This window comes from Pituophis catenifer, unplaced genomic scaffold, assembly GCF_029215685.1.
Source record: "Pituophis catenifer annectens isolate HBS135680 unplaced genomic scaffold, rPitCat1.0.hap2 SCAF_2, whole genome shotgun sequence".
Lineage (NCBI taxonomy): Eukaryota > Metazoa > Chordata > Lepidosauria > Squamata > Colubridae > Pituophis > Pituophis catenifer.
Window position 1 is genome coordinate 72,242,731 of NW_027256882.1, and position 144,179 is coordinate 72,386,909.

Genomic DNA, 144,179 nt, shown 5'->3' on the forward strand with positions numbered 1-144,179 from the left:
AGGGAGAGTAAGGGGATGGCATGCCTCTAAATAAGTAGCACTTCTGTTTTTCTCTTGCTACCTGAAGGTTCAAATAAAAGTCTAAATCCACAATGCTGATGCATTTAGGCTAGCCAGACGGTAGCATTGTAGTGGAATGTAGCCATTCATAATGCACTCACAACACCCTGCAACACAGAAACGCTCTTGAATGAGACAAGAACGAGAAAATGTTTTTCTCCATGGACTACATTTATTTGATTCTATGAAAATACAAGTCCCTTTCAACATTCACAAGGAATTTGATTCTATGAAAATACAAGTCCCTTTCAACATTCACAAGGGAGATATATATACATACAGCCTATATATAGATATATATATAGGCTGTTAGTTTATTTTGGATGGCACATGTACGATTCTCTACTTGAAAGACAGAAAATGGCAGAAGCTCCCTAGATGGACATTGTTGTCAAATAGATGCCCTGTCCTAAGAAACTGTTGCAAATTTATTTCTGCATCCATTAGATTTATAGAGGTTATCCAAATGTTTCCAGTTTAAATTCAGGCTACTGTTACAGCAACGGTTGCAAAGCTCTTATTTACCCACTACGAAGAGCTGTGGCAGCATGCATGTTTATTGAGATATTACAGCCCCAGTCCATCAAAGGCTCTCAATGGGAAAGGGAGCAAATAATCCACTTTGCAGCAGATCTGGAGGAATTAGATAAAAAGGACTTCTCCCAACTTGTGCATATTAAGGAGCAGCAGTAGCAGACATCAGGCTCAGGTAGCTTTTCGAACATAAAACAAGGTAAAGCTAGGCAGAACCAATCACTACTAAGCTCAAGGCAAAAAACACCCGCAGGCTGATCGCGCACTGTGCGTTGCCACTTACACAGTGCTCATATGTGCAGTGTCAGAGGCAAAAATAGTAGCATATACCAGGAAAGAAGCAGTGTTTTTCAAAGAGGGTATGCCTTAACGGGGAGTCTAAGTAGCAGGCTGTTTGAAGGATCTCTTGCTGCAGTGCCTGGACAATCAGTCTTCTTGTCCTTGTTTGGCGTGCCAGTAATTCAAACGTAAGCACAACTGCATTAAGCATTTAAGACGAGCGGGTGCTTGCTCGGATTGGGGTCATGAATGGAGCTTGGCATGTTGAACCCACATAGGTACACATGGATCAGAAAACTCACTGGGCATGTTAGGAGAAGCAAGTAATTTCCCCCTCACTAGCACTGTAGCAACTTTGCACTAGATGTTGTGGACACAAAACTACAGAAGCATGTTGTTCAGATCATTGGCCTGCTGCATTTTGTAGCTAGCTGCAGGACAACAAATGTGAGGAGAGACAAGTAATTATGACGGAGACTTCTTGCTTTGCGATCCTAAGGACAGCATATAGTTATTTAGATCACCCTTGGCCTTTTTTTTTAGTGCAAAGATCACTGGGGAGATAATAATAATAATAATAATAGTATTCTCCTGCTTTCAGTCAAATCATGCCGATGGCGCTAAAAAGCCAAATCTCCCTCTAATCTGTGAGGTCTCCCCCAACCCCAGTCACAGAGCTAGAAAGGCCATTTTTAATGCACTTCACACTGGTGGGCATCTATGTGGAAACTTCCTTTGTTGGGCCTTTTAATACTCCCTTGAAACTCCAGGGCTCACCTGCAGGTCTAATAAGGCAGGAGCTCTAGTGGAAAGGGTGAGAAAGACATAGCCACAAGAGGTATTTTTTATTCCACACTATTTCTTTCCTTCGATCAATTAGCTGGCTCCGGGAGCTATCTCTGGAAACTCTTTATAAATCTCTTGGATTATCATTTTGTCCATTTGGCACTGCTGACTGTCCTCTGCTTCCACCATGATGCGTTGCAAGGTCCCCTGCAGGTCAGTTAAACGGTGCTTATGCTGTAGGTATGGGGTAGTCCGCATGATGGCGTGCATCAGAGACAGGTACTCCATCCGCAGCTGTAAGAGCAGAAGACAGTGAGGAAAAAATTGAGAAAGAAGAGAAACCGAGGTGGAGGGGGGGCAGCCTTTTGGAAAGAAAAATACTTTGGAAAGAGTCAATCCTTGTGAAGTGCAGGAACTCCCTCAGAAGCCATTAGAATAGACTTGAAAGAGTTGTTGAGCTGTTCTTGTTTTCGTGTTCTTCTAGATAAGTGGTTTTTTTCCCTCAAAGTTCTGTATTTTTTGGACTATAAGACACATCGGAATATAAGACGCACCAAGATTTTGAAGAGGTAAACAAAAAAATAAAGTTTTTGCCCTCCCTGGCCCCCAGAAGCATTCTGCAGGCCTCCCAAACCCTCTGCGCATCCTGTTTTTGTGAAAAACGGGCCCATTTTTTGCAAAAATGGGATATGCAGAGGATTTGGGAGGCCTGCAGAGTGCTCCTGGGGACTGGGAAGGGCAAAAACGCGATGCATGCGGGGGGGTGGGTTGGGAGGCCAAAAATGCCTGTATTCAGTGTATAAGACACACCAACATCTCCACCTTCTTTTGGGGGGGGGAGTGGATCTTATACTCTGAAAAGTACGGTAGTTTATCCAGCTGTTTGGCTGGATAGTTTTTCATAATACTTACTTAAGCTGTATGTAAAAAAGGAATCTAAAAGTTATATTAAGATTTCCCTTTCAAGTCGTTCTCTCTCTTTGAAGGAAAATGTACATTCTTCAAACACATTTTTTTTAAAAAAAATTCCAAATAATTTTATGTATGATGCACTCTCTACCATGGAGAGACTGTACACCAAACACATCTGTACTTGTTCAAGATTTGTTTTGCATGTGCTATGAAAATTTTGGGTGATTTCAAATGCAGCATTCTGAGCCTTAATCCATCTTTAAATCCATCATGACTTCATATTTCAGTGGTGACATCTTGAATTGGCTTTTGGAGGCAATGCAGAATTTATTGTATTAACATAATGTGCTTTTACATGCCATTTCTACCAGAAAAGGTATTTCTGATACCCAGAAAATGGAACCTTAGAGTAAAATTGTTTGTAGGCAGCAATTTCAAGATATAAATAAAAAAATGTTACTGGTTATTTCATGTAAGTTAAACATGGCATTGCAATCGTCCTTGATTTTTACTCTGAAGTAAGAACGGAGTACAGCAGTGTTCAGAGGTATTTCACGAGAAGAGTACTCCACTCTACTACTCACAATAGATTTCCCTATGCTACCAGGCTTAAAATTTTGGGCTTGGACAATCTGGAATTGCCCCCCTGTGGTCCGATTTAAGCATAGTACACAAAATTGTCTGCTACAATGTCTTGCCTGTCAACGATTTCTTCAGTTACAACCACAATAGTACACGGGCAAACAATCGATACAAACTCAAGGTAAACCGCTTCAAACTCGATTGCAGGAAATACGATTTCAGCAAGAGTGGTCGATGCCTGAATGCAATGACTCCATTGTTACAGCTTCAAATCCTCACAGCTTCAATCTCAAACTGTTTACCATGGACCTCACACCCTTCTTAAGAGGTCCGTAAAGGGGGCGTGCATAAGCGCATCAGCATGCCTACCGTCCCTGTCTTACTGTCTCCATTTATTTGTATTTACTTCCTTTGTTTATGTTTATGTTATGTTTATGTTCATACCTATACTTGTTATCTTGTACATGTTTGACAAACAAACAAACAAACAAACAAACAAACAAACAAATAAACAATATATAAGCATTGGCTAAATGCCCTTAAAGTTGCTTTACTATATAAATTTGCATTTTCTTTAAATAATGTTTTGAAAAGGGAAGAAAAAAAAGAAAGAACAATTTCCTTATAAGTATGACTTGTATCCCAACAATGCCTTCATTGAGAAAAGAAAAATCTTCTACTGGCAATGAAGGAAGTCTCCCCTCCTTGTTCTTTTTAATTCCTCTATCTTGGCCGCGTGGGAAAAGTTCAAGAACGGGAGCAAGCAATTTAAACTTCCTCTCCATGTGCAAAGTGGTCTTAATTTGAATCAAAATCCTGTGCATGTCACTTTAGGTAATTAGGTACATAATTAATGCAATTTGTAGCTTGACTATTACCTACCATAGACATCTAATTTAATTTAAATCTAAATGAGATCTTATTAATCTACTCAACTCTGTAAATATGAGACTATTGTACATGCTTTAGAAGAGCCTCTGGCTCTCCAGATGTTCTTAAACCACAATCCCCCCCCCCTTTTCTTCATCACTGATTGTGTTGACAAGGGGACCTGGAGTTGTCGTTTAGTGATATGGGAGACCATTGATTCCTTTCCTCGTTCTATAGCAATAAGACCAGAGAAGAGAGAGAAGCTTCTTCTACCGTTCTAGTTCATATATGCCTCAAATATTCATCTCGTAATGTTTCCCCTCTTGAGGAGTAAAATCTAGAACTATCTTTCCTCCTGTAGCTTTTACCTTTTCTCCAGGGGAGAGATCCGAAATCTGTCGCACAATTATGTCGATCATTACCATCATGTCTGTGTGGTAGAAGATGCTCGCAGTGTCCTTGCAAGCAAAGATGTCTTGAAGAAATTTCAACACAGAATGTGGAGGCTGGGGCTGATGTTTAAAGATGCACACAGGATCATCTGGTTAAAAAAAAACAAGATAGAAAGGGGGATATTTTGTCATGCACTGCCATTTCTCATTTAGGTAAAAGGCAGTCATTTACTCCATATAACACGGTACAGGCATTACGGTAGCGTTTGTTCAGACCAAACCAGCAAGGATTTTGGAAGGAAGTGTGTGCATGAATGAGCAATGCAGGCAGATCAAATACTTCCAAGCCACAGCTTACGTTCCTTTATTAAAGAAAATTATTCCAGAGAGGAAACATTAGATAGAGTGAACTGACTCCAGCTACAATGACAGCAGATGTATCAATAAAGCATAAAATTTTGCGTGCTTTTTAATTATCCAGGTTAATTGTCTGAAAGAGAATATTTCGGCTCATGAAACTCTTCTGATATTAAAATATTCTGGTGGAAGAAGCTACGTTTACTCAAGTTTCTTCTTGTGCAACATCTCCTTTTCCCATCAGAATCTCCTTGAGATCTTTGACAATTTCTGGGGTCTTTACTGATAGCCAGATGGTGGGCTGAAAAGGGAGGGTTTTGTTGTTTGTAGGGCTAAGTTTTGGAGCAACTAAAGAAAATGTATTTGGTGCTCTCTTTGCTACTTGTATTAAGCTGTAATATGAACAATAAATAAATTTAATACATATTTAAAGTAAAGTAAATAAACTATCGTTTGGTGTGGTTGGAGAGTAAAATTTTGGGCTATGAAACCTGCCTTTGCTTCCCATAGATCAGGGGCAATATACAAGTGCAGTGAGAATATGAGTTACAGGCAAGTCCAGGTTTTCATTTTTCCTGGTTTTGTTTTCATAGGCAGACATGGAAATCCTTTTATAATTTGTATTTTCTTTTTCTTCAAAATTAAACCATAATCCAATTAATTCAAGATTATCTCTAAAGGATCTACCGGTTTTGTGTCACTACCAAAGCCTTTCTTGATTTCAAAATTATTTGGCTTTCTTCTCTTATTTCTTTATATAGGTCTTTGGTAACATGACTTGGTGAGATGTGGAGAAGGTACAGAACAGCACGAATGCTTTGTATACACTTAGGTGAAGAATTGAAGAGCCAGTTTAGGTGTAGTGCTTAAGCCATCAGGCTAGAAAACTGGGAGACTGTGAATTCTAGACCCACAATAGGCATGAAGTCAGCTGTGTGACCTTGGGCCAGTCACTCTCTCTCAGCCCTAAGAAGGTGGCAATGGCAAATCATCTTTGAAATCTTGCCAAGGCCTTGTCCAGGGAGTCACCAGGAATCAACCCTGATTCTAAAGTATACACACTTGAAATAATTTCTTTTAAATAATTTTAAATAGGTCATGGGTTCCCTTAATTCAAATTTATAGTAATACGACATATTTATAGGCTGTCAATCCTTGCCTTCCCTGTCACTAAAACTATATTCATTAACCTCTCTCTCTGATACATAATTTTCTACAGCCAGGGCCCTGAGCTTCCCCTCAAACCTGTCCTTTAATTCACACTTCTGAAACACTTTTCTCCTCGGTTTCCTTTTCCATTTGAAGTATAAACTGGAGATGCCCTGAGTTTTCAATGTCAGTTCTAGAGTATGATAATCATGTAGGGTGCTTGGGTGTTTCAAAGAACCTGCTTTAGAACTACGGTATCTTTCTTTTTCCTACCTAAAATGATGGAAATCCACAGTACTGGTTTGGTGTAATTTTGGCCACTGAAATCTAATGTCAAAATTTCATTGAACATTTTTTTTTTAATTTTTTAAAATTTAATTTATATGCCGCCCTTCTCCGGAGACTCAGGGTGGCTTACAATATGTTAAGCAATAGCCTTCATACTTTTGTATATTTTTATACAAAGTCAGCTTATTGCCCCCACAATCTGGGTCCTCATTTTACCTACCTTAGAAGGGATGGAAGGCTGAGTCAACCTTGAGCCTGGTGAGATTTGAACTTGCATATTGGTGCAAGTGGACTACTAAGATGTGTAAATGGGCAAAAACTGGCTACCTGGCCCTTGACTGCAGTAAACCAGTGTATGTTTTAATATATGAACAGCTGTAACATTTTATTTGACTAGGAATTGTTTTTCAAAAATAGTTTTTTTGCTTTCTATATGAAGAAATACAGTATGAAACCAATGTATATATTCCATGATGTTAAAAAACACGAATTCTTTTCTACTGGGGAAGCAGCACATATCTCTAAAGAGGCTTCTATAGAAAATTTTAATTTGCTACTCAATATTCAGTGGATTCTTCAAAGAATGGACATTTTGGCAATGGAATAAGTTAAAACTCTATTGAGTCATATAAAACTAAAACCAGCTCCTGGCTGGCAATATGAAAAGAACACAATTTTAATATGGGGGGAAAAAAACTTAAACCAGAAATAAAAGAACCTATTAATCTTCAAACAAAATAATTTAATTTTTCTTTTGTTTCAAAACGAATACACACTTATCTCTTCGCACACAAACAAATATAACCTTTCTGCTCCTAAAGGCATTAAACTGCACAAAGCTTTGTGAGGAACGCATGGATACAATGGTATTAGGCTGTCTAGAAATAAGGCTTTCCAGATTTTAAACAAAGTGCTTTTCTATAGGCTCTGTAGATTCAGGAGATTTAACACAGGGGCTCACTGCTGGAAAAAGTAATCCATGGTTAAACTAATTGAAAGATGGAAGAGGAAGATTTTTTGGGGTGGGGGGACTGTAGCCTTCTTGTGGCATACGAAGCAGATATAGGGAAATAAATTAAGCTATCCTGCTGTTCATATCCTGGACTGGGAAATTTCACTGGGTGTGGAGCATTATCTTCATTGGAAGTCAATGACCAAACTTGTCTGATAAAACTTATGAAGGAAGAAAGCAGAATATGGCTGATTTTCACAACTATTAGGGATGGGTGTTCATGAAGACAAGATGGTCCTCTTTTTGGTTATATTAGGAACCATGATCCCAGTGTTGCTGGGTTGAACTCTACACGGACAAACGATTTAGGAAGCCGTTTAATAGCAGGCCATTTGAATGGAAACCAAGCCAGCATTTCAGCAGGTCAATGTCTCGAATGCAGATGCTGGACACGTTTTCTTAACCCAGACCTTTTAAAAAGCAGAAACCTCCTGGAATTGAGAGGCTGTTTACCAATCTTTCTCTGCCTCTGGTTTCCTAGATCAACTCTCCCATTAGTTCTGTCTCAAATTGGATAAATAATAAAACAGCAAGAGACCTCACCTCCACGATTCAGAAGCAGTAGCAGCTTCTCTGTAAATATTTTGATGTTAGAGTGCTTCTTCACAGTAACCATGATCACATTATGCTCTGGAACTAAGAAACAAGAAGAGAGTTTATTAGAGATATCTACCTGTCCGTCTTCATTACTTCAGATCCCATCTGTTGACTGAAGCACATCCTGGGCTGAGTTTGAGCCTGAGGTTGTTATTCTGAAGGAAGTGGACAGGTTTCTTGGGTCATCTCAATATCAGATCCTTATCACTCCAGGATAGCCAAGGTGGCCTGGTGCCTGATAAGACCTGTGATTTGGTTTAGTTGGCGGTCTTTGAGATCTACCAACTAATCTTTGAGAAGGATCAGTTTTGCTATCCCTTAAGGAGTCAGCAGTCTGCTCTGTCCTCAAGAGGCCATTCCTAGAGTCAACCATTTTGGACAATTTGCACCCTGTTTATAACCATTCCTTTTTAGAAAAGGTGATTGATTGCCTTGTAGCTTCAGAAGGCTCTGTTTCAAATTACCCGGACTCTTTCCAGTAAGGTAGACCTGAAAGTGCATTATTTGTACATGTAGATGACATCTGAAGGGAGCAGAATGGGAGTAATGGCCTTGGTCAGGTCAGCTTCAGTGTTGACACATTCATTCTTGCTCTCTTTGATCTCCTATCATGATTTCCCATCATGAACCATGGTATAATTGTGGACTGACTCAGGATAGGTGGGGGTAGGATTTGGGAACACGGAATTATGCTAGTTCTCCTCTTTCCTCCAAGATCTGCCCCATAAATCATCTTGTGTGCGATGCTTCATGGCTTGATGTTCTCCTCATTCTTTTTTTTTTTATTGAAAAAGTTTTTCAAATACAGATTTTCCCCCCTTTTTTTCCCCTCCTCCTCCCTAACCCCCCCTCACCCTCCCCACCCCCCATGGCTTCTCCAAAAATAAAATCCAGATTGATATCAAATTATATAATACTTTACCATCCTTTTACACCCCCCCCCATGCTAACCATTTCTTTCTAGCATTGTTATTATATCCCCCCTATACTATACATTTCAAAGCAACCTTCAGCTATAAAACTATATAATAAATCCTAATTTAACATTTATTCAACTCATAATCTACCCATTTCCTCCCCCATGCATATATCTCCTAATTCAAATCTTTTACGTATAATTATATCTAAACATAACATCCCTTTTCCTAAACTAAACAATCAGTAACCTAACCCATCTCCACCCATTTTCCTACAGGTCTACCATACATAATATTTTTAATATCTTTGTTCTTCTGCCCACACCACACAACTAAAAAATATTTCCATATATGAATAAAATCCTCAAATGACTTTAAATTTATAATCCATATAGTGTCTTCTGTAACGTCTTTCAACTAGATTATTAATTCCATCGCCCATGTTAGGGTAACATCAGATTCACCTTCCAACAGTATATTCAGTATCTTCCATTACCATCTGCCCCCATCAATAATAAATATCTTCGTATATAAAAAAACCACCCGAGTGACTTTATATTTATATTCCATATGGTATCTTCTGTAGTGTCTTTTATCTAGATTGTTAATTCCAACCACCACATTGGGGTAACAACCAGATCTTCTGCATGCCCCAATCCCATAGTTCTCTTGCCTTATAACTCAGCATATACGTAATCCATTTTTTTTCAAAGAGTCCAAAATAGAAAGTTCCAATTCACTCAATCAGAGGCCATCTTCCACATCCCAAGATGTTCTCCTCATTCTTATTTAATGTCTACATGAAGTCACTAGGTGAAGTCATTCAACAACATAGAGTGAAATATCACCAATAGGCCAATGATACTCAGCTATGTATGTCCATCCCTGGCCAGCCAAGAGATGCTGCTGAGTGTCTGTTTCAGAGCTTGGAAGTTGTGAATGAGAAGAACAGGCTTCATTTCAACCCTAACAGGAAGGTGAAGAAGTATTTTGGGGGTTAGGGTCTCCTGGATCAATGATTTTCCATCTTTAGTTCTGGATGGAGTTGCATTATTCCAAACAGAACTGTTACACATTTTGGAGTTCCTTCTTGACTCCTGTTTGAAGAGCAGATGGCAGCCATGGCCAGGGGTCCTTTATAGTACTTTGTGTTGTATACCAATTGCACTCTTTCTTGGATCAGTTGGTTGTTCATGCTTTGGTCACCTCCCAAGTGGATATGTACTATATATGTATGTACTATATATGGTTCTTTAAAAAACAACCAACATAATTATGACTATGTTTGCAGATATCTCTTTATGGAACTTCCTCCTGAATCTTTTATCAGCCTGGAACACATAACTGCACCTACTCTTTATTTGTACAGCACTACTTTATTTGTATCAGCACTACTTTTAAAATGTGCATTTTTGCCATTATTGATTCCATACTGATTTTGTTTATTGATACATAGAACCTGAGCATTATTCATTCTCAAAAAAACAGAAGTAGGTAAAGTTGGAAATGAGATGAAATATAATATTATAAAATAAATTTTATAATAAATAAATAAAAAATAAACCCTAACTCTCATTTTAAGAGTCATAGAACAAAGCACAGAAATCTAAACTACAGAAGCTTTGATAAATTAATGCAAAGTACTTGGGTTTCATTACTGTTTTAATTTCAGAACAGGCTGGTTGTACAATGTTGATCAGGACTTACTCCACACTTGTCCAATCTGAATATGCTACAGTCTATTTAGAAATTATGGGAATTTTGCACTAATATATCCTTTAAAAATGCTGTTTTGGCAAAGATTGGCTTATGCTATGGAATTGTACTCGAAGACTTAATGTATATTATGACAAACAAGCTGAACTTTCTCGAACTTTCCAATCAGCAAATGGCATCTAATTAACGAAAGAGTCAAAGTTATTCCTACAAATATTTAAAAAAAACTAAGCTCACCTACTCTTTTTTATTGAAGCTGGTAAGAAGTAGTATCTAGTAAGAGCTCAACCAATGCCCCACAGTGGTGACCAACTGCTATTGCTTCTCCCTCTGGAATATATGTTATTATGTTATACATCTTGGTTTTCCACTGTATCCCAAAGAGAAAAGAATATTTCCCAAAGCTGGGTAGTCCTGCAGATGTGATTGGCTAATTTCTAATTAAGCCACATAATGAAGGAAGGCAAAGAAAGTGGACTTGATCAGGTCACATGATTAATTCTGTGTCTCAGGAAAAAAAAAAACCTACATCACTATCCAGATACTAATGAATGTTTTTCCTTATCTATATGACAAGCTGCTGATTATAATAAGTGTTCTTTTTTATTCCTTCCTCCATCAAAATGATGCAATGTGGGATGGCAACATTTATAAATGCATTAAGCAATTAAGACATGACAGCTACCATGTGACAGTATAAGAACTTGCCAAATTGCTTGGGATTAAGAGGCAAGACGACATCACAGCGTATTGTGTGTCTTGCTTTATTTTATTTTTTTTAAAGCTTGCAATCACTACCAGCCAGGATAAGTTAAGCTGCCTCCCAAAAGATTTTCAGCCTGGCCAGAATATGAAAGAGCAGGCATTCCAGTAGAAAGTACTATCCAATAAAGTATCTTTGTAAAAGAGACTCCAATGCTTCTACAGTTAATGAGATTCACAGGGCACAGCAAGGGATAAGCAGAAAATCTGCCACTCGCTAAAAGGAGGAAGATGCCTGGTTAACTGCAGAATTACACTGACAAGAGTCCTGTGAAGTGCTCTCTCCTTTAAAGCAGAGGGTTACTGAAGTTTTAACCCATGCAACCCAGGCTTTTTACACACCAGCAGGACTGTGAAGTGGTATTATAAAATGGAAGGCGGTCCCGTTATAAGCAAAGCTGAAATCTTATCTCGCTATTACAACTCTTGAATTTCTAGCTGCAAAATGAATGATTATGGGACCTACACTCTTCCATGCGTGCTTTAGTCACAGGGGAAAGCAGCAGAAGCAAGGAGACATCTGATTCAAGATGAATCATTCCTACGGGTTGAGAATGAAATGAATGCACTGTAATACATTAATGAGGTTACAGTAATACACGATAGCCTGTCAAAAGGCTAATTAAGAGGTGACATGAGGCTTATAAATAATCATGTGTGCAATTAAAATAGAAAATGCTTCTTCACCCTGCCCTCAAAATATTAGAATATAAATTTATTTCATGAGTGTTGGAGAGATTCAGACTAAAGATATGGTTCTTAATTTACAATATAGTTAACTGTAGGATGCGGTGGCTGCCATAGACTTTTAACAGATGCAGGAGAAGTCATGAGGAATGCAGCTCCCTAGTTATGAGAGTTATGTAATCAAATGCCAGGATTAAAGGCAGTGTGCTTCTTGGGCTCCTTTTACTCCATAAATTTTGTTTTATTTCTGAAGCCTGAGGTAACCTATATATGTACATCCTTTGCATGAGGAGAAAGTTTTAATGAGAAATTCCCTTAAGAAACAATTTTATGTCTCTGGATAAAAATATTTACCTTTGGTAGAAAAGAGATATTTAGGAATAGGAGAGGATGGCAACAATACACTGTCTGGACTTTGTTTGGGTCTGAGTTGGGGGAAGGAACAGACTCGGGCTCAATCCTGTCAAGACTGAGTGCTGTGGCTGTTTGGACCCCTTGGATCTGGGATTTTTTCACTTTTTGTCTTGGGGATTCCCCCAGGAGTGGGATTCAGCCGGTTCAGGCGTACCAGTGGCTCCGACGATCAGCTGAGAGAGAACCAGTTTTTTCCGACAGAAGCAGAGCCCGCCCATCCGCCCCTGTGCTATAACCTTCCTATATTTCTTTTGTTTTAAGCCCAGCTGATAGGCGCGGCAGAGCAGATTACCATGCTTCATGTGTTTTACTCACTCTGGATTCAGTAGAAGGTAATTTTTTATTGTATTGAGCATGTGCGGAAGCGTGCGCACACAGCAAACCAATTGTTACAACCGGTGAATCCCACCACTGGATTCCCCCTTCAAGTCTAGCATGCAACTTGAGGATCTTCCTGAAGTCACAGCTATTGTTTCAATAGCGTTACAGAGGTGCAGTTTTACCTTTGTAGAAATAGGATTACATGGGAGAGGGTCTTTTAGGAAACAATCACAACCTTGCTCAACATTGGAACAATTTATCAGATGTTCTTGGGGCACTGTGCTGCCATACCAAAGTTAGCTGTTGAAGGATTGGCTGGTAAATTCAGGAGAAAATATTAGCCTTCCTTAAGAATATTTGCCCTGTTACTTTCAGAATTCTGAAGCATAGAATATACTTTATTCTACAACATGTGCAAATTGAGGCTGTTTTCAAGTTAGCATATGAAAATGAAAAGTTCTACATTAATTGAAACCCCAATATAATCTCAGTTGGGAAAAACTTCCAGCACTGACCTGGAATATGAAGATTAAAAGCCAGAAGAACATTAATGAACAGATCAGGCAGCTGGTCTGTACTATCTGAGGGCAATCCATCTTCAATCACATGTATTAGGAACTGAATAAATTGGGAATTGAGATGCTCTGTGGAAAAAAAATAAAGGACAGAGACATTGCATTTTTACATGGAAAGAATTAACTCTAACATGACATGGGTTACTGGTTAAAACCAGCCAAACTTGAAGCTAGTTGGCACTTGATTAAGGTGGTGAGATATGTAGGAGAGAAATTCCACTTTATTTGTAGACCTATACCATGAACTCAGGAAGATTTCTAAAGTAACGGGTGGGGAGAGCATAGTTTGGAGTGGAGAATGATATGCTCTAGAGCAGGGGTCCTCAATCTGTGGGCCGGGGTCCACTACAGGTCATGGTCTATTTGCAACCAGGCCGAGTGAGTGATGGCCTGGCTTGTGTGCGCAACCTCACTTGTACAAGCAGTAGACCGCCATGCGCGCGCAACCCCAGTCATGCAAGTGGCAGGCACCAGCACTCGCAGCCCCACTTGCACAAGCAGCAAGTGTGCATACCCATCACTGACACAAATGAAGCTGTGCGTGTGCCTGCCCCTCACACAAAACCATCCTCTCTCCCTCCCCCCTCACCAGGCCGCCATCCCGGAAAGGTTGGGGAATGCTGCTCTAGAGAGAAGACTAAACAGATACCACTATTGCTTTTCTTGTATCCCCCATGCACAGTTGCAATTCCCAGTATCTGTTTTTCAGTTTGAGAGGAAAAGGATTTGGGGAGATTGAAGGCTAAGTGAGTTTTCCCACTGGTCTGCCTGAAGGCCATATTCTAATCTTGTTACTGAAGATTCAGCTAAGACCCCCACTCCAAAAACAAACCCTTCACCACCAAGGAACAGACTTCTTGAAAGCTATCTCTATGCCAGGGATAACTCCCTTTACCTACGACATCACAAACACATTTGGACTTATTTACCTGTCCCACAATAGTTTGTCTAGTTACAATTAAGCCTAAACATTAGCGACCCATCTTTGTTTGCTATATCTATTATGAAAGCTCTATAGTTTATGGGAATAAGCTGATCTTTACAAAAACAATTGTAGGATCACACCAAGATGATGCAGCAAAGTCAATAAAATCAGAGGTCTTTGTTTGCTCTCTTATATTGTCCAGCTTGGCACATGTTGCTCCCAAAATTCCAAGGCAACTGAGATCTTCTTTAATACTTTCCTGTTGCCCTAAAGCTGCTATCTATTCTCCTAGACAAACAATAGTTTGAAGAAACAGGGTTATCTGAATCAGTGCTTGGAAGATAAATTGGTGATTTATTGCTTTTTACTTGTTGGATGAAAAAACAAAAAGAAATGCAATCCAGATACTGCATCAGTTTCTAGTTTGGCCTTTAAAAAAAACCAAAACCCTCTTATTACTTTTAGCAAGTTGCCCTACTACACTATAAGCTACCCTTTGCTCTTTCTAAAATATCCCTCAAATCTACCAGGGTCTTTTTATATCTATTCAATACAGTAAAAAAAAAAAAACCTTTTAGTTCTAATACAACATTAGACATTTATTTTGTTTAAAGTTCTTCTGCGCTGCTTGATAGCCTAGATTCTCTTGATGTTATAAATCAATATGTTTATTATGTTGATAGATTAAAAATAGCATATATTTGACATCCAATGCAAAAAGTTTGAAGAACATTGGGATCTAGTCTATGGCTGAATCCCTGAAGCCTACCAGTTAACTAATTGCTATCACAAATTTGCATGGTTTCTGTTAAGGACAGATTCTGTTAATTTTATCATACTTTGGGTACTTTCCCAATTAGTTAAAAGATCTGGAAATACAAGAGAATTAAGAGTAAGAGAGATCTAGAAGTACATGAATTCAGTCCTGGTAAGTGGCTGCTTGCCATCCAGTTCTCCCTATGTTCAAAATCATTCTCACCATAGTGATGGTATGGTAGAGGTTCTCCCATACAAAATATCATCGTCAGCACCAGTGCAGAGTAACACATCTTCTGATGGTCTAGGGGGGAAAAATCATTAGCTCTAACAATATTGCCATGGCAGAGTATCATGCATTTTTAGTCTCAGAATTCACCATATTTTTCTGTACAGAATTATCTTCTCTGCTGGACATCTGTACAGCCACAACTGAAAAGTATATGTAACAAACCCATTAAAAAACCAAACCACATATGGACGTTTTAGATTAGTACATATCTTAGTATGAGGAGATAGTGTATACTAGCCCTCAACAACCACAAAGAAGCCTTGAGTGTAAATGTTCTACAACAAGTATCATTTTAAAGTTAGTGTACATCATCATCTTTTCCTAATTTGGTTGAAGCTTCAAAGACATTTACTCTGCTTGTTGAACCACAAGTGTAGCTCACTTCTGATATATTAGGAAACACTACTCATTCTAGAAACTAGCAACGTCTCTGAGGGCCTGACACTAGCTTATGCTATAATAAAACCAATTATTGTGTGTCTTTTTCTGACACTCATTCCTTAAGCATTCAGATGGCATATTTCTGTTTTCAGAAAATCTGAAATCAAAAAACTGACAAGGTTGGTTAATCTGTAAGATAAGTAGACAGATTTATGACATGGCTAAGCAACTAGGTCATATTCTGCAAATACAGAATAATTAACTTCTTAGCTACTTGTTGGCTGGGCAGAAATTGTGGCCAGTTAGATGGTTGCCTGTTTCCAGATATATCTTAAAGCTTAAACCCTTATGAATTGATGCACAATCCCATTATAAAATAAGATAAGATAGGTGGGGGAAGTTAATGCTCTAGACTGCACTCCTGGGGAGAGTATGTTTTATGGCACCAGGTGAAGACCTGGCCCTTTAAGAGGTGATTCTGAGCATAGGTTATGGGGTTTTATTTCACTCCTTCTGACAACCCCCCCCCATGTTAGTGCCCACTAACATGGACTGTTGTTGTAGGACATTGACTGTTGTTGCCTATTTTCAAACTTAACTTCCAACAGGAAGAAAAGCACAATATTTAAAAATAAATAAAAGTTTAAAATAGATCTCCATATAAAGTACATTTAATATAATACAAACGTATCCTCTAGCTGTAACTTAAATGCCTTCCCTAAAACAAGGGAAAGATTTTCTCTAGGAAAGATCAGTCTTAGCAAATGTGAGTGGAAGCCTTCTGAGATTCAGTAACATTCCAGGTGTGCAGTTTTGCTTCCCTTCCAAAGCACATACGGATCTCATGCATCAACCTGTCCCAGAGTCTCCTACTGCAGCATAATTTTCACTTGCAGCATCTATACATGAATGCTCCACAGAATCCCAGCCGCTGCCTTTCCTGAATCTTAATTAGTTGGCATGTTCCAACAGGGGTTTATGTGAGAAATGCTGCATAAGAGGCACATGGCCAGCACGAAACACATTTTGTCCTATTTATAATAGATCATCAAGCCATGCAGAAATGTACAAAGTTGTGGTATTATATGCAATAATGAATAATCCAATGGAAGTCATTTAAAAGAGGACTGATGCTTAGGTTATCCATCCTGCAAGACGACTAGCATAAATTTATTTGGTACTAGAATAAATTTGTTCTTTTCCTATCCACTGTGTCATTTTATTTCACTCTGAGATGGCATGACTATCACTCTCCATCATTTGGCACTACCAGTCACACAAGCATATATTAATTGGAAATTAATTGGACTTTGGGAAAAATGCAAAGAAGAACAACTGAGATAATTAAAGGACACAAAAACGTATCAAGAACGGCTGCATGAATTGGTCTAGACAAAGGAAGGACTAGGGGTGACATGATAGCAGCATTCCAGTATTTGAGGGGCTGCCACAAAGAAGAAGGAGTCAACTTATTTTCCAAAACACCAGACAAGGCAAGACAAGGAACAATGGATGGAAATAAATCAAGGAGAGAAGCAACCGGAAATTAAGGAGAAACTTCCTAACAGTGAGAACAATTAACCAGTGGAACAGCTGTTGTCAGAAGTTATAGGTGTTTCTTCATTGGAAGTTTTAAAGAAAAGACTGGACAGTCACCTGTCTGAAATGGTATAGGGCAGTGATGACGAACTTTTCGGCACAAAGTGCCCAAACCGGAACACACGTGCATGCCTGTGCATGGGTGCACGCTGGAGTACCAGAAACCCAAAGACCAGCTGGCTGGCACGTGCATGCCTGTTTTTTGGCTGTTTTGGGCCGTTTTTTGGACCGTTTTCAGGCCATTTTTGGCCAGAAAAATGCCCCCCAAAATGGCCTGAAAATGGTTCAAAAAACAGTCCGGAAAACAGCCTGGAAAATGGTTTTTTGGGCATTTTGGGGGCATTTTCAGGCCGTTTTCCAGCACTCTGGTGCCCGCGAAGATTAAGAGCAGGTGGCAATGGCACACATGCCCACAGAGAGGGCTCTGCGTGCCACCTCTGGCTCATGTGCCATAGGTTTGCCATCACGGGTATAGGGTCTCCTGCTTGAGCAGGAGGTTCTAGCAGGTTGGACTAGAAGACCTCCAAGCTCCATTCCAGCTTGATTCTGATTGATTGAATCAGGATTTGCAGGATTGACCTATGTTTCTTGAAAATGTGAAAAGAGGGCAAAGAGGTCCATGCTTTGGATGCGTTCCCTGTGCTTTTATATAAAGCAGAATAAGGAAACATGCTCTATAGCAGCATTTTTCAAGCTGGACAATTTTATGTGTGGACCAATTCCCAGAACACCCCAGCCAGCATGTTGCCTTGGGAACTCTGGATGTTGAAGTCCACACATTTTGAAGTTGTCAAGCTTGAAAATCACTGCATATCATTCACCCACTCAGCACAGGGTATGCAAACCATTTTTTAATTGTGACTCACAGGCTGAGAGAAGGATTGGCCCAAAGTCACCCCGCCTGCTTTTAAGCCTAAAGTTGGACTAGAACTCACTGCCTCCTGGTTTCTAGCCTGGTGCCTTAACCACTAGATGAAACTGGCAACCAACTTTCTGGAAGACTGCATCATTCTTCCCCCCCCCCCCCGCCCCTCCGTTTGTGCTGAATTTGTTTTCCAGCTTTAGACCTACAAACTGGTATCACTGTAGCAGCTGTAACTGTTTTTCAAAGAGAATGGATGACAACTGGCAGCTGACAGACCACATCTGGTTCTTCCTGACATCTTCTTTGAGTCCTTCACCTTATGTTCATCTCTACAGGCAAATTACTTGTAGAGATGAAAAACCAGGAGTAACTTTGAATTCTACTCAATTACTCTCCTGGCAGAGGAATGAATGTAGGAGCCTTTGGGCAGTTAACAAAACACTGCCAGGATTTTTAACCTATGGAGTTCATGCTTTGTTTGGAACAAGCCAGGCCTCTATGAACAAATATCCCATGCTAGAAAAAGGCTAATCGTCTCCAATGTAGAGCTTCAAGCTTACTGCTTCCAGTGTAAGGCAATTCAAGTATAAAATATATCATTATATTTTGCTACTATTTTACAAAGGCCAGTAGCTGTTACTTGCTGAAGAGGGAAAGACCAGGAATAATTAAAGATCTGCAAGAATTACAGCAAATCACTAGAACTTCAAAAGATAAAGACAGCAGATAAATCAAGCAGATATGAAATTACAAGATTTGTTTTAGTTACTTCAATTAAAGGAAATAGAGTGTCCCAAGCAAACCATTCTACAAAAAAGGCCATTGTTGAACCACAGGTGTATTAAAAAAAAAAAAGAGTGGGTTACAAACATTTTTATGGAGAAAACAACAATCAACTGTATTCCCCTCTGAAGTTATAATATTGCAAATCACCATGGGACTCTGCATCCAATGGCAACACACACATAGTAAGCCAGTTTTCAGAAGTGTCTGAAAAAATGCTTTCCCTACAGTTTTGGGTCAACATCAACATTTTCTGAACTTGACATTAAGGTACATCTTATTTTACTTTAAATACTGCAAAAGAAAGCCGCAAGGAGGGGGAAAGGTGATGTTCAACAAAGCAAGATTAACATTAAAGCTCTGTGTGTAACTTGGGCCTGTTGATGTAGAGACCAGATTACAACTGTTCTAGTTAACTGGGCCTTGCTGTATCTTATAGAAAGCTTTCCAGAAGGATACTTAAAGCACTACAGCCAGATGTGTGATGGCAAAGAAACACTGTGGGACAAATTAACTCACAAAGAAAAACCGGGCAGCAGCCATAATGCCAGTGTCAGCGGTGGTGTTGTATTATTTCATCAAACTTATTTAGAATCTAGTGTTTTAGCATCCTATGTTTCTCTTTAAAATTGGGAAGCTAAAATTGGGATGCTATGGAATAGCTACTGCAGACTTGGCACCAATCTGAGTTGCTTGAGAGTCAGCAAGGATTACTCTGATCTCTGCCAGCCACAAAAAAGGATTAGATACTCTGCAATCTATCAGAAGATGGATCAGCCTCAATTCCCAAGTTGCTGCCCCAAAATAAGCTTCCATCACTATACCATGCAAAGTCATTTTTCATGAGAAATCCTGTTTACAGTTCTTTGACAGCAACAGGGAAAAAATATCATCCAAGCGCTGAGTTACAAAATAGTGCTCAGAAAGGAATGAAAGCAGTGCAAAGTGCACACCATCTTTTGCTGCTTATTCATTACTTTAGTGTCCTCCTTTGCCAATTGTTATTTTAAATAAACTGCCATTTGAACATCAATGAAAAAGGCATGATAGTTTGGCCAACAAAGAGTACATGTCAATCAATGAAGAGTCTCTAACACATTAGCAGTGACATGCATGCAAGATAGATGTAACTCTTAGCCATGAAAAAGACAAGCTTTGGTTAGAAAACATGGCAAGGAGCAAGCAGATAAGACACATTTTTCTGAAATTGATACCTCATTAGCTGGACATGTACACGGTTCCTATTCTAACCTCAAGTGCCCCTCTGGTGATAGACTTGACTTGTTGGATATTGAAAAGTGGAATTAAGTGTAAGAGTAGTAGCAATAGTAAGAAGGTGGAGGTGCTTACATTGCTGCTCTAAGTTCATGCCATTTAGGAAAGAAATACCAACCACAAAGCCAGAGTCTGACACCAAATAGATGGAAAGTCCTACCTACAAGGAAGTATCAAGAGACAACACAAAAAACAACACGACATGCATATTTTTGTGAGAATTTAACTGGATATGCAGGTGGACTTGGAAAGAGCGGTAAAGGGCGAAGATAAAGACACAATGAGAGTCCCTACTCACCTGGCTGGCAACAAATACAATGATAAAAGAATATGAACACTGAATGAATGACAGCAGGAATTTCTTAGAGGAAATTACTGAATATAGCAGAATGTAACAGACTGACATTAGTGAGGAAGGGAACTGAATCCTGCTGTTTAGATGGCGGCAAGCCAGCACCCCTCTTATAGCAGAGGCAAACATCCTGCTAACATGAAGTGTCAGCATCATTTTTAATCTCCACTACCAGGCTGCAGAGAGAAATAGCCTCCCAAAAGTTCTACAAACAAATGTAGAAATATTTGGTCTTCTGACATGGCAGGCAATCAATAAACTCCTGTGATAAAAAGAAAGCTAGCGAGTGAGTATGTGTACACAGCCAAATCTCAAAAGAACAGGCATAAAAAGTTTCATATCCAGTACTTGGATCAGAATGTATCCTAGAGCAATTGCATAGTTATGTGTAAAGGTGGTTATTACAGCTGCATAGGATTTCGTACTCAAAGGATGCATCACATTTGGCTGAGAATTCTTCAACCAAACAAATCTTCCCACAGAGAAAGGTATGGCTATTTCAAACAATTGTAGGAAGGTCCTACATTCGTATCTATACCCCAAAAGCACCTGTAGGTCTTTGAGCAGGATGCACTGCATATCCCTACTAATGACTTTGACACTTATTCAGGATTTCCCTTTTCATTTTGTTAAGGTTGCTGGGAAGAACAGTTTTGATGGTCAGATTCAGACCTAGATAGACTGACTGACAGCAGGGCTTTGATCAAATGTAAAATGTTCTTTAGCTCAGCCTCTGTTTCTATCGTATTTTTTCTGATTGCAATGGAGAAAGACCATTTTAGTGTCTTATGAACTCTCTCTGATATTTAGGGCAAATGCACTCTAACTTATTCTCTTAGAAATTTTTCATCTTAAAGCTTTTTCTTAAAAGGAAAATATACTAAAGCAGTTGATCATGTTTGTTGATCTATTTAAATCCTAGATAGAAGTATTGTTCCTAGTAAATCAGATTTTTTTTAGTGATATGTCATTTAAAATAAAGGTAACATACTGTATTTAATTATAAGATTGAGTGCTATTTTTTTTGTCCTGACAGTAAGACAATGTTGGCAACTCCATGCATAAAGTTTTCTTGGCAATGCTATGAAGTGGCTTGTCCCTGTCTTCTTCCAACCTCGTCATGTATCCACCAACACTTGAGTTCCAAGGGCTTTCCTATTTAAGTGCCAATGATGGTTCTTGCTTTCAAAGCTGAAGTCCAACATAAAACTTATTCAAGAGTATCAGAATCCAAACTTAAAACAACTCTTATGGCAGACTTCCCGGGGGGGGGGGGGGGAAGGGAGGGAGGGAGGGAGGGGGAGAGGGAGAGAGGGAGAAGGGGGGAGAGGGAGAGGGAGAGGGAGAGAGAATTGTGTTCTCGCCACATCCATGCCTTCATCTTCATTTCTCCATAATAGTACATAATTGTCATATACCACAAGGAAAATAGAGATTCCCTTTGAAAATTATTGCTAAAACTGATTACTACCAAAAAATTCATAGAACCATAGACTTGGAAAGGGTCATTTAAGGGATCAAGTCAAATCTGCTGTCCAGTTTTGGAATCCAAACCAAAGCATTTCCAACATGTCTCTTGAACAAATTCAGCGACTCTGGGTCATTGGTTTCATTGTCAAGTTGCTCTTAATATTAAGGTTTTTTTTCCCTAACATTCTACCAGAATCTATATTCTTTTAATGTAACTTAATTCAGTCTCCTGCACCCTCAAATGTTAGATAATAGATCTTGACCTTCTATGAGATATATTTCAAGATATTTGGACAGTGGTTTCATTTCCTTCCTCTCTCTCTCTCTCTTTTTTAAAATATTAAACATATCACCAATAGATCTGCTCTTTGATGGAGATAGGCAGTTTAGAAATATGAAATATAAATAAATAGTCTTAGTTTGTAGTTGCGTGTTATCCTCATTGCTTTTTTCCAAATCTATGCAAGTTTTTCTGTATCATGGTATCCAAAATGAGACATGGTCTTCAAGGTAGGATCGGACCAAAGCAGAATAAAGTGGAAACATTACTTCTTATAATTGTACTTCTGTTGGTGCAGCCAAAATTAGCATTTTCTTTTTTGCAGCCATATTAAACTAGTGGCTGATATTCAGGTTGTTACTCCAATAACTTTTGCCATGTAATAGTACCCACTTAGGTATTCCCAATCTTATATCTACACATTTGGTTTTTATTTCTTAAGTGAACTCTGCATTTGTCTTCATTAAATTTTGTTGTTACTTTCTGTTCATTTCTCTAACTCATCAATATTGTTCTGATTTTTATTTCTGTCTTCTAGGATACTAGCCCGTTTGCTCAAATTTATATAATCCACGAATCTGATATATATTCCACCCACTTCTTTACCAATTCATTAACGGAACCTTGAAGGATAGAAGACCCAGAACTGAACCTTAGGATACCCCAGTCAATACCTCATCTCCTCATCATCAGTCTCCAAACTGATGAAAAATCATTGAGTAAATAGCCTTGTCTTTGGGAATTGTAGTCTTTAATGTAATTTTTCCCCTTGCTACCTGTATCAGGGATTCTCAATGAAAAGGAAGAGGTTATGATCTTTATTACTTTAATACTACATTACTTTAATACTACATTACTTTATTACTACATATTAGTTAAATCTATATCCAGATTTTCCACAACATCATGTTCAACACAGATCATCACTTCAATTACTGCAATACAGCTTTGGAATATATTCCTTAAGAGCCTCAAGGTAGTGACATATCATCAGGAGAAGAAAAATTTGTATTCAGTCTGAGCTATAGGAAGATTTACTGTATAAAATATGCCTCACCTTGGGTATGAGTTTGCATATCTCGGGCTAGCTCCATTGGCAGAACAGAATTAACCAGAGCAGAAATAATAGCAGCATCCAAATTGCACATGGCTCCAAAACATTTCAGAAGCAGCAGGCGTAATGGAACTCTGTGCTCCTTAAGAAGAAAATTGTTTTTAATTAACAAAATACCCAACTATAAATAATGCATGCTTCTTTTACTTGCTATTCAGAAAGTGAAGTATTCCAGGTACACCTCAGAAAATAATTATTCTACGCTGACCGCAATAATTTCAGTAAGCAAATTATTTTATTTATTTAAAACATTTATACTGTATGGCCGCTCATTTTATACCAGATTCCAATCAACAATTAAGACAACATAAAAATCATATCAAACGATTAAAACTGCAAACATTAAAACAATAGCTGACATTAAGTCAGGCTCCTAAGAGTCTCCTGATGCTATCCCAGTGCTTTGGGGATAAAGTCAGATCTTTGGTACTTTTCAGAAGGCTAGAATGAGAGAGGCCTATCAACTTCAGGGGGAATAATGTTCTGTAGGACTGTGGCTGCCACCAGAAAAGGCCTGCTTCCTAGCTCTGGTTAAGGGAAGGGATTAGGGGCGTGCCCACCCTATCTAACCTGGTAGGATAGGGAGATGTCCTTAGGGCACGGGTGTCAAACTTACCGTGTCACATTGCTGTCATGTGACATATTGCGACATTTTTTCCCTTCGTGAAGCTGGGGTGGGCATGGCCTGCGAGTGACGCATCTGGCCCGCGGGACGCCAGTTTGACGTCCCTGCCTTAGGGAAATGCACTCCTGCAAATAACCTACCAATATAGGGCTTTAAAAGTGATAACACTTTGAACTGGACTCTGAAGTAAATCGTAAGCCAGTGCATCTCACACAATAGAGGTATTACATGGGTAAACCTAGGGACACTCATCACTATGCATGCTGCCTCATTCTGGACCGGATGAAGATTCTGGATGGTCTTCAAAGGCAGCCCCACGTAGAACCCTCTGCAGTAATCTAAATGGGAGATGATCAAGCCATGAGTGACCTTGAGTCAAGTTTCCCAGTCCAGGAAAGGGTGCAATTGGCACGCTAGACAAATCTGTGCAAATCCATATGGGGTGGCTATTCAGAACATCAGAAATTGTAAAGATGCCATCATTTTATCACTGCATGTTTTGTCCTATTTTTTGTGCTCCCTAGATAAAGATTCTAAGCTTCTAAGAATCATGTCACAGTTAACCTGCCTTACACTGGTTTTCATGAGTATTCTAGTATTACTCTAATATTCCTTCTAGTATTACTCTAGTATTCCTTCTAGTATTACTCTAGTATTCCTTACAGTTACAGCTTAGCCTATATTCCAGTCTGTTACCCAAAACAGCCCAAGTCACAATTGTCAATCATTCCTAAATGTTCTTTCTTATGCAAACTCAGTGGAGAAGCCAGCAGGGAAGATTGCAAGCAGAGGGGATGGAGGATTTGATGGGCTTGGTGGGCTTCAGGAACGAACCTCAAACCTTCTAGATTTCTGAAGGCAAGGAAGATTTTCTAGGCTAGGAAGGCTGGAGAATGGCATCATTCTCACGATCGCTTGGAAGGGCTCTTCTCCAAATTGTGTGATTTTTGAGAAGGACCCTTCCAGTGATTATGAGAATAGGCCAGTTTGCAGAAGGATGTGAAGTGGCCTTGATAGAAAGCTGCAGAAAAAGGGCAAAGATAAGTGGACCTAGGTGTGATGGAGTGAGGAGACAGAGCCCTTTCTCCAGTGCTCTGCTAAATGACCTGCACAATCACTTAACTACCCCAACTGGTTTATGATTGATGAGCAAAGCAGTCATATCACCATCTCACTTAATGATGGCTTCCCTCAATGACCAAGATTCCAGTCCCAATTGTAGTTGCAAGCTGAGGACTACCTGTAGCCTAATTTCCAACTCAATACACAGATGTATCTCAATTAACCAAGAAATGGTTAATTGAGATACATGTTTCAAGGCACCCGTGGAAATCCTTCCAATGACAGTAAGGCTGCTACTTCTCTTTCTTAATGCTGCCTTTTAAAAGTAGGAAAAGGAAAGCTACATTTGGCTTTCAAATTGCTAGGAAGGACTCTGGTAGTCATTATTTCTACTTTTTTGGGGAAAACAAAGCAGTCAAGCATAGGAAAATCAGGAGGTCCAGGCAGTTTAAAATGAATATAAAGGCTTATTGCAAACTCATGCTCTCTACAAAAATCTGAACTGCTAAAAGTCAAAGCAAATTGGAAGAATTCAAGGTGGGCTGGACTTGGATCTCTTGTGGGCATGAAGCGACGTAAGTCCGATGATGTGTTTGACCCCTCCCTCGGGCTCAGCCTGGTCATCTCCTACAAAAATGAATATTACCCCAAATGTTATTGTTATTTCCATCCACTTTTTTCCCAATGTACAGAATCCAAAGCAAACTTTGAGAATATTCTATTGTTTTAGTGTGCTGACATCAGATTTCCTAATTCAGCCACTGCTCTTATACTTGGCCCACTGGTTGATAGTTTAGGGTAGGGCTGCCTTGCCTGCTATTTTTACTAATCAGTCTGATTGGAGATATACCTAAAATAAGGGAACCTAGAGATTGAGGGTGGAGGTGGAAGAAGAGCATCATTATAGCAATGCTGAGTTACTGCTATGTTCAAATTTATTAATATACAAGGAAGAATTAAATTATTCAAGAGTTATGCCCTAAATGCAATGTCATACCATCTGATAATATGTCACAAGAGATAATACTGATTCAAACTCATTCCTCCTGCACATTTTCTTGCATACTTCTGGATCTGCATCTGTCTGTAAAATGAATGGGAAAAAAAAATCAACGTTCAGAATAGAGCAACAAAGGCATAGTCTATGGCAAAATCTAGTCTATTTTCAATGTTGGTAGTACTAAAACTGTATGTACATTAAAACAGACTTTGCCCACAAGAATGTTTCTTTCCCTCCCTCCGTCTGTCTCTTGGGTAACACTGCTATTTTATATACATTCTTACAGGAAGAAATACCTAAGAGCCTTTGCAATAAACTCATAAACAACTTACTTGAAAAAGAGCCAAACCCAGATGAAAGATGAATGTTATTATTCACTTGGAGAGGATTAAAAATTGTCTAATGAGCTCGACAATTACTGGAACATTTACTCTGACTACACCTGAGATGAGTTAGCCCAAGAGGCAAACACATAATATATAAGATCTCATCTAACTTGACTATAGCATTAGGAATGTTATTATTATCTTAGCTAGAAGGTAACATTTATTGTTACATTTGAGAATTTTAATCACTTGGTCGGCACCAAAAATTTGAGCTTCTCTTGATTCCAAGGGCCTCTATTTTCTGAACCGCCCATCCAGGCATTAAGCTATCTTATCACTCACTTTCCATTTATAATAATCAAAGTGCTGAGCAAATAAACTTTATAAAGAGCCTGTCTCTGCCAAAGCAACGGATTACCAAAATCTGAAGCAGTTCTTCCAAATAACAACAAATGACATTTTCATCTTCATAGAGGGCCCAACTGCGCTGTTGGGCATCATCTTTGTGCCGAGCCAGATCTGTAAATATCACCTTCAGTCTCTCTTCATCGTGGCAAATCTGTCCAGAAGGCAAACCTGAACAGAGATCCTGCAAGAAAAAGAAATAATGCACCATCTTAACAGGAAGTACTACTGGAGATGCTCCAGTTTTCAAATACTTTTCAAATAGTTGTTAATATCTGACGTATGATCTATCTATACTATCTAGCAATAAGGTACATCATTTTTTTTCTTTATGGAACAAATTTCTTTCAAGTAATATGTAGATTTCTACACTTACAGATTTTCTGAAATACTTAGGTGAATAACTTTATATGGAAACCCTAAATTTGCCTCTTTGAAATAAGGCCCATTTCTACAGTTGCTAGGAGAAACAACAGTTTATGAATTTCTATCCCTGCAACACAGGTAGTCTTCGTGTTATGACCATTTGTTCAGTGATTGTTTAAAGTTACAATGGTACTGAATGGACTTACGACTGGTCCTTGAAGTTCTGGCATTTACAGCACCTCCCACCTTCCCCCCTTTGCTCACTCTCAGCCAAAAGCATCCTCCTTCCCTGGGGCCTCTGTGTGATCATATGCACGCACCCGAACCTTCTTTTCTTGGCCACACCATGCCCTCTTTCCCAGCCCCATTCTCTTTCCCTGGCCTCCCCAATCTTGCATTCGTGCACCCCGCATTCTTTCCCCAGCCTTCCTGTTCACATGCTTCTAAAACAATTATCTATGATATTTGTTAGGGTATAGGACAATCTATGAGAATTGTGAGAATAGACTGCTGGATCTGAAGGGCCAGGGGTTCAATGCAGCAGGGCACTGCTTTTTTTCTTATGGCCTTAATCACCAGGAGAGATTAATGTATCTTTCAACAGAAGTTTGCTAGCTCCTTAAGCAAAGGAAGATATTTTTAAAACATAATCAGAATCATCTGATTTATTATTCTGTAGAAATTCAGCAAAGCAATAATAATTATACAATTATGAATTCAACAGATCGCAAATTCCTTCTGAACTGCATGTGATTTCTAGAACTAGAGAAGAAAAAAAGGCAATTCTCTACCACAGAGCACATTTGGTAGCATCAATTGTGCCACTGAGAAGCTTTTGCCATAGTCATTACCTCTGACAGAAAAAGACAGAGGCAGGCTTTTAGAGAAGAACCTAACAGATACATAGCAAGATTTATGAATAAACGTGTAGGGAATTAAAGATTTTGTACTTTTAATTTTCAGGTGCAATTATAATCTCTATCTTGATTTGTCTTGCCAGTAATTTACCAGCGAGGGAAATTACTGAGGGAAACCTGTGACTTTTCCATCTTTGGCAACTCTTAGGTTTTATCAGTCTCAAAAATAGGGAAAGCCAAGAAAAATGATCCTAACAATTAACTTTAATTTTAAATTTGTTTTAAAATAATAGGGGTGTTTTAATTTGTTTGGGCCAAATTATTTAATATGTTTTTATATTGTTTTTAAAGTTTGTATTATGTGTATTTTATCTTTTGGCTGTTCACCGCCCTGAGTCCTTCGGGAGTAGGGTGGTATATAAATCCAATTATAAAATAAAATAAAATAAAAAATAAACTAAGCCTTCCTTGGTATTAACTATAGTTTTTTTCATTTGCATGACATCACTGAAATTAATTTAGAAGATCTTGCAAAATAGTCTTCAAGCAGTTTGTTTGCGCAGAAGCTCATTTAGTGACTGCTTCACTTAGCAACCATTCACAGTTATGAGTGATGAAAAAGTAACTTTATGTCCAATTCTCACGTTCATGACCTTCACAGGTTTGTAAAACAAAGGAAACCTGAAGCAAGATTATATGGAAAGTCACAGTTTCACGTAGTGACTGCTTTGTTGAACAACTGAGTTGTCAGTCACAATTGTGGTTGCTAAAATGTCACGTGTAAAAGATCAAGTCCACACATGAAGATTCAATTAAATTGATTTATTGCTAAAGCCTATAGACAGGAATTCTCCTCATCTAATGCAGAGGTGGGTTGCCCCCGGTTCTATAGAACCGGTAGTAAAAACGGCGGGAGGCTCCGCCCACCGACCCCGATATCACCAAAGCGCACGTGCGGCCCCACTGTGAACCGGTAGTAAAGGTAAGTATCTAATGATCTAATCTGATCTAATGATAAGCACCTGGTTAGAGTTACCATAGATAAGGGACAACGGCACTTAAGAGGGGTTGGACTTAATTCGTTTGTGGCTACGCAAGGATTCTAGGCTGATCCCTCTTTTCACTCCATCCTCAGGTTCTGCCATTCTTTCTCCTACATAAACAAATATTATCTCTACTGTAATCAGTGTTCTGCTTTGGAGTTTCTTCATATGAAAGTTATTACTGTATTAGAGAAGCAATAACCTTATATTGTGATTTGGCATTATATTTTTCACAGCAGCTATTATCTTTTTCTCTTTATGTTTGGTTTTCAATAAGTTTAATATTTGGAGGTGCGGGGGGGGGATAATGTTTTGCATTCCAATTAATTCACCTTGCGAAAATATTTTGCATTTGCCTTCTGAGCATGCTTATGATCAACTAAATCTTTTCTGGAATTACCTGTAGTTGGTATGATATTTCAGGCAGAATCAACTCAAATGAAAAAAATAAATTTCTGCTTCACAAAACCTGCTTTACAAACATACCCCCCTCTCCCTCTCCCTCCTAGCCACCCCTTTCCTATTTTTTTTCTTATTTGTATCCGACATTTATTATTTTTACAACTAGGTGGCAAACATATCCAACCATCTTTCTCCTACTATTTTTTTTTTTTACAAAGATTTCAAATAGTTTCTTTAAATATATATATATATCTGCAAATATGCTAATTTAGAACACAGGAGATCAGAACTGCATCTTGAGCTGTAAAAAGCTGTGCCAAATCCACTTGGATTACTGTATGATGATGATGATTACTATTACCACCGTATGTACCTTGCCTTTCTGCACAATATAACTATCAAAGTAGTTGATCTTTTTTCTCATCGCTCACAGTTATCACTGGAGGCTGAATGAGGTTAATATCACTTACATAAATACAACAAGAAATATCATTTACGTATCCTGAAAACAAAAATGCCTATTCTATTCAGATTCCTGGAAACAAAAAGCAAATAGGTTTAACAATTAGTTATTACAGGGGTGTCAAACTCAAGGCCTGGGGGCCGGATTCGGCATGCAGGGTGCTTAGATCTGGCCCGCGGGGCTGCCTTGGAAACAGTGAAGGACCAGCCCGCGATGCCTTTGCCAGCAAAAATGGAGCTTGTGAAGACTGCCCACAGCCCTCCTGAGCTCCATTTTCGCTGGCAGAGGGTTGCAGGAGGCCGTCACAGCCAAAAACGGAGCTTGGGAGCCCGTTTTCACTGGCAGAGCTCTCGGGCCACCACAGGCGCCCCCAACACGAGTGAGGTCAAACTGGCCACACCTACCCTGGCCACACAGACCCCAGCCTCCCAAGGTCAAACACAACCCTGGTGTGGCCCTCAATAAAATAGAGTTTGACACCCCTGAGTTATTAAATACAAAAGCACTTTCCTTGAAAATCTGTACACCCAAAGTAGTGAAAATATCAGCATAAAATACCTTTTGGCACAGTAATTCCTGTATGAAAGATGGCAATTCAAAAACCTTAAAACTGATAGGGTTTTGCACTTACAGCTATATTTATAACATGATTGATTGAATGAATTCACAATTACAGAAGAATTGTGAACCCATTGTTAAATTCTTGTGATTAGGTCACCCTGGAATCTCTTTTTCCCAAGTTTGGATACTTCCTGTTTTCCCATAAAGCTTTAAACACCATACTGATTTTTCTCAGCTTACACAATGTGATAACAAAGTGCCTGAAAATCTAACTAGAAAAAGGTGCAAACATTTTGCTAGTTTTTTTTTTTTTAAGGTTTAAAGATAATAAGAACCCTTTCCTCCCATTACTCCAGTTATTTTAATATGCAAAGTAAACAAGACACTGTTATCTCTATATTTTCTTCCTACCTCCTCCATTTGTTAGGAAAGAGACATTATACTTGAGATGCTGAACTGGAACAGCACTGACATTACTTAAGAGAAGATAATAGTTTTGCTTCTTGATGACAAATAATGCCTCCTATTTGGGGTGTGTGGGTGAGGGGGAAGGAAGTGTTATGTGTGCCACCTTGAGTTCCTTATAGAAATCTGGGATAAAAACAGATAAATAGCTATCTACTATGCATAAAAATATGATCTTTTAGCAGAAAGAGCAACACATTCTTGCTGTTTTCCATAAATGTCTTGGAAACCATCACCTGAGAATGAACCCTGTACTCTAATAAGGAACAAGTCATCGGTTATGGTTCTTAATGGCTCTGTTTACGATGGGCAGAAGGAACCGTATTTTTCGGAGTATAAAATGCACCTTAGTTTTTGGGGAGGAAAATAAGGAAAAAGCTGATTGGCGGGTGGATCGGCCTCCCGGAATACCCACAATCAGTTGTTCCCAGAGATGAATTTTAGCAACAGGTTTCTTGGTTGTGAGCTCTGCTTTGCTTTTTTTTTTCAGCCTCTGAAAGCTTCCGAAACAGAGCTTCAGAGCTTTTTTTTCTGAAGCTGTTTCAGAGGCTTTTTTACTGAAGCTTTCTTTCAGAGGCTTTTTTTTTTCCCCCTGAAGCTCTGTTTGGCGGCTTTTTTTCTGAAGCTTCATTTCTGAGGCTTTTTTCAGCCTCTGAAACCTCCATTTGAATATAAGATGTACCCAGATTTTCACCCTCTTTTTTGGGGGGGAAAGGTGCATCTTATACTCTGAAAAATATGGTATATCTCTGATGACTTGTAGTCAATCCTGCTAGCCTTTTTGGCTCTCTTTTTTGAGAATCAGAATAATAAAGGTGAGTTTGACTTCTGGTGATTTCATGGAAGCATCCTGGTAACTTTCTTGAAAATAACATGGAGGTTGTCACCTTCTGAGGTGTTTCCCAATCTCACACACAGATCTGGGATTTGCTGTTGTTCTGCGATTTGCTGTTAGTTCTGCCATCCTATTAAGTCCAAGCCTGGTTAGTTTTTACGCATCTGTTAACATTACAGTATTCTGATAGCAGCAATGGAAGGAGTCAGCCCATTATCCTAAACTATACTGCTGAAATGAGAAAAAAAATTGTATTCAATATAACCAATTTAGGGATGTTTTTGCACAGAAAGGCAGTGAGTTCCATTTAATTCCAATCCTCAAATATTGCTGGCTTAATAATTATTTTCTAAAAATCAGAATTTTCTGCCAATTGTCGCACTATACTTTGAATAATGGATTCCAAAACACAAGATATTCTGCAACCTTGAAATCAGCCTACTTTTGATTTACTAGGAAAAAACCCTGCTGCTTTCAGTCTTTATAATAATATTGGCTTATTTCCTTTAACATTCCCTTCCTCATTTGCTATTATTCCAAGTATTAAATTAAGCCTAATTTATAAATAAAAATATATGCCAAGTACTTGGACTTTGTCAAAACCTTGATTTTTATAATCAACCTTCATGGCTTGCTGAAAGAGACTGAAATAGAATTTTACAACATGAAGATTCAATCTGATAGCATTTAAAGTATCCATATTCATTTTTTAACCTAGGATGATGTTTTATTTATACATTCATCTATATAAAACACTTACATATAGCTGAGGAGTGATGGCCAGATGTTAGTTTTACAAACTGCCATGTAGCAATTTTTCAGCCAAAGCAATTTACCATACTTTTAAATAACAGTCGATCACTGACATATTTGCTACAGGAATTGAATTTATTTCTCCAGCTCCATCAATTTATATGCATTAGGAAAAATGAATGATAAGCTAACTGCAGGATTCATTGTGAAGGACTGCTAGATGAGTCTGCTTCTCCATTTCTTCAAATGTTTGCTCCAAAAAGAATGATTATTTGGGCACTACCACCAAATAATAATAATGTGCCAATTTGTTTATAACCTCATTAACACTATCACAAAAAGTTTTGATTTCATGTAAGGGAAGTTTTGTGGAAGAGAGTGCTCAGGATTATCTTCATGGCCAATTTCTGATGATTTGCTGTGACAGGTTTTCAAAATAATTATGTGCCACATAAAATACATTTGATTCAATCCCAACTCATCGTCCCAGAGTTGTTTTGGGATTTTTTAAAAAAAAGATTTTCAGGAGCTCTCTTAATAGAAGAATTTTATATATTACCAGAGAGATTCTTTCGCTTTTAACCTTATATATTAATAGCTTCCCAGAAGATCTGGAGGGCTCTTCCCTCAGGCATTGGGTCAGGATGAGAATTGAGACATGCCCACCTATATTTGGAGTAGTAGTCTTAAAGCGCCTTGCACAGGGGTGGGTTCTTCTTACCTTTACTACCGGTTCGCAACGGGATTGTGCACGCGTGCTCACTTTGCTTTCACGCGCAGATCGCCAATGATGTCATCTGGGGCAGTGGGCGGGGCCTCCTGCTGGTTTTACTACCAGTTCTTGCGAAGCAGTTCGTACCAGGGGCAACCCACCACTGGCCTTGCAATAGGTTTTTTTTTTTTTTGCATTTTTGCCTATTGGTATTATGAGTTTATGCTAAGGTTATGTTATATAATGGGTCAGCCATACAAATCTTTAATTTAACTGCTATCCTGCTACAATATAAGCAGATTCCCAGTGATCTATATCATGTGATAAAATAGCAACAATCAAAAGTACAGAAATTTCCAATCAAACACAAAACCTGATATCCCAGGTAGCATTTAGCATCAGATCCCAAATGTCCTCCAGAAAAGCTCCATTTTCATCTCCTTCTGTAAGGAGACTAAAACTGGACCCCAAAATCATTCCCACAGGGGGCAATTGCAGAGTCTGCCTGACCACAGAGAAACAATACTTGCGAGTTTCAGCCCCTGGACCTCCCCCAAATGGGCCACGACCATCATTCTTCACATACTTTTTAGCTTTTCAAGACATCCTGTGGTATTTAATATAAGAACCTTGTGTTGTGTTTGCAGATATTCCTCCCACTTTAAATTAAGCAAATATCTACCACTTTTAAACCCTAATCATAAAAATGAAAGAGTCAGTTGTGGACTCACATAGTAGATTATGTAATTGGAATGTTTTAAATTCTAACTATCAGTTAGCTTCAGGGGTGAAATCCAAATTTTTTCCCTACTGGTTCTGTGGGCGTGGCTTGGTGGGCGTGGCAGGGGAAGGATATTGCAAAATCTCCATTCCCACCCCACACCAGGGGAAGGATACTGCAAAATCTCCATTTCCTCCTCTCCTGGGGAAGGATATTGCAAAATCTCAATTCCCACCCCATTCTGGGGCCAGCCAGAGGCGGTATTTGCCGGTTCTGCGAACTACTCAAAATTTCCGCTACCGGTTCTCCAGAACCTGTTAGAACCTGCTGTATTTCATCCCTGGTTAGCTTCCTTTGATGAAATTTCTAGGGGGAAAAAATTATAGTATCTTTCTGTGCCACTTCTACATTGCTGGAATTCTTGGGGAACAGAATGCATATGTCAGAACAGGAAAAACATAAAATATGGTTTAAAGATGCACTGAAAATGCTTCGTTTCTATATTGAAGCCCAAGAGATTATAAAAACCAATATTCTCCAGGAGTATGGCAGAAAGTACAATCTTACACATCCCTGCAAGTAATTTTAGGAATCTAAGAAAGGATATTTGAAAACTGTCTGCCAGCAGCAATAGTTAAAAAGTAGGAAAACTAGGATATTTTAAAAGAAACATGTTGGGCTTTTAAAATCAACCTTAAATCTTTTATTAATATGTATGAACCTTAAGTGGTCATCAAACATTCAGCATCAAAATTAGTTAGCATACAGTTCTGATGATGATTATTTAGAGGGAATTAAAGATGAATTTGAATGTAATAACTGCATTTATAATTAATTAATTAATTAATTAATTAATTTGTTAGTTTTGGGATGACCATTCTCATTCAAATCTATTTTCTTGTTATCCCTCATCCACCAGTTTTCTAAAACAAACTCGCCCAGAAACAGTCTTAAACAATATCATTCTATTGGCATGCTTTCTTTTCTGTCTAACTGCTGGCATATTATGCCTTAGAGCAGTGGTTCTCAATCTGTGGTCTGTGGACCCCTGGGGGGGACACGATGTCATCACAGAGGGTCCGTAAAGGCTTGAAAAAAGAAGAAGGTACTTGGCTGATACCTAGGACACTGGCAGCAACTTGTATCAACCATTAGCACCAATCAATGGTATTTGTGATGCATTTTTGAATATTCAGTTGACTGAGTTTCATGTTTAATGAATGAAGTAAATACTAATAACAACAACAGTAACAACAACAACAACAACTTGAATGTAGCATAGATTGATTACAGGAAGGCATTTTACTGTCTCCCATATGATTGGATAATCACGTGCCTAGAAGAAACAGGAGTAAGTAGATATGGAGTCAGAACTCAGAATCAACACCTGGGCAATTCCAGTCATTCAATACACAGCTGGAATAGTAGGCTGGATTCAAGCTGAACTGAAGGCCATGGATAGGAAGACCAGAAAAATAATGACAATGAATCATGCCCTTCATCCACATAGCAAGGTTGACAGACTCTACTTACCCAGGAAAATGGGTGCATGTGGAATGTTGCAAGTATATCAGATGGTTGAAGAAGAAAAAAGGGTATTGGAAAAATATCTGAAGGATAGTGAAGAAGATGTACTGAAACTAGTATACTAGGAAAGCCTCCTGAGTATTGGAGAGACCACACTGGCCTACAACAAAGACCAAATGAAGAACAGAAAGAAAGCATGGGAAGACAAAGCATTATATGGCTAATATATTAAAAAAAAAAATAGCAGGAGAAGCAAATGATAACAAGACTAAGTAATGGCTAATAGCAGGAAAGTTGAAGAAAGAGACAGCAGGGCTAATTCTGGCTGCACAAGACCAAGCCATAAGAACAAATGCATACAAAGCCAGAATTGAGAAGTCAGCAACAGATGGCAACTGCTGCCTACACCAAGATTGCACAGACTTACCTACAAACAACTGCAGGACAAAGTAGCAACAATGGTGCATTGGAAGATCTGCAAGAATCACCATTTGCATGCAAGCAAGAACTGATGGGACCATACAATAGATAAAGTAATAGAAAAGGAAAAGCTAAATTGCTCTGGGACTTTAGACTTCAAACAAACACACACCTGCCACACAAGACTTAACAACTGTCTATAAGAATGACCAAAAAAAAGTCTGGATAGAGGACTGGAGAAGATAACAAAATACAACAACGTGCAAACAGAAATAGAACAACCGTGGCAAAAGAAAGCAATAGGTAGATTGCCTTGGGTGCAATCCCAAAACAACTTGAACACCACTGGCATTGACAAATTCACCATCAATCAATTACAAAAGGTAGCTTTACTGGAAACAGTTTACATTCTGTGATGATACCTCTAACGCCATCAAACATTCACATCTGCCTGTCCCATGTGCTTGGGAAGGACTCAATAGGTGGACAAAAATGCCAAATCCAGTGTGAACATCTGGCTGACTGTGTGACAAACATAATAACAGGTAAAACCAAGATCTGTCTTCAGCAATTTTGGCTATGACATTTTTCATTTGGAAGGGAACACAATATGCTGGAAACAATCCATCTTATTTCCCCCGCCCTGAAAACATGATTATTTAGGGAACATTCTCTCTTTTCATTTTCAGTACTAACAGATGGAATGCTTCTTCCATTGTGCCAAGTTGGCTGTATTCCTGCAGAAGTTTTTCTACATGGTTTTCTCGATCTTCTTCCTCATTACTCCAGAAGGCAAAGGACCATTTTAAACACAAGCATCCTTTTACAACTCTTTAGGAAGGTATGTACAACAACTGGAGTCACTTCCAACCAGAGGAATTAAGAATGGGCAGCATATGATTTCCTTCTTTCTCCCTCTCTGCTGACACCCACATCACCAATGTGTATGATTAAAGTAAGAAAAAGTGTCTTCATCTCATTCCAACCTCAAGCCTGTAGCACAGTTTAACAGTGCCAAGACAGACACTGAATTCAATTTACTGAGCTTCTCTCTAAGGTCATTTCTTTGAAAATTTTATGCAAACAGGATGGAGTAATTACAGGATGTTTTTCTCTTCTACTCTGGAATTATAACTATTACTGAGTATCAGACATGCTATACAGAACAATGCCGCAAATGCTTGCAGAAAACAGCAGAATTTGAAAAGAATGAGACCCTCCTTGCCTGCCACTATTTTGCTACCTTACTATGCTTTCTTGATTTTCAAGCATTTCTACCATCTTTGGGGATAGCAATCAAACTTTTCCCCAGGTTTATTGGGCAATAATCACTCTTGGTTTATTGCAATCCTATATCAATGACTTACAAATACATGCAGTTTTTTTCCTTTCCTTGAATGACAAAGTATCTGCAGGTAAGAGAAGTTCAATTGGGTATTAATGATTACTAAACCCAAATGTTTATTGCTTCTGTTTCAAATGTGGCAGCCCTGACAACCATCCTTATTTAGAGTGGCAACCTGTAACAGGTACTTCTTAACATGTTACTTGTTCAGTTCCAGGTCTGTTTGTTTTCCTTCCATGCAAGCAGTGATGCTCAAAAGCATTCTAGCAGGAATATTTCATATGCACAGAATAGTGCATGAGCTATAATAAGGAAGGTCTGCTTACACTGTATTATTATGACTTTCCATTCAGCTCCACACAGAACTCATAAATCTAAATATTGCATAGAAATAGAACATTAAAGACTTTCTCAAAAGAAAGTTTTGATGCAACTTCTGCATAATTTATTCCCCAACTGAGATCATAGCAAGTGAATTCCAAATTTTAAAGGAAAGCAAAGTCTACTGGGTTTAAGACAAATCTTGGCTCTGCCTTCCATGTCAGTCTGGATAGAAACCAATTTTTCTGAGATGAAGAAGGCAACAGACATTGCAAGCAAAGGGACTGTTGGAATTATACAGAGGAACAATGACCAAACTTAGAAAATAGGAAAGAGGAGGCAAAAGGATTAACATGAAATTGGAGAGGTAAACATTTCAAACTCCATTCAAACATTCAATAAATACTAGTTTCTGTAGATATATTTCCATCCTACTTCCATATATATATATATTAGATACAGTATACACCAAATGCTAAGCATTGCATGCAGCTGTAAAAGGGATTAATTAAAAGTGTATTGATTAAATGAGGGATGGATGCACGCCTGGCATGTTTAGCTATTGGTTAATGGGAGATGCCTGCTTACCTATCTGCCACATTTCTATGTTAATATGAAATGTTAACATGTTTATGTTAACATGCACACAATGAAACCTGTTCCATGGCTTTACGATCCCAAGAATTTATTCCACGTTTATTAGGGCTTTAGCTCCTGGTCATAATATGGAGTACTATTCTCCTTACATCGGCCACTTGAACTAAAATGTTACAGTAAAAATCAATGAAGGAGATAAATAGAAGCCCAAAACACTGGGGAAAGCTGGTGTGCTGGAATTTTGTTCCTATATTCTTGCCGTACATTAAGAATGATCCCGAACTATCTTGGCTAGTTCATTTCCATCCCTGCTGCATTTAAGGCGATGTATGTAAATTAGAGAAGGAGAAGTAATAATTTCACTACAGAATGTATGTTAGGGTACTCTAGCAGGCTACACACAGCATTAGAGATTGGAATGTATTTTGTCCCCTTTTATCTTTCTAATGCATGCACAGAACCTTACCAGGCAAATCTCAAGCAATTCATCCTTCAAAAGAGCACACTGGGAATTAAGTCTGTAGTAATGGATTTTAAAATTGATTTCGTAAAGCAGTGCTTTGACTTTTAATTTAAAGTAGGAGGACAGAATAAAGGGATACAAGTAATTAAAGAATATAATATGATTCTCCAACATAAGGTGAGAGATTTAGTTTAAGGCAGAGAAAAGCTTTAATCAATGATGATCTCTTATTTCACTTGGAAAAAAAAGAGATTAGATACATTTTGGCTTCCATTCTGCCCAGGGGCAGATTTAACTTACCTGTAAGGAAAAAGTATTCCAGGATGACTATCCACACGTTGCATGAATTTGTAAAAAAAATATATTAAAAAATCCTCTGGCCAATCTCAGAAATTTGCTTCATTCAAATTTGCTATTTAAAAATCGGAGGATCTTCATGACAACTGGCACCACTGTAGCCTTTGTGATCATACAACACTGCTAAGCCCTGATCAATGATGCAATTCTGAGAGATATCTCATAGTATGGTAACTACTGTGCTTCTATAGGTAACCTAGGAACAGCACCATATACCATATTCGCCACTATTACAAACCATGTACATAATCCAGGATTGAGCCTGAATTAAATGTAAAATAGAGCAACATTTTTCTCCCAAATGAAAACCATAACAACTAAAGGCATGAAGGCCCTGCCGTTATTATTGAGTTGATCAGATCGGAGGCAGAGTGTTGGCTAAAGAAAGGAGTGTCTCCATTTTTGATACAGACTTGACATATAAAGCTTCACAGAGATTATAGGCACTATATAATGTCTTACACTGAATTAACAGCCTCCACAATCCCCTTAAGCACTGAAGAGTTTATTCTATTATCACTTCCTTTTCCTCTTCCTGCAAAACAAAAACCAGAGCACCCCAAACCATTAAGTGACAATCTTTTTCAGCTCATTTCATATCAGCTGAGGAAAGCAAAATAAAACAGAAACTTTCTCCAGACTATGAAGTGGAATTACATATTAAGGTCACCCAAATATTCCTTATGCTAGGAAAAATGTCTCTTTTCTTTCTTTAGGATAATAGCGAGCATACAAAAAAAGCAGAAAACAACATATCAGGAGCCATATTTTCTAGGTCAACGATATCATATATTCCAGTTTTTTTCCTAAGCAACACATTTGTTTCTCTTTCCAAGTTGCAGAGCAATTCCTAAACCATCCAAAATGGTACTGCTTTATTTATTTATACATTTATACATTCATTCATTCATTCATTCATTCATTCATTCATTCATTCATTCATTCATTTTCTATAGCCACCCATTTTAGTACTGACTTGGCTTACAATTCAAAATTGTAATTGGGCCGTGGAAGCGGCAGGCGAGCACACGCACATGCACAGCTCCATTTGTGTGAGTGGTATGTATGTGTGTGCATGTGCACACACTCACCCGCTGCTCACTTGGAACCATCTCCTCTATCCCCCTGGAAAGGTTGGGGAACATTGCTTTAACATATATTCTATGGAGGCAAAAAGAAGCATGTCCCCTACCTTGCTTTCCACCAGTGAGATGAGAATCTGCTCCATGATGCTATTAAGGGCTGGAACAGAAGTCTGGATATGCCCAATTACTACTCCTATGGCAACTCTGGAGAGCTCATAGCTGAGATTTGTGTTCCTGCGGATCAACTCAATCAACTCAGCTCCTATCGTTGTTGGCACGGTGGTTACTAGGCCAGATGATTCTTGCTCCACCTCCTTTGTATTGGCTGCCTTCTCATCTTCCAGGCAAAGAGAATCAAAGTTTTCTATCCCTGTAGATGTGGCTGGTGCGGTCTTCTTTGCTTCTAAGATCTTTTCACCACCTGCATCTGAAACCTCCATTTGGGCAGGAGGTTGTGGAGCAGCCCGTTTGGTCTGGGGGGATCTGCTGGCACTCCCATGCTTTCTTTGCACTACAGGACTAATCTCTAAACTGGAGGATGCCATGGTGAGGGCACCTCTGCTAGGAACAGGGGGAGGAGTGTTGTTTGGGCTGGGTGTAGCAGTAGGGAGACCTGACTCTGTTGAACCTGTGTACAAGGTATCCAGTGAAGTTGTGCTTTCAGTAGAAGCACTAGAAACTGACCCAGAAGTGAGTCCAACTGCATCTGAAAGGAAAAAATTGACATATCTTAGCAACAAAAACAAAGGAAACGAGAGTGGTAAAAAAAAAAAAAACTGCAAGAGAAGAGTTCAGTAAGAATCTTATTGCAGAAGCTTTCAGAGTAGTTAAACTATTTTTCTTGGTTCATTTATCTCAAAGCAAAATTGCATTAACTGTCTCTTGAGTATTCCTGATCGCCAATCTTTTTGTAGCAAGGGAGAAGTCTGTTCTACCGAAAGGTGTTTTCGTGTTTTTATAGAAAAGTATCCATGCAGGAATGGAGTTTTTTAGGCAATACTTTTTATTCTATGCATACAGATGTTATTTTTGAATAATGCATCATTTATTTGACACCAAAAGAGAAAAAAGAAGCCTATTGCTAAAAAAAAAAAAAAAAAACCTTGATTTTTTATGCAACTGCTTTTATGGAGCACAGAAGAAAATAGTATGCAGCTTGCCTAAAAGCAGAGGTTCACATCTGGCTGAAAACAATTGGCTCCTCTTCCTCACTCACATGGCCTTAAGACTTGAAATCCATGTATTCCCTGACAACTATGGCTCAGATGTTGATGGCCCATTTATTCCCAGGAGAGAGAAATAGTAACTCCAAATTCTTCAGCATTAGGGGATCAAGTACAGATGAGATGTCTTGTGAATATAACTGAAATATAAACTCATGTTGACTTGCTGCATTGTTTTAATTACATAGTCCAGTTAGCCAACCAATGCATTTTCAACAAGTTCTGCAGAAAAGTGAACTTTGGCTACAGCAATGATTGCTGCAAAGACTAACCACAGAATACATCTGGGAAGAGCTTCGTTGAAATCTGGTTGTCCAGATGAGGTAGACCAGACAGGAAACACAGCCGGACAAGCTAACTCTACTGTATCATAAAATTACATTATCAGAATCTTGCAAGTGTGACCTTCCCTTGGCTGGGAAGACGAGTCAGTCTCCTAAGGCCATTTCTCCTCACCATTAAATAGGAGGGAATGATATTTTCTAGGCTTCCCAGATTCTTCTCCATTATTACTGAGCCACAACTGCCAATACAACACCGAATCCATTCTTTTCTTTCCTTGAGCTCTAAATGTTTACATTTACATGGCCAGCATTGTTAAGGAATGGAAATAACCAGTGAGGACTTTTGCAGTGCATGGACAGTGTGCCTAATAAATCAAATTTATTTAGTTTAATGAATTAAACTTGTACAATCTAATTCTCTCAGCCAACCTGAAGAATATAGTTTTCTTATTTAATTTTGTAATAATAAATTGCCATACTTGCCAAACTCTAAGTAAGCAATGCTTATTTGTGAAAACAATCTAAATGCTGAACTGCCTTATATAAGATTCTGTGTGTGTTTCTTGTGTTTTATTCCTTATCTTCCCATCCCACCAAATACTCAGTTCGTCTCAGCCAGTCTTTCATAGTTATGACAAGGGAGATTATTTGAGGCAGCAAAAAAGATAGTTTGTTTATCTGCAGGGGAAAAAAACCCCTCTGCATTCAAATGTCAACAATACTGATTCTAACCCTGGATTCATTCTCATGTCCTCCTGCCTGCAACATAAATGTGCCCCTGTACAATAACTGTTTATATGACATATCCTGAAGATTGAATCTCATCCTAAACCAAAGGCTGCTTATATTAAACTGATCCAACATTAGTTTTCTCTATCTTCCCCCAATTCAGTTTTTATTGTGAATGTGATGCAGGATAGCTTGTCGATAAGGTGGATGATGTGGACAAGAACTCCTCAGTTTCTATTGTCTACTTTTGGCAGATGCAGGAATATCCCCTGCTTGTCAGATGTAGGCACTATATTCTATTCTATGGCCTTTGTAGCCGGGCTATAGGAGAGACCTAACATCTGGCTTCTGCAGAAGAATCTGTTCAAAAACAAATTTACTAGTCTGTTCTGAAGCACATGCCAGATCTTACAGTTATCTAATATACATGGATTTAGCAAGCTTTTGAAAAAGCACTCAATGTGTTTTTTTAAAAAAAGGAATAGAACTCTGAGCATGTATTATTCCTGAGCTTCACAGATCAATTTAAGCTGAAAACAGAGAAGGATTCTCCCACCAATGAGTGTATTCCAAGTGTTCCATTGCTTCTGTCAAAAATGGGTTTCACGTGACAATCTACTATTTTGCCAACTGTGTCATTGAGAGAGAACAGGACTTGGTAATCAGGGCAGCATAACTTATATACCAGCATCCTTTTCTGCCAGTTCATGGACCAAAGGGAAGCATTTTAACATATGCAGTGAGGCCTTTAGGGCACAAATGAATAGCAATCCCTGGAGATTTTCCTTGTCTTTTTCCTGGGCTCCCTGTCCACATAATTTTTATTTTTAATAAGAAGGAAAAATTAAATGGGAAATTGGCTTCTGCAAATCAAAATATCAGCCCCTAGCATCATCTTTATTTGTTCAAATTACCCCAGGATCTTAATAGTCCAAAATAAACCCCCTCACCACTAGTCCAAAAATTAGCTGGATATAGATTATGAGGAAAGAAAGATCTTACAGGGAAAGAGATGGCTGGAAGCATTTTACCTATTGGTAAAAGGATGTTTCATTTTCCCATCTATTTTAAAGAGAGAGCTGGAAATCTCTACCTGTAATCTGGGTTTCTGCATGGAAGGACTAAAGAAATAAATAGTATCATGGAACCTTCTTTTCCTACTTTGTTCAGCCCCAAAATACAGTAGTTAAACATAGGCAATTTTGAATGCTCTCTACTCAGAACAAAATACTGTATTTTTCGGACTATAAGATGCACTGGTGTATAAGACACACTAAGATTTCGAAGAGATAAGTAAGAAAAAAAAAGTTTTTGCTCTCCCTGGCCCTCAGGAGCACTCTGCAGGCCTCCCAAAGCCTCTGTTCACTGTTTTTTGCAAAAACGGGAGCGTTTTTGCCCTCCCCCAACCCCCAGGAGCACTCTGCAGGCCTCCCAGACTCTCTGTGTGCCCCGTTTTTTGCAAAAACGGGTGAAAAATGGGCCATTTTTTGCCCATTTTTGTGAAAAACGAGGCATGTAGAGGGTTTGGGAGGCCTGCAGAGTGCTCCTGGGGGCTGGGGGAGGGCAAAAACGCCCCCATTTTTGCAAATAAATGGGCAAAAAACGAGCCTGTTTTTCACAAAAATGGAACGAGTGGGGAGGGGCTACAGCCAAAAATGGCTGTATTCGGTGTATAAGATGCACCAATATTTCCATGCTCTTCGGGATGGGGGGGAGAAGGTGCGTCTTATACTCCAAAAAATACGGTAGATGTGGTTTTTCCAGACATGGACCAAACCATGTATATTTGGCAGAGATGTCCTATGGTCGGAGATAGTAAGAGTGGAACATAAGGGAAGATTAGCAGAAAGAATGCCCAGGGAAAACTGGGTGGGTAGGGGGATTTGGGTATACAAGTAGTCCTCGACTTATGACCACAATTGGTCGGTTGCTTAGCAAGACAGTTGTTAAGTTAATTTTGCCCCGTTTTATGACTTTTCTTGCCATAGTTGTTAAGTGAATCACAGCAGTTAAGTTAGTAACATGATTGTTAAGTAAATCTGGCTTCCCCATTGACTTTCTTGTCAGAAGGTGACAAAAAGTGATCACATGACCCCTGGATACCTCAACTGTTATAAATATGAGTCAGTTACTAAGTGTTCGAATTTTGATCACATAACAGCGGTCATAAGTGTGAAAAACGATCATAAGTCGCTTTTTTCAGTGAAGCTGCAACTTTGAACAGTCACTAAATGAGTGGTTGCAAGAATTCAGGTGTGACAAAGGAGAGGCAAGAGGAAGAAAGATGGTGGGCATGTGACTGCATAGGAGCTGGGAGAGAGTGTATTAAGATCTGTCACCTATGTCTCACTGTCCCTGCAAGATTGTTCTGGACTCTCCTTGACGGAAATCCAGAATAATCAAAAAGTTCTGAGTTTCAGTCCAGTTGAACCATGACCTGCCTGCAATGGTTTGGCCAAATTTGCAAGCTATTGTGTGTTTCCTAATCTTGTACTTTTAATTTCATACAAGAATATGGATGTTCCACCTCAGATGAAACCATACAAGCATCTGTATCAAGTTCCTCAACTGTGGTAGTTTGATGCTGTGGGCTTTTTTTCTATTTGCTTTCTCCTGTGTGCCAGAAGGCCACATTAATTGAAAGTTGGAACAGCAGCAGTTTCTTCTATCATTTATCTTTAAAGAGGAAATAGAAAAATGTGTTTTTTAATGACATTTCCTCTCAGAAACTTGCTCCTAGATATGCTGTGACCAGTTTTAGATCATGAAAACAAATTTCAGGAGTGCATTATCAGGTTGTGCATGTAAAGAGGAATTTCTATTTCCAGAAGAAAAGTTTCACCATCAGATGTTTCATCTGATGAGCAAATGTGCAAAATAAAATGGAAGCTTCAGCCTGACAGCCTGAGTTTATTTGGAAACCAACTGGACTAAATTCAAGAAAATATATATATATGCCTAAATACATATTACTGATTAGACTGCAATTAATTTAATTTTAAAAATTGTAATTCCAAAAAACTCCACTCTGCATGTGCTATTTTTGAAATGAACAAATTTTATGAATTGTGAACTTTTCTGCTGGAGTTCAGTAACCTCTGCAAGACCACAGAAGGCCAATCTCTGGTGAAGTTCCATTTCCTGTCAATTCACTAGTATTTTCTTTTTCGTACTCAAGAGCAGCTGTCTCCAACCTTGGCAACTTTAAGACTTGTGGACTTCAACTCCCAGAATTCCTCAGCCAGTAAAGGAATCCGCTAAGGTTGGAGACCCTTGCTCATGAGCACAAGGAACCACTTACTGCCAAGCCAGTAAAGCTGATATTTAGCATTCTTTCATCCTCAATAGCACCAACTTGCAGGACAATTTCTTACTTTTAATGGGCGCAGTTGTCTTAACATTCTTGCGTTTCTCTGGTGGTGGAGGAATAAGAGGAGTGGCACGGCATGGCTGTGCAGAAATCTAGAAGAAAGCATTTTAGAAACAATCCATGTCATCAGCGAGAGCAATGGTAAACTGTCAAAAACATTTCTTTTCTAGGCAACAGCAAACGTGTCCTAATAGTGCTCTTTTCATTTCTTAAAAGATGCCTCTAGAGGACAGCGTTAATAATCAGCCTCCTGTATGAGCCTAGCGGAACCTCGGAATGTGTGCTGCCTCCCTCCCTCCTTTAAGACAGAAAAAGCTACATATTTAATTGCTATGTTCAGCAAAGCACCAGACTCCTGTTGCACTGACCTGTCAAACACATACACTCTCTATCGCTCTCAGCCCCTTTGCAGAGGCAGCAAGCCATGTGCACATTAGAGGCATTGGGAGTGATCCATGCAACAAATTATCCTTGTGAAAGGATAAAGACAAAAGCTCAAGCCATGCAGGCTTCCTTTATTTTAATACATCCAGAGCTATTTTTTTTTTTACTTAAGACTAGGAAAAGCATCTCAGGGTAGGAAAGGACCATTTACGATGGCATCATTCCCCGCAGAGGCTCGTGACAAGAAAAGCATCGAGTGGTGTGCAGGGCTTCCTCTAATGACTCCACTTCTCAAGTCTTGCACTTTTTTCTGGAAGCAAAGAGGGTTGGGAATATGGACTGCAAGGCTTTCTCTCTTATTTGGAGGGATGGGCTAGATCAGGGCTGTCAAACCTGCGGCCCGTGTGCGTCACACACTGGCCACGCCCACGCCCGGTTTAGCGAAGGGGAAAGAAGTTGTGATATGTCATGTGATGACGCCGTGACAACATGAGTTTGACACCCCTGGGCTAGATGTTTCCCTTTGGCACTACACCAACATCTTAACACTTGATTTCCTTTGTCTCAGCAGCACTGAATCAACACAATACTGACCCTAACCCTATAATGATATAAGTTCTTGTCTGTTTCTCAGACAACATATTGGGATGCATTTAAAATCTCAGTCTGCTAAGCTTACTAAGAGTGCTCTAAATGAGGTGAACTTACAACTGGTCCTCAGTGTTCCAAGTGTTGCAGCACTTCCCTCATGGTCACATAATTGGAACCCAGGCTCCCAGCACTGCGGCAAGCTGGGGGTCACATGATTGCGATTTCTGACATTCCCTGCCTGTTTCCCACAAGCGAAGTCAATGGGGAAAGCCAGCAGGAAGTCGGAAGTCACGGTCATGCAAGTTTCCTGCTTAAGAATCCATGCAGTTCTCACTTAACGACTACAACCAGGATTGCTGGAACTGTTGTTGCTAAACGGCATGGTCAAGTGATGCAGGGGTGAAATGCTCCTGGTTCGGACCGGATCGCCTGATCCGGTAGCGATGGAGGCGGGTGGTTCGGAGAACCGGTAGCAAAAATCCCTGCCCCCCCACTCCCATTGCCCAGCTGAGCCGTGCAATCATCAGAAGCTTTTTTATTTTATTTTAAAAAAGCATTTTTTCTACCTCTTTGGCCAAAAAAATGCTTTTAAAAATAAAAATAAAAAAGCCTCTGATGATCACGCGGCTCAGCTGGGATCATTAGAGGCTTTTAAAAGCATTTTTTCTACAACCTCTTCAGCCGACACTGATAGTATTTGACACTGATAGCATTTTGCTATAAACCTCTGCTGGGATACAGGAGTAATTAAGATAATCTAACCCAAGTGGGTTGATGGATCTAGATGCTTTTCTGAATGTAACTTCACAAATTTCCAGCCTAGTTTGTCATCAGTACTAATAAATCTAGCCAATTTGTGACCCATGAAGCTCACCCAGATGGTTCCTAAATGCCCTCTTCTCTTCAACAGACATCAGATGACATCTTGGAGCCACCAGACTGTTGAAAGGGAGGAAGCAGACTAATAGTAGACTGGAGTACTGTTGCAGAAAATCTGGGTACAATTTGATTTTAACATGAATTTGAGTTCTCAAGGCCTGCTTGCAATCCTATTTTGTGGCAGTGGATGTAGCAGAGAGAGTTTATTTCTCCTCTACCTCTGTTGCATTTGCATCAAAGAGTTCTGCAAAAGCTTTTCAATGCTGCACAATATTTCTTCCATTAGGATATTGAAGGAACGGGATCAGAACATCCCGTGGAGCCTGGATAGCTCAGCAGACTAATGTATTGTAATTTAACTCCAGATGTCTGCAATTAATAAGTTCGAATTTCACCAGGCTCAAGGTTGACTCAGCCTTCCATCCTTTCTAAGGTAGGTAAATTGAGGACCCAGTTTGTGGGGGCAATAAGCTGACTTTGTAAAAATATACAAAAGGATGAAGGCTATTGCTTAACGCATTGTAAGCCGCCCTGAGTCTCCGGAGAAGGGCGGCATATAAATCAAATTAAAAAAAAAAAAAAAAGAACAGCTGGAAGCTGGCTGAGAGCAATTTTCCATCATTTGCCGCATATTCTAGTATTGGGGCAGATTATAGTTGCTGTTCATATGGATTTTTTAAAAATTGCATATACATATTGAGGATGTGGAAAAGTTAAGGCCCACCATCTGTTTGCTCAACTCTTTCCCCACCTGGCTAACTAATTAGTCACACTGGAATCACACATGGTTACCAGAAATGATTAATGACTTCTTCAGCAAGGAAAGTCTTGCCACTTACTTTAAAAAGAAAGTTATGTGACCTTTATCGAAAACTCCTCTTTGCACCTCAAAGAGTTTTGTAATTATAAGCCAAGATCTAATATTCCATTTCTGAATAAGATGGTTGACAAAACTATAACCTCGCTGTTCAAGGTGGATAATGAAAATGATTATCCAGCAAATGAGGTACACTGGTAATCAGGTGAGGAGAAATACAACACTGGTATGGAGGAATATAGCGATAGCCCTGAGGAAGATATGCAGCTGCTATTAGGAAAAAATGAGCTTGGCCAAAAAAACAGGACGTGATGAACACTCAAAATTACCCACTTTGAATCTCTTGGGTCTAAGAGAGAATGAAATCAAAATTCTATCAGGCTTTCTGTCACCTTTTATAAAAATAAAGCAGACTTCCAGTAGTTCCTATTTCCTGACCTGGCTTATTTTGAAGGGCTGCTATTTGCTATCCCTCCTGCATTTCTTGGCACCTTTCAAAACCACTGATGGAGTTGGACATCTGGAGAATTTGGGCCTTAGGAAAATTGTTTTGCAGGGATTCCAAATCTTTCTTGCCAGAACTCACTAAAATGGTTGTGCTATTGTGTCCCATAAAGCTGACGGGGTGTCAAACTCAATTTCGTTGAGGGCCACATCAGGGTTGTGTTTGACCTTTGCGGGGCGGGATGGGTGTGGTCAAGGTGGGTTTGGCCAGCATCACATCATGATGTGATGCTGTGAATTTGTGTTGGGGGGCACCTGTGGTGGCCCAAGCGCTCTGCCAGTGAAAATGGGCTCCCGAGCTCCATTTTCGGCTGCGACGGCCTCCTGCAACCCTCTGCCAGCGAAAACGGATCTCAAGGAAGCCACGTGAAGCCCTCACGAGCTCTGTTTTTGCTGGTAGAGGCACCAAGGGCTGGTCCTTCGCTGTTTCCAGGGTGGCCCCACGGACCAGATCCGGTCCCTGGGCCTTGAGTTTGACACCCCTGCTCTATCATATCCTTTTGTTCATCTACTGGAAATCATTGGGGAGATTATTTGGAATTTATTTAGAACTTTGGAATGGAGTGCCATCACTATGCTTGTGCTACCCAGTTCTATTACTTCTTTTATTTAATTCCACAGGAGAAATCAGCACCCTTCAACACCTGAGCTTGATAATGGGCAAGATGAAGGAGAACAAAATAAAATTAAATTCAGGTTAAGAGTGGTGCTGTTGATAAGGAGAAAACTGGATTCAGGGATGGATGTGAGGCTTACTTTGGGTGGAACAGCATATCCCCCATAAGAGATCCATATGGTTGTCACCCTGCTGATATTCTGAATGTCCTTGAAAACCTGGCTGTTCTCCTAGTTCTTGAGGTAAAATGGTTCAACTGGGTCCATGTTGGTTATTTTTTGCTTGCTTTTATGTTTTTTTTCCTGATTCTTATTTTTTCTACATTTTTTTTTTTTGCTTTTTTGAAAGTTTAAGCTGTCCATAATCATCTGGAGTCTAAATTTAAATTTAATAGAATAAATTAATAAAAAGAGGAGCACTAGAATAGGACAGTGTTTCCTCCTGTCCATTTTCTTCTCTTTTTATCAACTCAGTCTAAAAACCTTCATCTATGAGACCAGATCAGCAGCCATATTCTCAAATGGTTGCAATCCTAAGAATGTATTAGAAAGCCAGAAAGGTCTTTTGGGGAGAAAGTGTGTGTGTGTGTGGGGGGGTACCCAGATATCCAAATTGTATTTTGCTGAAGCCTGAATGCATGCTGGTCAAAAGTATATGCATTTTAAGCCTAGTTCCACGGCAGCTCTCTCTTACCTAAGAAAGTGTTATCAAAACATCTGGAAACAAGCATTTGCTTCAAAGGCTACACATTCTCTAAGCATACAAAATTCTTCAAATCCCACTACCCTGTCTCAATGATTTGAACAGAAAGAGGGGATTTGTTGTCCTTCATATTCTTTTCCCAGAAGCAAACAGCACTTAATCAATTTAATCAGAAATAGGCTATTTAGACAACAAAGATTAAACCTAAAGCTAGGAAATCACTTTTCAAATTAGAAGGAAGAGATTGAAGTTTAAAAATTATATCATCAACAAACACACCACCCACCCACACCAAATACAAATGCCGGGATATTTCATCCTGATTCTGAGTACATCATCTATTTATCAAAGTGCAAAGCACATTCTATTTGGAATACACTGAAAAGAGATTGGCCATAAATCCTTCACAAACTGGATTATAGGAAATTGTCTTCCCATTATTTGTCAATGCACTTATGTTTTGCTAGAGCTTCACTGATACAAAAGGATCATGACAGGGAATAGAAATGGGCAGAGGAGTTTTGCCTTTCATTTTTCTCCCTATGAAAAAAATCTATCTAGCTTTTATCTTCTTTTCCCAAAAAAAATGCCCAAAGGCTAAAGGAGTTTATTTCTCTTGGGTGCAGATGTCAACACTCAAAAAGAAGTTATTTTGGAAAGCGACAGGTCCTGTTCTATCAATTTCCATCAACATTAATTTCCCCATTCTCCTGTGCCTCCAATCATAAGAGCTTGCCTTCATTTAACTAAGACATAAGCTTGTTCCTTGGAGACACTTATTTCCCTGCTATATCATTAACTTCAGAACTAACAAATACATGTATGAAAAATAATGTTCACATAAAGTTCTGTCACTTATTTATCAATCAAATTTATACAACCACCCATTTTATCAAAGGCAACTGGATGGGACACAACAATACATAAAACAACCAATGTAAACAGATAAAAATCTTTTTAAAAAATCATAGTTGTAAATAATAATAAAAACAAAAATAGTAACCCTGAGTAAAGGGAGGATAGAAATGGCCCCCTCAGTAGTGGAGTTGACAAGACAAACCTCTCGTTCCCTGGGAACCTCAGGCCTCGCAGCATAACCAGGTCTTGAGGGCCTTTTGAAAAATCAAAAGAGATGGGGCCAATCTAATTTCAGTGGGAAGGATGTTTTATAAGACAGGAGCTATAGCAGAGAAAGCACGTCTCCTGGGATCTATCAGGAACAGATCCCTAGCCAATGGTACTCTCACCATGCCTTCTCTTGAGATCTAATGGGACCAGCTGATGTAACTGGGGAGAGATGGTCTCTGTCTCACCTTTTTTGCATTTAGTTTTTAGTTTAAGTTTAGCTTACTTTAACATTAGTAACAAAATGTATGTAAAGACAGCCTTTCCCAATCAGGTGCTCTCAGATGGGTTGAAATTATTGCATTCAGAATTCCCACTCAGTCAGCTATACAGTTATCCCAATGAAGATTTGATAATCAGTTAAATTCTTCACATTTAACTAAGGCTCAGAGAGTACTGGCAGAAGAGAATGAGATAATAAGCAGTAGCACACTAAAATATTTATTCCTGCAACACAGTCAACTCTTTAAAAGTGTGTTGTGATACTGCTGGATATCTTGACAAATTCCACTCCTAGAGATATTTAAAAAGCAGTAAACAAAATTCTAGATCACCCCAGCCTAATTTAACATAAAACAGACATTTTGCAAAGCTCATCTTCTTCAATAATCAAAACATAAGAAGACATCATTGCTGCCATTCATTTTTGACTGGTCTATTAGACTGCAAGACTAATGAAAACATTGTTCTCCATTAACTCGCAAAACAGGTAGTCAGCAGGTGAACTTGTATACCCCCAAAGAATCCAATGGAGTTCAAGATATACAAAATGTATTAACAGATGTTAACTCTAGTAGGTAAAATGCAGCTTTTTACTCATTCCTTTTCCCTATTCAGGATCGATATATAGAGTCAACAAGAAAAGAATACATCTTAACACCAGCCAAGTCATTGGTTCTGCATGCCTAGAGCATGTTGGAGAAAACTTACAAATATGGCAAAGGCCCTACCTGGTAAAGGTCACCTTCTTCCTCTTGGATGTCTTTGTTAGGCAAACTGTGGTGTCGTTCATATCCAGTTCTGCAGACACCATTGGGTTGCCTGGCTAGGTCCAGATGGTGATCACTGGTGGATGGGGTCATTCCTTGAGAGGACGGTGAATGTCCTTTGCGGGAAACTGTTTCCTTTCGATGATGGATCAATTTTCTGATAACATAGCAAAGAATCACACTGAGAAGATAGGTTTCAAGAATGTCCAACATATTAGCAATACGACGAGCTGAAATCTGTATATATAATGAGCATCTTTTTTAAAAAATCAAGGAATAAATCAAGATTTTTCCTTTACCTATATGAAGTAAAGTATAGGAAACTAAGAAGCTCCTTATTACGCCTATGAGGAAATTCAACTACAAAAGATTCCTGCTACAGGGATGGAGACAATCTGATCATTTTTCAAATGTTACTGGATTCAGTCTCAATCAGCATGGCTAATGGTGAGGATTGATGGAAACTGGACTTTAAAAGCATTTATGGATCAAGATTCTTTTAGCTTTTAGAGTGCCACTTTTAGTTTAGATTACAGAGCATCTAGCTCCACTGTAAGTATCTGTTGTCAGTTAAGAGGATTTTTGAATTAGTGATATCATAATTTGAAGTCATCAGAGAAATTTGTTTACATCAAATGTGATTCTCAAAAAGCTTCACATTCTTCCACTCTATCAATACATCCTTTAACTTGACTTTTCCTGCAGTACATTTTTCTTTTCTTCTATACCAAGGGTCAGCAACCTGTGGCTCCGGAGCCGCATGCAGCTTTTTGGGTCCTCTGCTGTGGCTCCCTGTCAGGTGATCCCACCACTGGCTGGCCCCGCCTCTTGCCCTCCCCTCCCAGTCACTCCTCGCTTGGCCTGAGAAGGTAAAGGTGACGGCAGGGGATGAAGAAGCAGCCAGGGCAGAGACAGAGAGGTAGAGAGCGAGGGGGAGAAAGAGAGACATAGAAAGATACAGAGAGAGGGGGGGGGGAGAGGGAGGGAGGGAAGAGAGAGATATGTCAAAAGGATTTTGTGGTTCCCAGTGCCTTTTACAACTGGTTCTCTGCCCTAATGGGTAGAGAATGCTGGGTAGGCATGGCTAGGGGGGTCATGTGATTTGTGGAAGTGAGTGACATCGAGTTGGCCATGCCCACCCAGGTTTTGTGGCTCCCTGTGTTTTCTTTTCTCTGGGAAACGGGTCCAAATGGCGAGTATTTAAGGTTGCAGACCCCTGTTCTATACCTAGTCTTTAATCTCATTTATCTGTAACTTTCTCTCGTTTATTTCCAGTGTACTACTGTTTTCTCTCTTAGATTCATTCATTCATTCATTCATTCATTCATTCATTCATTCATTCATTCATCTTGATGTTCAATCATTCTCTTCTGCTTTCAAATGACTCTTTCAAATGATGCTATGCCTTCAGAAACCTTGATACTAGTCTGCAAATCAATATTCAATTCTTTGGAAACAAAGACACTCCAAGGGGGAAACCAGATGTTAAAAAATAGAGACATCACCATACCACGTGGCTTAAATAAAGTGCTACATGGAGAAAAGATAAATAAAAGAAAGAGAGAGCCATCTTAGTAGTTCTTATATTACCTATCATTCTAATTATGACAATGTAAGGTTTAATTGTGTTTTCTTTCAGATAACCATATTTTCATACTGTGCTGAATGTTCTTGTTTGTTTTACTTACTGAAGGACATCCCTTTGCTCCAAGTTGTATTTTCCTCCATTCTTCATTGCCTCATTATGAATGGCTTCAATAGCTCTATCAATAGATTGCAGAACCACATCTTGTTCTAGCACCTAAGAAACACAACATATGCCACATTAAGCATATTCATCTTCCCATCAAGTTTTATAAATAACAATATGGAATTGACAAATGTAGCCATCTTTAAATCTGTCGCACAGGTAGCCTCTGAAATATGCTCAATCCTTTTGTAGTTATAACCCACACTATTCATTTATAACAAAATCCATTTCCATTTACTATTGATGAAGGTATTTATTAGAAATTCTTTTGAAATAAACCGAATGAACCAGGTGGGTTTTTTTCCCTGGTATACAAAATGGCTTTTCTCTGTGTAAGATTTATTGGTAGAACAGAAAAAACATTTGTTCTGACAGCAGTGGAATATACATCACAGTTCTACTCACACATCCTTGGCCCTGGAGTTCCTGCAATTCATTACATGAAGATCAATACCAACACTTCAGAGGTACAAAGCAGCTCTTCAGATCAATTTCACATTCAAATTGCCATAGTGACTCTTCTACATTCATTGTAAGATAGGTGATAATTTTATATTTATCTCTTTTTGCTATCACTGCTCATTTTTGAAAAAACCAAAGGGCTAGATTCCATCCATATCCTAGCAATGAAAAAAAATCTAGCAGCTAGAATTGAACATACTGTATTTACCTTCAGGCACTGGAGAGTATAATAACTATTCTCCAAAGTAAACCATTCAGTTTATGCAACACATGTTGTATAAAATTATTATTTACACTCCAAATTTATATTGAAATAATGAACAGTAATTATTCTTTGTATTGCCTTCAAGTAATATTGCAAATCTTAATCGCTGAACTTCCTGAGGTCACTCAGCCATGCCTATCATCAGCCATCCCTAGTTTGGTTTCACCTAGATAGGTTCAATCCCCACAATTTCTAGACAGTAGGTTTTATGAGAGTTACAGTTCAGTAAATCTTGAACTGAATTAATGTCAGTCCTGTATACTTTCTTAGGCTAACTATAAATGTTACTGCTTTGAATTTGAAGATAAGGTTGAAAGGAAACAATGTACAGTAAGCAATATTTGGAATATTTGAAAGAAATTATCTAAAACAACTTTCATGGAAAATATACAAATAAAATATTATTGATATATCATTTTACCTTAAAAATACCTTCTCACACTGCTTATAAATCATCTTTCAACACCATAATGAGAGACCATAATTGTTCTGTGAAGACCAAGATCATTTTATATGCATCATTCTCCAGAACAATATGTATGTTTATCAGCTAAAATAAACAATTAATATTCAAAATATCTGTGTTAGTGATCGCTTCATCTAGGTTTCCCTTGTTCTCCTACAATATCACCTGTATTTAATTCATTCATTAAATACTTCAACTGAAATTTCCTTGAGCTGTGTTTCTGTGACACACTGCAAAATAATATGCACACAAAATACTTCCAAAGCTACTATGATCAGATTAACACAGTGCATCTTTTTAAAAAGGTATTATCCTTTCTCTTAAAATTTAATTAACATTAGACAACCCTGCAACCTGTTGGGTTATCCTTTGACAGAAAAGTAGTACAGTCTGATATGACCAGAATCTTCTATCTCTATATTATTAAATTCTCATTGACGTTAATCCAAATGGTGCATTATATGGCAATAATTTTTGAATCAAGATACCTAAAATCCATTAACTTAAAGAATGTATAAACATGTGGTAGCCGTCACTCCATTGGCATTGAAATTTTTATAATGTTCTGGCAAGTTGTATTTGCAAAATTGTGGCAAATGCAGTGTCTCTGTAGTCCCATATCAAGATTTCCAATGCTCCCTGCAGCTTCCTACAAGCAAAGTCAATAAGGAAGCCAGCAGGAAGTCAGAAGTCACTCCCACTCCCACTGCTTTTTTGCCTGCCCATGGTCGTTCAGTTGATCTGCTTAGGTAAGTAAATATTGTCCTATTATTAAAGTTTACCACTACAATTATTTTTATTTATGATAGATAGTCTTCTTAGATGATCACAGGAACATCCAGCTTTGGTGTAAAAACAGTATGGTCACTCTAAAATTTAATGTTTATTCTGGTCACATCAGACTGAACTATGTTTCTCTCAAATGATGACCCAACAGGTCACAGGGTTATCTAGTACAACTTAATACTGGAATATTGGAAATTGCGAAGGTGCTCAGCAGTTGATAATATGAGTTGACATGACTTTCACTGAATTCAGAAATATCTTATTCACGTGTACTTATTATACATCAATTAATGGTTTTTTACAGGCCAGCATAGATGAAATTGCAGAAATTAATCAATTTTGAACTTCCCTGACAAAACATAATAAGAGCAAACAAAGTTATTTTGTCCCTAAATCTCCACATTTAGACTTTTGCTTTAGACTATCAGTAAGAAGATGAGGTTCATTTTCTGCCACCCAGTTTGTCTTTATCATATTGATACCTTTTCAATAAAATCCACAGAATGTATACTCAAGCATTCAAGATGCTCCTCAATGTTTCTGAACAAGCTACCGTATCTTCATCCTTTCTAAATAAAATCCTCCTTCCTCTTGCAGTCATTGCTCACAGTCTTCAGACTACAGATGATTCAGATTTTGACACCATTCAGGAAAATACTGTATTTTCTTGAAGGGAAGATTCCCCCCTCCCCATTATCTTTTAAATGGGAAAAAATTGTCCCAGATTTTCTGACAATATAGTAAGGAATGCAGGAGCAACTCAACCTAAATTAGGGTTGTCTTGCTTCAATACACATATGCTATTTATCAATAGCAAAATCTTTTCTACAACCCAGCCCCCAACCATTTTTCTTTTTGATTCCCGCCCTCCTGTCAATACACATTTTAAAAAAATCACTCCTGCAGAGTACTTCTCTAAATGTCATTCTTCAAAACACCATGGTTTTTTAAATGCCAGTCAGATCAAAGAATTTGTTCAGCAGTCTAGAATAATCATATCTTTCAGAAAAGCATTCTTCTAGACAAATGGGATCTTATGGGCTGTGCTGACAGAACCAAAGATGGATGCAGGCATGCGCTCTGCATGTAATTTACATATTTAAAGCAATGGGCCTATTACAGATATGACAAATCCCTGAAAAAATTTACCTTTCAAACCAAGCTTTTCCTTTCCTTTGGGAAGGCCAGATACAATACAATAATATTCCACTTCTTCCTTGTCTCTCCCAATTTAGAGGAAATAGCCCAGACCCAAAACCATTTCATTTCAAAGGTCACGTAATGAATTAAAAGCAAGATGCTTCTTATATTGAGGAAAAAGCTTTGCAATAATGTGCCACACATGTCAAGAACAATTTGAATGTTTTCCCTGGCTAGCTAAGAAACAAAAACAGCAAGCAAATATCTGGATGGGGTTTTTTTACCATGTCATCCTGTGCAGACATAATATTTAACCATTATCTGCTCTAAACTTGCTTTGCTGTCTTAACCCCAATTAAAATTTAAATCAAAGTGGCAACTGTTAAATGAAACATCCCATTTATTGCACATCACCACAAAAAGTAGTGCTTTATCCTATTAAATGCCACTTCCTCCAGTGCTTCCAGTTAAAAGGTTCCAGGATTAGGTCATCACCACAGCAGATCAAAAGACGAGAACTTTGCCAAAATCACATTGGCCTGATGGAAGTTTCACCCTTTTTATTTTTAATGCAAAATATGGTCCCTTGAATTCATGATTTCATATCCTTTTTGTTTTGATGTGCAACATTGAAGAGTGCTATGGCCCAGTTCTCTTCAATATCTTCATAAACGACTTAGATGAGGGAATAGAAGGGGAACTCATCAAATTTGGGCCTGGTGGCTCAGCAGACTAAAAGCATTGTGATTAACACCAGCTGTCTGCAATTACTGAAAGTTCGAATCTCACCAGGCTCAAGGTTGACTCAGCCTTCCATCCTTTCTAAGGTAGGTAAAATGAGGACCCAGTTTGTGGGGGCAATAAGCTGACTTTGTATAAATATACAAAAGTATGAAGGCTATTGCTTAACGCATTGTAAGCCGCCCTGAGTCTCCAGAGAAGGGCGGCGTATAAATCAAATTAAAAAGAAAAAAATTTGCAAATGATATAAGCTGGCAGGAATAGCTAACACTCTAGAAGATAGATTCAAGATCCAGATGGATCTTGACAGACTTGAACACTGGGCCCTATCTAACAAAATGAAATTCAATGTAGAGAAAAGTAAAGTCCTACACTTAGGTAAGAAAAACCAAAAGCACACATATAAACTGGGGGAAACCAGGCTTAATAGCAGTGACAATGAGAGGAATCTCGGTGAAGTCTTAGTGGACAATCAGCTAAATATGAGCCAGCAGTGTGCAGCAGCAGCTAAAAAAGCCAATGCAATCCTAAATTGCATTAACAGAGGATATAATCAAGATCAAGTGAGGTACTAATACCACTCTATAAAGCCCTAGTAAGACTACACCTAGAGTATTGCATCCAGTTTTGGTCACCACACTATAAAAAAGATGTTGAGACTCTAGAAAAAGTGCAGAGGAGAGCAACCAGGATGATTAGGGGACTGGAGACTAAAACATATGAAGAACGGTTACATGAACAAGGCATGGCTAGTGAAGAGAAGGACCAGGGGAGATATGATAGCAGTGTTCCAATATTTGAGGGGCTGCCACAGAAAAGAGGGAGTCAAGCTGTTTTCCAAAGCACCTGAAGGCCAGACAAGGAATAATGGATGGAAACTGACCAAGGAGAGATTCAACCTAGAAATGAGAAACTTTCTGACAGTGAGAACAATCAACCAATGGAACAGCTTACCTTCAGAAGTGGTGAGAGCTTCATCATTTGAGACTTTCAAGAAAAGATTGGGCTGCCATTTGTCAGAAATGGTATAGACGGGGTGAAATGTTACCGGATCGGACCAGATCGGCCGATCCGGTAGCGATGATGGCCGGTAGTTCGGAGAACCGATAGCAATGGCAGCTGGAGGCTCCGCCCACCCACCCCATTCCACAGAGTCCTTGCCACGGAGCTGCTGCCTGCTCGCCCTTCGCCACGCAGTGTATCCTACTGCTCACCTTTCTCCCGTGGCTGGCTGTCAGGGAAGGCAAGTGCCCGAAAGTTACCGTAGTCACTCACTCTCCTTGAATGAGCCGCCACCATCGCCGCTCTGGTCCATGCGCCAGCTGCGCAAGCACACACCGTTTATTTAATTCACTCATCAGCGGCAGGTTGGGTGTGCGCTTGCACAGCCGGTGCATGAACCAGGGCAGTGATGGTGGCAGCTCATTCAAGAAGGAGAGTGAGTGACTCCGATAACTTTCGGGCACTTGCCTTCCCTGACTGCCAGCCACGGGAAAAAGGTAAGGACACGCCGCTTGGTGATGAGAGAGCGGGCAGCAGCTCCGGGGCAAGGCTGGTATCGGGGAATGGTGCATTCCCCAACCTGGTTGAGGCAGGCAGCGAGCAGGCGGCGGCTCCAGGGCCCCAGGGAATGGCGCATCCCTGGGCCTGGCCCCCGACCCAAAGCGAAGAGAGAGCAGGTGGTGAGTGGGTGGTAGAATAGAAATTTAAAAAGTTTCCTATCAGATTTTGTGGGCGTGGCTTGGTGGGAGGGGGTCTTGTGACTGAGTGGGCATGGCTGTGAGTGACATCAAATTGGCCACGCCCACTAAGTCACAGGACACCCCCCTACCAAGCCACCTCCACAGAACCGGTAGGGAAAAATTTTAGATTTCACCCCTGGGTATAGGGTCTCCTGCTTGAGCGGGGATGGGTGGGTTGGGGTTTGGACTAGTTGACCTATAAGGTCCCTTCCAACACTGTTAATCTGTTAAATTTGTTAAACATTTAAATGATTTAAACAGAAAGATAGTATATAGTAATAGTCAAACAAGCAAATAGAATCCTTTTTTAATGGCTAATTCTTAAGCATGTTACCAGTATTCAGAGACAACATTTGAAACTAAGGAAAACTAAGGAAAGTTAAAATATCACGATTGGTTTACCGAAACAAAAAGGATTTCCATTCTCCTAACTTGTCTTAGAAAAAAGCTGATAAGAAATTAGTAGTACACAGAGGGAGCCAGCACTTATCTTCATGCATGAAATTCTACTTTTTTCCTGTAGCCATCACCTCAACAGACAGGGCAGTCAATCACGTTGGCCAATATGAATGTGTATTCAAAGAGAGAGTAAGAGTAATACACTCAAGCTTCTTCTCTTGTGGGGAAATAGATCATTGCAATGAACAATTATTAAACATTAATTAAAATTAATCGGAATATGTTAGATTAAAATACCAAGTTGTCCCTATTCACTGTTATGATAAACTGGAGGCAGAAAGTGCACTGTGCTAACTTACAAAAGACAACAGAACTTTTCCAATAAACTGGATTAAATATATTTTACTTTTCCTTTGATAGGTTGATGGTTCATTTATGTAGTTTACATTATTGGGTCTTATGAGAGCCATACACAGCAGAACCTCTCAGTTATGGTAGTGAGGTCAGGTAGATATTTTACCCTGCTAATCCTGACTGATAGTAAACATTTTTTAAAAAAACTCTGCCTTGAAATAAATATAAATAAATGGTAACATTCTGCCTTAGTGAGCTTTTTTCTTTCTGTGACCATCTGGGTAAAACCAGGTAGAACCATATTGCCAATAGCAAGGATGACATTTTAGTTGAAAATTCACTTTTCAACTGATTATACATAAACAGAAGCTGAAAGAAATGAGTAATACGACCTCCATTCAAACACAGAAATGCTTTTAAATCAAGATGGTATAAATCAAAATCCCAACATGATTTCCATCAGCCCTTCTAAAAAAATGGATGCCCTAGATACTTCTCAAACAGCATATTTAACCAGGGTACAGAAAAGCAATTTAAATATTATTTCAACACACACACCCCAACTCCTGGAAGAATTAATCTTAATAAATGGTAAATAGTAATAGCAAACCTGTTATTTAACTAAAACATCTATACTGTCTTCTACTCATGTTAATTAAAAGAGAAAATTATTCATTTGTTAGATTTACATTCCTCCTTTCCGTCAGGATAACTTCAATGCAGTTTACCATTTCATATAATGGAACAGCTTCTATGAAACACCCCAACTATGAAACCTATTAAAAACTAGTAGTCTGCACTGAGATTAAATCAGATGATTTATATAAAGCCTCTTACAACTTCCTTATAAAGCCACGCCTTCTTTTTCTACTCCATCATTGCATGCAAATTAAGACTATGGATGGATACACAGTAAGCAGAAGCGTATATTATTTTTCATTTTTAGCAGAAAGAGGAAGGATGCAAAAGGCCATACTTGCAGGAAAGATTTCTTTGCAGAACTGTGGTATTTGCCCTAGATTCTTAGATACATGGACTTGACAGGAAAGGAAATGAGAGGAAGAATAAAATGACCTCACTCCCAAGCTGAAACTTGGTTCATTGCTTGATCGATAGCCAACATCAACACATAGTTATGAAAGAAAAGCTGCCTGCCATCACACAATCCCCTGTCAGCAACCAAAATGACCAGCTGCAAAGAGGCAGGCATTGGAGAGAAAGGGATCAATGAAACCAGCAGTGAGGCTGGGTATTTATGAAGACTCCCACATGAAGAAAGCAGCAAAATATCATTTGCAAGTTATGAGGTACATAGGTAAATCTATGTGTATTTTAATAAAGCACTAATGATGGAAAGGCACTTCTCTGTCACTCAGGGGACAAACACAAAAGAAAGCGCCACTAGTAAAAAATTTCTTCCTAGCTAGATGTGAGAAAAATGTACAAAGAGAATGGTAAACTAGAGATCCAAATCCCAAGGATTCTCTTAGCAGCAAGCGGAAGAGAATTGAAAGGCTCAACAGAGCAGTCTGCACGTCTCCCTACAAAGCTGTCATTGTAAAACGTAAAGATATCAGCACAAACTTTAAAGAAACCTTGAGATGTTCTCTGAATGCATTTCATTCTGATCTAAAAGGCACGGCTTTGCCTTCTCCTATAAGACATGACTATGTTAACTACAGAAATTTGTGGGGTTATTCCCTAAAATGGATATTATTCCGGGACTATCGCTTTCTGATCAAAATGGATGCAAACGAATTATTCTTGAAAGTAATTTCAAAATGCATTTAGAAGTAAATCTTAAATCACAATCACCATGGGTCTGTAGCAAGAGATTTGGGGTATCTTTTTTTTTTTTTTTTTTTGCCCTAAGTGTGCACAGAAACAGAAAAGCTATTTGGAGGGGGGGGGGAGGGGTATTTGCAAAAAATATGCATATTGGGGATGTTTTATACCAGACATAAGCCAAAACGGATTGTTTTATTTCAGGTGCAGATGGAAACATAGTTGTTCTGCATAATTCAAAATGTTCTTGTGTAGTTGTTTTGATCAGAAATTGTCTTTTATTACAGGAGGAATTTTATCTTTTGAATCTTCCTATCTGGTATAATGAGGGAGGAGACTGGTTATTCCTTTATCTTTTGCTTGTCTGACTGTCTGTTAACCTATCTACCTATCTATCTCTTCTAAATATCAACAGATCAGCTCCAAAATTTTGACAGTTTGCAATAACATTTATAAATAAAACACCCATCATATTGCAGTCATAACACAGAAGGTGATCTCCAGGATATTAATAAGTGGCATTGCGTAAAAACATTATTTTCTCCCCTAATAAACCAATCCTATGCATTTATTTATCTTTCTCTCAATACTGCATATGCACATGAGTATAAGCCTATATTAGAGAACTAGAGCTAAAATGGTTACAGTGCAGAGATGGTATTCAGCAGGTTCTGACCAATTCTGGAGAACTGGTAGCGGAAATTTTGAGTAGTTCAGAGAACCGGTAAATACCACCTCTGACTGGCCCCGCCCCCATCTCTTCTCTGTCTCCCGAGTCCCAGTTGATTGGAAAAGAATGGAGAGTTTACAGTATCCTTCCCCTGCCTCGCCCAAACCACGCCCACCAAGCCTCGCCCACAGAACCGGTAGTAAAAATTTTTGAATCCCACCACTGTTACAGTGATATGGCAAAACTGCTCATTTTAAATGTCTTTATCTCTGAAGCACATGAATTAACCTCAAAAAGAAGATATGTCCTTTTACAGAAAAATAAGACACAGAAGCCACTTCCATAACTCAGCATAAGACAGAAGCACTTCTTTTTATTAAATACCAAGCTAGCATATTTCTGTGTTTTTTTTAAAGCTTGAAAAGTAATTTTCTACTCATCCATTTTCCCATCCCATTTATTACATTATTGATTTTTTTAATCTATTCTCCTGAGCCCCATATTTCTCAAACAGGTTACTTATTCTTCTTTTGCAGTTAGTCCCTATTTGAAAATACATATGATTTGACTTCCGGAGAAGGAAAGCGAAACTGAAGAAGCGTAGCTGATGACCGTGCTGAATGAAGAACCAGAGATTAGGTTGGCTTCTTCATAATTCTTCTCCAGACAAGAATTCAGAAATTGCCCACAAGGCAGTGGTGTAATCTGAACCGGTTTGCTACCAGTTTGCTGGCTGTGCATGCGTGCTGTACATCAAACAAGCGCTGCATGCGCATACACAGTGCACACCAAATGCACACTGCACATGCACGTGTGCAGTATGCACCAAAAGGAGGCTTGGGAAGGTAAGCAGAACAGCAAGGGAGGGGATCAGCTGTGCTGCATAATTTAGCTTTGCTAGAAAGCAGGAAATCTTAATTTCTAGCAAAGTTAAACTGCGCAGCACAGCTGATCGTTGGAAATACCAGTTCGGAAGAACCGGTAACTATTTTTAACTACTGGGTCACCTGAACCAGTAGCTAATTTCCGGTTCGCCCTAACCAGTAGGTTTTTAAACTGCCAGTTCAACTGAACTGGTAGCTCACTACTGGTTTGCCCAAACCAGCAGTTTTTAACACTACAGGTTCGCCTGAACCTGAGCGAACTGGTAGCATTTCACCACTGCCACAAGGGATTTATACAATTTGCTCCTGGCAAGGAACAACAATGCAAAACAACATGCTTTGCACTCTCCCTTTTCCAATCACGTTTAGATATTGCTTGTTAATGACTTTTCAACTATGAGGAAACTTTGGATCCAGAGGTTTTACAACATGGGGGTGCAGATCTTTCAATTCTTAGCAAAAAAAAAAAAAAAAAAAACCCCACCTTTTAAATACTGTATAAGTTTAAAGACTTTTTAAAAATTGGAATAAATAACAAAAGGATGATTAGAATGCTGATTCTGGAAAGGTACAAGTAGGCTAAGGGTCCAGATGGAATTGAAGTAAGAGTTTGGAATTTGTAAGAATTCTTCCTATGGGAAAGTGCTTTTATTTTGAAATGACAGGATGGGACTTGGAAGATTGGACACTAGAACTAGAAAGTGTTTTTACCCAACTCCCCAAGCATGACAAACCCTCTGATGTGAACTCAAAAGATTCCTTTATTAGGAATGCCGGCAGCCCCAGAAGAAAGTTTCTCACAGGCTAACAAGTCTGGCCGGCCAGAAGATGAATAGTTGTCACATCTATTCATCTCCACCCCCTGCCTTTTATCCCCAGAGCTAGGGCGGGGCCTTGATAGCAGCAGTGGCTCTTCCTTCCCCAGGATCACTTTCCACTGCTCTCCTTTTCTCTGCCTTCTGAGCAGCCGTGCATCAGGCACTGGACCCAGCTGTTCCTCCTCTTCTTCATCAACCACCTCCAGACCTGGGAGCTGTTGACTCTCCATCTGAGGGCTGACAGATGACCCAGGCTCCACCTCTCTCTCTCTCTCTGCCATCTCTATTCCCCCTTCTGCCTCGGAGCTCCCAGGTTGCCCTGATGCTGACCCTGATTCCCACACTGCTGCCTCCTCTGAGTTGGCTGCTGGAGGGGACAGCGGCCAACAGGCCACAACAGAAAGAACTACAGATTACAATTAAAGATTTAGTAAGTTAAAAGACTTTAACTTACTATAGGCAGTCCTCCACTTATGACCACAATTGGGGCAAGAATCTCAGTTGTTGGAAGTCGTTAAGTGAGATATTATATGGCTGCTTCTTTCCATGACTGTAATCCTATGGTAGCTCTCCCAATTGTGGTCATTAACTAACTGTGCAGGTTGTTAAACTGTGCACTGGGAGAGGGTCCAGGCCTCCCAGGCATGATGGGGTGAGGGAAGCACCTGAACCTCCCACCAGAGGCCCAGGACCTCTCCCCACCTCATTTACACCCAGATCCACTTACCTTTGTATTGTTCTACAGCTGCTGATTGCAAAAGACCACCTGGTCCACCCTGCAGGTGGCCCAATTCTCATGATGGCTTGGAAAGTTCCTTCTTCAAATCATGCAATTTGGGGAAGGGGCCTTCCAAACGATCGCAAGAACAATTGGAGTTCGCTAGCATTTTCACCAAATTTGAGGTCCTTTCCTTCAGCACAAGGGATTTGTGGAGAAATTTGAAAAATCTAAGCTTTTCACAAGGCTGGCATTTGCCTTCATTCTCTAGCGCTTGGGGAGGGAAAAACAGTAGTGAATGCCAAACTTATGAAAGAGTCAGAAGGCTGGCATTTGCTAGCATTTTCACCAGATTTGAGATCTGTTCCTCCAGCGCGTGGAAGGATTTCTCCTCCCTGCACAGAGAGAAGGGGAAATCTTATAGCACTGGGGGAATAGATCTCAAATCCTCCATCTCCTCCACTTGCAACCTTCCCTGCCATTGACTTTCCAGGGAAGGTGGCAGAGAAGACTGCAAGTATTGATTGCATGATTGCAAAGCATGTGGTAACTGGTCATAAATGTGAATAGTTTGCCAAGAGCCCAAAATACAATCACAAAATTGTAGGGGGCAAATATGTGCGGCCATTTACATATATCATTAAGCTATTTCTCAATGTCTACTAGCATGTAAGGCAAAAATTGATACCCCTATGGCTGAAATGCTATAGAACTCTAGAATTCCACATATGGGAATTAAATTGCACATGCATTACTCTGAAAGCAATCAAAGAAAGATCTACAGTAACACGCATGCAAACTATTGTATGGGCTATCTGTTGAATAGCTTATAGATCTTCACAGTACTAACACAGATTTTGGGATACTGTAGATTAATATAATATAGGATTCCTCCTGTAAATGTCTTTGGGTGATTTAATTTTCTCAAGTTTACAACTGCCATTTAAAGTTGAGGTGACATTGACTTCCTTCATAGCTAAGGACCCAGATAAAGTCAGGGTGGACTGTACAGATCTGTTGAATAGTACATATTTCTTTGGGATCCTAATTTATTCTGGATCTGTTTTATGAAATACTCCTTTTTCCCTTAACAAGTGCTGTGTGTTAATTTTTCTGTCTATTCCCAGTAAATGTGATATATTTCTACTAATTTTTAAACCACATTGTTAATCTTGATAATGATTCAACTCTTCCATCTCATCAAACAATATAAAGACATGTGACGTATTGGAAGGAAAAAGTGAGACTGGGATAGAAATTACAAAATGCAGTGATTACCACTGAGCTGATCTACTTGAGAAGGGGCAGGTACTACATCTATTCTGCTTCCAAACTGTTAATGAGCTTTCTGTAGCCTTCCCTCCCAGGTGACCAACAAATGTGTAAAGATTCAATCAGGCCCTGTGATTTCCGGCTTTGGTATTAGTTTAGGGAAGGTCAGTTTAGAGAAGATAAAAGATACTTGCTTCATTTGAAACTTGACAGCAATTATTATTGCTGTTCTTTGTACTGTGGATTAAGCTGCCTCACCAGATATATGTTGAATGGAAGGACACAAGTCCTACAATTGTAAAGCTACAGTCCTCTTTATAATTATTCCAAACTCCTATATTTCTTTTCCTTTTAGTGGTAAAAGACCTTTGCCTTATACAAAGGGTTGCAGTAATAGAAATAAACATGGAAGAAAAACTTGAGATGAGTAATATATGAGAAATTATTATATGTCATATGTATTAAATGGCTTTCCCACGTGGAATGATTCACAGTGAATTTATTCATAAAACGTGTGAGAAGTTATGTAGGAACAACCAAAATATAATTGTGCAACTTCACAATTAAATCCACCAAATTCAATGGAGGAAATGCCTTTTAAAATTCTTTTTTTAGGCTTATAAAATCAGCAATAGAGTGACTATCACCTAGCAATTAATTAGAGGAATTATTTAAATGTACATAAATGTTTCTTCATTTATGATCTCAACTCATAATTGTGATTAACTTAATGATTATGTTCTACTGATAGCAATATATAGCAAGCAGTAACCTGGAATATATTCAAAACATAGATGTTTGACCAACCAAAACATTGCATCTGTCTTTTACAGCATCTAGGCACATTTGTTTATGCAAATATTTCACAAAAACTAAACATCTGCAGTTCAATTGTATAGCATACTTTAGGTTCTATACCTGCAGACTTTGGTTCTAAAGAAGTAAAATAAGCGATCAGATACATATTCACAATAAATTAATACAAATCCTCAGAGCACTGAACCATTATTCCAGCCCCTCTTATTTTTAGCAATCCACATTTGTGTGAAGACTGCACTACAGACACATGTCCTATCTGCTCTGGCAGAGAAGGAGACAGAAAAAGGCAAGGATACAAGTAATTGAGAGAAGAGATAAATATAGTCTAGCCAACCACATCTAACTTCTCTGTGATAATTTCCATAAAAGCCACATAATAGAGAGAGAGCAAAGACTGTTTACTTCAATGACAGATAAAGAAAAATGTATGGGGGAAAAAGAAACTTTTCACAAAGAACACAGCCAAAAGGATAAATGTAATACGTTCCACTCACTGAAAAGTGGTATCAAACATTGCTCTTGTCTCTTCCCTGATAATCATTTTACACCATTTGTTTAAAACAGGGAGGAAAAAGAAATGTCTGCATCATGAACCTTCCATTCTCTTAGAAACCTGTTGACCTCACCCCATTCCTAAGAGGTCTGTAAGTGCACCAGCATGTCTACCATCCCTGTCCTAATATTCCTTTTTATTCTTACTCTTTTCATGTATTCAAATTATGTTTATACTTTTACCTATTATCTTATATATGCTTGACAAATAAACAAACAAACAAACAAACAAATAAAACTATTTTACAGTTCCACCTTTAACACGAACAAAAAGAAACATAAAGAGATTGTAACTATTTAGGCAAAAGAAAAAGAAAACCCAATATTTCCTAACCATGCTCAAGTCTTCCTCAATCCTAGATGAAATACTCGATTTTACTTAATTGATTTTGCTTCCTCGCAAATCAACTTTCCCGCTTAAACAATGCAAAGGACTTTCTTGCACCTATTTGGCTGCAGAGCCCATTAAAACATGGAAGCAAGTCAAAAGATGTTTAGCACATTGTTATATAAAAGGAAGCCCTCTTTCACAGCTGTGTAATAAGTGGTAGTAGCAAGTCTGGTGTGAACATAATTCACCAATATAATCTGATGATGCCTAAAAAGAAAAAGGGAGTCACATGGACTCAGAAAGTAAGAATATGTGTCAAGGGCGATTTAATTAAACTATGTCAGATACAGAAGGGAACAAGAGATGAGTGAACATATTGGGTAAGTTTGAGAAATAGGAGATGATTAGAGTTGGAAAGATATACGACTTGACATTTTGGGTGGCTATGTATGGTATGATAAAGTAAAGATTAATGTAAATTTTAATAATCACTTCTTTAGGCAGCAATACTGAGTTTGAAATAGGTCTAAAACAAGGTTGACTCCCTAGATTCCTTTATGGTTGTCACCCTAAAAAGCTTTTTTAGAAAAGAAATGATAGTTATAGAAACTTGGTTGACCTATGCTGACTTACAATATTGACCATTTTTGAAGGAAAACCTAAATTAAAATCAATAAAAATCAAGAGAACAAGTGGAAATGGAAGGAAATGGACTTGTCAATTATTTGGTCATGTTCAGGTGACAGAAAAATTTAAATAGGACAAGAATTGTGATTTTACAAATGAGAAAACTGACTTTGAATTTGATTTGTCTAATTATAAACATGTTATTGATAATATGCAGCAGCCACCTGTTGTTAGTGAAATGGGTGGCATATAAATGTAATAAATAAATAAAAAGATTATATACTTTTATTGAAAATTAATACGGAAGACAAACAAATTAAAAACTCCATGGTCAAATGGGCCCAAATTTTGGGATACAATATAGTGCTAGTGCTTTATCGATGGGAGATATAATCCTCAACCAACCTTTAATGGAGGGGTAGGCAATTAATTTTTCTAAGGAGTCACATGAGAAACAGGGACTGTGGTGGAAGGTCAAACCAATAGGCTGTGAAGGCACGTAGGCAGGCATGCACACACATACATAAATTGAAAAAAAAATAGCAGTCACCTTCAAAATAAAAGCTATGCAGCGGTATGACATACACTTATTTATGTTTGATTTCTAATTTCTGATTGACTTCATGCGGGCTGGAAAGGGCTGGATGTGGCCCAGGGGCCTTAAAATGCTTTAATGGAATTTGCTTTTTCAAGTGCCATATTTTTAAATAAAATATTGACAAGTGTAGTCTTATTTTCATTTTACTCTTATATCGTAGGACGTCCTTGAGACATGACCGTAATGGAGCCTGCCCATCAGTAGTGGGTTTCAATTTCGGCCACTACCGTTTTGCTCGTGGGCGTGCACATGCATGTGCGCGTGACGCTTCTGCGCATGCGCAGAGACATTCGGGCGGGTGGGTAGAGCCTCCCGCCGCCACCGCTACCGTTCGCCCAATCCAGGGCAAACCGATAGCAACCCACCACTGCCATTATGGTTATGTTGTGATGGTTATTATGTGATTCATCTGACCTAATGACTCCCCCCATCCTTGGTCTCCTGAATGAATTGTTAAACAAATTCTCGGATCATTAAGTGGAGTAGAGGGAGCCTCGGGATGGAGGAAGCCCTTGAAGGCCTAGCATAGGCCCAGGCCCACCTGCTCTGGCCCTCCCAAGGCCTTCCCCCACCCCACCCTGAGATACCCTAATCTCTGCTTTCTGCCACTTGGGTCTCCCCCACAAGCCTTTTACCATTTCCACCAGGTCCCCACAGGCTTTTTCCAACATCCACCAGGTCCCACCAGGCCTAAGGTCCGATTCCCAACCACCATGTCAAATACAGCCTCCTTCTCACATTTTGAAGAGCTCCAGGGCCTTTCAGAGCACTAGAATGGATTACTTTTTTGTGCACTCACATGGTGCGGTTCTGGAAGTGGCTACCATTTTGTCCTACCCACAAAATGGTGCCTGCATTGGGGTTGGAATGAAATGGCAGCTCCCAGACAAACTACTTTGTTATGCTGTCTTAACAGGGCCTACACAGCACTGTAAAAGTTTTCTGCAGCATTCAGAAGCTTCTGCAGCACTTGCAGACCTCATTAAGGCAGTAAAATGAAGCAGTTTGTCTGGAGGATGCCATTTTGTCCCTGCCCACAAGGAGGTAGGACAAAATGGCAGCTGCATTTGGGTTGCCTCTGCTCAGCCCAGGGACACGTGGCCTGTCCTCCTTCCCCAATATGAACTCCAGAGAGCTCCAAAAGATAAGTGCAATGGGTGATGCACATGGCATGTGGGACATGTGGGAAGAAGGACCAAGTACTACGGGCCCCAAGGGGTGGGATGGGGGATAGACGCAGTATCCCTGTAGTTGGTCATAAGGGAAAAGACTACAGGGTGCTGCAGCTATCGTAATTTTGAAATAGAGTCATATGCAATTTTGGTGTGTCTGTTGTAACTTTGAACATTTGTTAAGTGACCTTTTGTATCTCAAAAGTTAGCTGCAATTACATCTGCAATACTAAGCATGGTGCCCACAATTTGACAACACCTGTGTCTCAAAAGTAGTGTTTAAAACACAAATTGCTATGAAGCCCCTCTAAACACATATGCCACATTTTTAGCTTTAAACCAAAGGAAAGATATATACATGTATTTTCTTTATGGAATCGTTGTTAAATATGCTTGTTCACTGCTACAATGTTTTTGGGGACACTGCTGTGCAATGTAATGGCTGGATCTGATGACCCATAGGAGCATCCTTCTTGCAAAGAGCATTCAAGGTTGTGATTGGGCCAGATTGACAGCAGCAGCTGCTCTATGACTTAATTTAGATTTTAAGAGATTATGGTGGGAACCAGCACCCAGCACTTTCTCCTAAGAAGAACAGGGCAGGTAAACACAAGCTCCATCTGCTGTCTTCAGGAAGGCTGGTGCCTCAAGATACTGGATAACAGCTTTTCTTACTACACTTTGTATGAAAATTGTGCATAGATCCTGTGCCGGGGTAGGGAAAATACATATCAGCATCAACCCTCATTCTGACAATGTAGGAACCTCCCTCCAGAACAGCTTTATTACTTCTCCTGGAAGACCACATTTCAATAAATGCTAACCATTTCAACAATCTGAGGCAATCACATTCCTTTGAATGCCTTTTGTTTCAACTGAGCACAGGGAAGTTTTGCAATTCCCAATGTCATGCTAGAATTGAAACATTTGTAAAGTTTTTGTAAAACAATGAAACTGAGATACAAGTATTTAACTAACTTGCAAATCTTCATTCAAAAAATTTTAGGACAGGACCCAAGGGAGCCAGAATTTAACTTAGATGTATTAAACTTCATGAATATTAGTCAAGTTTACAGTAATTCAGGCAGATGAAAAGTACTCAAGTTCTGAATGATCTGCACTGTCTTTGCAATATGAAATAAATTATTCTGACATTGGCTCTTCCCCAGGCTGCATTAACGAGTTCTTCTTTCTATCTTTGAATCAGGAGGAAAATAAAACAACATTAATAAAACAACCACCACCACCACAGCCTACATTTAATACACCTCAGCATTAAGGTTGGACACTGTTGCTGTCCTCACAAAATTTACTGTAAGGCAGGAGTGTCCTTCCTGAGTAATACTGGGAGTTGAAGTCCACATGTCTTAAAGTTGCCAAGGTTGGACACGCCTGCTGTAAGATATGTATGCATTTGAATTTTATCTCACCTTTATTATTTTTAATAAATAACTCAAGATGGCAAACATATATAATAATCCTTCTTTCTCCTACTGTCTTAAACAATAGGAGAGCCTGGTGGCTCAGCAGACTGATAGCATTGTGATTAACACCAGCTGTCTGCAATTACTGTAAGTTCGAATCTCACCAGGCTCAAGGTTGACTCAGCCTTCCATCCTTTCTAAGGTAGGTAAATTGAGGACCCAGTTTGTGGGGGCAATAAGCTGACTTTGTATAAATATACAAAAGTATGAAGGCTATTGCTTAATGCATTGTAAGCCGCCCTGAGTCTCTGGAGAAGGGCGGCATATAAATCAAATTAAAAAAACAAAACAAAACACAACAATCCTGTGAGGTGGGATGGTCTCAGATTACCCAACTGTCTTTCATGCCTAAGGCAAGAGTATCACTCACAGTACAGGTAGTCCTCGACCACAATTGAGCCCAAAATTTCTATTGTTAAGTGAGACATTTTTTAAGTGAATTCTGCCTCATTTTGCAACTTTTCTTGCCTCAGTTGTTAAGTGAATCACTGTAGTTTCTAAGTTAGTAATACGGTTGCTAAGTGAATCTGGCTTCCTCATTGACTTTGCTTGTCAGAAAGTCACAAAGCATGATCACATGATCTTGGGACATAGCAACGGTCATAAATATGAACCAGCTGCCTAGCATCTGAATTTTGTTCGCATGATCGTGGGGATGCTGCAAAGGTTGTAACTGTGAAAAACGGTCACTTTTTTCAGTTGTTGTAACTTTGAACGGTCACTAAATGAACTGTTGTAAGTAGAGGACTGCCTGTAGGCTTCTGGTTTCCAGGCTAACACCTTAATCACTACACCAAATTAGCTATCAGGGCAACAGTTGGTTGATTCCCTGTCTTTCTTTTCCTTCCCATCTAGAGTCACTTTCTGTGATGGGATATCTACTGTTTCCTAAGAAAATGGAAGAGGAAACAGAACTGTGGCAAAAGAGGCACTTCTGCCCTAGGAAAGGGGAAAGTGTGAGAAAGACACTCAGAGCAACTCTGCCTTAACTATGCCAAGTATAAGTATAGTGGGGAAATTTCATTGACAAACTTTCAAGATGCTGTAGCATTACCCTACTACTGTAGCAAGGGAGAACTTTCCAGAAATCCAAGTGGTTCTTGTTTCCCGAATCTGAGAACCTTAAAATCTGCCTAAGTGATTGGCAGAATTGATCTGAATACAAAGCAAAGAAGGCCAGACAAGAAGCTCTCAGAATCCTTGTGCTGAGGTATCTTTTTTTTCTCTTCTTCCTCTTGCAGCCAGCATACATTCACATTAAACAGCAGAACTCCTGCCTGACAACTCCTTTGAGTTCAATATTCCAGGATAAAGAGAAAAACAGCAGGTGTCCAGTCGACAGCCGAAGCCAAAATAGCCACAGAAATGCTAGTCCAAATAGGTCTCAGCAGATTACTGCCCTTCACGGCCTTTCCATGGTTCATTCCTCCACTGATCATAACGGAAGTCTCAGTTCCAAATTAGAATGTCTAAATATGACTCTAGATTGGGGGATGAGAGGGAAGCAACATCCTGAGGATTTGTCATTCAAAAACTACTACTACATTGTTTAGAAGCTATAGTAAACAAAATATAAATCCACCAGTTGCTTTATTAACATAATCAAGATGAGAGTCAGAGTTATCCCATGTTTCTTGTACCAAAATGAAAGTGTATGAATATTTATAAAGTCTAAAGCATAAAATGAATAACAAATAAAGAAAAATCATAAGTAAGAGTTACCCTACACCATTTCAGTACAACACTGTTTTTACAGTAGTTAAAGACGAGCAACCCTGGAATTAAGGAGAAATTCCCTAACAGTGAGAACAATTAACCCAGTGGAACAGTTTGCCTTCGGAAGTTGCTGTGGATGCTGCTTCAACACTGGATGTTTTTAAGAAGAGACTGGACAACCACTTGCCTAAAATGGTATAGGCTCTTCTGCCTGAGCAGTGGGTTGGACTAGAAGATCTCCAAGGTTCTTTCAGCTCTATTCTGAATTTGAATTTGAAAAAAAAATATTGAAGACTATGACCAGGGGTGAAATCCAGCAGGTTCGGACAGGTTCTGGAGAACCGATAGCGGAAATTTTGAGCAGTTCAGAGAACCGGTAGCGGAAATTTTGAGTAGTTCGGAGAACCAGCAAATACCACCTCTGGCTGGCCCCAGAGTGGGGTAGGAATGGAGATTTTGCAATATCCTTCTCCCAGGAGTAGAGAAGGAATGAGGATTTTGCAGTATCTTTCCCCTGGAGTGGGGAAATGGAAATGGAGATAGTAAAAAAAAATTGGATTTCACTACTGACTATGACCATAATAGTACTTTCTTAGTAATACTCTCCAAACTAATATTTAGAAACATATTACTTTTGATAACAGAGCTGAAATACAACCAATTAAATTAATCCAGGCCTCATTTATAACTGTCCAAGTTGATGGTTATCATTACATTCTAGTAGCAAATGCAATTGCCTATAGCCCGCAGCTGCAAAAAATGGTGGCACGTGCAACCACTAGCTGCCCCATAAACTTTCTAAAGCTCAGTTGGCTAGCAGGGAACACATCACTCATCTGTCTGCTAACAGCAGGAAGAAGTCAGTAATACTCGGCAAGGTCAGGGAAGGGAAGAAAAGTCTCATTTCTCTCCCTCTTAGCAATTTGCTTTGATTCTTGCAGTGTGGTTTCCCCTACTGATGTATTTATTGACATAGATTTTAAGAACATCCAATAACTGAGTGCTTTACATTTCAGAAAGTTAATAAAATAAAGGCAAGAGGGAGGAAGGGAGAGAAAAAGAAATGGATATGCATTAAAAAGAACCATGTAAAAAAAGCAAACCAAATCTTACAGGGGCTCACCATCACTCTGGTCCAAACCTGGGAAAATAATCAGATTTCCAATGCCTATCAGAGTAGGAACCATACAAATCATTTTGTTTGCAGCTATGTGTAACTTACAGGCGCCAATATTTAGCAATTTTTCTTTACTTTGGGACACAATAACCGGTTCAGTCTTTGAGATTGGAGAGTTCATCTACTCCTGAGTTGAAAAGTTGGAGATTTTCACAATTTCTTCCCTGGGTTTTATTCCAGTACCTGAACATTATAATTTCCATTTTCTACCAAAGGCACAATATAATTTCTGCAATACAATGAATACAACTATGGGTTAAATTCCAAGCATGGTTGCAACCCAGATTTCTGAAACTATTTTCTAAATCAGGATATATACAATGGGTTTCCTTACTGCAGTAATCTACTGCCTTCAGCTGATGCTTGAAACTACTGCTTGGATCTTCTTGCAATAATTAAGAACCAAGCATCTGCCCCACCCTCCCCATCTGTAATTGGATGATAACATTTGCAGGTATCAATTTCACACTCACTCACAAACACACACACATAAATAAATTTTATAAATAATTCAAGCTACTGCTACTGCTGCTAATTATGGCATTTCAAAATGCACAAACATGTTTATATTACTCTGGTTGAAAAAGAAATTAAAAAGGCCACGTCTTATTCTATTCAATGAGTACAACAGAGAGGGGGGTGGGAAGGAGAGAGAGAGAAGGGGGGGAGAGAGAGAATAAATCAGGGGTGAAATGCTCCTGGTTCGGACCAGATCACTTGATCCGGTAGCGATGGAGACGGATGGTTCGGAGAACCAGTAGCAAAAATCCCTGCCCACCCCCCATGCCCAGCTGAGCCGCACAATCATCAGAGGCTTTTTTTTTACTTTTAAAAGCATTTTTTCTACAACCTCTTTGGCAGAAAAAATGCTTTTAAAAGTAAAAAAAAAAGCCTCTGATGATCACGCGGCTCAGCTGGGATCATCAAAGGCTTTAAAAAAAAAAAAAAACCTTTCTTTCTTTTAAATGCCTCTGACAATTGTGCGTCAGCTGAGTTGCCTGATCTTCAGAGGCATTTAAAAGAAAAAAAAGTCTCTGCCGATCAGGCAACTCAGCTGGGATCGTCAGAGCCTTTTGAAAGCATTTTTTTACAACCTCTTCGCCAAAGAGGTTGTAGAAAAAATGGTTTTAAAAGTTAAAAAAATAGATAAATTGGCCACACCCACCCAGTCACATTACCCCCCCCCACCGAGCCACGCCCACAGAACTGGTAATAACAAATTTTAGATTTCAACCCTGGAATAAACATTATATATAAATAGAAGTTGCATTTTTTTACCCTTTTCCTTTTTTATATATTTATATAAAATATATTTTATATAATATAATATATAATATAAAAATATAGTATATATTTATATATAAAAAGGAAAAGGGTAAAAAAAATCAAACTTCTGTTTTTAAAATATATTTTTATTGTTAGAAGACTGAAATACAAATAACAAGGGGCTGAAGTTCTAGACTGGATGGTAATAGTAAAAATAACTACTACTGTAAGTATAGATGAAATATACATAAAAATACTATGGAACACATTCTCCCCTTTTGTTTATTTCCCCAACTGCTAACTGCAACCTAAATATTTATACTTTACAGTAGTCCTTGACTTATGATCACAATAAAGCCCACAATTTCCACTGCTAAGTGAGACAGTTGTTAAATGAGTTTTTCCACATTTTCTTGCCACAGTTGTTAAGTGAATCACTGCAGTTATTAAGTAACTAACACAGTCGTTAAGTGAATCTGGCTTTCCCATTGATTTTGCTTGTCAGAAGGCTGCAAAAGGTAATCACATGACCCTCGGATACTGCAACCATCATAAATATAGGCCAGTTGCCAAGCATCCAAATACTGATTATGCGACCATGGGAATGCTGCAACAGTTGTACATTAAGTGTGAAAAACAGTCATAAGTCATAACCCTTGAAAAGTGTTCGGAGACTACAGTTGGTCGCAGTTGGTTGGTAGAACGCAGCCGCGCGAGCTGTCGTGGGTGCACCTAGGTACACCCACATTACACCAATTCTCCGCGAGCTGCACTGGCTCCCTGTTGGTCTCCGGTCACAATTCAAGATATTGGTTATTACCTTTAAAGCCCTACAATGCCAGGTTATCTTCGAGACCGCCTTCTACTGCATAGCTCCCAGCAACTAGTAAGATCCCACAGAGTTGGTCTCCTCTGGGTCCTGTCAGCTAAACAATGCCGGCTGGCGGGCCCACGGGGGAGGGCCTTTTCTGTGGCTGCCCCAGCTCTCTGGAACCAGTTACCTCCTGAGGTCCAGACCATCCCCACCCGATTGGCCTTCCGAAAAGCGGTGAAGACCTGGCTTTTCTGGCAGGCCTGGGGCCGTTGATCTCGCTTTGCGATCTGATGAGATCCGGCCATGAATGGTGGAAATGGGTTTTAATGTCTTTAATGTTTTTAATTTTTAAGTGTTTTTATATTGAGTGTATTGTGAGCCGCCCTGGGTCTTCGGAGAGGGGCAGCAGATAAATTGAATGAATGAATGAATGAATGAATGAATGAATAAATAAGTCACTTTTTTCAGTGCCGCTGCAACTTTGAACGGTCACTAAATGAATGTGTCAAGTTTCGAGGTCTCTCATTCTAGGGTAGGCTGTGGTGCTGTGGTTTCTCGTCTAATGGGTGGCCTCTGGTCCGGTTGGCCTCTCTGCTTGCAATCTGGTTGCTTTGACATGTCGTTGGCCCGCAACCCTCTGTCGACTTTTATCGCTACTCGGAACCATTTGGAGAGTCGGTTCAGGATGTCCCGATAAGCGGTTACTTGGGCGATTTGCTTGTCTAGGCTTGTTCTAAAGAAATACACCAGTAGTCGCTCAGGTAAGGGAGGTAAGGTCCCAATGACTCTCCTGAATTCACGGATATGCTCTCTGATGGGCCTCCCCTTCTGCATTAGGTTCCTGAGCTCGTCCTCCACATAGGGGTCCTCCTCTGCCTCCTCGAATCGGGCTCGTAGTAGTTGTAAGAATCCATCTGTGTCTTGCAATTGGGGGGCCCTGTTCTTGTAGAGGGCTGCTGACCACCTCCTTGCTTCTCCCTCCAACCCTTCTGAAATGGCACTCACTAGGGCTCTGGGAAATGGGTAGAGGTGTCCATAGCGCTCAATGTAGATCTCAGCTGTGTCGAGGAATTGCGCTAGCTGGCTTGGATCATCATCGAACTTCCCTCTGAACCGGGGTGGGTCCTCCCTTGCTGCCCTCTCCTCCCACTGCGGGACTCTGTAAGCCTGCCCTCGGTGCCGCTGGTCCTCTTCCTCATCTCTCATTCTAGGCTAGGGAGGTGATGTCCTATCCAGGCTGCTCTGCTTGCTGTGTAAGGGAGGAACCCATGGATGCATCTCTGGGCTCCTTCTCCTTCTGCTGGGGGGGGGGGGAGAGGGGCTGTGCTTCAGTCTACGGCCTCTCGGTTCAGCGGCCCAAACTGGCTCTCTCTTCTCCTTTGGCCTCCTCCTCTGCAGGAGGAGTAAATGCAGGTTGAAGTGCTGACAGAATGGTTATAAGTCATGGACTACCTGTATAAAGAACTATAAAAATATTGCTAGTACCTATTAAATCCTTATCTATAAATTATAATTGGTCTCATCACTTTACTTCAAATATATAATTTTTTTCTACTATGTAACATTTTATATCTACAATACCTATACGTATTTACAAGATAGGCTTACTTTTAGGCATACATTTTTGAAGCAAAGAGAATGAAGAAGAATGAAATATTCTAAATTCCATGGTGCTCTACAGTAATCAGAAAAACACTGAACAAGTTGGATCATGCCAACCTATATTTAGGATTGCTTGGTAACTGCTTATCAACTTTAATTTCATGAATTATGAAACACTACAATTTATAGTTAAGCTATGTTCATTTAGTACTGCAGTTATGGAGAGTTAATTATACCAACTGAACAATGCATGCCCCATTGGTTTTATTTTTTTAGATACTTTTAATTTAAAAAAAAAAAATGAGACATGAGCATGCTGCAAAAGAAAGCAACAGCCTCAAGTACAATCTTTATTTCTAAGAATGCTTCCTGATTCTCTACATGCCCCAAAGATATGTTTAGGAATTAAAATGCTTTCTTTGTCAGAGATCTGATAGGTAAATTGAAGTTTTGGGACAGGTCAAATTTACTAGGGCAGCCATTTTGTGAACATTCCCACAACATCATGTCAACATCCTATTTGTATCCATTTGGCCCCAAAATGATCTTTGCTTCATTAAATGATGTCTATGGAAATTTTCAATCATCTAGGTCATGGGTGTCAAACTCGATTGCATCACGTGATGTATCAAGACATATTGTGACTTTTTTTTTGCAAAGCAGGGGTGGGCATGGCCTGTGCATGACGTATCTGGTCTGCGAGCCATCAGTTTGACAGCCCTGATCCAGGTCATAGTTTTCCCAAAGGAGCTTTTTCCAAAAGGCAACTGGACTTTCTTGGTATTGTAAAATTAATCTGTCTTACTCTTTCATTGAGTTGCTTTTTATAAAAAGCCCCTTTGGGTTTACTAAATGATACATTCTTCTAATCTAGCAGATCTCTCATCTTCTTATTTAGCATAATTTCCTTATGTTTACCCCTATATTTCTCTCACGACTGCACATCCCTGCAACTTTCTCTTGCTAGATTCTACTTTACATCATTCTGCCATTCTCTTAGATGATTCTTTCCTTCCTATCCGGCATGATTAAAGAGGAAAACTCTGAAGGACTAACAGCACAATTTTTAAAAATTACCCAATTCACATCTACATATCTCACACTATGCTAAAATATTGCTTTAATTATGGTTTATTGAACAAACCATAATCAGTTTGTAAATGAACAGAAGAGTCATGATTTGTCTGGTTAATTCCTGGTTTGTTTACTTCTTAACAAGTCAATATCTAGGGAAGAAAATTTTCCTAATTTTCAACAAAGAAAGCACTCTGGAAATTACAAATATTTCAAGCTTAATGTGTATATATGAGTAAAGTCCAAGTCCTTGAGTTCATTGTTGAACAACTCGTTTGTCACCCACAAGTAAAACCAGACTAACCTTTACTTCATTTTTTCAGAGTTTACTCAGTTTAATAGATTGGGGAAATAATATGGCAATAGTATACATTAACTTCAGCAAAGCACTTGACAAAATCTGTCATAATATTAATAAAACACTAGCATATTAGCTCAATGATACCATTTGTCAAAGGGTTTAATAACTGGCTGAATGGCTGCACCCAGGGAATACTAAATGCTTCTACATCAATTTGTAGAATAGTATCAAGTAGAGGACCATGCAGCTCTGAACTGGGCCCTGTGATGTGAATCATGAAGGAAAAAGGGATAATAAAGTGATTTATCTATTTGCAGATAACACAATATTCTGAAATTCTCTTTTAGAAGAGAAGCATGAGATTTTTAAAGATCTAGAAAAAGACAACTGAAAAAGTTCTCCATGTGAGTAGGAAAAAACAAAGTATAGGATAGGGGAGACTTGGTTTGATAGCATTACAAGTGAAAAGGATCTAGGCATTCTAGTAGATCACAGATTGAACATGAGCCAAAAATGTGATACAGCTGCTAAAAAGGCAAATGTTGCTTTGTAACCTATTAATAGAAGCATAAAATCCAGATCATGATAAATAATTCTCCCATTCTATTCTGTCTTGGGCATGCCCCACTTATGGTATTCCAAATATTGTACTGGCATTGCAATCTAAAAGGGGACTCAAAAACTAAAGCAAATTCTAGGTGGGATACTAAGATGGTGAGGTGACTGGAAACCAAGTCCTATGAGTTAAAGGAACTGGGAATGTTTAGCTTGAAAAGACTGAGGAGAAATATATTAACAGTCTTCAAAGATCAAAAGTCTAGAGTCATTCTCTGTTGTTCCAAAAATCAAGATTAGAACCAGTAGGTTGAAACTATGAAAAGTAGATTTAGGTTAGATAGTAATGACAAATTCCCAGACAGCTGTCAAGCAGTGGAAATGATATGCTTCCACTGGAGGTCTTCAAACAGGGATAGAATCCTACTATTGTATGTTCAAGCATAATCATCATCACAAATGGGGTTCAGTAGATTTCGTAAGAGGCAACTGATGGAACACAGAACTACAACAAATGGCGATATCCAGTTTTACTGAGTTTCAGAATCATACAGATGGAAAGGGCCATTTAGACTAGTACAGGGATGTCAAACTGGATTTCTTCGAAAGCTGGATCATCATTTTAGTTCTCCTCTGCAGGCTGGCGGCAGCAGGGGTGTGTGTGTGGAGGGGAGATGGGACGGACACCTCCTGCAGCACTCTGCTGGCCAAAATGGGGTGTGGGGGAGGCGCAAGTGCCCCCCATGCCCCATTTTCAGCCTGACGGCCTGTAGCACTCTGCCAGCCAAAATGCCCCGTTTTGGCTGGCAGAATGCTGCAGGAGGCCATTCGGGCCGAAAATGGGGTGCGGGGGGCCCATGTACGGCCCTCCTGTGCCCCATTTTCGCTAGCAGAGGCACCGCGGGCCAGTCCTTTGCTATTTCCAGACCGGCCCCATGGGCCAGATTTAAGCACCCCGTGGACCAGATCCGGCCTGTGGGCCTTGAGTTTGATACCCCTGGACTAGTAGGTTGAACTCCCTGCTCAATGCAGAAATCCAAACTAAACTATTCCAAACAGGGAACTGTTGGGTCACTGCTTAAACACCCCAATGATAGGTGAGCCGATCTCTCTGTATAACCAGTTTCAATGCCAAACTGATCTTACAGTTATGGTTTTTCCTCCCTAAACTTCAGTGAGAATCTTTCTTCTGTAACTATTAAATCTATTATCCTGTCAACAAGAAAGGAAAAGTCCTGACCTGCTTTCAGGTATTTGAAGACTGTTATCGTATCCTCCCTGAGTTGTGTTTTCTCAAGACTAAACCTATCTAGGCTCTTCTTCACAGAATTTTGCATCCAGTTTCCTGATCAGTGGCACTGTCCTTCTCTATAAATTTCTAATTTCTCTGAATCCTCTTGAAGAGCTGGACCCAAACCTCAAGGCCGAGGCTGACCAAAGCAGAATAGAGTGGAACCTCATATCATTTGGAAATTATGCTTTTGCTGCTGCAATCTAAAAGGACTTTCATCTTCTTTTGCAGGTATATTCATCCTACTGGATTGTATTCAGTTTGCAACCAACTATAGCACCAATATCTTTTTTTGCATCAAGCCTTCTGGAGCAATCATGCTTTACAAGTTTCCAGAAGGACATGATTATTGATTAATTTAAAAGATTTGTATGACTGCTTATCCCAAGCAACTCTGGGTAGCTTATAAGAACTATTGGAACCACTCACTGCCTTGAGGGTCAAGTGGTTCCAGAGCGCAGGAACTACCACAGAAGCAGTGATGGGTTTCAAAATTTTTTACTACCGGTTCTGTGGGTGTGGCTTGGTGGGCATGGCTTGGTGGGCGTGGGTTGGTGGGCATGGCAGGGGAAGGATACTGTAAAATCTCCATTCTCACCCTACTCCAAGGGAAGGATACTATAAAATCTCCATTCCCACCCCAATCCAGGGGAAGGTTACTGAAAAATCCCCATTTCCTCCCGATCAGCTGGGACTTGGGAGGCAGAGAATAGATAGTGGAGAGGCCAGTCAGAAATTTTACTACCGGTTCTCCGAACTGCTCAAAATTTCCGCTACCAGTTCTCTAGAACTGGTCAGAACCTGCTGAAATCCACCTCTGCACAGAAGATGTCCATTTCTGGGGCCCCTTCTACCACGCTTCTTCAGCAGGCAGATTCTGACATCAGACAGGAGAAGTTCACTCCAGACTGGGAAGGAAGAATCTGTTTGAGGTAAACAATCTCATAGATACCCAGACCCTGAGTCATATAGGGTTTCATAGATAATTACCAGCATTTTGAAATACACAATTTTGTTTATTTGTTTGTTTAGTTGTTTAGTTGTTTAGTTGTTTGCAGAACTTGTATATCTATCTTACATTTGTTTTATTTATTTATTTATTTATTAAATTTATATTGCCGCCTATTCGCCCATGGCGACTCAAGGCAGCTTACAGAATATAAAAACCACATTTAAAAAATTGATATATATATATTGATTCTAGGCAGCTCACAACAATTCATAAAAACAAAGATTAAATCAGAAGCACCTGTCCCCCAGGTATCAGACTAAACAGCTTCCCAGCTCAACCTCCCTTCTAGACCAATGCTTGGGAACATCCAGGTCCCCAACCTAACCTAATAAAACAGGCTGTCCTACAAATAACCTGGCTTTCTACGATGTAGGGCTTTAAAACAGGGGGCCTATTCAGCAGGCTCTGACAGGTTCTGGAGAACCGGTACCAGAAATTTTAAGTAGTTCGGAGAACTGGCAAATACCACCTCTGGCTGGCCCCAGAGTGGGGTGGGAATGGAGATTTTGCAGTATCCTTTCCCCAGGAGTGGGGAGGGATGGGGATTTTGCAGTATCCTTCCCATGCCATGCCACCAAGCCACGCCCACCAAGCCACGCCCACTGAACCTGAATTCCACCACTGCTTTAAAGGTATAACTGGCATCTTGAATTGTACTTCTAAGGTACAACTCATGCAGCAGCATTGTTACTTGAATGAATCACAGAGCATCCAAAACTGCATGTGCCCCTACATTCCAAACCAGTTGTAGCTTCTTCAAGGCCAGCCCAATGTTGATGTGCTGTAGCAAATCCAATGGGAGATGAATAAGGCATGAGTGACTATCAGCAAACAATAAAATAGGCAATCAGCACTTAACCCAGCAGAGATATTGCAATTGAGTGTGTCCTTGCAAGCATTCTAGCTATTGCATTTTACATCAGTAAAAGTTTCCTGATGGTCCTTAAGGGAAGTCTCAGGTAAAATGAATTACAGCAGCTTTTTATTCCTAACTGACAAACTTGATTCCTTATTTCATTTTATTTTGTTATTTTCAGACTATTTATCCCACCAAGATTGTTTAGAATTCTGTCTTCCGGGGCATTAGTTCTCCATTCAAACTTAATGGCCCCCATATCTTCATCCAAATCATTAATGAAAATACTGAAGAGCTGAGGACCCATGTCTAATCTTTGTCAATACAGCATCTTTTTCCTATTACATTCTTTATAGGAATGCCAACCAGGGGTGAAATTCTCCCGGTTCTCCCGGTAGCGATGGCGGCAGACAGTTCGGAGAACCGGTAGCAAAAATCTCTGCCCCCATCCCCCATGCCCAGCTGAGCCGCACAATCATCAGCGCCTTTTTTTCCTTTTAAATGGCTTTGACAAGTTGCTAATCAGGCAACTCAGCTTGGATCGCCACAGCCATGTAAAAGAAAAAAAAGTTTATTTTTTTCTCCCCCCCCCGCCCACCCGCCTCAGCTTGCTTACCTTACTTAGCTGCTGATCGCAACGCTGTAATACCTGCAATCTATTGCATCAGCAAACAACTGAATCTCCCTGCCTGCAATCAAGCTCATCGGTGAACAGCTCTATCTGCAACTTGTGGACTTCAACTCCCAGCAAAGCTGGCTGAAGAATTCTGGGAGTTGAAGTCCACAAGTCTTAAAGTTGCCAAGGTTGGAGACCCCTGTTCTATTGGGTAAGTTTTTTTCCCCTTTGGGAGCTTTAAAAAAAATAGTTAATTGGGGTTTTTTTTTAGTTGTTCTTTTTTTAGTTGTTCTTTTTTTAGACCTAGCCATTTAAAGTTTAGGAAGTTTTAAATTTAGCTGCTTTTATATAAAAATAAATAAAAATAAAATAATATTTGTGCAGCTTTCTGAGATTTAGTGTGTTTCTGTAGTGTTTCACTCTAACTACACAAACACACAAAATCTCACAAAGCTGTATGTGGAATTTTGTGTGTGTAAAGTGTGAAAGTTGGTTTTTTGGCTTTTTGTGGCTGTGTGAGGTTCCTGCTTGTTACAGGGGCCATTTTGGGTCTAGCACAGCTGCTTTTACATTGTGGGTGAGCCAGTTGTGTTGTGTTTTGTAGGTTAAAAAAGGGCAAAGAAGTGATACTGACTTGGCCACGCCCACCCAGTCACCTTACCAAGCCCCGCCCACTAATTAAGCCACGCCCACAGAACCGGTAGCAAAAAAATTTAGATTTCACTCCTGGTGCCAACTACATATCTACCAAAATATCTCGTCTACAACAGTCCTTTCTACAGTTCCAAGAAGGCTCTACACCCATTTGCACCACTCAGGTAACCCTGATGACACAGATAAATCTCCAAGTGGCTTAATGACTCACTAAAAGAATGCAAATGACTAGTTGTCTGCAAGGAGTATAAATCCTTCCATTCCCCACCATCCAGTCAGAGTTGAAGAAGCTTCTTGGATGAGAAGTGAATGTCTTCAAAGAAAAACCAGAAAGTCCAGTTGCCTCTTGAAAAAGCACCTTTGGGACAACCATGGCTTGGATGACTGAGAATCTCCATAGACATATTTCTATGAAAAGGCCCTTTAAAACTTAAAAGGCTTCCTATAAATTCATGATCTCATGATTAGTGAACAAAATCTCCAGACTGAAAGCTCCAAAATACCAATTACTGAAAGCGACAGTGCTCCTTATAAGCCTCCAAAGCAACACAGGAGTGGATATTTTTATGAACCAGTTTAGATGAATCCTTGGCCTGATCCAGCAAGGTGTTTGGGAACATATAGGGATGCACATATTTAAATGTGCATCTTCCTGAGATTGTGCTGCAGCTGGGAAGGCAGAGCTGCTGTAAGGAGTGGCAGAGAATATTATGCGAGTACTATGTATTCCAAAGCAGCCTTTCGCAGTTGAATACAAAACACTGCAAGCCCTATCCTGATGATGATCGTTCTATTTTTGGTTAAGATGTGTCCAATAACAGCAAAATAGTGGCATTTTAGAGTAGCTCCATTTTAAAGAAAAGTTGCAACAGGCACACAAGCCGAAAATGATCACTTTATCTTTGCAATCTCACTGGAACAAGAGTTATTCCTATATATATCCACAACAGTATGCTGTGGGTGTGAATTTCACAGATTGCTTGTTGGCAGACTATTTACTCTCAATTCATTGCATGCCAGGTTATTCTTATGTGAACAAGCAGGCTGGGAAAGAGAGCTTCAGCTATTCTGGCATAGAATATTTTAGCTCCTCCGTTCAGATCTCCTTCCCTGCTATGCCTTCCCAACTGTTCAAATTTATGTCAACATCTTTTCTACATCTGTTCCTTCATTTTTATGTTACTACTCTTACTAATCAGCCAGGTCATCACATTTTCAGCTATGATTCTCCAGGTCTTCAGGCTGCCTTAGGAACTATTTATCCAAGATAAAATAGGATATATTGGGTTACTTTGAGGAATGCCCCCTCCTCGTCTTCAACCCCCTAAACTCCTATTTTAGTAATAGGAGACTTATGCTACGAATAACGATATTTCATCTTATATATAATACGGCATGAACATTAAGACATTAATGTTCATTAATAAATTAATAATAAATTTAAAAATAAATTAATAAAACATTAAGGCAAGGAGGAGTGGGCTCTTGGGGGCAACAACTCTGCAGAGCTACAAGAAGGGAAAAGGCAACTTTTTTTTTTCTTTTTTTTTTTAAATTTGATTTATATGCCGCCCTTCTCCGGAGACTCAGGGCGGCTTACAGTGCGTTAAGCAATAGCCTTCATACTTTTGTATATTTATACAAAGTCAGCTTATTGCCCCCACAAACTGGGTCCTCATTTAACCTACCTTAGAAAGGATGGAAGGCTGAGTCAACCTTGAGCCTTGGAGAGATTCGAACCAGCAGTAAATTGCAGGCAGCTGTGTTAATAACAGGGTGCTTTAAACCACTGTAGTACCAAGGCTCTGTACAAAGTACAAAACTTTGTACTTTAAACACAAAGTCAGGTCCAAAGTAGGTGAGATAAACTGATTCACAACTGAACTTCCCTTCTGCTACACATTTTGGCAAATAGCAGCCATCTTGGGGCATTTATTCTGGGTTTTGGCCATGACAAATAATCAGAGGAAGAAAATAAAAGATCAGCAACAACAAAAAGTGCTTCTCATCAATGCCAGTTGTTAAGTCGCCACAATATTGTTTTGTATTATATTGCATTGTACTGTATTGCATTGCATTCAAAGCTAAAAGTTATACCGCTGCACCCCGCCGCAGGGAGGCGGAGCCGGTATGATGGTTCCGCCCCAGGCGCCTGATGGAACCTGACAGATTCCAGGCGGAGCTTGGGCCATTTCCTGAGGTTCTGGCACACGCCTCGACTGGAGACCTGGTGGCCGCCTGGGATAGGGCGGCTGCTGGTGCTCTGGATCGGATCGTGCCTTTGCAGCCTCTGACCCGGCGCCGATCTCAATTGGCTCCTTGGTTTACCGAGGAGCTGAGGGAGTTGAAGCACCGGAAAAGACGCCTAGAGAGTAGTTGGAGGGCCAGTCTTTCTGAATCTGATCGGACACTAGTAAGATCCCACATTAGGAATTACTTAGTGGCGATAAAAGCAGCGAAATGTAGTTATTTTGTTGCTCTTATTGCATCATCAGATAATCGCCCGGCCGCCCTCTTTAGGGTGACCCGCTCCCTGCTCCACCAGGAAGCGCGGGAGGACCCCTTGGAGGGTAGAGCTGAGGATTTTGTTCAGTATCTGTATGACAAAATCACTCAGATTTGGGAAGATTTGGACTCCGACTGGGTAGTCTCAGGGGGAGAGACAGGGGCAGGTCTTGAGAATGTTATCTGGGATGAGTTTGATCCTGTGACCCCTGAGGATGTGGACAGGATTCTGGGTAGACTGAACGCGACCACTTGTTTATTGGACCTGTGTCCTTCCTGGTTAGTACTGGCTTCCCGGGAAGTGACACGAGGCTGGCTCCAGGGGATTATAAACGCTTCGCTGAGTGAGGGTGACTTTCCCGCTGCCTTGAAAGAGGCGGTGGTGAGGCCTCTCCTCAAGAAGCCTTCCCTGGACCTGGCAATGTTGGTAAATTATCGTCCGGTCTCCAACCTTCGCTTTGTTGCGAAGGTTGTTGAGAGTGTGGTCGCGCAACAGCTCCCCCAGCACCTGGATGAAACGACGTATCTGGATCCATTCCAGTTGGGCTTCAGGCCCGGGTACAGCACGGAAACGGCATTGGTCGCGTTGGTTGATGATCTCTGGAGGGCTCGGGACAGGGGCTGCTCCTCTGTCCTGGTCCTGTTAGATCTCTCAGCGGCTTTTGATACCATCGACCATGGTATCATGCTGCACCGGTTGGAAGAGTTGGGGGTGGGAGGCACTGTGTTGCGGTGGTTCTCCTCCTTTCTCTCTGACCGGTCGCAGTCTGTGTTGACAGGGGGACAGAGGTCGACCCCGAGGCCCCTCATATGTGGGGTGCCGCAAGGGTCGGTCCTCTCGCCTCTCCTGTTCAACATTTATGTGAAGCCGCTGGGCGAGATCATCCGTGGTTTCGGGGTGGAGTACCATCAGTACGCTGACGACACCCAGCTGTACATCTCCACCCCGGATCACCCCAACGATGCCCTTGAAGTGATGTCCCGGTGCCTGGAGGCCGTACGGATCTGGATGGGGAGGAACAGGCTCAGGCTCAACCCATCCATCTGAGTGGCTGTGGTTTCCGACGTCCCGATATAGTCAGTTGACGCCATCACTGACTATTGGGGGCGAATCATTGGCCCCCACGGAGAGGGCTCGCAACTTGGGCGTCCTCCTGGATTCCCGGCTGTCTTTAGAAGAGCACTTGACGGCCGTGACTGGGAGGATTTTTCATCAGGTTCGCCTGATTCGCCAGTTGCGTCCCTTTCTGGATCGGGACTCGTTACGCACGGTCACTCATGCCCTTGTCACCTCCCGCCTGGACTATTGCAACGCTCTCTACATGGGGCTCCCCTTGAGGTGCACCCAGAGGCTCCAACTGGCGCAGAGTGTGGCCGCGCGGGTGGTAATGGGAGCGACATGGCGTTCCCATGTAACACCCCTCCTGCGCGAGCTGCACTGGCTCCCGGTGGTCTTCCGGGTGCACTTCAAGGTTCTGGTTACCACCTTTAAAGCGCTCCATGGCTTAGGACCCGGGTATTTGCGGGACCGCCTACTACCACCAATAGCCTCCCACCGGCTGGTATGCTCCCATAGAGAGGGGCTCCTCCGGGTGCTGTCAGCCAAACAATGCCGACTGGCGGCCCCCAGGGGGAGAGCCTTCTCTGTGGGGGCACCTACTATCTGGAACGAGCTCCCCCCAGAGATACGGAGGATCCCGGATCTGTGCACCTTCCGCCGCGCCTTAAAGACCTTACTATTTCACCAGGCCGGCCTGGCCTAATTTTCCCCCTCTTTTATAAAAGATTTTTAAAATTTTAAATATCTTTTAGTATTTTATATATTCAATTTTAAATTGGTTTTAAAAGTTTGGGGTTTTAAATTTGTCGGGGCCAAAATTATTTAATTTGATTTTATTCTATTTTTTAAATTTTGTATTGTATGTGTTTTTATTGTTTGGCTGTGCACCGCCCTGAGTCCTTCGGGAGTAGGGCGGTATAGAAATCTAATAAAATGAAAATGAAATGAATGAAAATGAAAAGATTTGGGAGATGACATTTGGCAACATTTTGGAAAATTGCACATTACCCTATTCCTGACCTAGAAATCATTATTCCTTTGAAATTAAGGCAAGAACTTTAATTTATCCCTGACATCCTTTTGTATGTGTATCTACAACTGACTGTAAAAGCCTTCTGCTAAACTCAAGTGCTTACTTTAATCCTAGAATTTATTTTCTGAAGATACACTCAAATAAGCCTTTTTGGGTAGTACTACTTATCTTAATCTCTATTGATAATTACCATTTCTATATTGCACTTTCATGTATTGAAATTTCTTTATACCAGTCCTGTAAAAGCTAGATTATTTTTATTAGCTCAATACTAACTCTTTTTTTATTATCTCCTTAGATTGTCAATAGTTCAAGAAGTGTATTAGCCAGTAATGCAATGCTGCCAATTATCCCCACAAAAGGAGAAAGGGACTAATCTGCAAAACAGTTTTTTTTTTGTTTTTTTTAGAACAGTCTTAAAATGCAACCCACTTTTATCACAGACTGCATATCATGTGAAATCATGGGAAAGGGTAGAGCTGGAATAATGAATCGAGGTGATAGCAGGTGACAATACAGTTTTTTTAATAAAAATAAACCAAAAACACATGGAAAATACTATGGAGATTCTCAGCCATCCAGGTCATGGTTGTCCCAAATGTGCTTTTGCAAGAGGCAGCTGGACTTTCTGAAGATGCTTCTTGGATGAGAAGCGAAACATCTTCAAAGAAAAACCAGAAAGTCCAGTTGCCTCTTGAAAAAAATATCTTTGTGACATGGAAAATATGTTTATGAATGAGGGAGGAAGCTTACTGACCCACAGTGGGAATATTCCCATATCCATACAGAGGGCACACAGAAGCAGCAGCAGCAAATACCCCTCTCACTTGCCCCACCATATACATCAAAGTGATAGCATAGCACTCACATAATCTCATCTCCCATGATCCCTTCTACATCCATCTACAACTATACCAGAAGGTGCCTCCAAAAAAATGGGGAGGAAAGTTCCCACTCTCTCTTGACATTTTACATGGCAGATAGAAAAACTCTGCACTGCTGCTGCAGATTCAACTTGAGCTGTTCTCTGTGAGTGTACATTTTGGGGGTGGTTTTTCCTTGCTTTTCTTTTTGTGTGCCCCTTATATCTGTCACAATTCTTGGCAGTCTCTAATCCCTGCAGTTTTCTTGGCAACATTTTCGTAAGTGGTTTGCCCTTGCTTTCTTTCTAGGGTTGAGAAAGTGACTAACCCAAAGTCACCCAGCTGGATTCATGCCTAAGGCAGGATTAGACCTTACAGTTTCCCAGTTTCTAATCCAATGCCTTTAATTACAACACCAATCTGGCTCTTCTTCTTTTTTCTTATGAGGATTCTTCTTTTAAGATTTTCTGTTTTACTCTGTTGTATTGTTGGAAGAAATGTCCATCTGGGTTCAGTTCCAAGTGGGGAGAAAGGCACTGGAAACATGGAGACTGCTTGGAAAGATGGTTTTTAATGGTGGACAGGACCACATGGTTTGAGGTCCTGGGCAAAAAAGGCACATGGATGAGAGACATAGATAGATGTATACCCTCTGTTGGGCTTTGAATTTGAGCTTGTATTCTGATTGGTGGTCAGACTCCCATGGGGCCATGCAGGGGTAACTTTGTAGGTTGTCTGTGAACCAGGCTTGGTTGAACCTTGCTGGGTGATGATGTAATGAAAGGGCTTTGGGCAATTCCTACTATGGCTCTGCCTGAAGGAGGTAGATCTTTGTTATGTAGAATAGACTAGCCCAGGCCTTAATGGCCCATTGACAAAGGTGGGGGGGGGAGTTTGAGTTTCTGCCTCCCTTTTAGGAGAAACATTCTGTCCTTTTAATATTTCCTAAAATATCTCATTTTCCTAGAGAGGGGTGGGTGCTAACTTCCTACAGTATACTATCCAGAGTTGCAAAATCCAGAGTTACAAAAACAAGCTGCGACTACTTCCTGGTGATTAAAGAAAAAATCCATATTGCAATATGGAAGTAGCATGCCCCTACCTTCTTCTGAGATACAACATGACAAGGCACACAAAATAGCTTAACAATAAAGAACATTTTATAGCTTTGTAATTTAAAAAAAAGCAAAACAACGAGCAAAACCTTGTGCTGATATTCAATAATCAAGTTATACAATCTAAAAAGTTAGGACCATGACCAGAAACTAATAATGATGGTAAGAAAATCTTCAGTTTTTACAGAAAATCGACATCACAGTTTGATGATTGACTTTTAGAACCTTACATATGATTGTCCTGGAGGAGACCAGCCAATTTTTCTGGTATCTCTTAGAGCAGGGGTGTCAAACTCAAGGCGCAGGGGCCAGATCTGGCCTGCAGGGTGCTTAGATCTGGCCCGCAAGACCACCCTAGAAATAACAAAGGACTGGCCCATGGTACCTTTGCCAGCAAAAACAGAGCACGCAGCCCTCCCAGGCTCCGTTTTCAGCTGTGAAGGCCTCCTGCCGCCCTCTGCCAGCGAAAACAGAGGGGGGGGGGCTGCATGTGCCTCCCTGAGCTTTGGAGCCCATTTTCGCTGGCAGAGCTCTTGGGCCACCACAAACACCCCCGACACGAGTGATGTCAAGCTGGCCACACCCACTCTGGCCATGCCCACCCTGGTCCCTGAGGTCAAAAACAACCCTGATGCAGCCATCAATGAAATCGAGTTTAACACCCCTGTCTTAGAGTCTTCATAGGATCAATGAGAAAGGGAAAGTTTCCTGATGAGAAAAGGATCTTATTCATTTTATCTGAAAGAAGAATGTTAACTGTCTTACTATCCAATCTTAACTCAGATGTTTTAGTCCCTATTTTGTATTGAAAAGCTATTTATGTATGTATGTACGTGTTGTTGTTGTTGTTGTTGTTGTTATTATTATTATTATTGTAACATCTAATACAAACTAAACTTAGGGAAAGAGAATAGAAAGAAAAATACATAGTGCAGAAATATGATTAAGAATTTATATGTGTGTGTGTGTCCTCCAACCTTCATCACAACACATATAAACGAATTTAACAACTCCACCTAAATTTCAACTGCCAGTAATAGAGCTATCAGAGCCAAACTGGATCTTCAGAGGCTTTGATGAAGATAGGAAGACAGAAGTAGGGGAGAGAAGCCTTGAAATTAGATTAATAAACTATAGGGAACACCATTTCACTGCACACACTCTTTTATCACAAAAACCCTTCCCTTCTGAGGGAACACTAGAGTCTGGAGTATAATAAGGCAGAAGGTACATTGTTTAAATTTAATCCGTCAAGAGTATGAACTAAACTAATTAAAAACCAAATCTTCAGTCTGAAAATCCAATCAAAAGCCACCAAGCTGATCTCTTCCTTCAAAAAATATTGTCACTTGCAAGTCTGATTAAGATATTGGAAACAAGCCACAGATCTGAGTGCTCACTCTCATAACTGTTTTCACCACTAAACACACTTCTCTTTCATTGCTTATCTTGCATTTCTGCATATTTGTTCATAAATCAGTTCTGTGACTTTATTTATTTATTATTTATTTGTTTTTTTTTTGTTTGTTTTTTTTTATTTTCAATTTATATACCGCCCTTCTCCCTGAGGACTCAGGGCGGTGCACAGCCAGAATTAAAAACATGAAATACAAATATTAAAAACAATTAAAATCTATATAAATTTGGCCCAAAATTTAAAAAAACCACAAACCAATTAAACATTTAAAAATTTTAAAAAATTTCTTCCTAAGCCAGCCCGGCTTGCTGGAAAAAGTGGGTTTTAAGGGCACGGCAGAAGGCACTGAGGTCTTGGATTCTCCTTATCTCTGGGGGCAGCTGATTCCAGAGGGTAGGTGCCCCCACAGAGAAGACTCTCCCCCTGGGGGTCACCAGCCTACATTGTTTGGCTGATGGCACCCTGAGGAGGCCCTCTCTGTGGGAGCGCACGGGTCGCTGGGAGGTCGTCGGTAGCAGCAGGCGGTCTCGAAGATAGCTAGGCCCTATGCCATGGAGCGCTTTAAAGGTGATAACCAACACCTTGAAGCGCACCCGGAAGACCACCGGGAGCCAGTGCAGCTCGCGCAGGAGCGGTGTTACATGGGAGCGCCATGCTGCTCCCATCACTACCTGTGCTGCTGCGTTCTGGACCAGCTGGAGCCTCCGGGTGCCCCTCAAGGGGAGCCCCATGTAGAGAGCATTGCAGTAGTCAAGGCGAGAGGTGACGAGGGCGTGAGTGACTGTGTACAGGGAATCCCGATCAAGAAAGGGCCGCAACTGGCAAATCAGGCGAACCTGATAAAAGGTCCCCCTGGTTACAGCCATCAGATGTTCCTCCAAGGACAGCTGCATATCCAGGAGGACTCCCAGATTGCGAGCCCTTTCTGTGGGGGCCAAGGACTCGCCCCCAATAGTCAGTGATGGAGTCAACTGACTATATCGGGATGCCGGGAGCCACAGCCACTCAGTCTTGGAAGGGTTGAGCTTGAGCCTGTTCCTGTTAAATTTATTAGCTGCCCATCTTGTCATGGAGCTACTCTGGTTGGCTTATAGCAATAAAATTGGGGGGGGGGAGGCGTGTGACAAAAAAATGTAAACAGAACAACAAAGGAATAAAACAATAAAAATAAACAATGGAAATAGAACAATATGAAATTAAAATGATGGGCGGAAGAGGAGCAGGAAGTACAGTGTGGAGGTGGGGTCAGCTAATTAGTCCAGTAGCCACCTCCAGTGATGTACTCCCTTATTATGTCTCCAGGTCAACTGGCAGAGCAAGTCTTCAGGTCCTTGCGGAAGGATAGAAGGATGGGGCCAAACCTCACCCCAGAGGGGCAGGATGTTCCAGAGGGGTGGCATTATAGCAGAGAAGACATTGTTAGAAATCAACCACAGGTAAAGCATAGGTAATGTATTTCTCTTAAAAAAAAAATAAACACTCCTTCAAATCAGGCAACTAACTGCAAGAGCTCATCATCAAAATTTACTTAGCCCTAACAAGCTACTGTGCAATATTGCCTTCTTTTAGAATCTTTTTCAACTTCCCTGACTAAACACTTAGTCCTGGTTTCTATCTGAGCATTAACAATTTGGCCCAAAGGGAATTTATATTAGAGGAAAAATTACAGTCCTGCTTGCATAACAATATCTGCTTCTGGGACATCAATACATTCATTCTTCTGTTTGGAAAGGGAAAAAAAATCATTATCTCTCTGAAAGAAAGTGACAATCAAAACAGATGGCATATTTTGTAGAACTCTAAGCTTCTTTTCATGGCATTCAAAATTGAGCGCTGTTGGCCAGATCCTGTATGTCCAGAAAAGCAAAGACACATTGACTTAAATATCTTGATTTAATCAACACTGAGATGAATATGCCTAGTTTTTCAACTAGTTTGACAATGCTGGAGCATCTATTCTGCTTAAATGAGAATACACAAGCATAAAAGAGAATGCACACTAAAACAAAAGGAAAAATTTTCTGATAGTAAGAGTAATTAATCAAGTCAACATGATTCTTGCCACTTGTGACACCTTCCTGAAATAACTAGTGAAAAGTGTTGGGTCCTGCCAGTAATAACAGTCCAGAAATATCCTTTAATTGATTGTTGACTCATGTTTTTCCTCATATTATTTGATGATGTTTATGTTTGTGAAAGAATGAGAATGCTGAGGACAAATTGCACCCAACAGTGAACCACTGTAAGCAAATACAAAATATGTTGGGAGAGAGAACTGAGAAAGCTCAGCTCATAAAGCCTTGAAGGTTAGAAACTATCAGATGTGGGAATCTCCAGCAGGGAGAATAAGGGCTGGCAAGGTCAGAATGATGCAAGCCTGGCCAGTGGTGAAATCTAAAATTTGTTACTACCGGTTCTGTGGGCATGGCTTACTGGGGAGGGGTAATGTGACTGGGTGGGCGCGGCCAATTTTTTTTTACTTTTAAAACCATTTTTTACATGTAAAACCATGTTAAAAAATGCTTTCAAAAGACTCTGACGATCCCAGCTGAGTTCCCTGATTGTCAGAGGGTTTTTAAAAAACCCACTGCCGATCAGGCAACTCAGCTGGGATCGTCAGTTTGGATCCTCAGAGCCATTTAAAAGAAAAAAACTTTTTCTTTTAAATGGCTCTGACGATCCCAGCTGAGTTGCCTGATCAGCAGGCAACTCAGCTGGGATCATCAGAGCTTGGCTCGTCAGAGGCATTTAGGAGCCTGAGTGGCGCAGCAGACTAATGCTACTGTTAAAGATAGTATTTAGCTTCCAGCTGCGTGCAATTACCGCGAGTTCAATTCTCACCAGGCTCAAGGTTGACTCAGCCTTCCATCCTTTCTAAGGTAGATAAAATGACGACCCGGTTTGTGGGGACAATAAAGCTGACTTTGTATAAAATATTCAAAAGTATGAAGGCTATTGCTTAACGCATTGTAAGCCGCCCTGAGTCTCCGGAGAAGGGCGGCATATCAATCAAAATTTTAAAATTTTAAAAAATTAAAAGAAAAAAAGCCTCTGATGATCGTCCGGCTCAGCTGGGCATGTGGGGCGGGGCCAGGGATTTTTGCTACCGGTTCTCTGAACTGCCCGCTGCCATCGCTACCTACTCGCCCAAGCCAGTCCAAACCGGGAGCATTTCACCCCTGAGCCAGGGGTGAAATGCAAATATAAAAGGGGCAAATATAAAAGGGGTGGAGCTTGCCATACAATGCATGCTCTTGTCACTTGATGAAAGGAGTATGATCCAGCTGTCAACCAATCCCACCCTCATTTTACAATAGGAGTTTTCTCTTGCACTGAAACCATAAACTTTGTTTTGGCTACTTCCATACAGCACTTCAATCTTATTTAAAATTCTGCCCTACTTTTAAAACACAGCATTCCTTTAATCCAAACCTTGTTTGCAATCAAAAGATTTTTTCTTTATTCCTTAATCTCTGAAACCAAACTACATAGAGTATCTGAAAATAATCATCTTTCAAAGACTCTTTCTACGCCAGATGCAACACCAGTTGCAAACCAGTTGAAAGCATGGAATGAAATAAATGTCTGAAGCTGCTACAAAAAAAAATTGGAACTGCTCAGGACACAGAGACCCAACAGCTATTATAACTAATAGATCTTTTTTTTTTATTGAAAAAGTTTTTCAAATACAAATTTTCCCCCCCTTTTTCCCCCCCTCCTCCCTAACCCCCCCTCCCCCTCCCCTCCCCGTGGCTTCTACAAAATAAAACCCAAATTCATAACAGATTATATAATACTTTACCATCCCTTTGCTCCACCCCCCATATGCTGACCCTTTCTTTCTAATAATATTATTATATCCCCCTTATACTATACATTTCAAAATAACATTCAACTGTAACGTTATATAATAACTCCTAATTTAGCATAATAATATTATTATATCCCCGAGTTTAGCAATTTCTACTCATAATCTATCCTTTTCCTCCTCCCCCATACATATATCTCTTAATTCAAATCTTTTATATATATTAGTATAACATTTCAAAGCAAGCTTCAACTATAAAACTATATAATAAATCCTAATTTGACATTTATTCAACTCATAGTCTGCCCATTTCCTCCACCCCCATACATATATCTCTTAACTCAAATCTTTTACATGTATTCATATCTAAACATAATATCCCTTTTCTTAAACTAAACAATCAATAAGCTAACCTATCTCCACCCACTTTCCTACAGAACTACCTTACATAATAATTTTTAATATCTTTATTCTTCTGCCCACACCACTAAGAAGTACTCCCTTATATAAATAAAATCCTCAAATGACTTTAGGCTTGTAATCCATATGATATCTTCTGTAATGTCTTTCAACTGGATTGTTAACTCCATCACCCATGTTAGGGTAACATCACATCCTAATTCCAACAGTATGTTCGGTATCTTCAATTACCATCTGCCCCCATCAATAGTAGATGTCTTCATATATAAAAATACCACCCGAGTGACTTTATATTTGTATTCCATATAGTGTCTATTGTAATGTCTTTCATCTAAATTATTAATTCCAACCACCGTAATAGGGTAACAACCAGATCTTCTGCGTGCCCCAATCCCATAACTCTCTTGCCTTGTAGCTCAGCATAAACGTAATACATTTATCAAAGAATCCAAAATAGATAGTTCCAATCCATTCAGTTTAAGGCCATTTTCACATCCCAAAAGTGCAGCACTGCAGAGGTCTGTCACTCTCAAGATAATATAAACCAATACTTTGCCTCAGCTATATTTTCATGTATTCAATCATCTCTTAGATAACTGGCATTACACTGTTGTTTAGTCTAAAAGTTTTTATTTTTGTAGAACCTGCTTCTTCTTTTGTTGACTTTTTGTGGGTTAGATCTCCATCCTGGTTTCCTTTCTATAAGTTGTATATCAACTGTTTGGTTTCCATGCTGATCTATAACTTGATCTTGTTGGTTTTGCTTTTGTGGCTTAAATCTCCATTCTGGTTTCTTTTCTATGAGTTGTATATCAACTGATTGATTTCCATGCTGGTCTGTAACTTGATAAGTCATCACATTAGAATCCAAAGCCGCCTCTCTTGTTTTTATAAATAGTCCAGCTGAGACCTCTGAAGGAGAATCCAGAAGCGGCTCATCTACAAAGATCTCTGTAATTTGTTGTTTTTCCATTACTTCCACCTCCATCTGCTTATCCTGAATTTCTATCTCTTGTTGATTTTGCTTTTCTTTATTCCACTCATGTATTATACATGGAGATGTTGAACCCATTTTGAGAATCTTATAGTAAAATTCTTCCGCTTTTTCAACAGTATTTAGTTGATATCTTTCTCCTTGATATCTCAATATTATACCAACTGGAGCATCCCACCTGAATGAGATGTTTTGTTTCTTTAGCTCAGTCACCAAAATTCCAAATTTCTTTCTGTCTTTTAACATCTTGGGCGGCAACTCTTTATATATCCAGATCTTTCTTCCATTCAGTTGTAGAGTAGAATTAAAGGATTTTTGCACAATATCATTTCTTATTCCTTTATCTGTAAAGTAAATCACCACATCTCTAGGCAATTGCCTTTGCTTTGCAATCCAAGAATTTACTCTATAGGCCTTGTCAATCTTACAAGATACCTCCTCAGGATGAACCTTTAAAATCCCAGCCAGAACTTCAGCAGATATTTTTCTTAAATCATCTCTATTATTTTCCTGTAAGCCTCTCATTCTAACCGCAAATTCCGTGAGCCTGTATTGCATCATTGTAACTTCTTTTTCAATCCCTTGTTTTATATTTTCTGCATTGTAAGTCTCGTGATCAGCTTCCTTTTTAGACTTTACTTCTGAGCTATTATCTTGAATATTTATCAAATCATTTTCAATTCCTTGTATTTTATTCTCCAAATTATAAATCTTATCAACTTCCTCCATTTTAGACTCTAATAACTTGATATTTTTATCCATCTTTATAACTATTTCTGAAAAAGCATTAGTCACTGTTACAATCTTTCGTTGCAAATTATCATATTTTAGTTGTATCAATTCTTTAATTTCCTGCCTAAATTTTTCAAGATTCTGGTTCACAATCTCATCATGTCTTGCCATCTCCTCCAGAACAAATTCTTTTAGGTTAAAGCCATTCTTCTGAGTCTGCAAGTTTGAAACTTGTTCAGATAGTTTGTAAATGGGGGAAACCCCCCCCCCCCCCGCTGCTTGTTTGTCTGGCTTTGTTAATTTTGACGCCATCCTGCCACACAGACAAACTCTTTTTAAAGAAAGAAGACTTCTCTCCAAACAAAGCCAATATCAAATCTCCAAGAGGAAAGAAACATAAAATAGAAATTTTTCTTCTCAATTCTAGCCAGGGCTGTTTATTCTGCTACTTTGTAGCTTGTTAAACTGTTCAAACGGAAGGACTTTCGCTTTCGGCTTTCTTCTTCTCAAGCCTCAGCGGTCACCATTTTAAACTTTTTTTTCCCTTCACTTTTAAGATTGCTTATAAATCATTAAAAATACTTGCGATTTAGGGTCCCAAGTCCATCTCATCCTCTTTAATTAAACAATCTGTTGATTTTCATTGAAAGGCTTGGTCTCGTCGCCTGGCTCTGCAGAAAGCAGAGTTCTCCCGAAGCCCAGAGCAGCAGCGAAGAAAATAGGGAGCCTCATCCTGCTTCGTCCCCAAGAGTAAAACAAAAACTCTGGGGACTTCGCAGAGGGCTCTACCTGCCCTCGCCTGCTCTATCTCACATTTCCTTATGGAAATGGAGTTTTTGGAGCCACCTTTCAGTTGTGAAGGTGGCTCTTTACAGGCGACGGGGCTGGCGGTCCCAAGGGACCGTCTGACAGCGACGGAAGCCAAACCGGAAGCCATAACTAATCGATCTTAACCAATAGATCTTGATTTCAAAAAGAGCTGCAATGACAGAGTCACCTGTAATGAGCCACCTGACAGCCAAGTCTCCACAGAGTAGGCAAGCATGAATGATAACTGTCATTTTCCCATAATGCAGTGAAAATATATATAGAATCAATTGCTTTCATGTGAATTTTCTTCCATATAAAGTTGGCCCATATAATTCTGTCACTGTTTCTACATACGTGATGTACCGTAGACTTTCAAGGCAAACGAACATTCCCCTCTCCATTTCTTCTGACTGAACAAGGGAGACTTCTTGGCTATATCAACTCATCTTCATTTAATTATTGAGGACAACAGTCATGGCAGGCAAAAGTACAATTTCTTATCTTCCTCTAACTATCAGAAATAATGTATTAGTAGTCTATAAATAGAGCAGCATTTTCCCAATATCGTCTTGCAAACAGATTCTATATGGTGACGATAAAATAAATAAATAAAAATAAAATAAATCTTCATATAATACTCTGCCCATACCAGGCACTTTCCAGTTCAGTTGTACATGAGCTCGGGAGGGAGGGAGGGAGGGAGGGAGGGAGGGAGGGAAGGAAGGAAGGAAGGAAGGAAGGAAGGAAGGAAGGAAGGAAGGAAGGAAGGAAGGAAGGGGCACATACATGAATAATGGAAACAAAACCAAAACAACCAGCATGCTGGAATCTATGATACTTTCAAAGGGATAAAATTGTCAAATATTAACTTAAAATATGAAATTTGGAACAGATCCAATTTTCCATTTAGTAATTACATGTTTTATTATTAAGATAACGTATGAGCTGTTTAACCTAACCGTAAGACCCTCATTTGTTACACTGGATTTTCTTTCGCATTCAGCAACTATTCCCTTTCTTGACACAAAGAAGGATCGTTGGTCTTACCTGATACGTTCCTTCTCGTTGAGTGGAGACAGCAGCCAGCGTGGGTAGTGCCCATCCAATCAGCTTCAAGGACTGAGCCTGTCAATTTTTCTTAGTCCCGCCCTGTTGCCGGGCATGCCCAGTTTTGGCGAAGACTGGAAGACAGACTCGATGTGTGGGACAAAGGAAAACAAGACAGAAAGGCAGAAAAGTTCTTTTGAGTTCAGCGTGCAGAAAAAAGGGGGAAGGGTCTGGCTGCTGTCTCCACTCAACGAGAAGGAACGTATCAGGTAAGACCAACGATCCTTCTCCATTGAGAGTGGAGACAGCAGCCAGCGTGGGACATACCCAAGTTCACTGTCCCGATGATAGGGGGGGATCACGCTGGACCGCATTGTTCTCTCCGGCAACAACTCTTTGCAGAACCCGGCGACCAAACGAGGCTTCGGCTGACGCAAACTGATCGAGTTTGTAGTGTCTGATGAAGGGGCTAGGAGAAGACCACGTGGCAGCCCTACAAATTTCCAGCAACGAAGCCTGCGTCGCCCAAGCTGCCGTCGTAGCTGCGCTGCGGGTGGAATGAGCTGTCAATCCTGAAGGTCGCGGAAGGGATCTAACATCATAGGCCGTGGCGATAGTCTGGCGAATCCAGCGACCGATGGTTGAAGACGAGACCTTACTGCCTTGAGAAGTAGGTAAGAAGGATACAAAGAGAGACTCCGAACGACGGAAGGGAGCCGTCCTCTTCAGGTAAACCCGCAGTGCCCGTCGGACATCAAGGGAGTGCCAACGACGCTCCCGAGGGTGAGTAGGCCGGGGGCAGAAATTAGGCAGGATAAGCTCCTGGGCACGGTGGAACACGGAGTTGATCTTTGGCACGAAGGTCGGGTCCAAACGGAGCACCACCCGGTCAGTGTGGAAAACGCAAAGATCCGGACGAGTAGACAAGGCGGCGAGCTCAGAAATGCGGCGAGCTGAAGTAATGGCCACCAGGAAGGCAACCTTGCATGTGAGAAGCCTGAGGCTAGTAGTCTGAAGAGGCTCGTATGGAGGACTCGTAAGCGATTGTAAGACCAGAGGAAGGTCCCAGGTAGGGTAGCGATGCAGAACAGGAGGGCACAAGTTCTTTGCTCCCCGAAGGAACCGACGGATCAAAGGGTGTTGAGCGAGAGACGACAAGGAGCCGCAGGTGAGTACTGAAGATAAGGCTGCAATGTGTCGGCGGAGAGTATTAGGGGAGAGCCCTTGGGAAAGGCCCTTCTGCAAAAACATCAGAATATGTACAATAGACGGTTGTAGAGGCATGACACCGACTTGATTACACCAGTTATAGAAACTCCTCCAGGTGGCAGAGTAAATGCGTTCTGTAGAAGGTCGTCGGGAGGATAATAAGGTATGTACAACATCTGCCGGGACTTGAACCTCCCTCAAAGTGCACCGCTCAATCTCCAAGCGGTTAGATTGAGCCAGGCCGGGTCTGGGTGCTTCAGAGCGCCCTGCGAAAGCATATTGTCCGAGAGAGGAATGCGCCACGATGGGGTCACCGATAGGGACACGAGGTCCGCAAACCAGGGTCTCCGAGGCCAATGAGGTGCAACAAGGATCACTTCCGCTCGCTCGGATAGAATCTTGCGGATGACCCTGGGGAGGAGGGTCATCGGAGGAAATGCGTACAGAAGGCCCGACGGCCATGGAGTTCGAAGAGCATCGACACCGGCCGCTCGAGGATGTGGGTACCGAGAGAAAAACAGCGGAAGTTGAGCGTTCTCGTGAGTTGCGAACAGGTCGATTACTGGACGGCCGAAGCGAAGAGACAGCTCCTGGAAGAGGAATGGAAGGAGATGCCATTCCGCATTGTCTATCCGCTGGCGACTCAACCAGTCCGCTTGAACATTCTGTACCCCGGATATGTGTTCCGCCCGAAGAGAACACAGGTGGCGCTCTGACCATACACCCAGCGTGACTGCCAGAGTCAGAAGAGACTTCGATCTGGTGCCCCCCAGTTTGTTCAAGTGAGCCTTTGCTGCGACGTTGTCCGTGAGGACGAGGACGTGGGCTCCGGAGACCAGGTGACGGAATGACCTTAGAGCGAGAAAAACCGCCTTCAATTCCAGCCAATTGATGGGATGACGAGCTTCCGAGGTTGTCCAAGTCCCTTGAGCCAGTTGACCTTGACAATGGGCCCCCCAACCCAGGAGACTGGCATCTGTCGTCACCACTACCCTCGAGGGTTCGAGGAAGGAACACCCCGCCGATAGAGCGGGGGAGCGCCACCACCGGAGGGATCTTCGTACCGCCGGAGGGAGTGGAATCGGCTTCAATGAAGTTCCTCTGCCAGCCTTCTGCAAAGGTAAAAGAAACCATTGGAGTTCCCTGGCATGGAGTTGAGCCCAGGGAACAATAGCTATCGCAGATATCATCTTACCTAAGAGTTGAGATAAGACATAGGGGGAGACCACCCGACTCCCTTCAACCTGGTAAGTTAACTGCCTCAGACTAGCTTGCCTATCGGGAGAAAGAAAAACTTTGCCCTGAAGGGAGTCAATCAGGGCACCCAAATGTACTAATCTAGTGGAGGGGGAAAGGTGGCTCTTCTCCAAGTTAACAGAGAAGCCGTGAGCCGCTAGTGTCTCAACCGTCAGGCGAATATCCCGGGCAGCCTGTTGCACAGAAGGGGACAACAGGAGGATATCATCTAAATAACACATGAGGCGGACTGAACAGAGACGGAGTCGAGCCGCCAAGGCAGCCAGCACCTTCGTAAAGGTGCGGGGGGCAGAAGATAGGCCAAATGGTAGGGCCCTATATTGGTAGTGAGTTCCGTTATAACAAAATCTCAAAAACTGTCTATGGGATGGGAGGATAGGAATATGAAGGTAAGCCTCTGTTAGGTCTATGGAAGAGAGGAGATCGCCCCTCCGCACACCGTCTAGAATAGACTTCAATGACTGCATTTTGAATCTTCGATACACAACGTATCTGTTTAAACGTTTGAGGTCCAGGATAGGACGCCACCCCCCCGAGGATTTGGGGACCAGAAACACCCTTGAATAGAATCCCGATCCTTCCTGACCAGGAGGTACAGGTTGAATTGCCCTGATAGATAGAAGATGCTGAACAGAAGAATCCATGAGGGATCTCCTGGCGGGATTACGGGAAATCGGGCAACAAACAAAGGTGCGCGGGGGGGGGCAATAAACTCAATGGCCAACCCAGATCTTAAGGTGGCGTGGACCCACTTGTCCGAGGTGGATTTTTCCCAGACAGTAGCAAAGAGACCCAATCTACCGCCAATGGGAGGATCCAAAGGGCAATCAGCGACGGCGACGGACGAAACGACCTCCTCCTCCTCGAAAGGGCCGCTTAAAGTTAAAGGGACGCCCTCTGAAAGATCTATCGGAAGAACCCCGCTGCCTGCTGAAAGACCCATCTCTTCTAAATGTGGGAAAGGGAGAAGAGGAAGAGGACCCCCCATCCGCACCTCTGGAGTAAGAACGAGGAGGGTAAGGCGAGAAACGGGGTGCTCCTCTCCGAAAAACAGCAGCTAAGACCTTCTTTTTGTCCCTGGTTTCTGTGAGGAAAGGCTCTAAGGCGTCCCCGAAAAGCTTCGTACCCTTAAAGGGAACAGAAGCCAATCGCCACTTATGTCTAGCATCTGCCTGCCAATGACGGAGGTATAACAAACGACGAGCCGTGACTGCCGAAGCCAAAGATTTTGCGGAGAACCTGGCAGCATTCAGAGTTGAGTCGGCTGAAAATTGAACGGCAGCTACGATTTTATTCAGGTCTTGCTTGATACGAGTATCTCCGGGGGCTAACTTTTCTTGTAACTGACGCAACCAAAGCAACGTTGTTCGATTAAAGAAGGATGCTGTAGTGGTAGCTTTAATCGCCCAGGAGGAGCTTTGAAAGGCCTTTTGAAGGACTTGGTCAGATCTGCGCTCATCAGGACGGAGACCTTCATCCGGCTCGCCCGGAACATTGGAATTAGGAAGAAGAGCTGCCACTGGGGTATCCACCGAAGGAATTTGGAGAAGGGCCTCCAGGTCCGAGGATACTTGAAAGTTTCGTTTGTCATTAGCCGAAGGTAGGGGAGCAGATGCTGGAGATTCCCACTGACGTTTTACAACGTCCAGAAAGAGAGGAGGGGTAGGGACGGATGTTATAGGCCTAGCTGGCTCCGCGAACATCGGGTCCAAAGATCCAGAGGAAGACGAAGGGGGTACCGGATCCGCATTTGGAGAGGATAAACGGGCCGTATTAACAGCCTTGAAGAGCAAAGATTTGAACAAGGCTTGAGGAAAGAGACCCGTGAAGGTCGGCTGATCCGGGGGAAGGTTCTCATCCTCCGACAGGTCAGAATCAGGATCTCCGTCGTCAACGAAGGCTGAAGGATGACTGTAGTGAGAAGAAGTAGGAGAAGCGGAGCGAACTGAATGGGAGCAGCCTTCGTCACTGTGGTCCGCTGAAAAGGGGGAAGACTCTCTAACCGATCCATGTCGACTGGAAAGGCCCGAACGGGCGGCCAAGGATCTTTGAACCGCCGCCTCAATCATCTGCTGTAGCTGATCTGGAGGAACGAACGGATCCAAAGAGCGGGCAGGCACAGATTCAGAGGAACGAGCCTCCTGTGATGTTGCTGGATCGGGAACCGGTTGCTGAGAAACTGATCCAGAGCCCCACAAATTTTCTTCGGAAAAAGTAACTGGGCAATCTTGCAGAGACAGATGGTCAGGAGAAGGTGAATGGGACACAGTGACTGGAGGTGGATTAGAAGAAGCAGGTTGTTGAGGAGAGGAAGGAGGCAACTGAGCGGAAGCCTTGTCACATAGTCTGGTCAAAACTTTGTCTCTACGTTTTTCTGCTTTAGAAGAAGAAGATGGCAAGCCACCCGTGGAAGACTTGTGGTGAGAACGTGAGCTTTGAGAAGTTTTGGAATGAGACCTGGAATCTTCCATGGCAGATTGTTGGGTAACAGACGTGGAGTCTGATTGGCCAATTTCGCCTGCACTGGCCTTCCGGCCGTGCTTAGACTTAGAAAGGGCCTTAGGCATGACAGACAATAAGACTGACTGTAAAAACCCCACGCACCAGACTGTGCCTCAGTAAATAGATTGTGATCAAATAGAAGGGAGCGAGAGGAACTCCGCAGGAGGCAGTGTTGAATAAATTATCAATTAATTTTAATCAATCAAATGCCAGACAGATGAAACTGGGAGCGTAAGAACTCCACAATTGTAAGGTGTGGTGGGGAATGCCCGAAGCAGATTTGAAACGTTGGTGAAGGCGGGCAATCAATCAGCTAAACAATCAGGTAATTAAGACCACAGTCCTGTGGCCGTAACAAGCAATTAAGGCAAAGGGGGGGGGGCGCGAAGCTCCACTAACAGTTAACGATGAAAGCGTAGAGGCCCACAATTGCTGTAATAGAGTAGGGGGGGGGGCGCGAAGCTCCACAGGGCACAATTTTAAAACGCCCACGGATTCGGGCTACTGCCACACAGAAAGAGGGGGCGCGAAGCTCCTCAGCTACTCAGGCAACAACGTCGCTTAATAAGGAGAGAGCCTGCGGGACAATTTTGAAGCAGCAGCAACCGGCACAGCCGCGCAGAGGAGGGGGCGCAAGGCTCCACAGAATAGCCACTCAGCCCACCACGCTTCTCATTTAATATAATTAGCCTGTGGCGAGCGGCTGTAAGGGAGGCGTTCCGGGGCGAAAAGGCCTCAGTCGGCAAGAATTGTTAATGAGGAAAGGCCGGCTGCAAATACTCGCGCTCTCTCAAACGGCGGGAAAAACTTGCAGTCCAAAATGGCCGGCGCCGCTATAAAGCGCCCGCCGCAACCGCCGACAATAATAGAAGCGAAAGTGGTCAAATGCAGAGGGCGAGGAGAGCGCAACAGTAGAATGTCCCTCGAAGATCAACGATCCTAAAACCTCCTTGTGAGGAACGAGGGCAGGGAATCCCCACACCCCTGAACCAGGGGAGATCGAAGTAAAGGGAAGGGTTGGGTAACTCACAAACTCGATGCCAAACCGTCCAAGTCAGCAGGAATAATCAACCAATGTCCAAATCGAAAGCCAGATCACCGTCAAACAGTCCAAGTCCAAAATTTTTAGAGAAAACCAGCACGAAAGGGATAAAAGGGGAAATTTTAGCCAGAGAGCAGTCCCACACACCAGCCAGCGCTGAAGGACTGAGCCAAAAAACTGGGCATGCCCGGCAACAGGGCGGGACTAAGAAAAATTGACAGGCTCAGTCCTTGAAGCTGATTGGATGGGCACTACCCACGCTGGCTGCTGTCTCCACTCTCAATGGAGAATAAATCCGTTTCTCCCAAGGAAGCTTTTAAATTGATTTTGTTATTACTTCATATATAACTTTTAGTCTCCTATAATAAATTATTCTGTCTCAGATAAAAGCTTCTATTGTAGTTGGCTTCCAGAGGAGGTACGGTGAACAGAAGATAGTTCTGTGGAGCCGATTACTGCAGCAAAGACAAAGGAAACAGTCTAGTCACTTGGAACCAGGGGTGAAATCCAGCAGGTTCTGACAGGGTCTGGAGAACCGGTAGAGGAAATTTTGAGTAGTTCGGAGAACCAGCAAATACCACTTCTCGCTGCACGCAGAGTGGGGTGGGAATGGAGATTTTGCAATAACCTTCCCCCGGGAGTGGGGTGGGAATGGAGATTTTGCAGTATCCTTCCCCTGTCACGCCCACTAAGCCACACCCACCAAGCCACACCACGCCTACCATGCCACACCCACCGAACCGGTAGTAAAAAAAATTTGGATTTCACCACTGCTTGGAACCCTTGTGGATAAGGAGAGGGCAGGAGATTGCCTACATGGGCTCTGGATGGAGACTGGAGGACAGCAATTTTCCATAGGTTTGAGTGCTGGGAGATAACAGAATTCACAAACTGTGGTAGAGAATTTTCTTTTGGCTGTTCTCAATCTATTTGAGTCACACTGTCACACACTGAGAACTGCTAGCAATTGGCACGCTTCCATTTATTCAGAACTTGTGAAGTTTTTAGGCTACCACAACATCTGCATTGCACTAAAGGAACAAGAAGCATGTTCAATGACTCCAGGCAATTAACTAGATGCTACAGCCAAGGTTACACTTCAAAGTCTCAGCAATAGTACCTGTTAGCTCCATTGTTCCTTCCAATATCAGTTACAACAAATCCTGTTTACAAAATATTGGCTAACACTTCAGGCACAAAAAGTTGGCTTTAAACATTAAATATTGGCAATTTTGCTACAGCTGGAGAAATGTAATTCATTTTATGGTATTTGTACAACTCTTTCACCTCAACTATTATATTGAAGGAAATAAAAATAAAGGTGCATCTCTATTTTTATCTATTTCTAAAGATATATATCACAATGGGTGGGAAGGTGCTCTTGACTAAATCAGCAGTGTTGGAAGAAAAGCAGTATTTGAAGAAAAGCATTCCCTCCCTAAACTATAGAAAGGATGAAAACAGACCCACTGAAGCTGGCATCTGCCCCATGGGGAAAGTTCTCTCTTGAAAGGAATAGCAGTTTAAGGGAAAGCAATCATCCTAGGGTACTGAATCCCTTTATTCGGCTAATTTTAATTCACAGTATTTAACGAGATAATGCTACAATTTCTTAAGATGCTAGTGCAACCATGTCAACAGCAAAATATAAGTGTGCCCAATTTTGGCCTGAAAAACAAATATATAGATCTCAAAGGCCTAATGGAATACAATATCTATCCCATGCTATATCATAATACTGTGGTTCAATCATCACACTAAACCACAGCCAATTATAAAAGGCATGAGCAAGAACAAGTTATAACAAGCTCACTCTCCTTCTTACTAAGGAAGGAGACATTCAGATTATTTTGCACTCTTATAAACCACGTATTACTGTTTCATCTGGGCTTGGAAATGCAGTGAAGATAACCTATAGTTATTTTAAAATAAGATAGATTTAATTACTAATGTGGCTTTTCGAAAGAAAACATAACTAGCCCTAATTATAGTTGCAGAGTGCAGAAAACAAACAAATGCAAAAGGAAAGGTGGTGAAATGAGAGTCCAAAGTTTACTGTGCTCGTTCCTGCTTGCATACATTGCGACGTATAGATGTGCTGTGTAGTTGTATATATTGGCAAAAGATGGTCCACCTTTTTTTACTTGAAGCTAAGAGTGGAAGAGGAACTAGGAAACTACAGACCAGCAGGTATATTAGAAATCCCTGTTTAAATGCACATGGCACCAGCAGGCAATGGCAGATAGTACTCGAAATGCCTACTGGCCTGTTGTGGTCTAAGTACATCACCCCAACCAGGACATTCAGCTTTTGATTGCTTCTCTTACATGTGGCTTTTACTTGGAATCTGACTCCATTGTTAGTTGCACATTTAATGTTCTTTATCCTGTGATGGAAACTCTATCTCCCATGACACTGTCACTGATATTAGATGCAAACTACTGTGTTCTCACTGGGAGCACATCAATTTCAACTATCTTTCAATGTTTTACCACTGGCTAATATTGAATTATTGAATATGATGCATTCATATTTACTGAATATGATATTTTGAGCAATGCAACAGCACAGGCTATCTAAAATATCTGGTTAGCTTCAACATGAAGTGACTCAGAGTTATGTTACTCATAACGCAAACCAGTCTTTCCAATCCAATGGTCTCCAAAGTGTTGGGCCAACAGTACCCAGAATTTCCCCCTAACATGCAATTGCAAATTGTTCTAGAAGTTGTAGTTGAGGAACTCCAGATTGGGAAGGCAAACTCAAACAATTCTTTCAGTCTTGTCTTTACAAGCTAGGGTGGTACAGTGGTTAGAATTCAGTATTGCAAGTTAACTCAGTCCACTGCCAGGAGTTCCCTACTGGCTCAAGGTTATGCTGACTCTGTAAACCACTTAAGAGAGTGCTGCAAAATACTATAAAGCAGTATATAAGTCTAAATGTTATTGCTATGTGCCCACTGACTGACCCATTTTCTTAAGTGTCAGAAAGTCCTCTTCTTCCTTCTTTGCCATAAACAAAATCAAGCCAGACACTGGCTTCAAAAACATCACTTCAGTGTGGTTCAAAATTAAAAACCCAAAATATTATAAGGACAAGAGACAATCCTAAGAAGCAGATATGAATAACCACATTTTTCACATTCTAAGATGCTCCGGACTATAAGACGCACATTAGCTTTAGAGGAGGAAAACAAGGGGAAAAAAATCTGCCTCTGCCTCCCAGCATCCACCCAGTATTCATTTGGCTAGCGTCCTTGCAGCAAACAGCAGACAGCCTACCTCCTCTGTGTCTGCTGCCTCCACCGGGGAATGCTGGAGTATTCGCTATCGAGCAGCTGATTGGCGGTTGGATCGGCCTCCCAGAATACCGCCAATCAGCTGTTCTAGGTGGCGGGGATTGCCCATTCGGTGCCACCCGTTCGCCTCCACCTATTGATCCCCGCCACCTAGAACAGCTGATCAGCGGTATTCCAGGAGGCTGCAAAGGTTCCAGTGTTCCCCAGTGCCATATTCCCCCCCCCACTGCAATATTCACTCTATAAGACGCACAGACATTTCCACCCACTTTTTTTTTGGGGGGGGGGGAGTGCGTCTTATAGTGCGAAAAATATGGTAATTAAAAGCCAAGTGAAAGGAAGAGTCTTGCCTCATGCTAAAAAAGAACACTCTTTGTCCCTACCTCTTTCATTTCAGACTGGGAAGGCTCATGGAAAAATAGCAATAGCACTTAGACTTGTATACTGCTCCATAGTGCTTTATAGTACTCTCTGGGTGGTTTACAATGTCAGCATATTGCCCCCCTCCCTCCAATAATCTGGGATCTCATTTTACTGACTGTGGAAGGATGGAAGGCTTAGTCAATGCCGAGCCCCATTAGGGTCGAACTCCTGGCTGTGGGCAGAGACAGAAGAATGTGCTCCTTTTCAGTACTAACAGCAATGTTAGTTTAATTCTAGCCTACTCCCCTTGTGCAATTCACAGCTGTTTCCAAATTATAATTTTGATTTTGATATATCAACTGTCTGTCCCCAAGCTTTTTCATTTTCCAAAAACAGGCCCTACAATCAAACTTGATGCACCAACAAAAACACATTTAAGAGGCTTGTCTTAATGTGCAGTATATTTATTTACTATAATTAACATAACATTGCAGCAGCTGGAGTTTTAAAAGTTGAAGGGAATGCAAACATCCATTCAAGAAAACAATGTCAAATTTCAGCTGATTACAAATTTCAGAACTGTTAGGTTTTTTTTTTTAATAAATGCATCCTGTATTGATTTAAAGTTAATAGATGGATAATTTCACATGTCCTTGAAGATAATTTTCATACAACAAAGAATGTGATGATTAACATTGCACTGAAAGTACTTACTGAAATATATTCTTTGAAATATTTTCTGGATTGTAGGGTACATAGCCATGACTAAATTAACCAAGTACATCCACTAGCTCTTGTTAATTGTTACAGGATTAAACCATATGTTAATATAAAATAAATCAGAATGATTGCATTTCTGGAGCTTGAACTTCACATCATTAGGTTCCCTTCTATACTGAAGATCAATTACAGTATATTAATTTCTTCAAATTAGAGGGGATCTAGTCATAGAAGCACAACTAATTACTAACTAAAATGCATTACGGTAGTTTCCATGTGAGCTCTCCCTTTAAAACACAATACTAGATATTTCATTCACAAAGAAAAGCATTATGGATGAAGTTTTAAAAAGATATGTCAAGATGGGATGAAATATAATTGCCATTGCTGGGGAGAATTTCTGTGATTAAGATGAATGTTTTACCCAGAATGTTATTTTTGTTTCAGATAATACCTGTTTTAACAGCTGATGTACCATTTAAACAATGGCAGAAGGACGTATCTAAATGTATATGGCAAGGGAAAATATGAAGAAATAAAGAGGATTGGATTTACCAATATATTTTGTTGCATGTTGGATAGTTTGGATGATGAATGAGTAATGTTAAGAAGTAGAAGAGGTTATTGGATATAGACATTAATGACTTGAGATTTGGATGGTATAGATGTCTATGGTATGATAAAGTTAAAATGAATGTAGACTCTAAAAATCATTGTTAGACAGCCTGTTCTTAGAACATGAAACAAATATAAACTCAGGGTTTGCCACCCACAACACAACCTTTATGGCTTTCAGTACAAGAAGCATTTTATAGACGAGAAATAAGTAAATCTAAATAGTTAGTCTATCAAGAGATACTAGAATTTTCTCAAGTGATTGTAAAATGAAACCAAGAAAGGGTTTGATAACAGAAAGTTATCCTGGTTAAAAGTTTTCTTATTAACAGAAAGATCTAACGTGGATAAAATATTTCATGATTTTAAAGAAACACGACTGAATTTGAAGTATGTATAATGATGAACATATTATTGCTAAAAAGTACAAACTTTTGTTAAAATATGAGACAGAAGAAGAACTGAAAGAATGCATAATAAAATGGGCTAAAAATTTTGCTACCCATTTACAAAAGGACCAATGAGGAAATATGTGGCTGAAAGGATTGAAATTTACGTTATGTTGTAGCCTTCAAAGAAATTTTATAAGATGAAGTATCATTCGTACTTATCATCAGAGAAATTGTCTACAATGTATAAAGGTACTTTGAATCTTTGCTAGGAAAGGACATTTTATCATTTTTGGTGGGCATGCAAAAGCCAAAACATTTTTAATACAATTTTTTTTTTTTAATTTGATTTATATGCCGCCCTTCTCCGGAGACTCAGGGTGGCTTACAATGCGTTAAGCAATATATGCATTAATTCAAAAGATTTTAAAGGGTTAAAGTGCAACTGAAATCAGAGACTTTTCTTTTGGGTCTAATGGACAAGCAACTAAAAAAAAGTCACGGAACTTTGTTTTTATAAATGACAAATGCGGCAAGACCATTGCACGCAAAAAGGTGGAAAGACTCAACACTGTCTAGAACAGAATGGTGATTGAAGATAGTTTATTAAGTTTATATGCCACCCTTCTAACTATTGAAATTAACCTCTGATTAGGGGGAAATAATATTTAAAGTTGGCTAGAAAATCCTTATACGCTTTTTCAATAAAACAGAAAAAGTGCACTGATTTGTGGTTTTTATGATTAGAAAAAAATGGGATAATAAAAATGTAAGGGGGATTTTTGTAATCATAGTATAATAGAGAATTTTGTAAAGGTACTGATAACTACAAAGGAAATTGGAAGTTTCTATTTTTTTCCCATTCTTTCTTTTTGCACTTTTGCTTTTCTTTATTGCTTTTGCTTTTTATTTCTTTGTGTTAGTTTTATTTGTTTAATAACAAATTTATTTAAAAAAATAAAAAATAGAAAGAAAACTGTTTAGAGACTAATCTTCTGGAAGGTCATCTGTCTGCAGGAAAATAGATAAGAAATGCATTCAAGCTTGATAGGAAAAGAAAGCTAAAAACAAATATCTAGACTAATTTTAAGATACACTTCTTTCTTTTTTACTTGGAACATAAAAATAAATGATGCCTTTGAAACTGTTTACTTAGCACATCCTTTTTCCTATGCACTATTTCCAAAATTATGATCCCTATGATCCTATCTAAAGTACCCTACTTTAGATACACCTAGAGAATAAGGTAGCATACTAGAAACAACATACTCCAGAAATTATGGAACTAAATGGGAAGCTTCATCTGCAACCCTCAGGTCATCAGCACTAGGGTTGGTCTACCCTGCAGCAGCAGAATACTGCCATACTAGTAAGTTAGACGCCAGACTCAACGACACCATGAAGATTATAAATGTATGTATTAAAACCACTCCAACTAGCTGGCTTCCTGTTCTGAGACATATAGCACCACCAGCTTTACGAAGGCAAGATGCACTAGTATGAGATTACAGAAAAATTATGAACCACTCACTCCTACTGGTGCATGCCAACCTTCCTCATTTATCAGCTGGAAGACTTAAATCCAAGAAACCCCCACTGGCACTTGCACATCTGCCCAACAACTTTAACATCGATTCCCAATGGGAAGCCAAACGGGTTACTGAATGCCCAGACATAGGAAGACATATAAATGACCCCACAAAAACGGTGCCAGGCTTTGAACTACCACATCAGCAATGGACAATTTTGAATAGGATTCGCACCTCATACGGTATCTGCTGTGACTCTCTGTATAAATGGGGCATAGTATCCTCCTCTCAGTGTGACTGCGGAGTGCCACGTCCAACTATTGATCACGTCCTGATTAGCTGTAAATTGAGGGCATATATGGTCCTGTATCTGTTTTTTTTAAAAAAATATAAATGATGTTGTGCTTTAATGGTTAGATTGCCTAGACACTGGTATTTGAACATAGATCTTTTTAACATGCATATTTTATTGTTTTACCAATCTAGATGAAATGTTAACATATATTGCTAGTCCATGTATGATATGCCAAATAAATCTAAAATTATATTATTTTAGACTTAAATAAGTCTAAAATTATAAAACTATTCACCAGATGTCATGCTCATCAAAATAAGTTCCTAATAACTAGAGCATGTTAGGATAAAACTTTATAAAGGTCAAAAAGCAAAAGCTTAGTTTTAAATTGTGGCCTACCAGATGTTTTGAACTTCAAGTTCCATAATTTCTGCCTATACTGACTGTAACTTATATCATTAGATTACCTTTTTTAAAAACCAGAACATTTGATTTTTAATAAATTTTCAAAGAGAGGAGCTTTAGTCCGGAGGGGTATGGGGAAAGGAATCAAAATATCCTTATTCTGTATGGTTATTGGATAAATTCCAACCAACTCTTTGATTATAGTTAAAGGTTAGTGATGGCTAACCTTTTTGCCATTGTGTGCCAAAAGTGGGGGGAGCATGGTGGGGTCATACACACACGTGCCCACATCCATAATTCTATGCGCCCCGCCCTCCCATGCTCTCCCTGCTTTTGGCACGATAGCCCGGTGGGCCTGGTAGGCCAGAGCCTTTCTAGGAGCCTGGGGAGGGCAAAAACGGCCTTCCCCACCACCCCCGGAGGCCCTCCGGAGGCCAGAAACAGTGTGTTTCCTGACTTCTGGTGGGCCCAGAAGGCCCAAAAATCAGCTGGCCAGCGCACACATGCATGCCGGAGCTGAGGTCGCGTGTCCACCAATATGGCTCCATGTGCCACCTGTGGCACCCGTGCCATAGGTTCACCATCACGGTTATAGGTAATCTTCCTTTGTTGAGTTTAGCACAAATGCTGTCAAGGATAGTAAAGCAAAATTTTTTAAAATTACTCTCCTCACCAGAAGACTATTATTTTTCTATTTTTTATCAATTAAATACAGTGACAAAAGTGTTCATCATCACTTACAGTAATTCTAAAAAGTCTCCAGGAGTATCTAAGATGCTCTTCTCCCATAAGGAAGCACCAATTGTGCAATTTTCACAAGGGCCTTAAATCTATAGAATCAGAGGTGGGTTTCAGCAGATTCTGACCAGTTCTGGAGAACTGGTAGCGGAAATTTTGAGTAGTTCGGAGAACCGGTAGTAAAAATTCTGACTGGCGCAGTCTCCATCTATTCTCTGCCTCCCAAGTCCCAGCTGATCGGGAGGAAATGGGGATTTTGCAGTAACCTTCTCCTGGAGTGGGGTGGGAATGGAGATTTTACAGTATCCTTTCCCTACCACGCCCACAGAACCGGTAGTAAAAAAAATTGAACCCCACCACTGTATAGAATCTATATATTTTTAAATTTACCTCTGTATGACTAGATTTGGTGTCAATACAAAATTCCATGCTTACATAACTTTATCTTTTGTTTCTCTGAGTTGATGATAAATGAGCTCTAAACATGCCCATACAATATACAGTAATGGCCTTTTTTTCAGAGTGTCCATATTTCATTTATTTTTCTATTTTAAAATTATCATGTTTTTGCCTGTTTTACGGAAATGTAAAACCACACAATCTGTTCTGGAAGAGCTCCACATTCAAAAGGCCTCCACTTCAAATGTGAAAAAAAGGAATGTGTTCTGAGATTACCACAGGATCAGGACACTTCCTGTGAAGTCAAAGCAGCGATTTTTAGTTCGAAACAGGAAATTTCTAACCCCAAATGCTTTGCATTCAAAACACTTTGCACATCTCTGCAGAAGCAACAATAACTACAAATAAATATGGAGAAAAAAAGAAAGCACGTAATAAGTAACACAAAGCCAATAAAAACCAGAAATGAAAGTATAATGAAAGAGAACATTCTTCAAGCAACTACCATGATGCCAGTAGAGAAAATAGAAACCTAAAGTTAAAATAAACCTAAGGTAGATCCGGCCAGGAAATAATCTCCACTAGAAATACCAGAATTCTATTAATATAGACGATAATCAATGAATCTTGAATGCCTAACAGAATTTCTCCTTCCTTCCTCATATGGCAAAGAAAATCAAGGTCAGGCAATGTTGAGCTTCTTCTCATGTTTTTCTGTTTTCCCAGGACAAGCTGTGTTCTAATGGTTGCCGTATATTTTCATCAAGGCCATCTCTGAACTCCTTACATCAAGTTGGGGAGGGGGGGACAGGAATGTTTATATTGAGATTATAACGACAAAAGAAGTATTCTCCTACATTTCCATCAATCACTGTTTTGAAAACCTTGAAATGTTAGCAGCAAATCTTGAGGAACACTCAAATTTACAGAGAGCGAGACAAATTTAGAATTATCTTTAGAACTATCACTATGTCTTGAATTACAGCCCAAAATTAATGACATCCAGTGTAATTAAAAGCATTAAAAGGGGAACCTAATAATAGCTGATGCATATTGTGGCAATTGAAGTTTTAAATTGGACATGATAATATACAGTAGCTTAATAATTATATATCTAATATATGTGGAATCATAACCAGACTGAACTATATTAAGCAAGATGTAATTCTAAGACTAGTTAAACCTCCTGTGGTCATAGCTGCCTTCTAGACATCTAATTGTATGGCTTAGACCAAAAGAATTCTTAAATGTGATGCATTACTATTTACAATATTTAAATGAAAGCAGCTTGGTGAGATACCTAAGTCCAACTTTACAAGATGGTCAATAAGTGGTTAAAGCCAGTATATTTAAATTATTTATTTGAATATAAATAAACTCTAAAGATATGCATAGGTTTGGAGATGGTACCTCCATCATATGCAACAGCTGTCAACTATGGCAGATGGTATTAAAATGGGGATGGGGAAATACTAAGAATATACCTGAAGTCTAGAATTCAATACTTGAAGATAATGGAGTGAAGAAAATTGCCAACTTTTAGGAATAAATTTTCTGAGGAAAAGCTACACAAGCTCATTTCTAGGATAAATTGTCATTCAAAATGGAGTAAGTGTAGACGAAGAAATTTCCAGATTAGTATAGTTCTAGGCAGAAAGAGATGTTCTGTATATATTCACCAAAACTTTAGATTTATTTCTTGTTTTTTGCACTGGTGAAAGGCTTAGGATTTTAAGGGGCAAACCCATTTTTTAAAGCTTCATACTGGTTAAAACTGCTGAAATACCAAAATGGGCCAAGGGCTACCCACCAAGTATGGCTTTTGAGTTGATGTAAGTTGCTCAGTCCTTGCTTTGGATCAGTTTTCTGATTATTCCAGCTTCAAAATTGCAGGAAACTAATATTGGCCTCAGCAATAAATTTAGAAGGGCTCAAGGAATAACCCCCCCAAAAAAGGGGGGAGGGGAGAATTGGGGGCAAAGGCTATTTTTTCTTTCAGAACACAAGCAAATATGTATGTCACATTTTCTTTCTAGGCAAAATATGTAGATGCTTTATTGTACAATTTAACCAGCAGGACAGTGGATAGCTCTCTTTGCTCTTCAGTTTTCCAAACTAATACTCTACTATTATTGAATTAGGACTCTTAAAAATCAGAGAATACTGAGGGGCATAATGCACAATCTTACCTTGCTTTCTCTTCTCATTCATATTCATTTACATGAATGCCAAAACAAGAACAGTTGTTTACATAACTTAAGTCTCCCTTTATTTCTTTGTCGGTAAATATAAATTCAACACACAACTTAAGGCTAAACTGACAGTGATGCTCGTCATGTAGTTTGCCCATGCATGAATGATTTTCCTTTCTCAAACATCTGCTATGTGGGAGGCAGTGAACTGGATCAGCACTAGAGCAGAGAGAAGAGTTGGTCCTGGTTGTAGCTTGACACCGAAACTGCCACTTGTTTGTCAGAAAGGAGGACCACTTTCATAAAGGCTCTTTATGTGCTCTTCCATTAAGACCCCTCAAACCCAGAAGAAGTGCATCCAATTTCCAGCAATAGGACAAAACACTTTAGCCCAAAGGGTGCCTAATGCAAAGGAGAAGCTCATTTCCATGTTTATGCTCTCCTTAGGACTTCCTTTACTAAATACACCCTCACATTAGCAAAGGGGGTGTTATCACTCATCACTCTGATTCCTATTTGGGCTGAAGCAATCTGTTCTTTCACTTTCCATAATTGCAAACTTGTCTGACTTGGCTATAATTACTGCCACTATTGTTACAACATTTGTTCATGCTTAGCCGACTGGCCCCCTCATCAGCAGTTGAGCAGGCCTGTTATTAGCCTCTTTCTATTATATTTTACATTGGAAAAATAGACTTGTTACAGCCAAATCCTATGCATTTACTACGTTGCACTATTTCCACAGATGCAAAACGGCTGCTTCAAAAATCTTCCCCAGACAAATGCCAAATTATTGGTACACATGGACACACATGTATATGTAGGCATGTACATACAGAAACATAATCAGATAATGAAGACAACATTCAAGTTCTCCCTTTGTGGGGCTATCGATCAAGATAATATCTGAGAATAATTGCAAGATAGATCCTTCTCTTACCGCACAACTCACAATGTGCCCCCCCACATTTTACCTGTGACAATATACCTTCTGCTTCAGTGTGCTACATGAATTCTCCTCATGGCAAACAGTTGTGTAAGATTTACAGTGGAGTTATAATATGCTGTAAACTAGTGATGGGAAACCATTACAAACTTTAAATTTTTGAATATATCAGGAGTAAATGAGAAGTTCTGCCATCTTTCATTTTTTTGTAGATCACCAAGACATTTTGGTAGTAAGTGGCATAAATAAATAATATTTGGTTTGGTTTCACCCATATGTAAGTTCAACTTTATAACATTAAAATTAATATCTCTTTGACTCCCCTTGCGCAGTGAAATGTTGGAGTAAGACCTATATCCTTAATTTCACATGCCAGCAAAATAATTCTTAGGATCATCCACTGCAGATTAGAGCCCTCCATGGAAAAAGAGATACCAGATGTACAAGCTGGCTTTAGAAAAGGCGGAGGAACACTGCTGATATATACGCTGGATAACTGAGAAAGCCAAAGAACACCAAAAAGAAGCCAGTGAGTGCTTCATTGATTATAGAAAAGCCTTTAATTGTATCAATCACTTCAAGCTGCGGAAAGTGCTCAGAAAAACTAGAATCCCAAAGATCTCATTGTCCTCATGAGAAACTTATGTACAGCTCAGAAAGCCACAGTGTGGTAGGAACATGGCAAAAAAAATTGACTCCAGAGTGGTGAGGAAATTCGACACCACTACATGATTTCTCCTTCTTTATTCAATATTCTAAAATTCAAAGAACACAGTAAAAATATGGGGTTAAATTAAATATAATGAAAGGAAGGACAATAGGTAGAAAACACAGCCTTAGAACTGACAATGAAGATATCAAAGTAGTGGATAACTTTTGCCTTTTAGGATCAACCATCTACAGTAAAGGAACAAGCAGTCAAGAAATACTCTACAGACTAGCACTTGGAACAGCAGCCACGAAGGCCTTGGAAGAGATATTCAAATGCCAAATGATGCATCTATATCTACAAAAATAAGAATCATGCAAGCCACAGAATTCCCTGCAACACTCTACTAGCCGAAAAGTTTAAAAATGAAGGATTGGAAGAACGTCGATGCATGTCAACTATGGTGTTGGAGAATACTATGGACAGGAAAGAAAACAAACAAATGGGATCATTGAACAAACCAATCCAGAATTCTCACCTGAGGCAGGCACAAATAATCAGGCTTGAATTATCCTATTTTGGACACATTATGCAAAGACCTGATTCTCTAAAGCTGAGTAAGGCAGAAGGGAAGAGAAGAAAGATGAGCAAGAAGATGGATGGACTCAAAATAGCAATTGGTGCACAATTAGGAGACCTGAAATACCAGGTTAGGGATAGATCATTGTGGAGGAAATCTATTTATGTAGTCGCTAGGAGTCGAAAATAACTTGGTGGCACATAATCAAAATCAATCTGTTCTCTATTACATTCACTTTTTTTTCCTATCACAAAAATTTCATCAAGTTTTACCTCTCATGAAAGTTATAGAAAGGACTAAATATTCCCATCTCCCTCTACTTCTTTTGGATACCAATGCAGTTATCAAAACAAGGTCGTGCAACATCTTCTACAAAATATTTGTTACAGTTTAAAGTATTTGCTTAACCCACAAAGAAGCTCATTGTTCCAGGAAAACATATATGGGGAAAAGTGCATCCCAAGAACAATAATACAACTTCAGAAAATCTGTAACAGTCAGAGCACCAGTAGCAAAGAATCATTGCAGATTTTCCATCCTAGCCAAATGGAATATAAAGCAGTCTCTCTCTCTCCCTCTCAAAATCACCTTTGTGCCTCCTTGTTCCTTGAGCCTCCACAGAGTGCAAATAGGTAATAATACAAGTAATTTATCTCCCCTGAAAAAGGCCTGTTCCTGTTCAAAACCCCTCCAAACAGCGCACACACATTGTGTGGCTTCCTATGGAGGTGAACCATTTTCTATCTTAGCATGTCTGACTTTCGTAAGATGCACCTGTAAGATGGGCAAGTGCCTACCTTCCTTATATTTCTGGTGAAAAGTTCCACAAGACCTTCCCACTGATCATCATCTGTGTCAGCCACACCAAGAGTAACCTACCTATGCCATTGCCTAGCCGTACCTTACATGGATAAGGAAATGTGCAATGATGATTGATGACCAGGCTTAGTTCCGTTTTCCATACACAGAACCGTTCTCTCGGAACAGGATTTTTTTTTTTAAATTAAAAAAAAAAAAAAAACCCATGGCTGAAGCAAACCCCTCCAGCCTGGCTGATCTTCAGGCAGGTCCCAGCAGGGCACCGAGCCTTGGCCTCGGACCTGCGGGCACTTAACCCCGCGCTTCTCAGAGGGGCGCGGGTTGCCACCTCCAGAAAAGCAGCAGAAACCTCCAAGTCTGTCCTCGGCCACGCCGGTGACCACCGACCCCGCTGCTGCCCTCGCCCGTCCTTTGCCCCCTGCCTGACCTGTAGGCGCTGCAGGTAAGAGGCCGGCACGTAGCCCGTCTCCCCGGAGCCCGCCCGGGTCACCAGCCACCAGTGCTGGTTGCTCCGCTCCAGCAGCAGGAAGGTCTCGCCAACGGCGAAGGCCAGAGAGTTAGGCTCGGCCGACCGGAAGCCGTACAGGGCCCGGTACATGGCGCTGGAAAGGGGACGGAGGCGGGCCGGCGAAGAAGAAACTAGCCGGCAAAACTCCGGTCGGAGACCCCTCCAACCAAGTGGCGGCGCCGGCGGCTCCTGCTGTAAACGCCGCTCTAAGCGCTCCGCCCCTAACCCGGGCCTGCGTCAGCCTCCCGTGGCGCCAGGACGCAGCCTCGCCCCCTTCCCCACAGCGGAGCTGTGGCGCCATCTGCCGCGGCGCCGTTTCGCAAGAAGCGCGGCCGGTTGAAACTTTCCGTCCCGGCGGGAACGAATCTGAGGCCCGTGGAAATCCCGCATGCAACTCGGGTTTGGCCAGGCTGCATTCCCCACACGTGCAAATCGTCTTTGGTTTGCGAGGTCTTTAGCTTAGGGAAGGTTCTGGGTTCGAGCATGTAAAGCTAGGAGCGTGTAAGCGGCAGTACCATTTACAATTGTACAAAGTGCAATTCACAAGTGGGGATACAGATTAACAGAGTTGGAAGGGACCTTTTAGGTCATTTAGTCCAACCCCCCTCAAGCAGGAGACCCTACACCATTTCTGACAAATGGCAGCCCAATCTTTTCTTGAAAATCTCAAGTGATGAAGCTCCCACCACTTCCGAAGGCAAGCTGTTCCATTGGTTGATTGTTCTCACTGTCAGAAAGTTCCTCCTCATTTCTAGGTTGACTCTCTCCTTGGTCATGTTTCCCTCCATTATTCCTGTCTGGCCGTCAGGTGCTTTGGAAAATAGCTTGACCCCCTCCTTCTCTGTGGCAGCCCCTCAAATTGTATTCCTTGCATAAATTTATACAATGCTATCAGCTGACGGTGGCTCCTTACTTGACCTTTGTCTTGGTTATAAATAAAACCCTTTTTGTCATTGGTGAGTTGCTCCCCTGAATCTTTTTTTTTTTGTTGTTCCCTCTGTCTATTTATTTCCAAGCACTCTATTTTTAATTCTGAAACTGATGATAAATTAAGAAAAGGCACTCCCTCCCCGCTTTTACCACAAATGCTTGCTTTAGGAAACTTTGGTGATGGACTGTATCAAAAACCTTGTAAATGACAAAGGAAACAATGTCTCTTAAACATTCCTATCCCTTTAGAGTTGACACTGTCCTCGGTCATATAATCAGTCATATAATGGTGACAGTAGGTCAAAAAACAGCATTGGGTATACAAGTTCAAGTTCAAGTACATGCAAGTTCAAGGGTCTTCAATGAAGCTGTTCCTCTGTCTCCCAGAAAGCATTTCTCCTTGATAGGTCAAAACCAGCACTTTAAATCATATCCAGGAATTACATTGTAGCCACTGCAAGGCCTGTAACACAGGTAATACACTCCCATCATTAGCAAGGAGGCGGCTGCATTCTAGATAAACTATAGTTTCCAAGTAGTCTTTAAAGGCAGCCCCGTGTACAATGGATTGCACTAGTCTAATTCTAAATGAGGTGAGAGTTATTGTAGCCAGATCCTCTTGCCCCAAGTAAGGTTGCCATTGGAGCATCAGCCAAAGCTGCACAAAGATCATTCAAGCCTCAACTTGCACCTACTTCTTGAATGGAAGCTGTGAGTCCAGAAGGATCCCCAATTGTGAACCTGTTCTTGGAGATAGTGCTTCCCTATCTAGAGATAATATTGGTGTTGATACAGAGTCCCAATGTACAAACAAGACTTCCATCTTGCTTGGGTTCAGCCTGGGGATGTATGTATGCTCTGAACAGAGATGATAACAAAGGAAGTAACCTCCAGGCACCTCTATCATGAATAAGGTGCCGACATTGAGTTTTGTAAAAATATAAAAGTTCTTTATATTCTTTTATTTATTAATCAAATTTACATGGCTACCCACCTCATAGAAAGTGACTGGGCGGCATTTTGCTGTTGGTAGTTGCGAAATTGTGTCTGACCCATCGCGACTCCATGGACATCATTCCTCCAGGCCTTCCTGTCCTCTACCATCCCCTGGAAACCATTTAAGCTCACGCCTACTGCTTCAGTGACTCCATCCAGCCACCTCATTCTCTGTCATCCCATTCTTCTTTTGCCCTCAATCTTTCCCAGCATTAGGCTCTTCTCCAGTGAGTCCTTCCTTCTCATTAGGTGGCCAAAGTATCTGAGTTTCATCTTCAGGATCTGGCCTTCTAAAGAGCAGTCAGGGTTGATCTCTAGGACTGACCAGTTATATCGCCTTGCAGTCCAAGGGACTCGCAGGAGTTTTCTCAAGCACCATAGTTCGAAGGCCTCAATTCTTCGGCACTCAGCCTTTCTTATGGTCCAACTTTCACAACCATATATTGCAACTGGGAAAACTATAGCCTTGACTATATACCAATAAAAGAATAAATATATAACAATTGTCACCTATTATCATTATAAATTATAAAAGCAGAACTAAACAGGACATAATAGATAGAAGGATGTGAATAATGAGTCCTCTCACAGGGTCATTTGTCCCCTGGGATTCCCAGGCATGCTTGCATGAACTATCCTGAGAGACCTTCATAAGCTCAGGAGTGATGAGACCAACCTCATCTCTGGTAGGAAGAAGATTCCATAATGTGAACGTGACAGCAAAAATTATTCTTTCTATTATTCTTGAGAAAAACTGTCTGCTTCACAGTAGCTTCACAAGGGGTACCCTGGTTAATCATGATTCATCATATGCATTTCCTTTTAATTTATTTTTTTAGGTGCTAACATATCAGTAATAAGGAAAAACTATAGGAAAAATAAAGGGGTAAGAAAAAGGAACAAATGGAATAAAAGAAAGTTTGGGAGCAGTAAAATACATGTCAGTGTATAAATTTACAGAGAACAAAAAGTTTTGAAGCATCTATTTTAAATAAATCTATGACAGAATACATAGCATAAGATAAAAGTTAAGATAACGCATTAGGACATAGCGAAAATAGCTCAAAAATGAAGGTCAAAGCGACACAGTTCCTAATTGAAAGGATTTTGTTCCCAACTTTTTAAAAGTCATGTTGCTTTTTTAGCTGGTGTGACTTCCCATACACAAACATGCCATTCTTCTTCTTCTCTTTCTATTTTGTTTTATTCGTTTGCATAAACATAAATCAAGATGTTTATGCAACAAAATGCCAAAAGATTTTAAATATATTTCCTCAATGTCATTTGCAGCATGACATTGCTTGGGATATTAGGGAAGAACTTTTCAGAAAATTTTGAATTTAGGCACGGTGAGTTACAATTAAAAAAATTCTGTTCCTAATTGCTGAATAAGGGGTTAATAGCAATAATTATTGCTGTCCCTATTAGATTAATAAAGATATCTACAGCTCTATGGGATTTATTCGCAAATAGCACAGTCATCATTCTGTCCGCTTTTCCCAACCCAATATAAACTAGCTTCAGTGGTGGGTTCCTCTCGGTTCCACCGAGCCGGTAGCGGTGACGATATGACTTCACCGAACTGGTTCTGCCCCCCGCCTCCCCACCTCCGCGTTATTCTTACTTTTATTCGGCCCCACCCCCAATCTATTGCTGCCTCCCGAGTCCCAGCTGATGGGCTATAAGGAAAAACTGTTTAAACTCTTGCCGCGGGGCTTCAAAGGGCCGCCCTACAGCTGAACAGTGGTAAAAGGCAGTTTGGTAGTAGACCGGTGTCTGCAAAAATAAATGGGTAGACCAATGCCTGCAAAAATAAATGGGTAGATCAGTGCCTGCAAAAATAAATGGGTAGACTGGTACAGCTCTGCAAGCAGTTAAAAGCCTGGCAGACCAGTACCTCTGCTAAATCCTAAATAATTGTCACATGACCATCAAGCCACGCCCACAAAATAAACCACGCCCGCAGAACCGGTAGTAAAAAATTTTAGAACCCACCCCTGACTAGCTTCCTTCTTCATGCAAGTCTCACTTGCATTCTTCCTTTGGCCTTGGGTTGGGAAAGTGCTGAGTAATCTCTACTAATCTACTGCCTATTGGTCTTCTTCGATCACTGAAGTTCCATCACAATTTGTCAAGTCTTTGGAGGCACAATTTTTAGTTCTCTGCTATTAAAGGATAAGAATAAACCCATGAGAGATTATTGAGATTAATCCCCTCAATCATTTAATAATTATTATTGAAATATTGATTCATCATCTATTGATTATTATCAATTATCTATTGATAATAGGACTAGAAGACCTCCAAGATGTCTTCCAACTCATTCTATATTCTATTCTATCTTTTTCTGTAGTATAAACAAGACACATTCTGTTGCTGCGCTTCATCAGTATAGCAAATAGATGTACTATTCTAGCAAGAAATACATGACTTGGTGTTACTGTAAATGACTAACGTGACGTTTTGCTCATGAGATATCACAACTCAAACTTGGTTTCACAATGTTCCCAGTATTTCAGCAATATCTAATGATTCATAAGCAAAAGGAAAAAAAAAACCCTGTATAATTGAATTGTCGTAAGTCGTTCTCTGGTTTCATTAATGATCAGCAGAGGGCGATCCTTACACATAAAATAGAACTTTATATATCAGTAAAATATCTTTACATAAAGCAGCTTACTTTTCATTCTGTGCTTTGGGTTTAACAGGAATTTAGGGGGAGAAGTTGTATTATTTCATCTTAAAACAAAAAATTGGAAATGGATATCTAGTACTGTGGCATGAACTCCTGTAGAGAATAAGTTGTAAAATTACAGTGACTTTTTCATAAAACAAAAATGGGCTGTAGGTAATATAGCAGTGGTAGGTTTCAAAATTTTTTACTACCGATTCTGTGGGTGTGGCTTGGTGGATGTGGCATGGCTTGGTGGGCGTGGCTTGGTGGGTGTGGCAGGGGAAGGATACTGTAAAATCTCCATTCCCACCCCACTCCAGGGGAAGGTTACTGCAAAATCCCCATTTCCTCCTGATCAGCTGGGACTTGGGAGGCAGAGAATAGATGGGTGTGGGGCCAGTCAGAATTTTTACTACCGGTTCTCTGAACTATTTAAAATTTCCGCTACCGGTTCTCCAGAACTGGTCAGAACCTGCTGAAACCCACCTCTGTAATATAGTCTACCTGAACTGAAACAAAGACCAGTTAAGGGTAATTTAGGGCAGTAAGTATATGCTTGAAGCCACATGGATAGCCCAGTTCTTTGGGATCTCTTTGGATAAGAAGAAGTCAGGAGATCACCAACATACGCTCCAGAAAGATGCTACAGATAGTCCTTGACTTATAACAATTCATTTAGTGAGTGTTCAAAATTAGAATGGCACTGAAAAAAGTGACTTATGACAAGTTTTCACCTGACCACTGCAGCACAGTCACATGAACAAAATTCAGATGCTTGGCAACTGACTCATATTTATGACAGTTGCAGTGTCCTGGGGATCATGTGATCACCTTTTGTGATCTGATAAGAAACTCAATGGGGAAGCCAGATTCACTTAACAACCGTGTTACTAATTTAACAACTGCATTGAGTCACTTAACAACTGTGGCAAGAAAGGTCATAAAATGGGGGGGGGGAGTAAACTAACTTAATAAATGTCTCACTTAGCAACAGAAAGCTGGGCTCCAGTTGTGGTCATAAGTCCAGGACTACCTGTACTTGCAAGAAGATTGCAGGACAATGAGTCAGAGAGCCAGGAAATGAAGGGATGAATCATCAAGTACACAACTGCAGCCAGCACCTTACATTAGGTTTGTTAACCTAGCTTCTAATCACTTTTGAAAATTGCTTATTTAAATATCTTAAGGCTATTAGGGATCTTTGGAATGACAAGCCTGAAGGTTTACTTGATGAGTGTGCCTTTACTTCTGAACAAAAGGAAAGTTAAATATATTGTTAAATATACTATATAACATTTAGACTGGAAATATGAACAAAAGTAAAAAGTGTGGATTTACAAGGTAGAGAAGACCCAAAAGAACAATCCTGATACGGACTTTCTACTGGATACACAAAAAAAGTTGATTAAGGCTTTGAAAATCAAAGGAGAAATATAAAAGACAAACCCATACAATAATCTGGATAATGATTTTCTACTGGATTTATAAAAGAAGTTTGTTAAAGCCTTGAAGAAGTCTTTGCAATGAGCAAGACTGCATATGAATGAATTAAAGATGAAGATTGTTAGAAGTAAAAGAAATAAAGTTGGTTTGTTTGATCAAGGGTAAAACAAGACATGTTTTTATAAAACTCTTTTAACCCTTTACAGAATTTTTGCTGACAGCAGGACTGAGAAGTTGACAATTTTATGGTTATGGCATATAGAGGGGTGGGTTATGATGGGAAGAAAAAATATTTGTAACTTTGTAGGGGGTGATGAATTATTTTGTTTTCACTTATTGTGCTGAACAGTGGAAGTCACTTCTTTACATATTTCTTTTTTTCCTTTATTCTACTTATTTCTGTTTCCTATTTTTTTCTTTTTGTTTCTTTGTTCTTTTTATTCTCTTTTTTGTTCTCTATTCTCTCCATCTTTTTTTCTGAGTTTGCATCTGCTTTTATTATTGAGTTTTAAATGTTTAATAAAATTACATATGTATATATTTTAAAGGCAATTAGGTGGCTTACAGGACTTGTTTCACTCTTATAATCAACCTGTGAAATATATATAAGCTAAGAAATAGAGACTGGCCTGTGATAACAGCTTTCTTTATCTTTATCTAAGTAGAAATCTATATCAGGATGTTCTCTGTTTTGCTCTGCTGTTTCCTGTTAGTGCTACCTCCTGAAGAGGCTATATCCAAGAGAAAACTCCATGAAATGTTTTAGTTTTGATCCAACATGAGGAGTGTATATAGACAGCTGCTATTTTATATGCTTGTGTTCTTTATAGTCCTATAATGGAACACAGGTATCACTTAGAAGGGTTTTCTGCTTTTTTGAGCCCATTTTCTGTAGAAGACAACCGTTCTAAAAGGTGCTATAAAAAAAAAATCAGTGAGTTCGCAAACCAGATTTGTTTCACAAATTTGAAGTTGAAGGACACTGAATGAGAAACAACAGCCTTTGGCAAAATCAAATGCTCCTCTCTTACTGCCCCCCCCCTTTACCATTCTGTGAAGTTGTCAATGCAACAGAGGACATTGTCCCCACCCAACATCATATGTAACAGAGTGAATTTCGGCAGCATTATTTCTCCTCCTGGCAGTTCCACATTCTACCAAAAAGAGAAAAAGAAAAAGAAACCCCCCCACACACACACACAGCAAATGACCCTAATCAGAGAGGAAGAAATGTGCTGGATCACTCAAGGTTACTCTATTGGCAGAGAGAAATTGTCATCATCAGACAGCAGTCCAAATGAATGTGTCCTTAAAAACTGAATTCATCAGGTGACATTGTTTTGTAAAGCAAATCCCATTAAAGCTGTTGCCAGATCACAATCTAAACACTTCCTCTGTGTGGTGGGAATAGATCATCAGGTCACTAGAGATTCTCCCTTAGATCCACCCTTTGCATGTCCTTTTCTTGGCTTTTGTGCTGCAGACCTGGAATCCTTGCTAAGCCAGGCGAACAAGAAAGGCACACAGTGGCTAGGACTAAATAAATAGCAAACAAACAAACTAGAGGCTTAAAGTCTATTGAACATATTGTGTTCGGTTGAGGAACGGAAATTTAGTGCAGACTACCTGACAAGTTCTTTCCATCTCTGATTAAATCTGAAGTCTAATTATCTTTCATTTTAAAAGTAAATTATACCGTGCATGAAGATTATGTACAGAATCTATGCCAGGTGTGTAATATTCCCTATATGATCTCTGTTGGTATCCTGTGGAGAAAGCTGGTTTATGATTTTTTGGACTTTGCAGTTCTATAAATATAAAATATACCGTGGGATATGGAAGGGTATGATTGTAATTTGCAATAACATCCATAACACAATTTGGCTGAGCCCAAGGTAACATATATAAAGAGAAAAATAACCCCAAAATATAAAATGCCTAATTGTTTTTTTTAAATGACTTGTCACCCAAGTAACTGACACAGGAACAGTCAAAATGTTACAATAAATATATGCAATTCAGATGAATAATGCACTATTTTCTTAGAACACTGTATGTTTTTTATTTCCTCTGAGTTGTCATAGCACTTTCCAGATTATATCCAAGTTTTAATGACGCAATTTATTTCTTAGAAAACTCAGAAAGTTTTCAAAAACAGGTCTTATAGCAAGGACACACATCAGTAGTATTATTTCTTATGCTTAGATAATACTCTTGGTGCAAACATTTGACTACCTGCAGTTACTGAATTGCTCAGTGATTCTCAAACTAACACAGGCAACAATTTACTGCATTTTTGATCTAGGGTGCAAGTTGTGGAAATGTTAATGGAAAATTACTGAATGATGGCCATAAGGATATTGCAGGATACAACACAAGAACTTCCCATTTTCTCTTGTTTTGGGGATCCTCCTATGACTACCTGGCTGGCGAAAATGACAAAAATATCCTCATTTTTTAGCCAGGTGCTCTGAGATTGTTGGAGTCCAAACCTGGAAGTGAGGGTCTAATGGGCAGCTGAAGTCAGTGTCAACAGTTCATCTGATGATGGACACATCATATGTAAAATTGTGACTTGGAATATGAGAGCAATAAGTGGTAAAAAAAAGAATGAAAAAATTAGAGAAAGAGGGGAAATATCTTATATGTTTGTGAAACTAGAAAAAGGTGAAAGATCTAAGGTGTCAGCATGAAGCTGGTCTGATCTTGTTGAATGGACTTACATGCAAGGAACTGAAAATGTACGTTTAATAGCAATAGCACTTAGACATATATACCACTCCATAGTGCTTTACAGCACTCCCTGAGTAGTTTACAAATGTTAGAATATAGCCCCCAAAACTTGGCTCCTCATTTTATTGACCTTAGAAGGATGGAAGGCTGAGTTAACCTTGAGCCAGTCAGGATCAAACTCTTGGCTATGGGCAGAGTTAGCCTGCAATACTGCATTCGATGATGATGATGATGATGATGAAAGAACCAGGAATGAGTTTGGGGAAGAATTGTGCAACTCTCTGAATGAATAAGATCCAGAAGAAAATTATTCTGTTAGGTGATGTGAATGGAGAAATAGAAATGAAATTAGGTAATAAAGAAAAAGTAGACCAATTCTAATAAGGTAGTCCTCAACTTACAACCACAATTGAGCTCCACATTTCTGTTGTTAAGTGAGACATTTGTTAAGTTAATTTGGCCCCATTTTATGACCTCTCTTGCCTCGGTTGTTAAGTGAATCATGCAGTTGATATGTTAGTAAGCCAGTTATTAAGTGAATCTGGCTTCCCCATTGACTTTGCTTATCAGAAGGTCACAAAAGGTGATCACATGACCCTGGAACACAGCAACCGTCATAAGTATGAACCAGTTGCCAAGCACCTGAATTTTGTTTACATGACCGTGGGGATGCTAGAAAGGTTTTAACTATGAAAAAGGGTATACGTCACTTGGAAATTATGATTAACAGGTCCAGAGCAAGCCAGGTTGTCAGCAATAGCTTCAAAGCAAGGCCTCATTGCCAAACTCTCTTAATGAGCATGTTTCCATATCCTCAGAAGACCGAAGATACCTTCTGACTCCCCAGCAGCTCTTCCTGTGGGACTCTTAACTCCTCCCATGAGACTCTGGTTTGTGTAGTGCAGTGACTCAGCTTTTTCCAGAGTTTAGCACAAGGACGTACACTTAATTTGACCACTTTTGTTGGAGTTTGTCCCCCATCCCAAGTGTAGGGACAAAATATTTGCCTTCGATTTTGGGTTTTATTCTATTTATTTTTTTCATTTTGGGGTCTGCATAGAAATAATTAAAATGGGTGACTTAAGTCTAGCAGAACCTAAAAGAATAATTTCATCCCCTGACCACCAGTTTGTTCCATTCAGTGAGGCAAAATATGGATTTTTTTCCCCCCTGACTTGTTTTAAGAGGAATAATCTAGATTCCTTTGTTCACCCAGCAAATTTAACAAACCATATATCCATGTCTGGTCACAGGAAAAAGCTGTTGTGCTGAGGGAGTCTATAATCAGGTTCTTGTAATGGTGAACAAACTCAGGATGACTTTGAGCATCAGATTTAACCATGGTAAATATTCTCAGCAAGACACCTAAAGAACTGCCGGTAGCAAAATGTTATTTTAAACTTGTTCCATATTTTTCTCCCACCATTTCTTGAAAGAGTTAAATAAAGTTATGATAAAATAATAGCCTGAGGGGCACTTCATATCGGCTCTTCTTTGCCTCCCAAGGGAAATGAAATATTGTAAAGAACAGGTATCCCATTTATCAGGTAGAAATAAAAAGAGGACTCCCTGAAGATCTCTCTGTGTTTGCTTTTCTTTTTCAATTCCTGATAAAAATTGCCTTAACTCAGCTAAGACCCAGATGAGAGGAATATTAGAAATGAAGATTTCAAGGACATACTGATTATGTGTGTACAATTCAAACCATAAAGGAGGTGTCTAACTTTTACCAATATTTTCTTAAAGCAGCTTTACAGCAGCCCCTTTCTTATCGTTTAAAGCCTTAAGGCTTTGAGTAGAGACTGAAACACATCTGTTAGACTTCTATAACTTTTTGACTCTGCAATCGTGTTCTATTGGAGCCTTTATGTAGATGCCTCCATCATTCAGAGTAAGGAGAGTATAGATTACCAGACACAAAAGAACCGGATGTTCACCTACTGTATTTTTCCACACTATGCAAAAAATGCATTTTAATCACTATTTTATAGTAATCTAAAGCTATGTTCCAGCCTCAAATTAACTGGGATTAAATGTAGACCATTTCAGCACAGAAAGCAGAATGGTTCTGTGAATGTGTAACATGTTGTTGTCATAACTCCAGCAAAAGAGGTCAACATTAATTGAAGGAGACTGAAAGTTGGAAATAAAATAGCATCTAGAATAACTGAAATATTTGGCTTAGTGGTACAAAATAAAGCAAGAGATAAGCCTAATAGAGCTCTGCCAAGAACATTTAATATTTATAACAAATACTTTTTATAACAAATATTTTCTCTAGTAAACATTCTTCCAATAATTAAAAAAATATTTTATAAATGATAACACCAGATGTGCAACAACATCAATTTGACTATAATCTTCACAAGCAAAGATGGAGAAAATCTATTCAGACAGTAAAAATCAGAGAACAACTGAAAAACTCTACTGTCTACAGTAAAAACTGAAACCTGAAATAGTCTAGTATTCTCGACTGGCTAAACAGATGCGAACAGAATGCCTACAAACAGGATTAGAGTGCAATTACACGCTCTTGCCCATGTTCTCTGCAGCTGGGATTTGAGGATTCATTGCTTTTATAGTCTGATACAGAAGCAGAATTCCTCAAGTTAGGCATACTATCTAGAATTCTGGAAGTTGTAGTTTCTAATTATGTAGAGCCACTGAGTTGAGAAACTTTACACAATCTTATCATAAAAAAATAGCCTTTATCTCATCCATAAAGTGACCAGACAATTTAAAGCATGATTTTATCTGATTTTTCCAATATGTGTTCTGTTTTCTAAAAGGCAGCACACAACTATTTGACTGTCAACCTTGAGAGCTGCTCAGTGTTTGTGCTCCATGTGGCACCAATACATATGTCACATCCCAAAAGACTTCAACATATATTGATAAAAGGTTCAAGTAGGCTGGCTGTTCCCCAGTAGAGGTAAACTAACTCGGAGCAGTGGTGGAATTATTATTTTTTTTACTACTGGTTCTATGGCTTGATGGGTGTGGCTTGGTGGGCATGGCAGGGGAAGGATCAGGAGTGGGTTCTACTTACCTTTACTACAGATGTGTAATGGGGCCGCGCGCACACGCTCTTCTGCACAAGCATTTTGATGATGTCGGGGTTGGTGGACAAAGCCTCCCGCCGGTATTATTACCGGTTATATAGAACTGGTGCAAACCGGGGGCAACCCACCACTGGGAAGGATACTGCAAAATTCCCATTCCCTCCCCACTCCTGGGGGAAGGATATTGCAAAATCTGCATTCCCACTCCACTCTTGGGCCAGCCAGAGGTGGTATTTGCCAGTTCTCAAAACTACTCAAAATTTCCGCTACCAGTTCTCTAGAACCTGTCAGAACCTGCTGGATTTCACCCCTGCCCCAGAGGTTATATTCCTGAAGTGAACTGAAACCGCACCTTGGAATCCAAAGGATCACTTGACATTTCAACAAGTGAAAGAAAGCCTTTCTTTCTAAATGAAAAATAGAATAAAACACTTGACCATGATGTAAATAAAGGAAGGAGTGTGGTTCAAACACCTAAGCTACTGCCAAATCATGTTCAAACCGTTTAAGCAATTTTTTCAAGCCTTAAAAAGCTATTCGAGAAACTTAATAGAAAATGTTCCTGGCAGGTATCAGATCAGTTACCTAGACATTTTTCCACTAATTTCCTAAACTTTGTTTTTACAACACATCTCTTCGGCTACAGGATATGTATGGGCAGAAAGAAAAGGTGTTGGGTGCTGTAGATAGTGTTCAGACATGCTTTGCCTCCCCAAATACTTTTCTTCTTCTAGGCCTAAGTTTGCAGCAGCTAGTATTCTTTAAATCAATGGTGCCCAAAAGGTTGGGGACCCAGTTCTGTGGAGAGAGGTTTCTCCGTGGATCGGAGGGGGCATGGTTTCGTGTGCTGCCTTGCATTCCATGGATGGGGCTTCACTTCTTTGTGTGGCATGCTGCAAATTGGTTCCAGTCTATGGACCGTGGGTTGGGGACCCCTGCTTTAAATGAACTGCATCACACTGCCTGTCATTCACAGCCCTGCCATATTGTCATCTGTCTACAGTGCTTGTTCTTGTCTGATTCATTCCAAGTATAAAACTGGTCTTCCGCCCATTTATTTCCAATCTCTGGGCTGGGGTTCAGGATTAACACCAATCTACCCAGAATTCTTTGACTGTGACACCCTCTTTCTTCCTTAAACTGACAAAGTTGTATTTCCTATCTAGCCAAGTCTTCCAGATATCTGGATTGTTCTATCAGGCATGTTTGGGTTTTCTGGTCTGCAGGAAATTGGGTATTACCGATCCAATGGTGGGTTTCAAAATTTTTTACTACCGGTTCTGTGGCTTGGTGGATATGGCATGGGAAGGATACTGTAAAATCTCCATTCCCACCCACTCCAGGGGAAGGTTACTGCAAAATCTCCATTTCCTCCCAATCAGCTGGGACTCAGGAGGCAGAGAATAGATGAGGGTGGGGCCAGTCAGAATATTTACTTCCAGTTCTCCGAACTACTCAAAATGTCCGCTACCGGTTCTCCAGAACTGGTCAGAACCTGCTGAAACCCACCTCTGTACCCATCTCAAAAGTGCAGAAAAATTGTCCTGTGCTTTTTCCACCAATTCTCACAGAATTTTATGAGGCAAAATTTTTCAGGATGTGTATAAATCTCATGCCTTTCATTGAATAGTTATCTCTGGCAATCTGAAACTTCCCTGGCTTCTCACAATACCATTCCCATACCAAGGGAAGACATCATTCCTTCTAAGAGGCTTTTCCCATGACACTATGACAGCCACTGCTATTGGAGATTCCAAATGTCTTCTTCTCTTGGGGGGAAAAAAGTCCATCCAATTACATCGGCAGAAATATTGAAAAACCTATTCCTGGATCTACTTCAACAAAGCACTAGTTCAGAGAAGTCTAGTCTCAGCTGATATGGCCAGCCCTGCTTTTGACTCCAACAGGATCACTATTAATGACTTATAGCATCTTCTCAAATTATACAGCCATCATTGTGCTGAGCTAACTGTAATGCAGACAGCTTTGTATCACTTCAGTGATGGTCAGGGGATATGAGAAGGGGTCACTAGAGGGAAAATGGCCCCCTATAGAAATGACACAGGTATCTCTATGTGCTTCAGACTAAGTCTGTTAAAGAACTCAACAGACCAGCAAATTTTCTGTCTGTTCCTTCCAGGTTCCTCTTCATTCTGCAATCACTTTGCCAATTTTCTTGGCTGTTTCGCATCTAGTTTGGCCTCTATTCAATATTTCCAGAGCTAAGCAACAGGAGGCCATGGCTGCCAGGTGTGCCTGGAACTTCTTTTGTTCTCTGGACTATGTTCAGCTGCTGTTTACACTTCAAGCCATTCAGCCATATTTCCATGAAGTCAGCAGCGCAAAAAAGGCCACCAGGGAAACACAATACACTTTTCTTGCTACCTGCAGGGCCACAGATGTGACCCAGGTTTCTCTATCCTTTGTTTGGCCTAGAGCCGAATGGTTTGTTTTGTGAAGAAGGCAAAGCAGGTGCTGCCATGCAATCCCCTTTGTTCCAGTGCTTTCGAGAATCATCTCTGCACCAATATTGCAAAGCCAGTTAGTGAGAAAATCTTCACTGTCTTCTTCCAATTGAACAGCTGGGCAAACATTAGGCATAACTGCATGGTGAAGTCAGCATAGCCACAGCAAACAAAAAGCATACACAAAGAGTTGGTCTGTCAGTGTGACCACTTTAATTAACAAGCCAGTCCAAGCCAGTTAATTATAAGACAAAAAAGAAACTCCTCAGGCCCAAATCCCTTCTTGAAATCTGGAGAAACTACCGCACTGTCGAATAAATAATAATGACTGAGGGGCTAGGTTATATTGTCCTTTGCTTGGTTTTAGTGTTTTACATGAAATATGGTTTGTAAGCCATGGTTTATGACTTAGCAACTGTTTGACCCAATAAATTGTGATATATTCAAGAAGTGATAACTAGTCTATCTGAAATGATGCACCACTTCCCTTTGGATCTATTATCGTCAATGAACCAACTATATACAGTAATTGAGAAATATATTCTCAATTACATTCATTACTGGGTGGTACCCAATTATTCCTGAAATTCTGTACATATTTCATCGTGGATTTCCAAATTCTCTTCTACATAATCCTTAAAGTGATTTTAATACAGGTAAAATAATATACATAGATCAATCATTCTTCAATATTATGTAAATAGAAATTTCATCTGCTTCCTTGTGCCACTGAGAAAATCGTGCATAAAGACTTGGTAGGATTTAGTTTACTAGGGCTAAGGTTTGAAAATGCTGACAAAATGTTTTCTGATTTCTAATGAATCTGAATTCTGTATCACTGCTGACTTAAATGAGCATGAAGAAACTGGGCATAGCTGGGCATCACTGCCTCATAGCAAATGGGTGGATTTGTTCAGTCTTTTTGTATTATCCCAGTTGTCCCTAACCTAGGAATTGGCTAGGGATTGTTGAAGTCCAACAGAACTGAGTCTGTTGGTTGGGGAAAAATCCGGCTCTTGAGCCTAGCAGATTCTCTCTCCCTGATCCTTTTAAAAGGAATCCCCAGGGACCGAGGCTGGGATCTTCTACATGCCAGGCAGGTGTCTTTGTCACTAAGTTATAAAGACTCCCTCCACCACTCCATTTCATTCCAACAACTGCACAGGCTGAGAATGTAGCATTCTTTTTTTAGAAACTACCCAATATAAATCACCTAATGTAAACAAGGCAGTTGCAAGAGAAAGGAGATTTTACTTTGCATTTCCCCCAGAGGCCTCTCCTCTCCCTTTCTCATTTTACAGTTCGAGCCTGTTTCCTGGTGCTCAGCCTGGGCCTTTTGCTTCCTTTCCCCTCTTGGAATGCAGTTGGCACAAGCCGATGCCTTTAGAGCCACCGCACACAAAAAAAACCAAACTCCCAAATCAACAGCCGGGAAAGACAATCCTCGCCCAGTGAGAATAAATCATCTCCCTTCCCTCTGACTGAGGACACCAGGCTCTGTTTAGCAAGGCGCTGTTAAGGCAAGCCCGACCGGCTGCCAAGAAGGAGAGCCCGCAAACAGAAAACAGCCCGGGCCGTTTCTACCCAGCGAGTGAGAAGTAAACAAAACCCAAGGCAAAGGGCAGTCTGCATCTGGGTGGCTTGCTGGAATTGTTGATCTTTGTAGATACAATGGGGCATTGTTGCTGCTGCTTGCTTGCTTGCTTCCCCTTTTTCAAAAGAGCCGGTTACATAACCTGTTGTGCAGAGAATTCATTCTATAGCCTCCTGGCTAGGCCCCAGAGCCTCTCCCTTGAGGTTCCAAAGAAAGAACATTTTGCCGCTGTCAACAGCTGGAATTCCTAGAAGTGAAGGGGGGGGGGAGAAGACAAAAAGGTCACAAGGACCAGGAACAAGAAAAAGCAACAACATTAAAAAAAATAATGATAATAAAAGGAGCTAGGTTCTTAAAAGTTACCCCGGGGAGGGGATGGGAGTAGGAAACATAAAAGGACCCTTGGAAGCTTTGAGGGTAATTGTTGCCAACCATGAATTTATCCTGTCTTGATTTTTTTCTTCTTTTCAAGAGAAGAAGGACTCTGTGACTGCTGTGGCTTGCTGACTAAGCATATACCATTTGTTATTTTCTTTCCTTAAGGAATTCTTCTTCCCCCGATGTTTTGCTTCTCTCCCTCTCTTTTTCTCTTTCCTCCCTCCCCCCTTACCTTGTTATTCTTAAAGCAGAGATGGTAATTTCAGGGCTGAAAGGAAGAGTTCTTCCCTTTTGAGTGTACAGTTCAGGAGAAAAGAGGTACCTTTCTCTTCAAAGGCAATACTGCTGAATCAGTTAGAACAGGGGTCTCCAACCTTGGCAACTTTAAGACTTGTGGACTTCAACTCCCAGAATTCCTCCCACAACAACTTTGGAAGTTGAAGTCCACAAGTCTTAAAGTTGCCACAGTTGGAGACCCCTGAATTAGAACCTTCATTAATATTCAAGAGTAGCAATACAGGTAGTCCTTGACTTACAACTTACTACTTACAGCTGAGCCCAAAATTTCCGTTGCTAAGCTAGAAAGTTGTTGAGTGAGTTTTGCCCCACTTTAGATCTTTCTTGCTACAATTGTTAGGTGAATCACTGCAGTTGTTAAGTTAGTAAGAGAGGTTGTTAAGTGAATCTGACTTCCCCATGGACTTTGCTTGTCAGAAGGTCACAAAAGATGATTACATGACCCTGGGACACTGCAACTGTCATAAATATATGCCAGTTGAAAAGTGTCCAAAATTCTGATCACATGACCACAGAGATGCTGCAGCAGTTACAAGTGTGAAAAGTGTCATAAGTTACTCATTAATGAAATGCTTGTAAGTTGAGGACTACCTCTATATTGAAATATTAAGAGCAATGGCGGCTGGGGAAATTCTGGGAGTTGAAGTCCACAGCATGCAAAGTTGCCGAGGTTGAGAAACACTGCTCTACAGAATTCCCTTGATTGCTAGTCATGACTTCTTTTCAAGTTAATGAACGACAGAGCCTAAAACATTTTACACACCTTGAAGTCATTGTTGGACATGTTGCAATATGGTGGAAAATGTTTTATAACATTCAGCTAACATTGATTTTAAAATATCATAGTGCCTTTTTCCAGTAGCATCTAAGTACAACATAGATGCCATATCCTTTTTCTATGGTATTCCCATGATGTTGTTTTTGTCTTTTTCCCAGCCCATGAATGAGATACAATCTTAACTGCATTAATGTTAAAACTTCATTTCCCTTTCAATAGCATGCAACAGACCTTACAAAGGATGTACATCAGTTGTTCTCTGCCTGCCGCCATTACTGAAAGCACAGTCAAGTGACCAGTACTGGATGGATCAGAGTGTGGCTTATTGGACATTTTGGTTCATATAAAGGCATGGTTCCTCCTCTTTAGACCCTGCTCAGCTCTTGCAGTTTGGATCTCCTTGCTCTAAAGAAATAGATAAAAGCAAATCCATGCAGCTGGTCTATCAAAACTGTATAACACAGGAACTGTTCAGCAAGCAGTACCACAAGTGCATCAATCCTGGGATCCTTACCAGTCTAGCAAAAGATTTAAATAGCGTAAGAGTGAAATGATGGGATTAATTTTTCTTCCTGACTGCCTCCAAAACAGAGCATGAAGAAATGTAGATAGCAGCATAGGAAGGAAGGAGGGAGGGAGGGAGGGAGGGAGGAAGGAAGGAAGGAAGGAAGGAAGGAAGGAAGGAAGGAAGGAAGGAAGGAAGGAAGGAAGGAAAATCCTAAAGACAGATACTACTTGTGACTGAGCTCCTCTTCCTCCTCCTCCTTATCTTCTTATATCAGGATGGAGGCAGACAGCAAAGATGTGATGGAAAAATCCTGATGCATTCCTATCCCAATTCTCCCACAATGCTGTGATGGATGTGGATGTTTTCCCCCACCACTGGTGATGTGCAGAAGAAAACAAGCAGCAAAGCAAGAGGGCAACAAACAATCTTATTGCTTATTATATGCTGCACACATTAAAAAAAAGCACCTGTTCAGTCAAAACAAATAGAGGATAGTGATCAGCAATGTGGGCAGCAAATTTCATGCCGGCATTATTTTTTGCCAACTCAACATTAGGTAGTTAGCACTTAACTCAGCAAAAGGCCCTTATTCATGGGCTAGTGATGAGTTAAGGGCAATGCCATGGGGTCAAGGCGGCAAAATATGTGCTCTCAGGATAGTGTTGCCTGAGATTATGTGGAAATACTGCAAGCACTTTCACAATCTCCCTGAAGATAGTTTGAATGGTTGACTCCAGGCAGGGGTGGGTTCTAAAATTTTTTACTACCAGTTCTGTGGGCGTGGCTTGATGGTCATATGACAATTATTTAGGATTTAGCAGAGGTACTGGTCTACCAGGTTTTTAACTGCTTGCAGAGCTCTACCGATCTGCCCATTTATTTTTTGCAGGCACTGGTCTACCTATTTATTTTTGCAGGCACTGATCTACTCATGTATTTTTGCAGGCACCGGTCTACTCATGTATTTTTGCAGGCACCGGTCTACTCATTTGTTTTCTTTTAACACTGATCAGCTGTAGGGTGGCCCTTTGAAGCCCCGCGGCAAGAGTTTAAACAGTTTTTTCCTCTCTAGTCATCAGCTGGGACTCAGGAGGCAGCAATAGATTGGGGGTGGGGGCCAAATAAAAGGTAAGAATAACGTGGGGGTGGGGGGGGCGGGGGGGGTGGGGGGGGCGGGGGGTTGGGGAGGCGCGGGGGGGGCGGAACTGGTTCGGTGATGTCATGTCGTCACCACTACCGGCTCGGGAGAACCGGGTCGAACCGGGAGGAACCCACCACTGACTCCAGGTCGTAACCTTGCAAGACATGGAGAAAAACTCTTTCCACATTTTCCACACCATGTATGATTTTATGTATCTCTGTTATGTCCTCCTACCACTCTGCATCCTCTGCTTGTAAAGATGAGATAGTTAAGACTAGTAGAGGTGCTTAGGGTTGGTTTGTGGTTCAGAAAATTTTGGTGTTAATTTCTTTGTTTTGGTTTGTTCTTCTGTTGCCAACAAGAAGATCACAAAGAAAGAATTGCAATGTAATCCTATACAGAAATTAATCCCATTAGATTCTATAGAATAAATTGGCATTTTAAATAAAAATTGATCCACTGTGGCACAAGCTTTCAAAGGCAAGGTGTGCTTATACCATAGAAGATTGAACAGTACTTTTAAGAGCAGTATATCTGTTTTAAAAATAAAAGTAATAAATATACCTAGTAAGTTCTGGAATATACAATAGATACAGTGATCATATTTTCTGGGGGAAAATAAAGGATGAATCTGAAAAAGGTTTATACAGATACACAATTTTAATTGTTTATAACTTTTCTTTACAAAGGAAAATTCAAAAGCAAAACCAAGAAAAACAGTAAAAAAACACATATTCTAATAAAAGTATCAAAAATCAAATTGTATACCTAATCTGTTTTAAAAAGACAATTCAATGTTCATAATGTGAAAGTTTGTGCCTTAAGTGGTTCCATTTATATGGTAAAAACTAAATGACCAAATAAAGGACAAAAAGGCATTTTTGAAAAGTAAATAGATCTAAAGGACAGTTTTCTGAAATAAAGGATTACCTTTATAATAAAAGATGTAGGATCCAGTTCATTCCTGTATAAGGAATTGCTTCTGCCACTCAACTCACAGCTATATTGTGATATGCCAAAAGAATGGCACTTTCATGGGGGGTGTTAAAAGGTTGAGTTAATAAAAAGGCAACACAAGCTTATCAGGTACTCTTTATCAGAAACGCTGCTAACAATTTATTAAGGGCTCAGATCTCAGTTTTAGGGACTTGTAGGTAATAAGCCTTTGGGACAGTTCATTCTGTTGTAGCTCAGATTAAAATCCCATTTGATTTCATCCCATCTAACCAATGATTTAACTCCTCTAATACCTTAATCTTTGTTTTAAGTTTCATTTACTAGCCATGGCAGAACTGGGAGAGTGTCCTTGGATGCAGAAAGAAACCAGATCTCAGCTTTTTCCTTTTTCTGACATTAGCATAAAATGTTCCAAAGGCTTTCAGAAATGTTGCTTTCTAAATTATCAGGTAGCTGGTTTAAGTGAAGACTTCATTCTCCTCTATCAATCCTACACCTCTGTCAACCCTTCTCTCTTTTCTTTCTCCTTCAGTAGTTGCTTCAGCCAGAAAAGTATGTGCCAAGTTGCCCAAGAACATAAAAGTATTTTGAAAATTACACCCTAGTTACCTATTGCCCTGTAAGAATATCACTCTCTCCCAGGCAAAGTGTTCTTCCCAGTTTTTACAAGGGATTCTTCTCTGACCACCAGATACCTTAAGGGGCTAGGTCACTGATTCAAAAATTAAGCTAAATACAAAAACGATGATCCCAGACTTTTCAGACTCTTCTAAGGGTTCTCTAATGATATCTCCTGGGCCCCAAGAGGGTAATTTTAAGCCTTTGCCCTCATAGCTCACAAGACCTGATGTTCCACTTCAAAAACTTTCACTGCAGGAGTATAAATTATACATCATCATAAGAGAGAGATGGGGCAACTAATTGGAGGGTGCTGAAGAAGATTGTATAAACACAGGCCCATGGAGGTGGTATTTTTATCCTTCAAATAATACATAAAATTATTTTTACTGTGCTAGAGCTAAAAAAAAAAAAAAAAAGTCAAACAAGCTTTTTTTTTTTTTTTTTTTTTTTTTGCTGTTCTGGACATGAAATAAACCCCAGAGCCTTTCTATTACCATCCAGTTTTCCCTGTGTGCTTCACCCTCATTCCACTGGCATTAAGAAGCAAAGACAGGCAAAGTTTCTAACACTGTGGCGTCCTTCAGAATGCCAGGCTGTCCATAAACATCTAAGAGTGAAAGAAGGCTGGAATGTCCCAAGAGCTTTATAAAATGTTCTTTGCATAAGTACGTTGAAAGGCTGAGGCCAGGAGGAGGAGGAGGAGGCAGAGAAGAAGGCAACTTGCACTTCCTTGTTTGTAAAAAAATAAAGTAGGGAGTGGCTGACGGCCAGTGTGCTGGAAACAGCAGCATATGACACAACAGCATCTCCTAAATCAGAAAGATTTAGTAAACAGAAGGATTTAATAAACTTCAGATGAAAAACAAGAGATTCTGCCAAGATTAATCCAGCAATATTCATAGAATGACATCAGAAACTTGCTCTGGAGAAACTGCATGCAGAAGATACATGTCTCCCTTCAAAATATGGGGTGTTCTTCAGGCTACCACAGGCATAATTCCCATCAGAGAGTGGGATTCATCTCTGTGCTGCAGGCAAGTTAACCCAATCCTTCTGCAAGTCTGCTTTCACTTTAGAAAACATAATTGGGCAAACTGATCCAATATTTGCTGCCATAGTAACAGAAATATAATAAATATTATTTGGGCAGTTTGTTTTTACTTAGTTTTTGTTTGTTCGTTTGTTCATTTAGCATATTGTTATAGTCTCCTTTCTCATGAAAATGTGACTGGGTGATTTAGAAATATAGCAACACTTAAAACTACATGACAAGCTAACATAAATAAAATAAAAAAACGTAGAATCCAAAAACATGGGAGAACAACGCTCATCTTATTCAGCCATCCTGTAGGCTCTCCATGTTTCTCCAAGGTTGATGGAAAAACATGTTTTAATGACTTTCCAGAAGACGAGCAAATGCAAAGCTCACCTCACCTCAGGAGGAATGTTGTTTCAGTAGAGGGGGGGGATGTCACAGCAAAAAAGGCATGCTGCCAGATGGAGTATCTTTGGAGATGAGACCCACAGCATACTGGTAGAATGGGTAGATATAATTGCAAAAAAAAGTGGTTGCTCAAATTATTACTGTATAGGGCTTCAGAAGTCAAACCAGCACCTTGAATTGCTCCTTAAAGCAAACTGGCAGCCAATTGGAACAGAACTGTAATGGTGCTCTCCTTGAGACATACATAACTGTCCACTCCGAGACACTCTGCACCAGGTGAAGTTTCAGGTAACTTTTAAAGGGTAGCTTTATGTAGACATCAGAAAGGAACGTGTTGGTTCAATGGCTAAGACACTGAGCTTGTCAATCGTAAGGTCGGCAGTTTAGCAGTTCGAATCCCTAGTGCCGTGTAATGGGGTGAGCTCCTGTTACTTGTCCCAGCTTCTGCCAACCTAGCAGTTCGAAAGTATGTAAAAAATTCAAGTAGAAAAATAGGGACCACCTTTGGTGGGAAGATAACAGCATTCCGTGCGCCTTTGGCATTTAGTCATGCCAGCCGCATGACCACGGAGACGTCTTTGGACAGTGCTGGCTCTTCGGCGATGAGCACCGCCCCCTAGAGTCGGGAATGACTAGCACATATGTGTGAGGGGAACCTTTACCTATGTAGACATCATCATAGTAATCCATTCAGGGTGTGATTAAGGTGAAAGTGACTGTGAGTAGAGCCTCATTGTTGAAGAAAGGGCACAAGTGGTGCAAAATACAAAGCTGTGCAAAGACTCTCCTAGCAAGAACTTGACAGCTGTTGCTCAAGCAACGATTGTGAGTTTAGAAGATTCCCCCAGATTATGCATTAGGTCTGTCTGAGTTAATATCATCCCATCCAGTACCAAAGATGTTA

General features: G+C 40.3%; 1 protein-coding gene across 1 annotated transcript; it reads right to left on the reverse strand.

Annotated features, from left to right (window-relative positions):
- Nucleotides 1-327: 327 nt before the first annotated feature.
- On the reverse strand, nt 328-121,402 carry NCKIPSD (NCK interacting protein with SH3 domain). Its single transcript, XM_070933623.1, has 13 exons — nt 121,174-121,402; nt 53,915-54,027; nt 52,188-52,383; nt 45,624-45,711; nt 40,121-40,719; nt 26,734-26,904; nt 25,987-26,073; nt 23,246-23,384; nt 15,115-15,195; nt 13,151-13,279; nt 7,765-7,857; nt 4,392-4,564; nt 328-1,953 (listed from the first exon to the last, which is right to left on the reverse strand). The coding sequence occupies exons 1-13, from the start codon at nt 121,342-121,344 to the stop codon at nt 1,750-1,752; spliced, it is 2,244 nt and encodes a 747-aa protein (XP_070789724.1). The 5' UTR covers nt 121,345-121,402; the 3' UTR covers nt 328-1,749.
- Between the last annotated feature and the right edge of the window lie 22,777 nt (nt 121,403-144,179).

Coding starts and splice junctions, on each gene's coding strand:
- NCKIPSD (XM_070933623.1), bottom strand. CDS start 121,344: ATGTACCGGGCCCTGTACGGCTTCCGGTCGGCCGAGCCTAACTCTCTG. Junction 45,712..52,187: donor AAGAAGGTGACCTTTACCAG/GTAGGGCCTTTG, acceptor GCTTTCTTCTAG/ATTTCTGCACAGCCATGCCG. Junction 15,196..23,245: donor TATGCAAACTCATACCCAAG/GTGAGGCATATT, acceptor TTTCCCCCCTAG/ACCATCAGAAGATGTGTTAC.